The sequence below is a fragment of the Chelonus insularis genome, unplaced genomic scaffold (genome assembly GCF_013357705.1).
Source record: "Chelonus insularis isolate UGA/USDA-ARS -01 unplaced genomic scaffold, ASM1335770v1 contig_146_pilon, whole genome shotgun sequence".
Lineage (NCBI taxonomy): Eukaryota > Metazoa > Arthropoda > Insecta > Hymenoptera > Braconidae > Chelonus > Chelonus insularis.
This window is the reverse complement of record NW_023276387.1, coordinates 1,205,735-1,345,713: the sequence shown is the minus strand read 5'-3', so window position 1 is coordinate 1,345,713 and position 139,979 is coordinate 1,205,735. Positions and strand designations below refer to the sequence as shown.

The window sequence follows — 139,979 nt, the reverse complement described above, 5'->3', positions numbered from 1 at the left end:
ACTGGAATTGGTGGTTCATTACCTTCAGGATGATGAAAATCATTCGAATAATTTTTGAAACTACTTATTGCAGTTATTTTTGCAATTAAATTTGGCCTAACCTAAATAAATAGTCAATATAGTTTTATTTAATTAATATTGAAATGTTCAGAGATGAAGAAATGATTATTTACTCACTAGGTTAGGAAACGTTTTCACAATAGAATTCATAATTTTTTATTAGAAATAACAATGGTTGTTATTAAATATGCTTTTTTATAAAATTTACACACACTTATGACATACAATATGAAGGTTTGTTGTTTACTACGTTTTGGAGTTTATGACGTTCAATCATTGACTGCAGCGCCATTGTTTATGAGATCACAGAGAAAATTACTTGTTATGTAAATAAAGAAAAGTAAAACACATGCCAATCTTACATAAACAAATAATATGGCACTTTATTATCATCCTAAAAATATTAATAATATAGTAATACTTAAGAAATTTACCAATAAAAATATCTAATTAATCTTTGCAAGTTTTATTTGCTACAGAAAAACAAAATATTTATTTAACACTGATATTTATCAGCTCATAATAATTATGATGAACAAATTGAGCAAATAATAAATAATTTTCTAAAATTGCAATGATGAAAGTACAGTTAAATTCATGATTTTAATGTGCTATTAAAGTTAAACACGTGAAATAAATTCGCAGTCAGAAAAAGAAATTTATTTTAATGTCTATGAGATAAAAATAAAAAATAGTGTAAATTACTTTAAACCTATAAATGTATGCACTTAATTGCATTTTCAAAATTATGTTCTAGGAAATGTTTTACTACATACTTCATTCCTTCATTAGAAAATTAATATTTAAGATATGTTAAATTACTACTTTTTCTTGTACATAGATAATTTTAATATTAATTCATTTGAAAAAATGAATTCCATCATATCAAAAAAATTTTTTTTGACCCTTATTGTCAACGACCATATCATGCTGAAAATACCAGTTCTCGTCTGATCACTGAAGTCAAGCAGCATTGAGCGTGGTTAGTACTTGGATGGGTGACCGCTTGGGAACACCACGTGTTGTTGACATTTTTTTTTCTTACTGTTTTTCAATAAGTAAACATAAATCAATGAGAAAAAAACAAATTAAACACAAAAAATAATGAGTTTTTTTCTTTCTAATAATTTATATAATTTAAAATATCAATAATAATCTTTATTGAAGAAAATATGAATTTTTTCTTTCACTAAAAAAATGTATGCGAACCTACTCCTACAATTGAATTTGTTGGAAAGGAGTCGAAATTGAGTCTTACGATAGAATCCAAATTATTTCTTTTCACATTCATTTTTTTTTAAATTTGACACTTGTTAAGGAGATTAAAAGACACGTTTACTTAGTAATGTCTCATGTACTAAGCATAACACTGATAAATACTAATTACCCATGATGTTTGAAAACAATTGAACATTTTTCATTGAGCACAGAAGAGTGCTGTACTTTTTAATCTGTGGACAAACAATCCCAAAAAACAACTGCATAAAAATATTTACCTTAAAAAAATTTTAAACAAAAAAAGTGAAAAATAATTTTTTGGATACAAATCGATATGTAATATAAATTGAATCAAATCGATTTTATATATATAAAAATAAAATATAGATACGTTTGTTTGTCAAAGAGCATATAAGATGGACTCTCACGTGCTACAAATACAATGAATCATAAGCTTTCGAGATATAATAAATACACTTTGTCATTCAACACACTTTGTGGATATTGAATACACTGCATTGTCCCCAATGAATTTTTCATTAATGTAATTATGTGGTTGTTAATATTAATTGATTAGCAAACATCAGAATAAATACAAATAAATACATGCGCATAATCACCTTTAGAGAAAGTAAATTAGTTTAACATACATCATTCTATTTAATTGTGAGCACAGATTGATTGGTAGTGATTGTCTTTTTTGTCTTCACGAATACATAATGGTAATTCGTGATTTATTACTACACTGTCTGTTTATTGGAATTGTTGCATCTGAATTCAATCTCATGGAAACTCGTCGTCACATTCGGATTCAAGAAGCTGTGGTAAATATTTGTATTTGATTAATTAAATATATGTAGTCTTAAGGGTGTTATGTACAGCCTAAATTAAGTTACAGATTTTCGAAAACTGTGAGAATAATTACGAAAATGTAATTCTTTATAATGAGCTCAACGAATGTAGTCCAATTTTTTTTCAAAAACTGCATGATAAGTTCCACTCTGTTACGTGTTACAACATGGAATATAATCATAGCAAAAGTATTACACATATGAAAAGGGTGGATGCTATTTTCATGACGGTATTATCACTATCAAGTGTGTCTGCAGCTTTCAAAGAAATAAAGAAGACAATGTGGTGGACCGTGTTGATACCAGTATATATTTTGAATGTAAAAGATAGCGATTGTAAGTTTGCTATTAACACTCTAGCTTTACTGGACAAAAATTTACTGACGTCATATTTGCCATGCATCGATCAGAAAAATGATATTCAGATCTATACTTACAATCGATTTGCTAGACGAGCATCCAGTGAGTGGATAAAAAGCCGCTTACGGCAACATGTAACATATTACAGACGAAAGTATGATCCAAGTAAGTAATTTTCTCTACATTCCGGAAATTAACTATCAATAGTGTAACATTACTTTATTCAAGTCAATTTCATTTTTCAGCAACCATCTGCAAAGGATTCAATTTCGACCGAAGTCAGAAACTTGACGGATACGATGTAAAAATCGCCCTCTCAATCGAAATAGATCATAAAGCCTGTCATTCTAAATATTCGAAGTATACTAAAACCACACAAGAGGTTGGATGTTTTATGAAGCGTCATCATGAAATACTCAATGCCTTTCGTACAAGATTGAACGTGACAACAACGCTCATTCCAATAAATAAAATAAAACTGAAAAAAAAAATTAAAGCAACAGATGAAGACGAAAAATTACAGAAGAGATTTAATATTGTGCAATGTTGGCTTAAAATTTTCAGAAGATAAAAATCTATACATAGGAACGTATCCCTTAGCATGGGAAGCGATAGGAATTGCAACGTACCATCATGGTTACAAGACAATTGGTGAAAAAATCTGGGACTTTTATGGTATCTGGACGATTCTATTTACGATAATGGTACTTATGATCACATTTGCAGTCATTTGGTTCTTTAAAAGTGAAAGAACAGCATTCGCAGTATTTGAAGTCATTCGTTTACTAATAAGCCACAATCTGCATACTCGTATGAACACTTTGCCTCTTCGGATTTTCTTCATTACAGTTTTGATTTATTTTCTGATAATCCACGCTACTTTTAATGGTCATTTAGCCAAGTTTCTGACTCATCCTGAGTTAAAGAAGCAAGTGGAAACTCTCACAGACTTGGAGGAATTCGGCTATACTGCTGATAAAATGCATTTTCCAATAAATGGCAGTGTAAATTCAGAAGAAACTCTCACAGAGAGGCAAAACAACCCCAGAAGTATCCGAAAATGTTTATATAACATATTGTGGAATGACTCTTATGCTTGTATTTTTGATCATGCAACTCTTCTCTGGTACTCAAGAAGAGAAGAAAAACTGTATGTGTCTAAAAAATCATTCAAGGATGAATATTATTCATATTTCATTAGACGAAATTGGCCACTTGTCAATCGTGTTAATTCATTTTTCATGTCATTAGAAGACTTTGGTTTTCGCCGGTTATGGTCAAATGACCACTTAACGAATGCTTTAATTCATAATTTAACTGTAACTAAAGTTAGATCAGATGAAGATTTTCATCCAATTACGTTACAAAATTTGATGTTCAGTTGGTCAATTCTAGCAATTGGATTGATAAGTGCGACAATTAGCTTCTGTGTTGAGGTTTTTATGACAAAAAAATCAATGTTAAGTGTCATTTCTTTCATGAAAAATGTTAAGGATAAAACTCTGGAATTGGTCACAAGAATTATCATTTTATGGCCACGACGCTTTGTTGTATTTTTTCGTAAACAATAAGGACTTTCAATCATTTGGACGACATCTTTGTTTATTTGGAAACAAATGCGGCCATATTGAATTTCTCCGAGGCATTGACATACAGCGCCAGTGATTGAAACATAACCATAAAATTTGATAGTTATTGTAAACAACTGCAAATTAAGTTTTCTGTTACCTCAATGATTTACATATTTTCAATAATATTTTTTATGAATAAAACAATAAAGTTGTAATGAGTGTATGTATTTGAATATATAATAAAGAAATAAGATAAAATAAAGTATATTTTATCATGATTCTTTGGATCGTGTATTATACAGTGAGCTTCTTAATTGTTAAAAGTTCTCAAACAGGTATAACCTATTATTTATCATATCAACAATAATTTATTTTACTCATTATTTAATCATACTTTATCTATATTTATAGAATCACAAGGGTATTGTGCAATTTATAATGGTAAAATATGTAAAAAATACCTTAATGGTGTTGGTAAAGTTTGGTTTAATAATTCCCAGGATAACCCTGGGAGTTGGTTGAATGAAAAAATAACCTCTGATTTATGGGAAGAATTAATTTCTACATTAAAAGAACCATGTCGTTCAGCAGCTGAGGTAATTATTCATTAAAATTAATAATTTTTAATTTAATTCAAATAAATAATTTACAACTATAAATTACAGAAAATGCTATGTGTATATGCATTTCCATTGTGCCACAAATCAGAACGATTACCATTATGTTATGAAGATTGTATGGCTATTCGCCATGAATTTTGCTTTAATGACTGGGCGCTTATTGAAGACAATAAACAGAGAAAAATTTTTATTAGATCTCGTGGCCACTTTCGGCTTCCTGATTGTGATGAACTGCCAAAATTAGAGGAAGATAAAGTTACATGCTCTCATGTTCATTTAACAGATGTCAATCAAAATTTAGTGACATGTAATTACATTCATCTTAACCTTTTTTTTTATTATAAATTAATTATTATTATTTAAAAATCAGATCTGTATTGTGAATTTATCTGGTTAATGTATTCATAAACATGAATATTTTCAGATGATTGTGTATTAGACAATGGCCGTTATTACATGGGCAAAATGAACAAAACTAAAACAGGTCTTGACTGTCAGCCATGGAATAGCCAAGAACCTCATAGCCATAACGAACCGCCAAATGTTTTTCCTCAAATCAAATTTGGAGAAAATTTTTGTCGAAATGCCGGTGGTGATGAACCAATGCCTTGGTGTTTTACAATGGACCCTAAGATTCGTTGGCAGCATTGTGACATTCCAATTTGTGGTAATTAAATTATACCTTCATTATTCTAATTTTTAGAATTGATTTAAAATCATATTTGAAACATTCTAGATAATTCAACAAACTTTATTTGGGATACTGAACACAAAAATGTAGCAACAGAGATTGTTTTTACATCAACATTTACCATGATTCTATCAGCATTGGGTTTTATTATCATTGTTGGTTCCCTGATGGCTATTTTTCTTAGCCAGAGATTTAAAAAACATGATGGCTATGTTTCTCCAGAGGCTCGGGTAATAGAAGCGTTGGAATTTTATCTAACCTAAGTTCAAAGAAATATTAGTTGCTAATTAATTAAATAAAAAAATGTAATTATTTTTTCGTAGGATATTAATATTGATCTGGATAAACTTCCGAGCAATGATGCCTATCACAAGACTGGAGCCCAGCTAAACCCCAAGCTAGAAAAACTAGAGTTCCCCCGCAACAACATCATTTATGTTCGAGACCTTGGTCAAGGAGCATTCGGTCGTGTATTTCAAGCAAAAGCCCCAGGATTGATTCCCGGAGAGGAATTTACAAATGTTGCAGTGAAAATGCTTAAGGAAGAAGCTTCTGATGATCTACTGGTGGACTTTGAAAGAGAAGCTTGTCTTCTAGCTGAGTTTGATCACCCAAACATTGTCAAGCTTCTTGGAGTCTGTGCTCTAGGTCGTCCTATGTGTCTTCTTTTTGAATACATGGGTCGTGGTGATTTAAATGAATTCCTACGGTCATGTTGCCCTGATAATTATAAATTCACCAACGGTGATGTCACACATTCTAATCTGAATCAAAAAAATTGGCAAAATGGTACTGATAATTCCAAACTATCACACATGGATTTGATCAACATTGCAAGACAAGTTGCCTCTGGTATGGTGTATCTATCAGATCGAAAGTTTGTCCATCGAGATTTAGCAACGCGAAATTGTTTAATCAATGATGAGATGGTTGTAAAAATAGCTGACTTTGGTCTCTCACAGAAAATTTATCTCCAAGATTACTATAAAGGTGATGACCAAGATGCTATTCCAGTTCGGTGGATGCCACTGGAAAGTATTCTCTACAATAAATACACTATTGAATCGGATGTTTGGGCTTTTGCTGTCTGTCTATGGGAGATATTCAGCTTCGCACTTCAACCTTATTATGGTATGACCCATGAAGAGGTGGTAAAGTACATCAAAGAAGGTAATGTCCTGAGCTGTCCTGACAACACACCTCCTGCTATCTATGGACTCATGAAGATTTGCTGGAATAAGAAACCATCAGATCGACCATCATTTCGGACAATCTATCAGACCCTAGATGACATCAAACATCAACTTGAAGCTGAGAACAAATCGAACAGTATTCCATTAAGAATTCACGTTTAATGTGACGGTATTTTTTAGTTTTGATAAAGCAGAATAATTTTTTAAATGATTTTTTAAAGTAAAATCATCACGTGTCATTTGCACAACATTGGCATGAGATACTTAATTGATAAGAGACTGCCACAATAGAACATTAAACATCAAACTTTAGGAATAAAACAAGTCTGCCGTTAGACTTACGTTCATTTGGTTACCAGGGTATAGGTTAGGAAAAACATTTCCTAATGAATTTATGTCAACCATCACCTTCTAGATAATCACATCATCATCAATATTAATGTCAATCAGAAGTTTTATGTCAATTCTTGATTCCTCTAGTTTATTTTTGATGTTCTATTAACAGTTTTTGTGTTGAACTAATGAGAGTTGAGGTTATGGTATTTTAAACTAGTATTTATTTTAAAATATAAAAAAAAAAACTATTGTCTTTTCTAATTTTTATATTCATTGTTTCATAAGAGACTGAGTTAAAATGTTTTACTGCCAATGTTAGAATGTTTGAAAGCTATGCAACCTATCTGCATAAGAGTCTTGAGATATTTTATTACAGACCAGAATGATTGATGTCATAATAATCTTATATTAAATAACTGTTATTTGTTTACTTTTATTATTAATAAGAAAAATAATTCAATCAATAATTCAGTGTCAATTTAAAAAAAAAAAAAAATTAACCTCTTCATTTTTAAATGTTGAACAAATATTCCCGCCATTGAAAAATTTGATAACGACCTCTATTGGGAATTCAATGTATTTCTAACACATTCAAAACTTCGTAATCTGTGTTTATAAATTAATGGTGTGGGTAGAAAAAAATCACCCTACCTGGTTTTAACACGTTGCACACACATCATGGGTGCTTTTAAAAGTGATACAATAAATAGAGGGAGTATTATTAAAAAATAAACAATTTAATTATTGAAATATAAAATATTATATATAAATATATATATATAATAATAAAAACACAAAATGGATTTACATATAATGCCAAATAAAGTATGTAATAAATTTTTAATATTTTATATTTTGTATTATCTTGAAAATATCTTGATGATATCACCATTTATATACCTTTCAATCAACTATAATAACATAACCTTGAATAAAATTTTAAAAATGAACTATCAAATAAGTAGATCAAAATTAAAAAATAATAAAAAATTAATATTAATGTTTAATAACGGTTAAAAATTGTCTTAGAGTGAAGAGGAGATGACGCCGGAGGAACGAAGTAGGTAATTTCAATTAATTAATTATTATTACAAATAAAATAATTTGACTTTTAATCATATTAATTAATATATAGTATATTAGGTTATTTTTTTCTATTAATTTTCAATTAAATTAAAATGTTAATGAATTTATTGTTTTTTTATAGAGCTGAACATATCATGGCACATAAATTACATCAAGGCCATGAAAAGATGCATGCAGAGATGCTTTTTATATTATTAGTGACTTTAATTATTTTCCAAATATCACTAGTAGCATGGAAAAAAAGGCATTTCAGATCGTATCAGGTAAATTATTTATTTATTTTAATTATAACGATATAATTTTTTTAATTTACTGTTTATTTTAGCTCGTTACATTAATAGCAATATGGATTATACCGTTGGGAATGAGTTTGCGGAATTATTGGTGGAGGTTTATCTTTTCTTGGTTACTTTTTTCATGTGTTACAGCATTGGTTGTTAGAAAAGCTCTACAAAAGCCTATCCAAGGCACCACTCCAAGGTAAATTAACATATAATATTTATTAAAACAAAAATTTTTTTATGTTAAAAAAATAATGTTCTTATTTTTCAGATTAGTCTATAAATGGTTTTACTTCATTTACCGGTTAAGCTATGTCCTAGGAATAATTGGATATGTCGTAGTTTTAGCGACATTTTTTGGATTAAATCTAGTCTTTAATGCTAAAGCATCAGCATGGATGGACTGTGGATTATTATTTTTATTCTATGGACTCTATTTTGGAGTACTAGGCCGAGATATTGCTGAAATTTGTGCTGATAAAATGGCTTCACATATTGGAGTAATTTTGATCAATCATTCACATCTAATTTAATCAATACTTTATTCAAAGTAATATCATTTTATCTATATATATATTTTGTTTATTAGTATTATGCACCTGGAAGCATGCCCACAAGGACACTAGACCCAGGAGTCTGTGCAGTTTGTGGAAATAAAATTTTAGTTTCTGAACACGAGGAAGGAGTTATTGAGAATACTTATAAACTAAGCTGTGAGCATGTTTTCCATGAATTCTGCATACGTGGTTGGTGTATTGTTGGAAAGAAACAAACCTGTCCTTATTGTAAGGAAAAGGTTGACTTGAAGAAGATGTTTTGCAACCCGTATCCTTTTTATAATCTTACCACTTCTTATTACATCAACAACAGTGCTGGCCAATGCTTGCTCTTAATACTTTCAAAGGAGTTATGATGATTATAAGCATGAGTAAGCACAATATTAAGCTTGTGTTGAATTTTTACAAGCCTTTCTTTATTTACTCCAAACAAAATCAAAGCTTGTCCAGCTGTGGTGTTGATGAAAAATTGAAGTAAAATTATTTTTTATTTAAACATTTATTGGGAATAACTATGGTTTCCGTGGTGCTGCAAAATGATGATGAATAATGGTTAAATAAGAAATATTCAAATTATTTTTAAATATTTATCTTAACAAAAAAAATTGATTAATAAAGATGGGAACGACCTCATGTACTCTATGGTCAATTATTGGACTGGATTGGATGGCTCGTTGCTTGGCAGCCTTTAATTTTATTCTTAGTTCAAGGTATCAATTGGATGTTTGGTCTTGAGTAAGTAAATTGAACACAAATAATACAAGAGAATTAAGTTAAGAACTGATTAATTATTTCGTTCGAGAAAAAATTGTTTCGCTATTATGAATATTATTAAAAAAATATTTATATACACATCATTATTTCATTATTGGTATGAGTGATTAAATTTTGTTCTATCAATGATTTTAAATATCATATATTTATGTGTAAAAATTTATTTAATATTTAATTAAAATCAAACAAATTCTTTCTAATGGATGAATGTTTATTAATAGAGGTTTTCTTTCATTCTTATTATTGAGAGTAAAGACTTGTTTCTCGACCTCTAGCATTCCTATGCATAATGATCATTTAATTAATCAAGGAAAATTAATCGAACAATGACGAATGAAATTTTTTTGTGAAATTTAATTCATTACTAGTCAGGATACTGTACTATTTTGTGCATTTGATTTATATAAAATAGGGGTAAACATTTTGGTATTAAATATTGAGAATTTTTTAGATCATTAAGCCTTGTAAGTAAATTGTTTTATACTTGAAAAGAAACATTGAAACAATTTATTGATGCTTGAAACTATGTACAATATAAATCAATAGTTATGAAATAATTAAATAATTCATCAAGTGAGGTATAAATCAATTATAAAAACATTTATGAAAAGTTAATAAATAAAAATGACGTTTTTTATAAACAAAATAAAAAATAAATAAATTATTTTAATATTTATTAGGCTGCATATATACCTCAAATCATTATTAAATCACAATTGATTTTTTTATGCATGATTTTTTTTATTAATAAATAATATTTTTTTTTTGGTTATATTAATATTTTTTTTCATTTATTGTTTAATTAATATTTTTAAATAAATTATTTATATAGCTTTTCAGAATCACGGGAGTCAAACATAAAGTCAACATAACAATCAATTCAATAAAAGAGCAATACTGAATAATAAATCCTTATATGTTTGGTAAAATGTTAATAAATATTTATTAATTTTATTTAAGTTAAGTAATTGTAATAAATAATAAACAATAAGTAGATTAATTTATTAATTAATGGTTGATTTTAACAACCATGTAATTTATAATTGCAATTAATTAATTATTAAATTATATAAATTTCTGTAGGTTATGTTGTTATAATATTGTTTGTTCATTTGTTTATTTATTATTTTAATTTTATTCCATTTTTTTTTTTTGCGCATGATCTGTGATTATTTTGCAAAAGTTACCATCCGACAATCCCATCAAGGTGTTGGAATGTATGTGTGTACATTAATTAACCTATAAAACATAACCTTAGAGTAAGTCTGAATGTAATCAAAACTATAAAGTAAACAACAGTTGTTATTAGTAAATATTGATGAACAATTTACAAAAATGAGTGAATTTAAATTACATGCATTGATAGTAGAGTTGATTCGTGTATTGGATTCTTCAGATCCACCAGAGACATTTATTAATCAAATAGAAAAAAGTTCTGAACCATTAGAAAATGCTGCACCAGCAACACTTTTACAACAGCTCGCTAAATTGGCACCAAATAGTGAATTGTTTACTCGAAAATATGACGAACTAAGATCAAAGAATATTGATGGGTTAGGTTCATTTGTCAGGGTGCTTTCCCACATATCATCAAATGAAGAACTGAAAGAATATTTATCTCAGTGTGTTCCAAAGGGTGATTTACCAAACTTATCAGCACTAGCTGCAGTAACGAATGATGACTTACCAAAAATATGTAAAAATATCATTAAAGCAGCTGTAGAGGGTGAGAAGAAGCTTAATGACTCTTTTAGCAGCGATACAAAGGCTAATGAAAACTTGAGATATAATCTACATGACAAACGTCCAAACCTCACCTGGGACTTTCGTACCAACCCGCAATTAATACCTTGTGAAAAAGTGGTACCATCCGTCTCCCAAGAGTCTATTCTAATCTCAGACTTATTCAACTGCATGAAAGGCATCAATGGCAACTACATCGTAGCAGAGCCTCTAACAGGACCCTACGAGATGCGGACCTTTTTAATAGCACATGATGTTGATATTTCTTATAAACAGCTAGCCCAACGAATCCTACCTCTTGCCTCTTCCTACTCCATGGTCACGCGTTTCGTTGAAGAAAAGATCCAACCTGAAGATGGACAGGTCAATCATGCTCTAAGAGGAGCTATAGAGTGTTTACTAAAAGACTATTTCTTGTTCGTCGTCCAGCTAGAGACTGATCATAAACGTGGGAAGATTGACTTACCAAAACTGTGGTTTTATATTCATCCTTCCATCGCTACCATGTCTGTTCTGTCTCAGATCACATCATCTATTCTAAAGGTAAGGACTTTTTATTTGTATGGTAACTTATTTTGATGATTAATTTAATTATTTATTCTAGGGTGAAGCAAAAGGTGGCAAAGTGTTGAGCTTACTTTATGAACAAGTCAGTGATATAAGTGCTGATACAAACAGAAAAGAACTATGTTCATTCCTCATTGAAGCTGCTAGTGTACCATACATGCAGATCCTAGAGAAATGGGTCTATAAAGGAATTATTTATGATCCTTATCGAGAGGTAGGTTTTTGTTTTACCAAAGAAATATGTTAGATAACTTTTAATTATGCTTTTATTCCAGTTCTTCGTTGAAGATAATGAACTAATTCAGTGTGATGAATTACCTATGGACTATTCTGCTGATTATTGGGAGAAAAGGTACACCATGAAGTCAGAAAGAATCCCTAACTTTCTGAATGAATGTGCTCACACGATCCTACGTACTGGGAAATATTTCAATGTCATTCGTCAGTGTGGGAAAAAGATGAATTGGTTGAAACAAGAGCCACTAGTTTATAGATATCGTGATCAAGAATTATTCTTTGCTATTGATCAAGCTTACTCCGAAGCTGCTAGGACGCTACTTGAGGTTTTGATTCATGAGAATGATCTGATGGGAAGACTGAGAAGTGTTAAGAATTATTTCTTGCTGGCCCAAGGAGATTTTGTTGTTCAATTTTTGAATTTATGTGAAAATGAATTGAGTAAAAATATGTATGATGTTGTTATCAATAGATTAGCTTCACTATTAGAAGTTGCTTTGAGAACATCAACTGCTGATCTAGATCCTTACAAAGATGATCTAAAACCAGAACTTCTTCCTTATGATTTGCAGTATCAAATGTTTAGGATCTTGTCCATTCAAACTAATGATGAAAAAGGTATTTATTTATTTTTGTTGGAGCTGTTCAATGATCAATAAATAAATAAATACTTTGATTGCAGATTTTGCTATTCATACTGATAAAACATTAACTGGAATTGAAGCTTTCGTATTTAACTATGATGTTAAATGGCCTGTATCTTTGGTTTTAAATAGAAAAGCCATCACCTGCTATCAGATGATCTTTAGGCATTTATTTTACTGTAAACATATCGAAAGGCTTTTATGCAGGTAAATTACTAGTGAATTATAAGTAATTAATTGTTTAAAGATAAATAATATGACTTTATTATTCTAGAGTATGGGTTAGTAATAAAATAGCCAAGACTTTTACTCATGAAGTTGCCATGGCTTATCGTCAAGCTTTTTCATTGAGGCAACGAATGTTAGATTGTATCCAGCATCTAGAGTATTATATGATGGTTGAAGTTATTGAACCTAACTGGCGAACATTCATCAATAAGATGGGTAAGGTAAGAATTCGTAAATTATTAAAGAATACGTCGTTTTGCAACCGGAAAACAAGGAGCCAATTTTAACTTTGAGTGAGGATATGAGAAAAAAGGAATTTATGACGATTTTAATTAAAAAATTAATCATTTATTTAGGTGACAAATATTGATGATGTATTGAGTGTTCATCAAGATCTTCAAGATAGTTATTTGAAAGAATGCATGCTAACTGATTCAGAATTATTATCAAGTATAACAGGAATTTGTCATACGTGTATAAAATTTTGCAATTTCATTCAGGTATGTTATTAGCTGATGAAAGGTAAAGAGTTTTAATTGAATGAGAAATATTCTGACATAATAAATAAGATAATTAAACTGAAATATAATAATTTTAATTGGTTATTTAAATAATTAATTAATAATAAATCTTAAGAGTATGAGCCGTTACTACATTGACGCTGAACTGACTTCAATGATTGATGAATTTCAACCAGAATCATACCACCAGGAGGTATTGTTTATTAACAATTCATTGAAGAGTTGTATCATTGTGTTATCAACTAGCTGCAATGCACTATCGTCCATCTGCATTTAAATCAATTTATTCGCATGAATGATTTTTTTTTTCTAGAAGAGATTAGTTTAGAGTAGTCTTTCAAGTAGATGTAGTACTGAAATTCAATCCATTTTATTTTTTTCGCAACCATATTGTCAGAATGTTTCATTTATTATTTATTATTCTGTTAATCAATTAAATAAGAAAGAATTTTTTATTTGATAATTTGATGTTAATAAATAATTTTAGGAAAGTGGTACGAAGTCAGATATAAATGGAAGCTTTGAAGACACGATAAAAAATTTAAGTGAAAAATTTACTGATGCATTATTGCGATTATTGAACCGAATATGTGCCTTGCGATACATGAATAATTATGAAAAATTATTAAACGTCTTTTCCAGGTAATTAAAAATATTTTAAATAAACAATTAACTCTACTAAATACTTGTAAATGTTTATTATTAATTAAATTCTCTTTTTAGATTGGATTTCAATCATTTCTACACTGATATTATGGTGAAGAAAAATATAGATAAACACACTCAATAATTATTTGTTTAAAAGAAGGTATTAAATATTGTGAGTATTATAAAAAGAAATTTATTAAAAAATAGTGATTATTTTTTTCACAAAAATATTTTGTATATTTATTGGACAAGTCTAGAAAAGGTCAATATCCCAACTGTAGATCATGAACCTATTTTTTGCCTAGCATTCGCTTGATGGACAGTCTAAATAAGTCTCTCTAAGGAAATAGTTCTATTTATATTTATATTATAAGTCTGTCTTAATAAATTCTAAATATTCTTCTCTTTGTAACCTCGCCATTTTCCAGTCCACATTATTTCATCTTCAACTCATATCCATCAACAACATAATTATAAAGTAAGGATTTTTATATTCCCTATTGATTAAATAATATTTTTTAATAACATAATAAAATTTACTGAGCAAAAATACCTTCATGAACAACAATTGGGATAGTAATCTTCCTTAATTAAAAATAAAAAACATCAGTCTTCTACATTAGTAGTATTATTCTTCAAACTATCAGCTTGAATATGATTTACAATATTCTCTATCTTTTCCATCTTCATTTTTATCTCCCTCAAGTCATCAATAATCTTCTGATACTCACTTATTTTCCCCTTTTCCGCCAAAATTTCTTTTGCCTTCACAACAATCTTCTTATCCATCAATATTTTATCACAACTCTTTTCATGTAAATTATTTCCAACAATCCGAATCAAATTATTTTTATAAGGCTGCACATATATTTTACCAGTCGGCATAAAGCTAGGAAAAAAGAATATCTTGCTTGCTAAAAATCCAATGGAATAATTTTTAAATTGATCAGCATTAAAATAACGACAATGGAATATTGATTTAATTATTTTTGAACCAATGACAATTTTTTCACTGTAATTAATCAATTTAGTTCGTGAAATTAAAACAACTAATTCTGATTTATTTAAAATATCACTGGTATCGCTGACAGCAAGACCAATAAGTAAATTAAACAAAACAATAGCAATAAGAAATATAAATAATATAAAAATAAACCGACTTATTATTGGATACTTTAAGAAAGGAATATCATTAGCATCAAATTCACCAGTCAACATAATTATTGTTTTAAAAACTGATCTTCCAGCATTCGGGAAATTGTCATCATCTGAATCATTAAATAAAGTAAAAAATGATAGAGCAAATGCTAGAATTAAAAATGCATATGGCAGTAAGAAGAATAATAAATTAACAGTAACAGTTTTAAAAATCTCTATTCCTGTAGACATTTTTGGATGCTGACCAATTAAAATAATTAATTCCCATGCTGATAATAAAATCAACACTGCTCCAATTCCTGAATGAGGATGAATTAGAATAATTGAAGTTAGAATTATTAATAACAATTCCCACCAATTTTCAGCATTTTTTATGTAATGAATTGGTGCTGAGAAGAGTTGGAAACATTCCCGAATAGCTAGGAGAATTAACAAAACAGTTGTTATTCCCCAGAGACTATTAAAGTCTCTTGAAAAATCAGTCAGGACTATTTTTTCTGCTACGAACTGTGCTGATGTGTTTTCAGAACTTGTCTGATTGATTGGTGGTGGTTTGAAGGTCAATAAAATATATGAATTCAAGAAGATGTAAAAACAGGTGAAGAAAATAAAATTAATGTAAAAGACATATCGAATCCGATGCCATTTAAGGTAGAGAAATGATGAAAGCAGTGGATGTTTCAACAGGTTCTTCAAGCTTCGATTATGAGCGATGTAGTTGAAGGGTTCCAGCTCGGTGAATAACTGCTTCGAGTTCCTAGATGTTTGATAATTATTCTGAAGCAAAGAACTTTCTGAATTTTCGCTGGTTTGAAAGTCAGTATGAGGAATGAAGCACTCGTAATTGAACTCGATTTCATAGTCATCAGTTCGGTCGTTGTTGCTACGAAGACAATCATTGAAGTAATCTTGAAGCAATCCTGGTGCAATGTGTGCTAGAGGTGAGACTCCAAGACAATTCTCAGCACCTAGATAACTGCCATGTTGTAGAAGCAACACCACTGCTTCTTCACATTCAGCTCTTGCTGCATAATGAAGAGGAGTGTTACCTTTTTCATCTCTACATCGGACATTGATATTCGGTAGCTCTAGGATCATCTTCAGACATTTAAGTCGATTATTTTGATTTAAATTAGCTCGTAGGGAAACACCTAGTTCCCTAGCAGCAACTAGGATTAAATTATCTTTGATTTTTACTCCCAAGTTCAAGAGTTCTGCTAGGATCTCAACATGACCTTTCCTCACAGCTACTTCAACAGCTTCATCAACGATTGGAGTTTTTATTGGATCAATATCTTTGATCAATGCTTGAACGCTTGTGATTAGATTTTTTTCTGCTGCTAATGTGATTAATCTCTCTTGATCAATATCAGCATCATCTTCAACCATGTCTAGATGATTTAAAAAATTCTTCTCATCATTAGCATCAAGATAGAACCTTAGAATATTATAATCCACTCTCTTTGGCATTTTTGGAGGTAAATGAATGTCTGGAAACTTTTGTATTATTAAATCTCGAGCTGTTTTCTTTCTAAAGTCATAAAAATTATCCAAATCTGGTGGTAGTCTTGAGTGATTTAAAATTGCTAAAACCATTTCACGATTACTTTCAGAAGCAGCTACATGAATTGGCGTCATACCTTTGGAATTTGGGATATTTGGACTTGCGTTGTTGTCTAAAAGAACCTTGGCACAGTCTGGATTATTTTTTCGTACTGCCAAGTGAAGGGCGGTTTCTCGAGCCACTTCCAAATTAGGATTGGACCTCGGGTCTTCCAGCAAAACCTTCAGTACATTAACATGACCTGATTCAGTCGCGAAATGAAGTGGTCCTCGATTGTATGAGAAATTTATTTTATTCGGATCAGCACCAAGTTCTAAAAGTAATTCAGTAAATTCTGGTAATCCTTCTAGACATGAAATATCTAGAAGAGTTTTGTTGAGTGGATGAGGATAGATGTAATCGATTTCAATAGATGATGGTCGCTTTTCTAGCTCTCTCTTCAACAAACTCTTGAATATAGCATAGTGATTATGCTGAAGACTGTTTAGTAATAACTTGTAGATATTTATGTTTGGCTCTTGAATCATTGTCAGCTGCAAATGTTCCTCTTCTGGATCCATTTTTATCATCTAAATGAACAAATGATTAATTTAAATTGAGAATAAAAATAAAATAAATTATATTTCCTAGAGATTTGTGTTATTTAGCATTAAGTAGACTTTGTTTTATTTTTAAACTAAATGAATTATTCATTGTTTTCAGTATGCTAATGACTCGACAGCTATATCAGTGTTAAATATCATCTGATCTATTTTCAAATATGATTAGAAATTGAAGTTGTTGGTCTAACAATTCATATGTACGTAGAGAAAAATTTTTTATTATACAAAAGGATGTTAATTTAATCAATAAAGAGAATTTAAAATATTCGCAATTAAATTCTTACTTCATGAGATACCATGGATCTTAAAAAAAATTATCAATTAAATGCAACATTAGAATAAATTGAAAAATTATTTTTTTATTATTCTATGTAACTATCAGAACTGAATTTATACAAATGTTACCCTGTCAATTCCAAAAAAAAATATTTGCGATTTTTTAATATTACTTGTTCACAAATATTAAGAAATCTAATTATTATGTTGATTATTTAGTAATGCTAATATAATTGATAGTATTAAAATGGAAGAATAATTTTAAAACCTTTGGCTGTCTCTTTACGATCAAGGTTTCTTGGAAAAATAATTCAATGCCAATTCAACAGAAAAATAACTCTTTTATAAAAGTCTGGAACATGATCGTGACTTGTGCGTGGGCAGCAAATTCAACACAAGTGTACAGCCATGACAATGATGTCATCTGGATAACTCTATCATGGTCAAGCGAGTTGCCATGTTAGGTAGTATTTTCATTTTACTGTCAGATCATTTTTAAATTCGGCTTTATAACCTTGAATTATATTTAACATAACAGTTCCTTGTGGTTTATTTATCAATCAAACAGCTTCTACTTTTTTATTACACACTCAAATATTATTTATGCTTGGGAAACATTCAACTTCAAATAACTGTAAAGAAATTATTTTATGACTGTTGTTAAATATTTTTTGATATTCTTAGTGATGATTTAACTAGCTTTTTTGTGATACTAGAAAAAAAAAAATAATAGTGCTGATGTTTTTATGATACTTACGTGACACTGATGATGGAAATGTTTGACAATAACACCTGAATTATTTGATAAATTAATTTTTAATCAACGTATCTTGATAAGATTGGATAAAAAAATGGTTTAAAAACAGTCTTCAGGAATCAGTCGCTGACCGATACTGATGTATAATAATTATACGGTCATCTGTACCCCACTCTCTCTCTTCAACAAGTGTCACTACATCATTATTGTAGGAATAGAAGGGGCTTTATTACAAAAGCTAGCTATATAGACCTAAAAAATTAGATTAAATTAATTTATTTTTATTAATTGATTATTTTTATTCTTTTAAAAATATTCCCAATCTTTGAATCTCATTTGTAATCAGATAATTAATATTATGACCTGGAAAAAATTGTATAGAGATTTATTGATGGTTGTTAATATTTTATTTTTAGTGTAAATATAATTCTTACCTCATAGGATTGTTTTTTTAATTTAAACACATTATTACAAGCAATTATAAATAAATTAAGATAACAATAGGTTATACATTTAAGGTTATAATTAATAATTGCATTGCAATTTTTGCTAAAGTCCTTTTATTTAAAACAAATAGGTTATTGTTGTTATTATTATAGGTTATTATTGTTAATTATTGTAGGTTATAATTAATAATTTTTCTAGGTTATTTTATTTATTTATGATAATTTTAATTTGTTGTCCATCAATTGGCGTGTTTCATCCTTCTTATAAGATGTTTAAACAATTTTTTGGCGGTTTTTGGAATGTTTATTTTAATCTACCTGCGCACAAGTCTCAAAAAAATCATCTGCGCATTCCAAGTGAAAATGGTGGGAGTTGAAGTCCTCGGTGAAGATTCAAGAGCGTTTGGTCTGATAATCAGTCTTACTTTTGCGTAGTGTTTAACTGGAAAATCACTGTTTTAGTGATTGTGTTGATCTTTTTCGATAACAGACTAACATAAAACGTAACTCGATCACTATCTTACAACAAGACAATCAAGTCACAAAATAAAATTTATTCAATCATTTAATAATTATCAACAATACTGTTTTGTTTTACTATTAACCAACAGGTTATTAATTATCAGTGATTTATTATTGCCTATAAATAAAAGCAACTAATAAAAAATAATAATAACAATAATAAAGTTAGGTTATCTAATTGTTTTTTTTTTTTTTAAATTACCATTGACTTTTTGAGTAAAATAAATCAGTTGTAAAGTTAAAATAAATTCGAACGAAGAAGACTGTGGTAGCTGACTGCAAAAATAATCATCGATTAAATAATTGTAAGTATTTATTTTATTTTTATTATTATTTATTCATTACTAATATTTATTGTTATTTTAATTATCATTTCATTAATTTTTTATTAGGAAGTTATTGTAATGGAGTTGATTTTTATATTAAAAGGTTTAAAAATGAATGTACGTACGTACAAACGTACGTACGTATGTCAGGTTTTTTTTTGATATCTTAAGAACCACTAGAGCTATCGATCCCAGACTAATTTCATTCGAAAGATAATGCAATGAAGAAAATCTCAAAGAAGAATGAGTAAATTCGGTATAGCCGTTTCTCTTTTATAACAAAAAAACTGTGAAATGAATGAAGTAAAAGGCAATTAGCTTGTTATTAATTACTCCATGTGATTTATAACAATTGCATATTGTTCATAACAATTCTAATTTATTATTCATTTTTAGGAAATGCATTTCCTTAAGCAAGAGATTTTATTCTGACAATACTTTAATTATTTAAAACTTCAAAAATATTATCTATGGATCTACTTACACACATGACACAAGTTATTTATTATTATTGAGCAAAAAGCGAGCTAAAAAATTATCAAGAAATATTTTCTAATTATTCCAATTATTTTTTTTTAACTTTCTATCTAATAATAAGTCATTTATCTTCAACAACCAGTCATGATTTAATGCAGAAAGTTTCTTCATCATAATTTAAAATTTTATATCTAATTCTAAAGTCATCAATTTTAATTTAAGACTGTCAAATTCTAGAATAATATTCTCTTGTTTAATTACATTAATTAATCATGATGACGATTTAAAAAAAAAAAGATGATGCTGACCAATTTCAAATATATCTTACGAAATGATCACCCAATCATTACATATAGACTGCATTTGTACTACTTAGCTTTTAATGGCTTTTTAATTCTTACTTTATTTACTCCCTGGCTACTTTCATTCTCTATTTATAGTATAAAATTAATTCTGTATCCAACTATCAATTCTAAATATCCATCAATATTATTTATATTTATTTAGATAGAAAGCAAAAAAAAAAAGAGTAATTCTTTGTAAGAAGGAATATTGAAATAATTTTTCTACCTTTTATGAAGTAAATTAATAATTTATTCCACCAGTTACCTTTATACAAATAAATGATCACATTTATGCTATCTAAAGAAGTATCAGAACGTGGGCGATCAAAGCAAGTAAAGAATAAAAAAAAGAAAAATAAAATAAAACCTTCATGGGCATGTTCTTATATGGATACCTGTGACTCGATGTCGAGCATTCGTTACCCATCATCTCGAGGTTAAAAGTCTTGCACAATCGCCGATTATAATTCCTGATTTATATAAAATGATAGGTTTTGTGAAAATTATTTTGAAAACTTTAGAACAAGTTTGTATTAATGATTTTTTTATTCTTTGTAGATAACCATGGGTGGAATGACTCAGAGATCATGGACACCAACGAAAAGGAGAGGTCCTATTGCTGCTGAATTTGCTAGCCCTGGTCCTGCTTGTGTTACCCTACCACCTCTTATTGGTGATTAATTATAATTATTTGTATTAAAGTAATTTAATGAACTCTGCCCCGAAGATTGACAAATTACTTAAGCTATAAAAGACTAGGAGTTATAAAGCAATAAAATAGCATTAATGATTGATCCCTTGGAATGATTCAGGATGTTAAATTTATTGTGGAGAACTAGTGTGAAGAGGTACAGAATAAATAAAGAATAAACACGTAACAGAAAACAAGTGGAATATATTGAAAAGAAATGATTAGTTGATTGTCACAAATATAGAAGTCTTAGTTGACTGTTAGATCTCGTGCTTACAGACGGACAGTTTGGTCTAAGGACGACCTCATTATTCATATACTCATGCAAAGTATTGATGGATTTTTTTACATACATTAGCACAGGATGTTAATTTACACTATGTTTCATAATTTATTGTTACTTAATTAAGCATTCCAAGGTCATTGCATTGATACTTTGTCCATCTTTTGGACTTGACTGTTCATTTATTGATGAATCTACCCTAGTTTAATCATTAAAAAATTAATTTATCGTCATTTATTATTGTTAGGTAAAACTGTTCCTGATTCTAAACGCGAAAGAGCTCCAGCATTTTCTTTTGGAAGCAGGTTTGTAGTAAAATATGAATTAAAGTATGATTGAAATTTATTTTATATTTATTAATAGCTGCTGTTATTTATTATTTTTTTTATTAGACATTCCTTGAAGAATGATAGCCCTGGTCCAGGACCTGGTCAATACAATGTTTCTGGATTGAGTGCAAAAGGTATATGAATTGTCATCGAAGAGGATTTAAATATTTGCTTTAGTGAAATGCTTTCACATACAGTAGTAGTTCTACTTGATAACTTGAGACTGGAAGTATTTATCGATCAAACGGAAGCTAACGACAGTGATATCAATATTTGTTTGGGAATTATGAGAAAGGAATTATTACATTCTTTAACTTCCTACACTTATTATTATTTCAATAATAATAATTTATTTATTTATTTAAAATAGAATAGATCCAATAGAAAACAAGCTACAGGGTCACACATTGCTAAGAGGCAATAAAGATAATAATAAGATTAAAAAAAAAAATAAAATGCTTGAATTGATGATAAATTTATTATTTAACGTGCCATGATAGAAAATAATTAATTGTATCTTTAATTAAAGGAAAAGATACAACACCAGCTTCATCACTTCATGGTCGGAATAAAATAGAGAAAGTCGATCCAACTCCAGCTCCCGGGGATTATGATCCACAGAAAGCTGAGAAAATTATTCAAGACAGTTCACCGAAATATTCATTTGGCATCAAGACTCAAGTTGAAAAGAAAAGTACTACTCCAGGTACTAGAGATCATGTTTATCATGATTAATTTCCACAATCCCAATAAAAAAAAAAAAAATTTATCTGATATTTTGTTGATAAATATTTAATGTGTTCATATTGGAATAATTAAATACATCCGTAGCTCCTGGTGAATATGCAGTTGAAACAGTGAATCTCAACAAGTCGCCGCAATTTTCATTTGGATTAAAACCTTTAGTAGAAAAACCAAATGATGTTCCTGGTAAATAGCACAGTATCTATATGTGATTAATTCATAATTAAAACATTAATCAAGGTTTTGGTTTTTATTAACAGAATTTTGTGATGCTGCTTAATCATGGAAGATATAACATCATAAATATAACAATTCGGTATAAATATATTTTATTAATCATCTAAAAATTGCACTATAATTAATTATCTCATTAATGTTGAACTAATATACAACTAAACGTTGATACTAATTAATTTTTTTTTATGTTAAACAATACTTCAAATCGATTTATTTAGCTATTGATACTGTTTTTAAGCTCCCGGAACATATTGTCCGGAGAAGGTAAATCTAGATAAAGCTCCTGAATTTAGTTTCGGTCTGAAACCTCCATTGAAACAAGCTAATGATACTCCAGGTAATAAAATGTTAAATTATTCTTTTGTATATTATAATTAATGCCGTTTTCGTTAGTGGTATTGTATTGGCTTATTTTATTTGCTCAGCACCTGGTACTTATTGTCCAGAAAAAGTTAATCTTGATAATACACCAAGGTATTCATTTGGGTTCAGGCCACAGTTGGAAAAGCCAGCAGAAACTCCAGGTAGTATTGACTTTTCTAACAGTATTTTACTATTTTTAATTTTAGTTTATTTATTTATTTATTTTATTGTTAATTAATAGCACCTGGCACTTATTCACCTGAGAAAGTAAACCTAGATCACTCTCCTCATTATACTTTCGGTCATAGAAGACCTTCAGATAAACCATCAGACAATCCAGGTACTTAGATAATATATTTATTATTGCAAAAAAAATTTTTTATGCATAGATTGATAGCTATGTTATTTAATACAGCTCCAGGAACTTATTCCCCGGAAAAAGTAAACCTGGACAAGGGTCCTCAGTATAGTTTAACAGGCAAAGGACCTTCAGAGAAGCTCAGTGATACTCCAGGTATGTTTTTTAAAAATTCTTTCATTTGCCAATGATAGTTTTTATTATATTTACTTTCGTTGATTAGCACCTGGGACGTATTCTCCTGAAAAAGTAAACTTAGATCATTCTCCTCATTACACATTCGGTCATCGTACACCTTTGGACAAACCTTCAGACACTCCAGGTACTTATATACTTATTTATGCTATTCAGACATGGTATTTAGCAAAATTATATGCTAATTGGTAGGTTAACTCTTTTGTATAGCTCCTGGAACGTATGCTCCAGAGAAAGTGAACCTGGATAAAGGTCCTCAGTACAGTTTAACAGGCAAAGGACCTTCAGAGAAGCTTAGTGATACACCAGGTATATTTTTTTAAAAATTCATTCACCTATTGTTAGTAATAAATTAAGTTCTTTTGGAATGTATATGTTTGTTTTATCAATTAATAGCACCTGGAACTTATTCTCCTGAAAAAGTGAACTTAGATCACTCTCCTCATTATACTTTCGGTCATAGAAGACCTTCAGATAAACCATCAGACAATCCAGGTACTTAGATAATATATTTATTATTGCAAAAAAAATTTTTTATGCATAGATTGATAGCTATGTTATTTAACACAGCTCCAGGAACTTATTCTCCGGAAAAAGTAAACCTGGACAAAGGTCCTCAGTACAGTTTAACAGGCAAAGGACCTTCAGAGAAGCTCAGTGATACTCCAGGTACATTTTTCTTTATTATTTCGCTTCTTGTTTCTATTTTTAATCAATTAATTTAATTAATTCAGCTCCTGGCACATATTCTCCGGAGAAAGTAAACTTAGATCATGCACCACATTATACTTTTGGGCACCGACCATCCCTAGATAAACCCTCAGATACTCCAGGTATGTTGCATTACAGATCTTCTTATTATTCAAAACCTAAGGGGTTTCATTGCTATATTATAACATTAATGATCTCTTCATTCAGCACCTGGAACTTATTCTCCTGAAAAAGTAAACCTAAACAAAGGCCCTCAATACAGTCTAACTGGGAAAGGTCTTCCAGAAAAACCTGATACCAATCCAGGTCTGTATCTATTCATCTATTTTATTTTCAATACAAAACAATAGACCATATCCCTTAAATTCCTGATAAAAAATATTCTATATAATCATGTAAGATTTTATTTGATTAATTTTTATTATTTAAAATTTTTATTTAAATTTATTTATTGGGCTTCATTAGCACCAGGCACATATTCTCCAGAAAAACACAATCTTCAACAATCACCTCAATATAGTTTTGGTATCAAACATTCACCTTACAAATCTGCTGAAACTCCTGGTAAGAAAAGTCTTCAAATTAAATTCAATAAAAAAGAAATAAAGCTTCTATTAATGAGTTAGCATAATAATGTATTCAAAATCATTATTAGCAGTTCTAAAATAGTGATAGGATAGTTTGAAAGTAGTTCTTTTCTCCTGCTTTTTCAGCACCTGGTACCTACGCTCCAGAAAAGGTGAACCTAGACAAAACACCAGAGTATAGTTTCGGTTTAAAAACACCTCTAGAGAAACCATCAGCTACTCCAGGTAATTCTGACTTTCTACCTACAATCAATTGTTGCTTAATATTTTTTTATCCAACACTATTGTTATCATCACTAGGACCTGGCCAATACAGTCCAGAAAATGCAATGCTTATTTGGAAAAAAGCATTACAATTCACATTTGGCTTGAAACCACCCATCAATCAAGCTACTGATGTTCCAGGTATTGATAATTACTAGTAACTTCATCTAATATTCCTTAAAAAATAAACCAACCCTTCAATAACCTTTGGGATTGTGGAATTAATTCAATGACTAAGTAATTTACAATTACTATCTAGTATTTATTATTTAATATTACTATTTGGTATTGTTATTTAGCACCCAACGTCTACACAATTCCATCAGCTTTAGGCGCAACGAAAGAAGGAAACAAAAAAACAGCTCCAGCTTACTCAATATCTAGCAGACAAAAAGAATTTACAGATGATCGTGTTCTGGTTCCTGGACCTGGTGCATATGAAGCTATTAAAACAGATATCGTTAGAGTTAAGAGTGCTGCTTATACGATGAGTGGTCGCTATCAACTGCCAACTGATCAAGAAAAAATTCCAGCGCCTGGAGCTTATTCACCAGAAAAAGTACATTTATAAATTATCATATCATACTATCCAATCATGAATCTGCTATTTTGATGAACAATTAACGATCAATATTTTTAATTCTTATCATTTATCAATAGACCAAGTCTAAACAATAATAATTATAACAATAAAATGGTAGTCTGGCTGGCCATAAAGTGGCAGATTCATATTTCGAGAACCTAGTATTTTGAACAATAATATTAAACATTGATCAACGGTTGCAGGTTCTTCTAGACATTCCGCCAGCCCACACATTCGGTATAAAACACTCTCCCTATATCTGCAATCCTAAAGATGCCGTCTGTTAATTTAAATTGTCATTATTATTATTATTATTATTATTATTATTATTATTTTATATCAAATGTTTATAAAATTGATTGCTTATTATCATCGACTAATAATTAAACTTCAACTTCAACTATATTAATGATAGATAAAGCATTTTGTTTTATTAACAATAATTATAGTATTGTAAAAAAATATATATTCCAATAGAAATATAAATGCTACTTTTATATGTTAATTAATTAATTTTTAACATTATAAACACATTCACCAGCAATCCATGTAGAAATGATATCTAAATGATCATTGAGTATCAAAAAATCAGCATCGGCGCCAAAGTCAAGTGTACCTTTTTTTGATTCTATTCCAAGTGCACGTGCTGGATGTAAAGTGGCAGCTTCAAGTGCTTCTACTATTGAACAGTCTATAAATATATTCAGTTATTATTATATATTCAGTTCATCATAGAATATTTAAAATTAACAACAATTATTTGATGAAAGAATAAATAATTATAAATACCAGCAGCTTTCTTAAAAAACTTTACACATTCAGACATTTTTGCTGTGCTGCCACATAGGGTGTTTGTATTAGCAATATAAGCACGTCCTGATTTTATTTCTATGTCAGCTTGACCTAGTCTGTGTATTCCTTCAGTCAGACCAAGAGCAGAGATAGCATCAGTCACCAGGACAAGACCTATTGATCAGCAAAATAATGATGTACTGTTTAAATGATTGTGAGTAGAGTAGTTATTTTCTATTACCTTCAGGATGAGTTCGATGAGCTATACGAAGAGCGGCAGGATGAGTGTGAATGCCATCAGCAATGATACCAAAGTGGACGGTTGTTGAAGAGGGGATTTGATCAGAAGCTAAAAGACCTACTAGACCTGGATCTCTGTGATGAAACTGTTCATGGAGAACAATGATTATTATTTTATTGAGTCTGTCATGTCATAATTATCTTGATAGTTGACCTTACCGGCAGCATAGCATTGAATAGATGAGTGATGAAAGATGCTCCTGATTTAACAGCATCTTCTCCTTGCTTTAAATCAGCTGCAGAGTGTCCTGAATAATTGAATTATTATTTTTATCAAAGAATTGGAATAATTAGAAATGTAAGAATAGAATGATTTATACAAACCAACAGAAACTTTTATGTTCCTTTTGCATAATTCTCTGACGACTTCACAAGCATTGTCAAGTTCTGGTGCTAATGTGACATAGCAGACATTGCTTAGATCTCCATAGACATCAAGAAGTGTTTGGAATCCCTGGCGAAAGAACCTTTTGTTATTAAGTCTAATTAATCAAGCATAATAGTTGGTTAGGTTTATTGAGTTTACTAACATTGTCAAGCTTTCTAATGTGCAGTTCCTGATGTGCTCCTTTTTTAACAGGATTGATAAAAGGTCCTTCAACATGAACACCCAAAACACTAGCACCATGGATACCACCTTTCTGCTTTTTTATTCTAGGCAAAATTTTATGATAGGAATTAACTGGTGAAGTCACTAGAGTTGGACAAAAGGATGTAACACCATGAGATAGCAATTCTTTGGCAACTTTGTTCACTCCTTCTTCAACATTATCAACGTTGTAAGAAAAATCAACACCATAGCCACCTTTTGAGCATCAAAAAGTCATTAATTATAGCTAGATTTATTAATAATAAAAACAAAAGTGAGGTTATAAAATAGTAAATACCGTTTATTTGTAATTCAATGTATCCAGGAACAATCAAAGCACCTTCACAATCAATACGTACATTAGCTTGAATCTGTTCATCATAAAATATCTTCTCCGGATCGATTATTACTCCATTTCGCACCCAAAAATCATCAATAATGATTTCATGATTTCTTAATAACTTACAATTAGAAAATTGTATCAAAAGATTCATTGTTGTATAAAACTAGAAGTTATTGCAAAAATTTTGGTACAGTTTTTATATTTATACGAAGGCCATCATGTTTTTGGGTTATCAAAATATTATCTTGCGGAGCAGATGTCAAACAACTCACATATTTGGCACTAATTATTATCAATAAAATAAGTGAAGACAGATAAATAAATAAACTGGACCCATAGATGTGTAGAGACCGGTACACTGATGCTTTTTTAAGTAATCGAACTCCAGTCAGGACATGGTAATGATAAGGTCCATGGACGTGTGATGAATAAAACTTGAGAAATAAATTTCAAAATGTTGACAAGGTTAGGATAATGGAGGCAAATAAATATCCAGTAAAACAAAAAATCATCCACATCATTGGTAAATTTGTTGAATTGTCTATCAACTTCTACTTCTAACAATCTATTTTGATGACGTCATAGGAACATGATGTCACTACGGTAGTAAATATTGACAGACATTTAAATTTTTTTCTAGGCATTTAAATCTTTCTTTTAGTTAGGTAATGTTTACATTTAAATCTCGATAGCAGGATCCTAACAATTGCCTAAACTCATGTACAATAGAGTGCTGCTTTTTTTACTATCTTTTTTTTCATATATCAGTGGTCTTAGTTTGTCTCATACTATTGAGTCTCTGTAATTGTTTCAAATAAATAAATAATTTATTTTCATAGAACGATATTTTATAAAAATTGTTACTGATCATGATGTATTTGTGGACCAATTGTACATCAGATGAGCAGCCGGCTTATTCTTGATCTCTAGGTAATGATTCATCATCACATTCCAATATGGAATAGAAATAACTGAAAAAAAAAATTGTCATTGAAAGATTAAAAATATTCTATTACTTGGATTTCAATGCTTACCAAAAATGATGCTGAAAATTATAATAACCGGTAACAATCCTTTTTCATTCCTATTTTCTATTAGCATTAAATTTAACATCACCACTAATACGGCGAGGCATCCGATAAGAACTGTTTTCCATAAAATGTGAGGAATCAACATCCAATGATTTTCCTATGATATTATAAGTCACAATTTAATTGAGTAAAATATTGATTAATCAATGCTAATTTCAAAGCTTCCATAGCTTTCCAATAAATAAGTGATTACCATCATGGATCCAACTATCATAAATGAGCATGTGCAAACTGAGATAGCAGCAATAACAACAAAAGAAAGGTTTTCGGGGGCTTGGATTTCATAGAAGAGCACTGAATACCTGGTAATGATAAACGTATTTGCGACCTACAAAAGAAAAAATTAATAAATCAAATCCTACAATTAACAGCAAGTTCTTCATAAATATTCCGTAATTTCTCACCAAATCTAGAAGATTGAAAATCAAACATGCTTGTGATAAACTAAAGCACAAGAATGAATTCCATTTGAATCTATATGACATCTTCTGATTGCTTTGGAAGTCAATTTCACTAAACAATTTTATGTCAAAGACAAACAATATGTCAAAGAAAAAATAACCTAAATATTCAACTGGTTGATGAAAATATCAGACTAATAAATAAAAATATAAAACAGTGATACTCTTGACTAGTAATGGTTGATTTGTACTTTATGTTAATGATTTGGAATACTTTTTTATAGCCTCAGGATAGTAGAAACTAAAATAAGGTTATATTTCAACTTATTTCAGTGATAGTAAGATAAGCTTACCTTGATATTCTTTCGATAATTAAATAATTGGTAATTAACAGTTAATGTTAATTTTTCATCATTAACAGTTTAATAGACCAAATTTTTTTACACATGTGTTGTTTTCCTGGTTACAAGTTGATTAAGTTTAGAGGGACAATATGATGCGAAGATAGAATAAGTTTCGTGCAACAACGAATTAATGATGGGAGAAAATAAACTATTAGAAAATAAAATGTGTATTACGCGTCGATCATTGAAAATTGTTTGGAATTATATTCAATACACTTGCGTGCATGTTTTATTTTTTTTTTTATTTCTACATTATAACAGTCATAAACACATAATAAAAGTAATAGGTTCGACGGCACCCAAGATTTAACATTTTAAATAAATTATGAAGCACCGAGCACCTTACGAATAGTAGTGTGAAAATAAGAAAACAACACGCCTCAATGCTTCAAAAAACCTCACGTCTAGATTAATTCAAGCTTTTTAGATTCATCTTATTGAAGTATAATTTAATTCATGTCTGCAATATCTGGTTTAGGTTTGACTACAATTCTTCGAATGTTGATGCGCGTTTTCTTTCCCTTAAATTTTAAACATCCTTTAAGTAACTCAAAATTGATTCTTTGATGATACTTTTTACCCATCACAAGTTCAATAAGAAAACACACGAGACCTACAGTATTTCCAATGGTGAGGAAAATAAATGCAAACATTAAATCGTTGACTGTTATTTTTCGAAATTTTATGTCAGAGGTACTACGTTGTTTTATAATAGTCCTTTGAGCTTTGTTGACAACCGATTTTAGCTGTTTGTTTAGACTAACATCAAACATGTAAGATGTAGCCCGTTGAAACTTTTCTCGCAAGTAAAATCGGGGTCGTGAGACAATACCAAAAATTGCATCTCCAATATCGTTCTTACTTATGTGAATTTCATTCATTGATTTTCCTAAGTTGAATGTAAGCAAATTAGCATGAATTTTATTTATTATACAGACTGAATTTTTGTCCATCATGAAATGTTCAAAAAGATCGGAATGATCAAAGAGATATTTTACTTTTCTCTTAATTTCTTTATCTTTGAATTCATAATGTTCAGTATAGAAACCCTTATCATAAATTGTTGTAATCCAGGGATTTGATAGATCTTCCAGGGAATCTATGGAGTCGTGGTATTCAGGTATTGTTAGAAATCTCGGCAAATTTCCACTGAAAGTTGAATGAATCACTATGAAATACAGAAATATCATGCAGAAGAATATTTTCAGTGATAAAGTATTGATCGGAATCTCTACTCCTGAGTTAATGACAAGTCTAAGAACATCAAAGGCCGCCAACGTAGCATTTCCGTTAGATTTCAGGTATATCACAAAAAAAACTATGACTAAAAGTGTGATTAATGACATCAAAGTCAAAATCCCATAGAACTTGGCTATTTTCTGAAGAGGTGTTGCTTCAGCTTGCTTATGAGAAAGAATGACAAAAGTGTCGTAGAATACAGGGTGTGAGTACGCAACCTTAACGTCCAGAAGTAATCCCGCAGTGATTCCCATTACATCAACATACGTTGACGCCCAAAAAAAAGGGATGAAATTGTATTTCGTGGCACCTTTTTGAAGTAAAAATGTCTTTATATAAGCAGAGAATTTAACCTCTGATATTTTTTCAACAATTTGTATTGACGAATCTACTAAAATGGGTGGAAATTTATGTATATCTACATCCAAGATAAAATCCTTTTCCATGTCATCCTTGTTTCTCACCCTTCTGACAACTCCTAGTAATATGTTTGCATTTTTTACAGGTCTTACTCGTTCGAAATCAAAGTTACGACATATATCTGTTCAACACAAAAAGGAGTATCAGGTAAAATTGGTTATCAATCGATAACAGATAGTTAAAATAGAAATACCTTCATTGTACGGACGAAAGTAGATGCGTCCATCGTACATAGAATCAACTTTTACAGTGACTCGGTTCCAATGACGTTGTCGAATATTATTATATCTATCTTGTGTAAAAACTATTGGGGCGTTTTTCTTGTCATTGCATATATAATAGGAATTATCATAGTAAAAGAATCCTTGGAACTTCAAAATGTCCACAACAAGTTTACAAGAATTAAACAATTTAGATAAAATAATCACTTTGCAATTATCTATACAGTTCCAATTATTCATGACATTATATATATCACTATATTCAATGCGTGAGTTGAGTACCAAAATGATTCCATTTGTAGAGATTAGATCACTAGAACTTCTATCCATCGCGAAGGACATAAGACTCCAGGATCCTAAACTCATAGATGATTGGCTTCTTAGTAGAGCTTGAGTTAGATCAGGGTGATTTCCAGTATAGAATATGGTGACATTCAGCCCAAGGTTACATTCTTGGAGTATATGAATCTTGAAACATGTCAGTCGTTGAATTAAATGTGAAGAAGTACAACATAACAGCAAACACTTACCAACATTTTCTCAGTTGCAGTCAAACTGTTGTTGGAGTGTCGTGGTGATATTAAACAAATAGCACTAAATATGCTTAAAAGTAAGAACAGTAGTAAAATAGACTGCTTCATCATTGTTGAAAATTTTTTATTATTTCTCAGCACGTCCGTGACTGTCAACTGCTCCTGAATCGACTGCGATTTAATTCAGTTCATTATTGTGCATCGTTTATGGGAATAATATATTTTTCTACCGAGAAAACGTTTTTAATAAAATTATTCTGCACTGAGTGAGATTATTTAATCCATATCAGTATTGTGTATTTACGTGAAACGATTTTATGCGACAATTATTTTATCATTATCATCATACAATCACTCTATGGAAGTAATAGATTTGTTTACATCCAGGTTGACCTGCAACTACACAATATCTTCCTTCACACAGAGATAAATAATTTTATCGAATTCGATGATTCTTTCTGAAAACCGAATGAAACCAAATTCTACGAAATACTTGGAAGTGCATTTTTTTCTGATAAAAAGTAGTGTGGAAATAAGAAAAACAACACGCATAAATGCTTCAAAAAACCTCACGTCTAGAATAATTCAAGCTTTTTAGATTCATCTTATTGAAGTAAAATTTAATTCATGTCTGCAATATCTGGTTTAGGTTTGACTACAATTCTTCGAATGTTGATGCGCGTTTTCTTTCCCTTAAATTTTAAACATCCTTTAAGTAACTCAAAACTGATTCTTTGATGATACTTTTTACCCATCACAAGTTCAATAAGAAAACACACGAGACCTACAGTATTTCCAATGGTGAGGAAAATAAATGCAAACATTAAATCGTTGACTGTAATTTTTCGAAAGTTTATGTAAGAGGTAGTAAGTTGTTTTGTAATAGTCCTTTGAGCTGTGTTGACAACTGATTTCTGCCAGTAGTTTAAACCAAAAATCAAGCATTTGTAGCTGTAGCCGTTTGGAATTTTTCTCGCAAGTAGAAATCGGGGTCGAACTCTGATAGCAAGACATGAGATTACCCAAGATTTTCCTTACTCATGTGAATTTCATTCATTGATTTCCCCATTCTAGACATGTACAATTCAGCATGAATTTTATTTACTATACAGACTGAATTGTTGTCCATCATGAAATGTTCAAAAAGATCGGAATAATGAGCAACATATTTTACTTTTCTCTCAATTCTTTTATCTTTTAATTTATTAGCGTCAGTAAGAAAGCCCTTATCATAAATTGTTGTAATCCAGGGATTTGATAGATCTTCCAGGGAATCTATGGAGTCGTGGTATTCAGATATTGTTAGAAATCTCGGCAAATTTCCACTGAAAGTTGAATGAATCACTATGAAATACAGAAATATCATGCAGAAGAATATTTTCAGTGATAAAGTATTGATCGGAATCTCTACTCCTGAGTTAATGAGAAGTCTAAGAACATCAAAAGTCGCCAACGTAGCATTTCCGTTAGTTTTCAGGTATATCACAACAAAAACTATGGTTAAAAGTGTGATTAGTGATATCAAAGTCAAAATCCCATAGAACTTGGCTATTTTCTGGAGAGGTGTTGCTTCCGCTTGTTTATGAGAAAGAATGACAAAAGTGTCGTAGTATACGGGGTGCGAGTACGCAACCTTAACGTCCAGAATTAATGCTACGGTATTTCCCATCACATCAACAGATGTTGATGACCAGAAAAATGGTGTAAGATTTTGTTCGTCACCGCTTCTGTCAGATATATATGTCTTTATATAAGCAACGAATTTCATTTTTAAGATATCTTCAAGAATCAGTATAGAATAATCGATGCGATTGGAATTTAATTTTCTTATACCTCTATCAAAGATCATATCATTTCTCATATCTTCCTTTTTTGCCACTTCCACTGGAACTCCCAGATATATTCGTATGTCTTCAGGCTTTTTTCGTTCAAAATCAAAGTTACGACATAGACCTGTCAATTATAGACAAAAATCTGCTGTAAGAATGACTATCAATCGCTATCAAAAAATCTAAAAAAAAATACCTTTATCATATCGGCGAAAGTAGAAGCTCCCATTGTACAAAGATTCAACGTTCAACGTAAACTGGCGCCAATAACGTTGTCGATGGCTGTAATATTTATCTTGTGTGAAAACTGTTGGGCCGTATCTGTTGTCATTACATATATAGTAGGAGTTATCAAAGTACGAGGATCCTAGATTTATCAGAGTGTCCGGGGCATAGTTACAAGATTCAAACATTTTAGATAAAAAAATCACTTTGCAATCCTCCGTACATTTCCAATAATTCATAATATGATCTATAATCTTGAATTCGATGAGTGAATTGAGTACCACTACAATTCCACTTTTAGCCATGAGATCACCAAATCTGTTATCCCTCGTGTGGGAGATAAGACTCCAGGATCCTAAATCTTCAGGAGGTTGAGTTGCCAGTAGAACTTGAACAAGATCTGGATTATTTCCAGTATAGAATATGGTGTCATTCAGCCCAAGGTTACATTCTTGGAGTATGTGAATCTTGAAACATGTCAGTCGTTGAATTAAATGTGAAGAAGTACAACATAACAGCAAACACTTACCAACATTTTCTCAGTTGCAGTCAAACCGATGTTAGAGTGTCGTGATGATATTAAAGAAATAGCACCAAATATGCTTAAAAGTAAGAACAGTAGTAAAATAGACTGCTTCATCATTGTTGAAAATTTTTTATTATTTCTCAGCACGTCCGTGACTGTCAACTGCTCCTGAATCGACTGCGATTTAATTTAGTTCATTATTGTGCATCGTTTATGGGAATAATATATTTTTCTACCGAGAAAACGTTTTTAATAAAATTATTCTGCACTGAGTGAGATTATTTAATCCATATCAGTATTGTGTATTTACGTGAAACGATTTTATGCGACAATTATTTTATCATTATCATCATACAATCACTCTATGGAAGTAATAGATTTGTTTACATCCAGGTTGACCTGCAACTACACAATATCTTCCTTCACACAGAGATAAATAATTTTATCGAATTCGATGATTCTTTCTGAAAACCGAATGAAACCAAATTCTACGAAATACTTGGAAGTGCATTTTTTTCTGATAAAAAGTAGTGTGGAAATAAGAAAAACAACACGCATAAATGCTTCAAAAAACCTCACGTCTAGAATAATTCAAGCTTTTTAGATTCATCTTATTGAAGTAAAATTTAATTCATGTCTGCAATATCTGGTTTAGGTTTGACTACAATTCTTCGAATGTTGATGCGCATTTTCTTTCCCTTAAATTTTAAACATCCTTTAAGTAACTCAAAACTGATTCTTTGATGATACTTTTTACCCATCACAAGTTCAATAAGAAAACACACGAGACCTACAGTATTTCCAATGGTGAGGAAAATAAATGCAAACATTAAATCGTTGACTGTTATTTTTCGAAATTTTATTTCAGAGGTAGTAAGTTGTTTTGTAATAGTCCTTTGAGCTGTGTTGACAACTGATTTCTGCCAGTAGTTTAAACAAAAATCAAGCATTTTAGCTGTAGCCATTTGGAATTTTTCTCGCCAGTAGAATCGGGGTCGAACTCTGATAGCAAACATGAGATTACCAAGATTTTCGTTACTTATGTGAATTTCATTCATTGATTTCCCCATTCTAGACATGTACAATTCAGCATGAATTTTATTTACTATACAGACTGAATTGTTGTCCATCATGAAATGTTCAAAAAGATCGGAATAATGAGCAACATATTTTACTTTTCTCTCAATTTTTTTATCTTTTAATTTATTAGCGTCAGTAAGAAAGCCCTTATCATAAATTGTTGTAATCCAGGGATTTGATAGATCTTCCAGGGAATCTATGGAGTCGTGGTATTCAGATATTGTTAGAAATCTCGGCAAATTTCCACTGAAAGTTGAATGAATCACTATGAAATACAGAAATATCATACAGAAGAATATTTTCAGTGATAAAGTATTGATCGGAATCTCTACTCCTGAGTTAATGACAAGTCTAAGAACATCAAAGGCCGCCAACGTAGCATTTCCGTTAGTTTTCAGGTATATCACAACAAAAACTATGATTAAAAGTGTGATTAGTGATATCAAAGTCAAAATCCCATAGAACTTGGCTATTTTCTGAAGAGGTGTTGCTTCCGCTTGCTTATGAGAAAGAATGACAAAAGTGTCGTAGTATACGGGGTGCGAGTACGCAACCTTAACGTCCAGAAATAATGCCGCGGTGTTTCCCATTACATCAACAGACGTTGACGACCAGAAAAATTCTGTAAAATCTTGTCCATCACCGATTTTCTTGGGTACGTATGTTTTCACATAAGCAACAAATTTAATTTTCAAGATTTCTTCAAGAATCAGTATAGAATGATCGACGCTATTGAGTCCTATTTTCTTTATACCATTATCAAAGACCATTTCTTTCACGTCTGCCTTTTTTTTCACTTTCCGTAAAATTCCCAGATATACTCGCATGTCTTTGGGCTTTTTTCGTTCAAAATCAAAGTTACGACATAGACCTGTCAATTATAGACAAAAATTTTCTGTAAAAATGACTATCAATCGCTATCAAAAAATCTAAAAAGAAATACCTTTATTATATTGGCGAAAGTAGAAGCTCCCATCGTACAAAGATTCAACGTCCAACGTAAACTGGCGCCAATAACGTTGTCGATAACTGTAATATTTATCTCGTGTGAAAACTGATGGGCCGTATCTGTTGTCATTACATATATAGTAGGAGTTTTTAAAGTATGAGGATGCTAAATTTATCAGAGTGTCAGGGCCATAGTCACAAGATTTAAACATTTTAGATAAAAAAATCACTTTGCAATCCTCCGTACATTTCCAATAATTCATAATATGATCTATAATCTTGAATTCGATGAGTGAATTGAGTACCACTACAATTCCACTTTTAGCCATAAGATTACGACATCTGTTATCCATCTTGTGGGAGATAAGACTCCAGGATCCTAAATCTTCAGGAGGTTGAGTTGCCAGCAGAGCTTGAGCAAGATCTGGATTATTTCCAGTATAGAATATGGTGTCATTCAGCCCAAGGTTACATTCTTGGAGTATGTGAATCTTGAAATATGTCAGTCGTTGAATTAAATGTGAAGAAGTACAACATAACAGCAAACACTTACCAACATTTTCTCAGTTGCAGTCAAACTGTTGTTGGAGTGTCGTGGTGATATTAAACAAATAGCACTAAATACGCTTAAAAGTAAAAACAGTAGAAAAATAGACTGCTTCATCATTGTTGAAAATTTTTTATTATTTCTCAGCACGTCCGTGACTGTCAACTGCTCCTGAATCGACTGCGATTTAATTCAGTTCATTATTGTGCATCGTTTATGGGAATAATATATTTTTCTACCGAGAAAACGTTTTTAATAAAATTATTCTGCACTGAGTGAGATTATTTAATCCATATCAGTATTGTGTATTTACGTGAAACGATTTTATGCGACAATTATTTTATCATTATCATCATACAATCACTCTATGGAAGTAATAGATTTGTTTACATCCAGGTTGACCTGCAGCTACACAATATCTTCCTTCGCACAGAGATAAATAATTTTATAGATTGGAATTTTATCGAATTTTCTCCTCTTCTATTTTAACACACCCATCGGCCGTAATATTGTGTAATCGGTCAATTTTTAATTGAATCGCTCATTTCATCGTTATAATTTTAAAGTTTCATTTATTATTCTCCACACAGAATTACAATAAATTAGATGTAACTTCTATTCACAATTTCAAATAATTGGTAACATTGGATGTCTTATTTCTTGACCAATATTTCCTGTCGATTAAAATCTAATTAACATTACATTAGAATTAAATAAAAAAGATACCAACTTTGAACTCATAATAAAAATATTTCTACCGAAATTTTGTTTTTATTAATTTTTTTTACACCTTTAAAAAAATATCTGTTGTTCAATTATTATCTTACAGCATTTTATTCACATATTGTTTATTCCACCTGTCAAACGCACGGCTCGATTGTTGTATTTTTTCGATAATTCCTGTTCAATCTGAAAGAAAATCATTTTAACATTACCAACAACAGAATTTATCTTCCAAGAAGTCAATAAAATACACTTACATCAAATTGAAGTTCTTTAGTTCTTTGTACAACAAGTTTCAATGTTACATGTACAGCCTCTATTTGTTCAGTGATGTCTTTTTTTTTAGCAACAATATTTTTCTGAATAGATCCCATTTTTTCTATCACTTCTCGTTTTTGTTTTAACGTTTCAGTAAGGATGTCGATATATCTAGACAAAAAGAAAGACACTTTATAAATATTGAGTATTATTTTTTTTAAATAAATAAAATTCTAGATACTTGTAAAGATGATTGCCAATCAGAACTAATCAGAAAATCTTCAAGTACTTGAATTATTAGGTCGGTAAGAAAACAATGCAACACTATTTAGTCATTGATAAACATAGGGTCTACAAGATACTCATTGATGGTTAATCCATCAACAGCAAATATTTATCAGTAGCAAGGGCCTTTCTTCAATAAAATTAGCTTCTTATGAGCTGTGATAAGCTTTCCACATTTGCTTTTGATGATGAGCTGCTGATGATAAGCTTATGGATAGACTTGCTATCAACACATGTCTTTTGGATTATTTTTGGCAGAGTATTAAATTAAAGAATAGAATTAAGAGTTAGTCGAGATGTTTCACTGTTTTCTTATCAACCCAATATGAATAGTGAAGAGTAAAATATCAGACATGAAAAGTCTATTACTTGGGGGAATGTTTGATAGAATGTAAATGCTGTACTCGACTGTCTAAAATAGTTGACAAGACAACTTGCACATTATCCAGCATATTTTGTGTGCTATCCATTGTCGAGAGTTGTAGGATAGGTGAAGCAAGTTGCATTTGACTGAGACTTAATAAATTAGTCTTACTTTCACTCTTCAACTCATACAGACGTAATTTAAAAAAGGCCTCCAGCTGTAATGATCATCAAAAGAAAAAAGTTTAATTAATTACAGTTAATTGATTAATGTCTTTATTATTTATTATTTTACCTCTAGAAGTTGATCAATAAAATCATTTCGTATTTTAGGATTATCTAGAATCGTCAAAGCTTCATCTCCAGTAGCAACTCCACCTTCATGACCAGCTGATTCCACAACAATTCCAGATTCCTCTAGGGAGATATTTAAATCAATATCCAAAGCTTCATTGTTTTCTTCCACAACATTGATGTCACCCCAGTCTATCTCACCACCTTCATCCAAATCAACTTCTTCATTGAAATCAATGGCATTTTGATCATCAATCTAAAATTATCAAAGTCTGTTATTAGAAACTGTTCATTGCTTATTCATTTTTATTTAATCAAAGCTTGGAAGACAGCAATAAGCTCTAGCAAAATCAGATGCTTCAGGATGATGATGGTGTCTTGAATGGAACACTTGGGGTTAGACACAGAGTCTTGCTGTCTGCTAAGTCGAAAGCATTCATCATCAACCAAGACATGAGTTAAACTTACCAGATCAATAGCAGATTGGTCTTCGATCTCAATATCAACTGAAGGCTCAACTATTGACAAAGGCTCTTCACCATAAATCCACTGATAGGTCGTTGTATTTCCTTTATCTAGAATTTTTATCAGTCATTGAATATCAATTCTGTATGATACATTCTAGCTAAAAAGTGATGACTTTGCCAATAGAGGCAGACATTGATTGTAAAGAGGAATGAATTGTTAACTAGGATTATTGGATTCAAAGACCTTAGAACTTACCTATGACATATTGCACAATTGGCACACAGCCACCATCATGGTAACGTCCAAGAACGAAGTGAATAAATGCTGAATAAAACTCCACAGCTTCTCGAAGACTCTGACACTTTTTTACAACTTCTGTGTATATTTGAGGTAACTCCACTATGAGGTCTACTAATTCTTTCTTTATATTCTTCCCCTCGATTCTTAGATTTTTACACATGCTCTGGAACTCTGATCTTGCTTGGGTCTCTGACTTTTTGTAGTCTGCTGCTTTCTTTTGCAAGTCCTAGAATGATTGATCAAAAAAATTTATTGTTTCTCATTTTCTTGCTGATTAAATAAAATAAATATTTAAATAATTTGAGGTTAATTACATTTTTTGACTGCTCCAACTTCTGAATCTGCTTTTTCAGGTTAGGAATCTCATAAGTAATGTTTCTGATTAACATCTGAGCAACTTCTGCTAGATATAAATTATCTTTTTCATACATTCTGATGATTTCTTGCCAATCTTTCATCCTTTGAGATCCATAACGGCCAAATAAATTCTTCGAATCTGCTTCAGTCTCCTTTAGAATCTCAACTATCCTTTTGCAATGGAAGTAATTGATGTCTGGAGATAATTTTTTAGAGATTAAACATCTCAATAAATTTTATGAATTATGGTGAAGGTTAAAACTTACAAGTTCCAGTTAACAGTCTAGCTATTTCCTCATGAACAGGCATATCTTGTAATGCATTATTTATTTTTTCTCTGATTGTTTTCACGTGAACTTGCCATCCTGTTGAACAATGTCGACGATTTATCAACCAGTCTAATAATTTTCCTGAATTAATATCTATGGGGATGTTTTGATCCTGAAAATAATGTTTGATGTTATAACCTCAAATTTTATAATCATTCTTATTTATTTCATTTTTTGTTTATTAATTAAAAATATTAGTATGCACTGAAACTAACCTCCATATTTTGGAGTAGAGTTATGATTTAAACAAGTATTTAAAGCACTTAATTATCAACAATTATTATACATAAGATAATTATCTAGTGGCACACACGTTTTTAATGATTATTCAACAGAATAAATTGATATTTATAAACAAAAACAAATCAGCTGTTTAGAAAACATCTGTTTCCACTTTATTCCTGTTGACGTTTCAAAAAAAATTATCCATCGGCACTTGACGCAGATGGCGTTGTATACGCTTTACTTGTAGAGGTTATGAAGAAGAAGAGCTCTTGATGAAACATTGAATTCATTATTGTTGTTATTGATGGATTTAATCTCACAAGAATTAAATTTATTATATTTTATTGTGAATTTTCAAAGCCATTGGACGAATTTATTCCTAATTAAACTATATCGAGCCTTTATATATGATTTAACGACTTTTTTTTAAAGCAAATGTTAGTAATTTGAAATTTATGGGTAGATCTTTTTTAAGATCGACATGTTAATCTGTAATTTAGAATATTATAAATATTTAAATTAACCTCTTACATTCAATTGTTTCTGCGTAATTTAATTACCAATTTTTTTTTTGTCCTACGACTAATATTAATCTTAGGATAAAATTATAAATAATTCTTTGCAAACTTCTAGCCGGATAAGATAAATATTAATAATTAAATTGCAGGTGTAATTTATTTTATCACACTGATATCAGTACGTACTTATTGTTATAATAAAAAAGTTTCATACGTTTGAAATGTATTATTAATCTTTTTAAACAATTTTGAGTACCTCATAAATTAATTAGACACCATTTTGAAAATGCATGTACATAAAAAACCTGTACTGTCTTGTTGAATAAGCTGATAGCGTGGTTTCAATGAGTTGCTGATCATTAAACCATTAATCTACTAAATAATATTAATATATTGTACATTAAAATTAAATAAAAGCATTACAAAAAATTAATAAATGACCACTGAGTAATTTTATTTATTTATTTATTAATAAATAACTTATTTATTTTTAACCTTAACAACGAATTCATGTAGAGACTTTGATACTGACATTTTTTTTTGAGTATTTTTTCATTTATTTATTCTAATAAATAATTAAATGTAATGATTGTTGCTATTTTTTGGTGATAAACAAATAGATGAATAATAAATAAATGGTAATTGATAATGATAATTAGTGTATTAATTGCTAAACAAGCGTTATTTATATTTAAAAAGGTTTTTTTTTTAATTTCTACAGTCGCTATTTAGTCATTTTTAGGCTTTGGAAACGGATTTTTGTCGAATTTGAATCAGGAGTACAGAATATGCGTGGAGGTATTCGAGTTTTTCAGTGGGCGGGTACAATTTGAAGAATATGGATGTGATTGGTTGAAATATTTTTGGGCTCCGCCTAGAAGGCGGGCCGGTATTGCGTATGATTGGACTATTTCAACCAATCACATCGGTATGCTCAATAATAATAGTCCAATCATACGCAATACCGGCCCGCCTTCTAGGCGGAGCCCAAAAATATTTCAACCAATCACATCCATATTCTTTAAATTGTACCCGCCCACTGAAAAACTCGAATACCTCCACGCATATTCTGTACTCCTGATTCAAATTCGACAAAAATCCGTTTCCAAAGCCTAAAAATGACTAAATAGCGACTGTAGAAATTAAAAAAAAACCTTTTTAAATATAAATAACGCTTGTTTAGCAATTAATACACTAATTATCATTATCAATTACCATTTATTTATTATTCATCTATTTGTTTATCACCAAAAAATAGCAACAATCATTACATTTAATTATTTATTAGAATAAATAAATGAAAAAATACTCAAAAAAAAAATGTCAGTATCAAAGTCTCTACATGAATTCGTTGTTAAGGTTAAAAATAAATAAGTTATTTATTAATAAACAATTTAACCATTTATTATAAAATAAAAACTGATGTACAATACAGACAATATTAATTTTACACTAAAATTTTTGAATATTATTAATAACAATTAATTAATAACACACTAATCAAATGTTGAAATAGTTATAATTATTTAAAAATCAAAAATTATCCAACTTTTTATCAATTTTACCCAATTGTAAATATTTTTTAACAACAATTGTTTATCAAAGTAGAAAAATCATTCTAATCAACATTATTAAACATTTTGGTGATAATTAATCAAGTATTTTATATAAACAAATACCATGTAGATGCATATGTACATATGTATATGTCTATATTACATATAACAAATACTTGGTTGTTTAAATATTTAAAATCTTGTGCTTAACCCCAACAACCAATCGAAACCCAAGCACATGACTGTGTCGAAGACCAATGAACTTTCTAGAATAAGTCTTTCAATACAGTTCCATCCTTTCTTATGTCACAAGCCAAGTTATTTTTCTGATTTCGTAACTATTTCCTTGCTGCTTATTGCAAGTTCATTCAGTATCATGACGTTGTGATTAAGTACTTCATGTTATCTCCTATCCAAATAAACCTGACATTTTACAAACGATTTATTCTTATCATTGCAACGCAGGAAACAGTCCCAGGTGAGTTTAAATTTTGTTTCTCTAATTATTAAAAACGATAACTTGAAATATTAATTTTTATAAATCAATTGAATTGAATAAAATCCTTTTTAAATATATTTTAGGTTATATCCGGCATAAATAACAGTTATTTTCATTAGTCTACCGGGTTTTTGGAGTAAACCTTGACATTAGCTGACAGGTTAGCTACTCCAAAAACGGCATTAGTTAAACAAAACATTGAAATAAATACAGAAGCAAGACTTATTAAAATGGCTTTAGTGAGGAATTTTTATCGTTCAATAGCATCGGTACCTCGCAATCAACTGATGAATATCAAGAAGACGAATTTTAAAGTGTCTACATATCAAGATTGTCAACATTACGTAGTTCCCAAGAGATTCACTTCATCTACCCAACCTCTATGTAATCCAAAAGAGTAAGTGATTGAATATTTATTTATCATCAACATTTAGCATCGTTTCTATCAATTCATGTTATTTTTTCATTTGTTCCTAGAGTTAAAGTGACCTTTATCAGAGCTAGTGGTGAACGAATTGAAGCCAAAGGGAAAGTTGGTGACAGTTTACTTGATATAGTTGTAAATAATGAAATTGATTTAGATGGTTATGGTATGTATGTTGATAAAACATTGCAATTATTGATGATTTCAATAGAACATTAATTTTACAGTTCAATGTACCGTAGGATTCATGTATTTTCAAGCACTTGGGACAGCTTGATTCATGTATTTTCAACTAGAAAACGTTTCAACTGAATTATAATGAAGGATGACTAATAGTAGAGTATAAAAAAAGCTTCTGTTAGCATTCAATTTAAAGATAAATAATAATAATTGACACTGAAAAAAAAACTAGGTGTTTAACCTAACTTTTAACTCAACTTTATACATTTATTATTGCTAAACTAAATGATTGAATAAAGTTGAAAGTAGATAGAGTTGAAAATACATAGACTCTTCAATACTAGAGTCAACTCACCAGTGAATGAACGATTAAGAGTATCGATAGCTTTATTAATTGCTAAGAATTCATTTATTATCTGATTGATCAATGAAACAGGAGTACTCCATGATGCCACATACATGGAATATAAAAGAAGTCATTGAAATCTGTTTTGAAAGCACTAAAAATAATAAAATTCTTGAAGAGAATCAAATACACTAGTAAATGAAGACTATGCTCAGTATATCTATGGATTAGCAATACATAGATATGCTGGACCTGTCATTCATTTGATAGTAACTGTTCATTCACTGGTGAGTTGACGGTTATGTCAATTCTTCAAGCTTCATGTCTAAAGTTCTATTGATAATAATCCTTTATTATCAGAGCAACTACCAATTTAAAAAAAATTACTATCTCATTCTCTAGGTGCATGTGAAGGAACACTGACATGTAGTACATGTCATTTAATATTTTCAAAAGAAGTCTATGATTCTTTGCCTGATAAACCAACGGATGAAGAACTAGACATGCTAGATCTAGCTTATGATCTCACAGAAACGTAAGATTATTATTTGAAATGATTTATTTCAATTAAAATTAATTATTACTTCTTTTTGTTTTAAATGAAATAATTGTTTTTGTTTTAGATCGAGACTAGGTTGTCAAATAACAATGACAAAAGAACTCGATGGACTTGAAGTTCATGTCCCAGCGACAATAAATGATGCAAGATCATAATTAGTCAATGAATTATTTGTACATTATGAAATTCTTATGTGATTGTTAATTAATGAAACAACTTGTTTCGAATACAGTAAAACTATTTAGAAGAATTGTGTAAATAATAATGATAATAGAATTTACATTATTTTATCAATGATTTTAGTGTGTAAGTAAATATTTCTATATTTTATAATAAATAAATAAATAAATTTTATCATTAATAATAATGATATTAAATAGAAATTTTTTTTCTTTCTTGTAAATTCATTAAAAATTATTTTTTTTACAGTTTTTTTTCCTTTTTACTATAAAACAAGAAAAAAATATATTTTTTGGTGACATTCAATTTTCCTAATAATCTAATTAATGATTATTAATTATTCAAAATTAATAAATTACAATATTCATTACTGTACAATATTATTAATTTATCAAAATATATATATATATATATATATATATATATATATAAATTATTTTATAATATAAATTTCTAATTGGCATAAAGATTATACAAATGGCAAGAATTCTTTAATGAAGCTGTGTGTGTGTTTTAAAAATAAAAATAAAAACTGAAAAATAAATTTGTTTGATATAAAAATACTTTTATGTACAATTTTCGATGGCTTTGTATCTAAATAATTGATACTCTTTTTTTTTTCTTTAATATTATGTACCTCAAGGTAGTCAGATGAAATTGGGCAGTTAGTTGAATTAAAGTACAATTAAAAATGGTGAAAAAAAAATTGCATAGTAATAAATTAAATATTATTCAGAGATAAAAGATGGAAGCTATAAATGATCCCTAGTAGCACAGTCCATTGGCAAGACAACATTCTTCAAAAGGCATTCATAAACTCTTCTGATTATCTTATGAAAGAACTGCAGACTGTGTCTGCTTCGTCATTTAGATCACATGGATCTTGCGACAGAATGTTACATCAGGGTCTCTAACTCTAAATTTTGCTGTAGATTTGATGAAGAAGCTGGTGAGAAAATTAGCAGATCTTCAACAGAAATAAGGAAGACATCGTTTCATCAACATATGGAAGAAGTCAATACTGCTGGTTTCTTTGATGCCAATCTGCTGCAAAATTTGGAGTTGGATCATGGAATAATAATCTGTCGTAAGATCCATATGTAAATGTGGAAGCAGACACCTATGGCACTGCTGTAGAGTCAGACACTCTGTACCAGATCATTGTGCAAGACTCAGCAGACTTTTAAGACCCGGCTACTAGGGTATATTTAATAAACTAAACACAAGGAAATTTTGTAACGTTTTTTGTAGATAAAAGAAGTATTAGTCTTTTAAAAAGGTCGATAAAATGAAGATAATACTACTTTTCATCAGACCACCTTAATTTAGGAACAAGAAAAAAAAGTCCAAAAGCACATTTAGCTTCTCCATCGCAATATAAAACTTAATATTCTAAACTAAAGTTGATAATTCATGTGGACTATTTGTATTAGCAGCACTACTGAGATCCAGTGTAGCTGTTGGTAAACCCGGACTACAACTTCCACTTGCTTCACGTTGAAGATGAGATCGATTAAGTGATTTATTAATAGGACTTGTAGGTGAATGATCTTCAGCTGGAGTTGCAGGTGGACTTGTTAGTACCCTGTGTATATCGCTTGAATGATTATGAACAGCTGGACTTGCTGATAGTGTCCTTAATGCCGGTGACATCATTCTATTTTGTTCATGATGATGAGGTTGATATTTATTTTGTGAATATTGACCACGTAGATGATTATATGAATGAGGAAGTGTTGAATTTCCCATTTTTGAACAATTATTTTGTAATAATGTTGATGGGATTCGATTTGTACTATTTGTTTGTTGTAATTGTTGTTGCTGTTGTTGCATTTGTTGACGTTGAAATTGTATCGCTGCTTCACATTGTGCTTTTGCCAGTTCTTTTACAGCATTTGTTTTTTCCTAAAAGATAACCAAAAAAAATTATTATTTATTTATTTATTTTTAATAAGCCTAGAGTATAAAATAAAAATAGTTGCGGTTTTTTCTTTAAATTAATTAATAAATAAATAATTTTTAGATAATCTTAAAAATAAATAAATCTATTAAACAAAATTATAACCTCATTTTAAATATAAACAATGCAATTGTTATTAAATTTAATAAATAAAAATAATTAAGTTCAATATATTTTTGTTAGGTTATAAATAAAAATTGCAATATTCGGAGCAAAAAAAATTTTAACCTTATTTTAATTAAAAAATGAAATTCTAAGAGAAATCCTAGATTTGTCTAATCATTGGTCAAATGTCATAGATAAAATATGATTAAATTATTGATCAACTGTTGAAAATAAACAAATAAAAATAATTTTGTTCTCCATCATATTATATTCAATAAAATTAATCAACTTTTTTAATACTAAAAAAAAACCAACAAAAAGAGGTTATAAATAAATTTAAAAAAATAAAATATAAAAATAAAATAAAAAATCATACTTTTTGCCATACAAAAACATTGTGTACCATAGCACAACCGCAAAAAATGATACCAAGGCCAATAAAGACTGATATAATGATCGCTGGTGTTGAATGAAACTGAATGAAAGTATAAAGTATCATACCTGGAACAGAAAAAATTAATTATCATCAACATATAACTATTATTATATTACATCTAGATATATTAAATATTAAATTTATTTTTAGAAATAATCATTTATTTTTACCAGTGAGAAAAACAGGAATGCTGACGAAGAATCCTCCTATTGCGCACATTCTGCTTACCGATGATTTTTGTAAGTACATACTGGTTCTAAAATAACACATTTTTTTTATCAATACAATGTGAATTAAACTAAACAATAAAACAAAACATAACATAAAATAACAATTAATTAATTAGATAATTCAAAATGGTAACGATGATTGTGATAATTAAATAAATCCGTTAGTTTAATAGAGAATGCAATAAACAATAAATGTAATGCTAATGAAAAACAGGGTAAAAATTAAATCACAAGAATGAAACTTGCTTAAGAAACAACTGGAGATGTTAAGGTAGAAAGGTCGTTGTACCTCGAAGGGCAGTAGCAATAGCATCGTGGGAATTTCTAGCGGTAGCTCATATAAACGTGAAATAACTCATGTGTCGGCAACGTCACATGGACATTTTTCAACTTCAAATGATTTAACTTGATAATAATTTCATACTTTTCATCATCTAATTACCACAATTAAAATTATCTAATAATCTAACCTATATTTTAAAGCCTTATTAATAAACTAATAGGTCAGTCCAGCACATTCGTGCGTATTTTGTATACATGAATAACAAAAAAAAAAATGTGGCTCTGGTTTGGCTTATGCTGTTGGACCTATGTAATTGTTTTAATAAATAAACACATATATGCCTTGTAAAAATCTCATGTTCATACTTAACCTTGAACAATACGCACGAACTTCTAGACTGACCTGATATGTATAAAAAATAATTACCGGCTTTGATTGTATGACGACTTGACGAGTTTCATAGCAAAGAGGAATTGAATAGCACATACAAGTAGACAGCACAAATTCAAAGACATTGCTAAAGCACAAAGTGCTAGTGTAATTTCATAAACAATGGTATATTCCTCTGGACTGATGAGACTCGTTGGTGATACAGAGACTGGAGATATTTTAAGCAAAAAAATATGAGATAACATTGCTAGAAGTAGTGAAACTAAACAAAGAAGACCAAGGAATGTTAGCATTTCTTTGACACCAGTTTCCGGATTTTTTGGGTTTCTTCTTAAACAAAACGACGTCCATGATGTATCTTGAGTAGGTACCGGAAGACCGGGAGTATTAGTAGACGTCCTAGTGGGTTGGGTTGGTTGTGAAACAGGTGCATGAATTGTAGCGACAGGTGCTGGGGATGGAGTAGTTCGGCTTGGCAACCGAGATAGTCTCGAAATGTCCAGACCTCCATTAGCTTGGATGGTACGTTCATTCATCACCTGTGTATTAGTTTGGTGTGATGCTGATGTTTGGTGATGATGATGATATAGATGATGATGTAGTGAATTATTATGATGATTATTATTATGATGATGAATAATTTCATTTCCTACTGGACTAGCACTATCAATTGAATGTTTTGATGCTGATAATGCTGATAAATTCAATGAATGTGTATGATTGAGTTTTGATGCCAAATTATTGACACTCAATTGTGAATGATTCAATGGATGCCGATGAACAGATCCAATCTTTTGTGACGATAAAACTGAATCATATATTGTTGAATCGTTAATTCTTGGTACTCTAGCACTTGTGGTTGAACCTGAACCAAAATGATGATGTAAAGTACCAGATATTTGAGTTGGATATTCATGATGATGATTTCTGGAGCCCGCTGACGACGGTTGCCCCGTCGGAATGTGCTTTAGCATCTGTATCAGCACAAATTAATAACTTTTGTCCATTTAGTTCACATCATATTTTTCTTTTTACTTTCATCAATTATTTTTAATTTATTATCCAATCGATTTTTTATCATCAATCAACTAATCTCCACTTATTTTCCATGTTCTTCTGTTTTAATTATGATTATTAATCACTGTTAATACCATCTTTTAATCGTTTCTACTTCCTTTTCCTCCGATTAATCCTTTTTAACAACCGGAAGAATAATTTAATGCTAATTCCCATAAACTCTCCCACCATAATCACCTTTTGCTTCCTGAAAAATAATTTAAAATCAATTAATTCATCATTTTATTATGTTAAAATAGATATTTTAAGAATTAGAATATACTAAGGAACTACCAAGTATTGGAAATAAATTTTAAAAATAAACCTGTTTATCAGAATGTGACTTTAAATATTAACATATCATATTACTATTTTTATATTTGTTTCTATTTTTAACTATTTAATATTAATCTATTCATTACTACCAACTCATTCTCATATTGAAAAAATTTAAAGCTGATAGCTTTAAATATTTAATAATCATAACATCTTTGTTTAGATGGAGATTTGTTTGTTCTTTTTACAATCAAATTGAAATAAAAATATGTAAGACGGGAAAAAGCATGTGGTAGTCGACCTCGTGTCAGTACGCGTGGCAGCGTTGACTTTGAATGAATTTTTTTTTCTTTGATCAAACAGGTTTTCAATAGCAAAAAATAAAATAAAATTGAAGAAAAAGAGGATTAAAAAAAAAAATGTTAAAGTAAAGAGGAAGAAGTAATATGCCCATCCTTATCAATTGATACAAATTCGTCAACAATTGTTTACCTTTATCAACCATCAACATGATAATTTTGTCAAACTCATCAATTAACTTTCCCAATAGACAAATTTATGATAACAATGTTTTGTTGTTGATTAAATACTCTAGAGTAATTAAAGCATTAAAATATATAAGAAAGTATATTATCAAAAATTCTAAATTAATCTAGAATTTTTTGAAAAATAAATTCCTTTTAAATATTTTGACAAAGATTGACATGGAGTACTCTAACAAAACATTGTTATCTTTATCAAAGAATTGTAATAAGTTTGCAAAGTTTTACATAGGCAAAGTCGCAAGTACAAGCTAGTTAATCAATAAAATATACACTGTGCCTAAAAGACTTTGACGACAAAAAAAAAGGAAGCAATAAGAAAAGCATTCCTTATAATTTTTGAATAGAAAGAAAAAAAGGGAAATGAAAGAAAACAAATCAGTGTCCCCAGAGTTATTTGAAAAACCATTGATTCTCAGTGAATCACAGTAGACAAAAAGTTGTTTCGTAAAAATGTTGAACAAAAAAGGTAGTACTTGATGATATATTTTTCACGTTAAAGTCAATAGTGAAGGCGTTACCAATTGATTACGATTGGATTTGAAGATATTCCCTTAGTTTTGAGTTCCCAAACAGCATAGTCTAGAAAAGGGAAGGGCAAAGAGTGAGACAGAAAAAATAAACTAGAAAGAGAAAGATTAAAAGTATGCTTACCTCGTGCCACATTCCGTTGGGTTTCAACGGATCCCAGACCGGAACAGATGAGAAAAATACAGTCTAGTCAACTTTAATTTTAATTTATCAGTCAAATCACTTTTATTATCAGTTAGATAATCACTATTCTAAGAATAGTATGTCATTAATATGCTTTCTAATCACTATTAATGCCACATAATGACAATTATTTATTATTTTAACATTTATTTGGCGCGTCTTACCGCCATATCCATCTCACATTCCATCAAAAAACTGCAACCAGAGGTCATAAACTAGTTAAAATAATCTTTAACACTCGATACCACTGCTTTCAAAAATACCCACTCATTTACACTGGTAATTATTCAATCACACCAATCACAATTGTTGATAATGTTGATGGTTAAATAATTATTTCCCTTTGGGTTTATTAACTTGGAGCTGGATCTGATGTATTCCAAACTACGTGCAACCGCCAACGACCGATCCAACACCGTAAAACATCTTCCAACGGTCATGAGACGTGCGATTTGAGCCATCCCTACCACTTATTTTTCTCCATACTCCTCGACATCAACTCGACAACTCAAGAGTGGGGAGTGATGTTTTGAAGGTAATTTTTAAATATCTATTCGATTCTGTAGGGCTAGATGAATTAAATTGCTCCGAAGATTGGAATGTGCTCCAAAATGTGAAGACTGGATGTTATTGGAGTTATGATGGAGATTATTGATGTCGTGTAATGGAAAATTGATTGATGATTTAGTCGATCAATCGATATAACAGAGTTATCTGTAAAATACAAGTTTGTTATTTTTTAATCATAGCTATGTGAATGGTAGATGGAAAGTAAATGTGACAGTTTAGAAACAATTTCTGAATTAACTCATATTTCTAACTAAAAAAAAATGAATTTTATTATTTAAAAATATACTGGAAGTCTTAGCAATGTAAAATAAAATTAATAAATAATTATTAACATTATTTAAGGCTATAAAAAAATTTATTTTGAAGTTGCAAATTATTTTATGGTGTTAAAAAAGTATTTTGAAAATAAAAGGTTAGGTTTAGTAATTTAATTTAATTTAATAACTAGTTTTGTTGGATGAAAACGTCTTATTTAGGTTATGAAAATCATAAAAAATTTGATTTTTATTCAAAATTTAATTCACAACTGGGACATTTACACTCTAGATACTTTTACACAATAGGTTATGTTGTTTTTAACTATTTACATTGTTTAAATAGCCGCTGTAATTTTTCTTCACATCATAAAATTAATATAAGATTAATTTAATTTATTTAAAGCTTCTAAAAATCTACTTTTATTTATTTTCTTTCATTTACATAATTCCTTTGTTGTCACTTGTTGATTGTTAGGCACTTTGTTTAGAAAAATTTTTAATTTTTCTCAATAAATATCAACTTCTAACGGTCAGTTTTATTTTACTCATATTCAACAATGCATTTGTTTAATTAACAATACTAATAAATATTTAATTCACTAAATAACCTCTTTTATAAATTAAATAAACACAATACTATTGTTTACATAAATACGTTTAGCGTCATTGTTTATTCATTTTTTTTGTTCGTTGAATTGCGTTTTGATAGAAAATCACAGTAACGACACCTGGTGGGTGTTATAAGCATCTTTGTCTTCGAAATAGTCGGTAATTTTTTGAAGGTCGATAATTTTAACCTCCCTAGGGACCCCAGAGAGGTTAGGAAAGAACAAAGCTGAAACAAAAGACGTTGTAAAAAACTAAATAATTAATTTATCACGATTATAAAATTAATGAGACATTAAATACTCATTTTATATTATAAATAATTAGGTTATGATATTATTCATTGAGTAATTATATATTTTTAATCAATTACAAAAAAATAGTAAGCTGCTAGGAATATGGAAAGTGGATCATTTGTATGTGGTTATACAAAATGAAGTAGTTTCTTCTCACATTGATGTACCAACACTGTATTTAAATTATCTTTGAAAGTTAATAATCAGAAAAACAATGGCATTATTGTCAAATAAAGGTAATTATTATATTAAATATGTTTTCTACAAATAACTTAATAACTAATTAGAATTAATTATTAAACAATACATCAGTCAAGTAATTTTTAAGTATTTTGCGTACTAAATACCGGGTTACATTTCTATTTCACAATTCCCATCGTTCATAACCTTATAAAATCAAGAAATAACTAAAATTGGAACAATATGGCGGACAATAAATTTTGTGTAACTGCGTGTGTGCGTCCCTCTTACGTATTTGATAACCGATAAATTATTTAATAATCATTTTCCACATTATTTAATAAATAATTATTAATATTACAATTGAGGTTATTATTTTGAAAGTGAAAAAGAGTAAATTAACCTCAAATAAAATCAAAAACTCATCAAGTTCTATTTGATTGTTTCGTATTTAACGTATGATTGGTACTCGTAATGGTGTGGAAGGTGTGCTCTGGCAATGTCAATCAATGATTCATTAAAAAGACAGACCATAAAGTTGTGCAAATAAATAATCAACTAAATACAGGTAAGTTTTTTTACATTTAATAACATAAGATAATTTTTTTTTATCATTCACAAAGACGATTAATGTTGAAAACTTAATCAGCAGGTAGAAAAAAAAACAAAGCTCGTATGAAAATAAATTCCAAGATTTGTTGATATGAAATCGAGAGGATGAAGGTAACAGTGTGCTTTGACAACATCAGGGTGGTAGTACCTTGTGGAGATGGGAGTCTACTGGTGAGGGATTTGATGCGTGAAGCAATAATACGTTATAGAAAAGCAACTGGAAAAACAGAACCAGGTCCAGTGATCAACAGTTTATCATCACTAACTGGAGGTGGTTTATTGGATCCTGATGATCGACTGTGTGATGTTGCTGATGACAGAGAGCAAATAATAGCACATATAAATAACTCCGAAGTAATACATATTGGTGGTGATGGTGCTAGTTCTGTTGGAACTAATAGTCCTGATTATTTCCAACCAGATGACAAAGATAATCGATATGGAATTGATACTCAAAATAAAATCAATAATAATATCAAAAGAGAAAGTGTTAAGAGACTTTCTATGCACGCATTATCAACACGCGAACTCGTAGGGCCATCATTACCGACATATTCAGCACTTTCGTTGCCTCGAGAGTCAAGAAGACGCGAACCACTAGGTCAAGATGCTAAAGCAACGTATGAATTAACATCTAAACATCCAGATCTTTGTGATCAAAATGATATCCAACATATTATCATCAAGAATGAACCTGGACCACTTGGTTTACATGTTGTACCTTGCTATGATTTATTAGGTAATGACCAAGGCTTGAGAGTCGAAGGAATAGAACCTAATGGACGTATTGCTAAAGATGGACAGATTGATCTTCATGATAAAATTATCCGAATAAATGGCCATAATTTGCTCAAAATTCCTTTCACTAAAGTTCAAGAGATCTTTAGGACATGTATGAATGAACCTTGCTTAAAGATATCTATAATAAAGCATAAAAAATTATCGAAAAAATCAACTAAAGCTTCTGATGACAAACTAGATCAACCAGAAGACAATATAAAGAAGCTTCAATGTGCGAATTATAATCTACTACAGAATGCTAACACTAGAAAAATAGGACGAATGATTGAAATAGAATTGACAAAAGGAACTAATGGTCTAGGCTTTAGTGTTACAACTAGAGATAATCCAGCTGGTGGTCATTGTCCGATTTATATAAAAAATATCCTACCCAAAGGTGCTGCAGTGGAGGACGGGAGATTGAAATCTGGAGATCGATTATTAGAAGTAAATAAAATCGAAATGACTGGCAAGAGTCAAGCAGAAGTGGTATCTTTACTACGTTCTATTCCACCTGGTGGTAAAGTTAGGATGATTGTATCCCGACAAGAAGAAGTATCCACTAGTTCTTTGGAGACACCAAGTATTCCTGTGACAGCTACCAACACTTCTCATGTGTCTGAAGCTAATTCATGGTCTAGCCCAAGTGTATCACCGGTAAAAGCATCGGAAGAGTTTGATAATGGAAAGAATTATGATAAAAATTATAAACAACTTGGTGATGATGTGATGTTATCACCAAGAAAGAATAGAATTATATTAACATTTGATATTCCAGTTCATGATTCAGAAAAAGCTGGTTTAGGAGTTAGTGTGAAAGGTAAAACAACGAGTGCTGATGAGAATACTAATATGGATCTTGGGATATTTATTAAAAGTGTTATTCATGGTGGAGCTGCTTCTAGAGATGGAAGATTAAAGACAAATGATCAACTGCTCAATGTTAATGGTGTTTCCTTGCTTGGATTATCTAATTCAGATGCTATGGAGACATTAAGACGTGCGATGCTCAATACAAATAGTGTAGTTAGTGGTGTTATTACACTAACAATTGCCAGAAGAGTATCAGCTTATGATAGTGATAAAAATAACCGTAATGATGGGATAGCATCATGTAAATTAGAATCTGCCAATAGTATTTTTATATCTGATAATAAATCTGATGGTTCCGGTGTATCAAGAGTGATGGAGAAAAATAATTTAAATAATCAAGAATCCCTTGATGATAGTTTGCTATCATCAACATCAGTATCACCATGGAATCCAGTTATTGAACGACTTACTGAGCAATACAACAAAAATAGTATACGTAATGAAAGTTATTGTTTGGCTACCAATAAAACTTGGATTGATTCAGTAAGTAATGCTAAAAAAATAATGAATCGTGATAATGATTTAGTACTGCTTGAAGAATCAATACCTGATAATGTTCATGATGTTAAGAAGAATGTTGATGATAAAGAGAGCCAATATTCTGGTGATCCAAGTTATGATTCTCAATTATCATTAGAAGAATTTTCATCTGGTAATCAATTCTCTCGTGATGCTTTAGGTAGACAGAGTATGTCGGAGAAACGACATGCAGCTTTGGATGCCAAAAATACTGACACTTATAAGAGGAATAAAAAATTAAGAGAAGGTAGAGAAAATAAAAGTCATGGTAATAAAACAGAGACTGAAGAATCAAAGTCTAATATTAGTAAAGATGAGGAACAAGTAACGAAAAAATGTGGTGAAAGTCAATTTGAAGTTACTAGAAGACGATTTGAAAAGAAATCTGATTCAGGACATTCTGATTATGTTTATACAATACCAGGTTGTAATAATAAAATATCACCTAAAAAACATTGGCTTGTTGATGATAATCCGGTTGATGTTGGTAATAATAATCAATGTAAAGATGAACCTGAAGGTTTTTCACATAGTCGTGGTGATGTTAAACAAGCATCCTTAAACTCAGCACTTGATAAAAGATCACGAAAGAAGGGTTTGAAATCAATGCTAAGACTTGGTAAAAACCGAAAGTCATTGAACTTTGGAGATAATCTTGATGCACGACATGAAAGCAGTAACTACTGTAGTGGAACTATTAATTATATTGCATAATAATAATTTAAATTGCTAAAAAAAAAAAAAAAAGAATAATAATCAGTGAGTTATCTAATTATAAACAATAATCATCATTTAATCTATTCCAAAAGATGCATTTAAATAATAACCTATCATTTTTGTCTGATAAAATTAAATTAATTCTTTAAATAATTATTATTAAAGTTTGTAAATATTGACAATTGTTTATAAATTGACAGCTCATTGTTAATAAGATACTTAACAGATTATTAATTATTTATAATTAATAATAAATATCAAAAATATGAGTATGGTAATAACCTAGAAAGCAAAAGACCATAATATTTTTTTATTATTTTTGGACTATAAAATAAATAAATGAGTAATTAAATTAAATAAATAAATAAAAATTAATTTGAAGAGTATAATATGTAATTTTTTGAAACAAAAAAAGAAGTATAGAACTAGATAAATGTTTATATATATATTTAATTTAGAGGTTATTTTTATCATTAGCTTTAATACCATTATGATGATTACAATAACTATTGTTTATGATAATTAATTATTAGTTTTTTTTTTTTAAATGATAGAAAAAACATCGTTCGATATTAATGACAGAAAATTATTCCAAAGTGCCTTTGATGATGAAATAAAAAAAAAACAAGTAATGCAATAATGAAATATCAATCAATGTTTGATAGACCTAGAAAATTTATGATTTGAATATTTTAATGTAAATATTTTTTTTTACCTTCTCTTATGATTAAGTTCGATCAATTAATCAATGTATTAATTAATCCATGTATCTAAAGATTAATAAATAATTTGTAGCATCATTTAAAGCGTTATTTATTTTTATAAGAAAACATTTCCGATAATCTTGGAGTAATATTAATTAGTAATTGATTAAATATTTTATTTTCTAGTCCTTCAATCAGTCCAGTGGAATCTCTTATTAATTCCTAAACGATTCAAAAGTAAACCAAACATCACCAAACCTAGAAAACCTCATTATACTAGAGCAGTATTTGGCAAGTTTGTTCAAACTTATTACAAACCTAAAGTAGAACCACGACCTATTTGGGAAGCTTGTGGTAATATCCAGGAAAAAATGGCGGTTAAAACAAAAGAACATCATCCTTATCATGATATTATTGCTCGTGAGGTATTTAATTGGTTCAAAAGTTCACGAATGATTGCTTTTGTTCATAAAAACTCCATCAACGCCCTTGACTTGTTTGATGCTCAAGTACCATTATATCGAGCTAATATGCACGTCAAGTACTATGAATTAGATATGATGGAACGTGCTTTAGAGAATACTCCTTACGAACCAGTTTTGAAACTTTGTAAAGCTCCTTGGATGGTTATTTTTGGTCCTGATGGTGGTGATGTCAAGGTGTTGACTAAAGTTCTCAAGTCAACACCACAATTGATTCTCATTGGTAAGTCCAAGTAGTTGGGATTGATTTAAAATGTTTATTTAATTAAAAATATCTGTTTTTTATAGCTGGAATTTATGATGGAGTGTTTTTAAATGTTAATGACTTTGTGAAGTATGGGCAAATGAGTATTGATGAAGCTAGAGCTTCGTTAGTTCAGACGTTGCAAACTGGAGGTGGTAATAACTTGAATCGAATGCTTAATTATCATCCATCTACTCTAGTGTCGCGGTTAGAAGCATTGAATAAGAAAAAAGATGGATAATAAATGTAATTATTTGGTATTAAATTTTATTTATAATAAAATCTTTAATTGTTAGATATAAAAATGGGTTCTATGCTCATGTTATTTTTTTTATGGTTATTAAATTAATTACCTATGATTTATTTATTAAGAATCATTTTGTTCTGGTGGTAAATGATGATCAGTAGCATAAATAGTTGACAAAAAGATCAAAAAAATTGGAAAACTGAAATGTTTTGATTCTTTTTGGAGAAATGTACTTACAGCTGGGTCCTATGAAGCTTCTATCACCTGGTAATCGATGAAAATAGGATTGATTGATGATTGAAGATGATTCATATCCTTGAAGGTGTTTTTATACACACATGTAAAAACGTTGCAAATAATTTATAATGTTTTTAGATTAAAAATTAGCATCTATCAGTGCTAATAAGTTTGAAAATTCACCAATAGATTAATTATGTTGTTTTCTATAATCAATTATTTATCATGAACGGATTACTATAAATGTTTTTGAGGTTATAAAGGTTAACTCAGAGTCTTCCATATGAATAAATAAATAAACAAATATTATTAATAAGTAACAATGCTAATAACAACATTCATAATGTTTATAATTAAATATTATTAATTCAAATGCCATTGAACGATCATCGTCCCTCTGCCGGCAGCTCTCCTAACCTCATTTGAACTACAGTTGCGCCACTAATTACGCACAAAATTACATAAAAAATATTCCTTATAAGTCAATTTACTTTTAAATTTACTAAATAAATTAATATTAATTAAATAATCATTGAATTAATAATATTTAAACTATTTAATTACTTTTGAAAAATTCTTGATTCAAAACATCGGATCACTTTCGAGAAATGTGTAGCTAAATATTGAATTAAATAATCAACTAATCACGTAAAAATATTTATTTTAATAAAAAAATTGAATACAAAATCGTTAAATCAGCTGACAATGTTATACTTTAGATATTTTATTTGTCAATAAAATATTTTTTTGGTTAGGTTAAAAAGTTAGATCAATAGATAAAGCTTGTATCAACATTGGCACCATCGTCATAGCATTTTCGATCAAATTTGTTATATACAAGAATATCAGGCACAATAAAAAACAACATTGAAAACCTTCGCATGCGCTAAGAAGTGAAATATTCGAAATAATATCATTAAACTGCTTTATCTAATTCATAAGCATAAAATTCAAGTCTCCAAAGTTTCAAGTTTGTGTACACATTTTAGTGACGTTTAGCACGAAATAACAGCTTTCAAACCTAAAACACAGTGAATTAAATCCAGCAATTTACCAAAATCATGGCTGATATCAAACAAGAACTTAAATCCGAAGATGGAGACAACTATCCCATGGGCAATAATGCTGATCCAAAGAATATGCAGGAGTTGACACAATTCGTGAGTTGATTTTAGTGAGGTTAATTCCAACTCCAAACCATTTTTACACTATTTATTAACCTTATTTTAGGTCCAAACTCTTCTTCAAGGCATGCAGGATAAATTTCAGTCCATGTCAGACCAAATCATAGGGAGAAATATCCTTTTTATTTCATTGAATCATTATTTCTATATCTAGACATTTGTTATTTACTTTTTATTTGAGAATAACATCAACATTCAAACCAATTATTGCTAAGTACATTCCTTAATAATGCTTACTAGACGAAATGGGAAATAGAATAGATGATTTGGAGAAAAACATAGCAGATCTGATGACTCAAGCTGGTGTAGAGAATGCTGACAAATGAACAATCAATATCCAACAAAATATGAATATATCATATCTATTCTGAATTTAAATGTTTCCTTCTCTGCCATCGATATACTTTATTGGCTCTAACAAATAAAATAGAATCAATACGCATGGTTGTCACGAATATTTTTTAACTATACATAAATCAATCATTGTTTTGAATTATTATTTAAACTCAACAACAGATAAAGTCTACAAATATATCTATGTCGTGAAATGATTATTTATTAATTATTTACAGTAATAAATCTTGAACATTTTTATTTCAAATAGAAATGTTTATTTTTTATAATGATTTAAATTTTGATCTAACAGTTGATTCTTCAGTGGAATCAGTTTCTCCTGATTCACTTTCATCATCATCATCATCATCATCATCATCATCATCATCATCATCATCATCATCATCCTCTGAATTACTCGGATACTCTTCAACTTGAATTGATTCAGCGGAATTTGATAATTTATGCTTTAAAGAATCCTAGAAAAAAAAATAATTATAAATATTGAGTCAAGGTAATACAGTAATAGTTTAAACAATTAAATTATAAACAATTTTTCATCTTAAACACAATGTCTTTGATGTTTCAATATATTTAAAAATATTGAATAAAGACGCGAAAATGTCGGACATAACATAGTCATCATGTTCATCAAAGACTTGTGTTCATCTTGAGAGCAAAGACATTGTGGTAACATCATAACACTTTACATTCTGTGGTATTCAAATTGTAAAAGTGCTTGACTATTCTCTTGTTAACCCTAGATCAATTGATTACCATTTGTTTAATTAATTATAATCATCTAATTAATAATCAGAAGGATCTAAAGCTATCCAAGAATTAAGTACTTCACCTCACATCTTGAAATAAAATTAAAACATATCTCAACATACTAGAGACACAGCTTTCCGTGTATCCTTCTGAAAGCTGAATGGCGATGATGACAAACGACTAGTTAAATTCGATGACGAATATCCTCGACGAAATGATGTTCTTCCAACGGTATCAAGACGTGCTACGGTATCAGAAGCGCGTAAGCTTTCTCGAAATTCCTAAGAAAAAAAATTTAATCCAAGTCAACATGATTTTGTTTGTTGAGTAGTTACAACTAAAATGATTTAAAGAAAGCTAAACCACTAATTAAACACACACACTACTATTTATAGGTAAGTTATCATGCAGGTGTTAAATTACCCCATTCAATTCTCCTCTAACGATACGATAGTCCTGTCATATATATTCAATATTTTAATTACAAAATAATATTTGTCGAAATTACCCTGATGGATTCATGTCAACTGTTAACTGAGACTTGCAATTGGGTTAATAGTAAACTTGGCATTTATTTTAAGTCATTAAAGAGATTACTATGAACTTGGTAACTCTTTCATTAGCATGATTAAGTTTATTGGTAATTAACCGTTTTTTAACTGCCCCTAGGAAGCACGAGGTCTTGAATTTTGGGGTTATTTTACCTAAAATCAACTATGTTAAAAGGTGTTTTTTTGCAACCGTTGCTTCATATGTTCAAAAAAAAGGTTACATTACGGTTAACAGATAAGTTGCTTCAAATCCATCAGGGTAGAGTTATTTTCAATACCATGTCTCATAAGAAATTACCTGTAAATCTTTGATCTCATCTATTTCAGCAACATCTTGGTAAGCTTTGGTCAAATTCTCGACAGCTTTGGTGTGAAAACTCAGTCCAATGGTAATAAAATCAAGCAAAAGTGTCTTCAAATCACGCAATTTACGTCTCTCAAATGAATCAATATCTTCTTCTAAATTTTTAACCACTCTCGTCACTTCATCTGTTGCTTTCAAGAGCTCGGATTCAGCCTGAAACTGTCAACATTTATTTTACAGTAATTTTAAGTTGACAAAAATAAAAGAAAGTTTGATACATACAATTATCTGACGATCATGAGAATTTTTCTCACGAACTTTATCAAAATTTCGTTGACGTATGCGTTCTTTGTTGTGAGCATCAAAGGTACTTTTGACACTGTCTTTGGCATGTTTGCAAATCATTGAATACTGGGTTAAGGGTGATATTATTTTAGAATCAAGTCGCTTGACTTCAGCATCTCTTGAAAAATAAACATATCAATTAATTTTTATTGTCAAAGAAGCAATTAAAGATGTCGAATATGTTACCTGTAGTCTCCAATGACTGATAGAGTTTCAGCAAAGCTAAAGAGACCACGGCTTAGTGATTTATTAATTGTTTCAGACTTAGCATATTCTTCAACTGTCTTTGAAAGTGCATCATTCTTATCTCTCAGTCTGTAGGAAGTAATATTTACAATTAATTCATGTTAGACATTTTTTAAAAATAAATAAATCCATACTTACTCTGCAACTTCTTTTGTATAAGCAGCAAAACTATTGTGTAATTTATTGAAATGCTTCTCGACTTGTGTGATTCGTTCTTGAACAAATTTAACTTCTTGTTCACTAGTTGCAGGAAAATATTTTCATTATTGTAATTTTATTTAAAGCAAATATTTTTTTTTAGGTTAGAGAAAAAAATTATCTCGAAATAGGCAATTAAAATAGTCATAATCAACTATTAATTATGAAGATTAATAGCAAATTATTAAGCAAAGGGAAAAAAATAATGTTAATTCATATTTTAAAAACCCACCACATATTTGGTTGAGATCTAGACTTTAGCATAATTATTCAAAAACTAATTATTGTTACAATAAAACACAATGAGGTAAGAATAATTTAATGACTCAAATTCCTTAAAAACTGGCACATTTTTGTAAATGAAATTTGTTTGTTGTGTATTTTGTGGTTACCTTGGCAACGAGCAAGGGTTCAAAACAGAATATCACTTTACCGATAATTCATGTCAACTGTCGGTAATTATTATCAGCTGAAGCATAACTGTAGGCAACTATTACCGATCGATAGTTGTCATTCCAAGTATTTTCTTCTCTCGCCATTACACTTGTTATTTCCCCCTCCAACGTCAATTTTATTGTTCCAACGACGCGCTCAGCTCAATTTGACTTCAACTTTCAGATAATTTAGTTTGTGATGCTTCTTTTACAACAATTTTATAATAAAACATAAAAATTATCGACAACCATGTTTATCAACGAGGTAGAATTTAATATTTATTCATTAATACATCATAAAGTTCATCATTACACTATCGATGATTGTTCATTCATTTATCAGTGGCTTTTTTTTATCAGATCCAAGTCGAAGGTTTCAAAACATTTGGACACCCAACATCCCTCAAGTCATTTTTTCCTGGAATCAACGTCTTTGGTACAGTAGATAAAAATTTTCAAATACAAAGATATATTTTCTGAATGTCAACGCTATTCAATATTATTTTTTTACAGTTGGATTAAACGGTTCCGGGAAAACTAGCATCTTGGACGCCATTGAATTCGTGCTAGACGAAAACAGTGCAACCTTGAAGCCAAAACAATTCGACGAATTGAATTGCCATGACACGAGAAGAAAGAATGACAATTCTATTAAAGTAGAAATATTTTTTGATAATTCTGATAATAAATATGACAAATATCCAAGTCAATTTTCAATCAAACGATATGTAACTCCTCTGAAGGATTGTTATTATGTCAATGGAACAAAACTAAGTAAAGAAAAATTTATAAAAGCAATTCAATCTTTGGATATTAATCTAAGAATGCTAAAGCAGGGTGAGGTGAATGAATTTGCATCATCAACTGATCGGAACCGTTTGAAATTACTATTCCAAATGATTGATTACGAAGAACTAGAAGAACTAGGATCAGTAAAGTTGAATAAACTAATTGAAGTAAGGAATGATACGATGGTGGAGGTTATTAAATGCTATGAAAAGCTAGAAAAAGAGCACAACCTTTGTCAAGAGTTTCAAAAAATCCTCAAGCAAAAGGAATTTATTATCTATCGAATGGAAAAGATGAAGATGATGGAGACGACGAATAAGATACATCATGTTGAGCAGAAATCAGTGGATGAGTCCATGTATCGAGGACGTAAAATACTGAAATATATTAATTTAAACAGTGAGCTTGATTTGTTACAATGTCAGCTAGACACGTCGAATAATCATCTCCAGTCACTCAAAGACACGGAAAAGGGAGTAGCAAATCGGATCAAGGAGTTGGAGACCCAGAAGAGTGAGTTGGAGATATCAATAGTTTTAGGTCAAAAAAATAAGGAAGACCGAGAGAAGGCTTTGGAAGAGAAGAAGAAGGCTTTGGAGATGGTGGAGAAAGATGTAGCATCAGAGAAAGAGAGCATGAAGTCATTGAAAGCAGAGTTATCTTCAGTTAAAGCTTACATTGAAGAACTAGAATTAAAGTATGAAGTTGAGCTGTTGGAATTGAATCGCTTCGCCGCAAGGCTATCAACAGGTGACACACCAGAGAGAGAAGAGGGGAGGGAAAGCTCACTTAAAAGGAGTATCAGCAGTGTTCGGGAAGAAATTGGCGAGAAAGAAGAGTATCTGAAAAATTATCAGCAGCAATACAAGGAAAAGAACGACAGGATTATTGAATTAAGGAATAAAATATCATCAGTTTGTGCTAAGATAGACCTATTGAAAGCCTCAAGGCAAAAGTATTCGGAAGAATTAGAAACATTACAGAAGAAGATTAAAATCTCAATGAATTTAGTGAGAGCTGTTGCAGCAAAGGTAGAAGAAGAATCACAAAAATTGGAGTCGATTAAAAATATCTATCATCAAACCTATAAAAAATTAAAGTCAGCTATCAAGTTTGATGTTATGTATAATAAAGATGCTTTAGAAAAAGCATTGGAATCATTCAATAATGATAATCCAACAGAGCAGATTGATGTGTCGACTTATCATGGGCTTGTTATTGATTGCTTTGAATATAATCCAGAATCTGAATCTGTTATTCTAGCTATCGCAGCTCAATATTTATTCCATTTTGTGTTTGAACACGGGAAAGATGCTAATGCAGTTCTAAAAAAATTGGAAGATGGTTGTAATGTTGGTGCTATGTGTTTGGATCTTTTAAAAGTCTCAGATAAAAGTCTACCGAAAAATTCTGATGCTATTCCACTTATGACACAGATCAAATATGAACCAACCTTTGAGAAGTTGGTGAAGTTTATGTTTGGCAGAATTTTGATATGCAGAGACGTTAAAATAGCTTTGAAACTTTGTAAGAAATTTGACATCACTTGTGTTACAACGTCAGGTAATGTATTTTTTCCAAACGGTATCTCGGAGGCAGGAACCTGGAATGAGAATGAACGGAATCAAATGAGTATTTACAGATTGGTGGCTAATCAACATCAACGTATCAAGGATAAGGAGGCTGAGATAAAGAAGTTGAATAATCAAGAGTTGGATTTTAAAGACGCCATTTCGCAAGCTCTGGAGCAGAAGAATTTACTAGAATTGCAGATTGAAGAGAATGAGAAACAGAGGACATTGCTTGAAGGTGAATTGGATATGGTACAGATTGAACTGTGTTCCATCTCAGTTGATGATCATAAACATGATAGAATCGTCACTTCTGTAGGGACGTTAGCTAAGAAAATTAAGGAATTACAATTAAATTCAATTAATTATGATGAAGAAATGACGGATGAAGAGTATCAGAGGTATCAAGAGTTAAAGACTTCAACGGAACACTTGTTAGCATTGTGTCGAGAAGAAGAGAAGAAAGCTGCTGAATTGGATAGAAAGATTGCTCACAAGCTTACTGTATTCCAAGAGACTTATTTAAAAATAAAAAGTGATTTGCAGAAGGACATACAGACATTAATACTCGCTAATGAAATGGAATCAAATCAGATCAAATGTGATGCTGCAGATTTAGAGTCAAAGATGAAGATGTTGACGAAAGAGAATCTAAAGCTACAGAAACTTCAGCCGAAGATAAAGCAACTTGAAAAAGATATAGCAGAAAAGGTGGTGAGTAAGGAGAACATGAGCAAGAGAGCTGAAACGTTGAAGCTGAAGATAGATATCAGTAATATGGAGATTGATCACTTGACAGCTGAAACAGAAGAATTGCAGAAAATCATTGAAGAAGCTAAACAGAAGATACGTGATATTCCTATCGAAGTTGATAAAGATCTTGATCCTGAGTTGAAGGAAATTGAAAAATCAACGATGAAGCAATTGGTAGCTCTTCAACAAAAAGTCAATGATCAAATGAGAAGATTGTCATACAGCATGAATGACATTGCTTCGGAAATGTTTCTTAGGATGCAGGAAGAGGTTACAAAGGTCAAGGGAAAGATAAAACAATTCGAAGATAATCAAAGTCAAGTTAATAGACTGAAAGAAAAATATAAATTTGTGATGCAGAGAAAAATTTATTCCCAATTGTTAGAAATTAATGAAGGGTTTAGGTATTATGTTAATAAATTCATGCCTCAAGCGAGTGCAGAACTAATGTTGATGACTGACGATCAAGACTACACTGTTGAAGAGGCTCAGAATGCTGTGGTGTTGAAGGATCTTGATGGAGTCAGCATCAGGTTCGCTGAATTCGAAAATGGTCCAATTCAGGAATTGGATAAATTATCAGGTGGACAGAAAACTGTCTTGTCATTAGCTTTGTTTCTTGCTGTTAAAAGTTGTCATAAAATATCGATCCTGTTGTGTGATGAAATAGATCAAGCTCTTGACTGCATCAATCGACAGACTCTGCTTGAAATCTTTCAAGAAATGACTGATGGAGGACAGATATTTCTCATCACTTTCCGGTGAGTATTACTGTTTAAAGTAATTTAAAATTATTTATATATTTTAATTTTTCTTTTTTTTTTGTTTTAGGCCTGAATTAGTTGATGCTGGAGATCATTTATATAAGGTTGAAAAGTCACACAAGACTTCAGTGATAGAAGATATTAATAGGCAGCAGGCTTTAGATTTCCTCGTTAAAGCAAAACGAGGATAATTATATTTAATTTTACGGATTTACTCCAATATTTTTTTTAATTGAAACAAATGTTTCTTACAAATATTAATTATATGCTCAATTTAAATTTAATATTCAGCCAAAGAGGATTTTAAATTGTTATAAAAGCAAAAGAAGTATGTGATATTAAATTAATTAAAAGAGAAAAAAAAATATTTTTGATAAATATTAAAAAGAATTAAAACACTTAGAATATTTTTTAATTTCTTATTGTTTCATTTGGTAACTATTTACATTAATATGTGTTAGTGTGTACAAGATAGTTAAAAACATTAAATGTTTACAATTATTAATACGATAATATTAATAATATAATTAAACTATTTATGTATTTACACGAAGTTCGTGTGTACAAGAGATTGTATTTAAAACATAATATGTTTTATACTATTTGCTCTTCTTTTATTTTCTATTTTTCTTTACACATCACCTGTACACTAAAATTATTACGAACATTCTTTTCAGTCATCATTTACAGTATTATCATTAATGATTTAATTTAGCTTTTTTTATATCAATAGCTTATTAATTATTACTTAATTTATTTTTTTATTTTATATTATTATTATTATTAATAATTCTAATTGATAATGTGTTATTTACAATATGAATAAAAATGAATTCATCAAAATTAAAGTTCATATTATTATTTATCCATTATTTTTAAAATGATTTGTTCAAAATATTTTATTTAAAAAAATTCTTTTTTGTTGTTCAATTCATTATTATAATTGTCAGTGCTATCATTTATTTATATTATTTACCATTAATAATATTATTGACATTTTATTATTATAATAATAATAAGAATTATTTATTATTACTATTATTATTATTATTATTTTGAATTAATAATGTCATTAAATTACTCATAAACTCTTGTTTATATTATCATTATTATATTGTTTAATTAATGCTATTATTATTAAAAATTATTTCTTATTTTTTTTTTATATTTACAACAATCTAAAAAATACATAACATTGCTACTTATACATAATTGTTGATAATTCACAAAATTAATTTTGTTAGATTAATTTAAAATGTAAAATTTTTACTGTCTCTTTTTGTTTTACCCAATTAATTTTTTACATAAATTTTTTATTTAAAAAAAAAAAAATAATAATTCTTTCCATCATTTTTATTACAATTTACAATAAAAAAAAAACAAATTAACATTTTTAAATACTTTACATGGATCTTATATGCTTTGTTATTATTTTTTCTTTTTTTTTTTTTTTAATTAACAATACAGTAAATAATGTCGAACTTTTATTTATAAAACTAAAATAACACCAATTTACATTAAAATAAAATAATGATTAGTTTAAGAAATTTTCCATTATGAATTGTTCGACAGTAATTAAAAAAAAAAAAAATAATAATAATCATATTAATATATAAAAAAAAAAGTTTTTGTTTAATTAAAATTTGTTGAAATTTTTATTAAAATTAAGTCCTAAATTTTATTTAATTAATTTTAAGCAATAAATCCATTTAATAACAATAAGTAAGTGTTTTTTTTTTTCTTAAGCAAACAATTATTTAATATCAACTATTAATTAACTCATTAATTACTTATTACTTATTTGTTACATAACCAAAAAAATGTACAAAATAAAAATTCAATAATTTTGATCAAACCCGTTTTTTCATTTCAATAATCACTTTGTTTTTTTACACATTGATTCTCTAATTTAGTAGTCGGATTTTATTTTAAAAATCAAAATTTTTTCTTTCTTTTTCAATCAATAATTAGTACCAATTACTTGTTTCTTTTTTTCTAATTGAAATGCGTTATTTTTCCTCATCAACATGTGCTTTTGAAAATTTAAAGTTATTACCTAATAATATTAACGGTAATTTAGGTTGATTTACACATTTATTATGGTCCATTATGTGTTTGAAGACACTTGGTGGTCAATCACTATCTGATTCGACAGGAGCTACCTTTCTTCTTTTCATTGCTTGCTTTGGTTTTGCGATCATTTCATCCTAAAACCATAAAATCTAATTAAAATCATCATCAAAATAAATGTTAAATAAACAATATATCATCAACAAATTAACTTACTTCACTACTTTGGTCGCTACTTTCAGTACCCCTATCTCTAGGAGGTGCTCTTTTGCTAGCAGATCGTTCTCTGGTGCTTGGTGCAACCTTTCTATGACCTTTACCAGCAGCCGAAGCAGCAGCAGTATGTTTTCTCGATGAACTAGTGGGTGGTGGTGGTGGTTCATTTTCTTCATTAATTTCAGCTAATGCAAACAAATCACCATAATTTTTTCTCACAGTATCAGTGCTAGCAGCTTGAGCTTGTTGTAGAGCTCTTTGCATGCCTTCAGTTTGGTATAATTGAAGATCAGCCGAAGCACGACAAAGTTGTCGTAATTGATCTAAATGACTTAAAACTTGTTCACCAGTTGGTGGTCCTGATTGTTGTTGATTTTGTTTAGCTCCAGCACGCTTTCGTTTATTCGGACTTGTTGCTGGATAACGAGTATTTAGTAAATTGGCTAACAATTCAGCTAATTTTTCTTCATAATCTCGACACCAATAACGTAATGCTGCTACCACAAATAAATCACCATCAGTATTTTTTCTTGTGAATAATTGTTTAAGAAGTTCTAATGTTGGCCTAAAAAATAATAAAATAATTTAATTAAAACAAATAATTTTTGAATAGGAAGTTAAAAATATTTTAAATAAATTAAATAATAAACTTACTTTTCTTGTTTGAGCATAAATAGTATAGACGTAAGAGCTTCAGCATGATCTTTAAATTGTAATTTCGGTAATACAGGCAGTACATATTTAATTGGGAAATCATGAGCAAATATTAATTGCCAAAAGCAATATTGTTCAAATGTTTCCCAATCTAAACTAGCAGTTAATAAACTAGTAATTGAATCTTTCTCCAACATTTTCAATTGTCCTTGCATTATCTGACAGACTAGTTCTTGTAATTGATATGAGTCAATAGTTGAAACGACAAGATGTAAAAGTTGTGAATTACCAATAGCAATATTTTGAAAACACATGAAGATATCAGGTACTAAATAACATAAAAGATCAACATTGTCTTCATGACAAAGTTTTAAATCAGCTAATAAACAAGCTTCAACATTTTTTGTTATTCTATCAGAACAAAAGTCTTTATAAACAGAAGCTTTAACTTCATTTGTTGCATTTGAGGCTAAACCTTCTCTTATTTCTTCAGCTCTACCCCATACTTTCAAAAAATAAAGTAATAAATATCCAGTTCTTGGTTGACATACTTGAAATTCACCTAAAAAATATCCTAGAAAACTTTTACGAATATCCTCTTCTTTACATAATTGAAAAAAATTTCTAAACATGACAAATAATGGTGTACTGATGCTATCCATAAGAGATTCATCATTTAAATTATCTGACGGGAATATTTGTGCATCAATTTGTGAACTTAATATTGCTGATAGGCATCTCCTTAGCGGGGTAATCATTTCAACTCTTACATCATCATCAACAATCATCTGAACTATCCTTTCCATTATTTGACACCTCGTTTCGTTGTCTATTTCAGTGTATAAATTATCAACTGCCGTTTTAAGCTCTTCTGGTGCTAATGTATTTATTAATTGAGATGTTAAATCTTCCGTTTTTCCTATGCAATTTGTCAGCTTTTCTTTATCCTTTTTTAATTTTATTTTCGACAAAGGCACATCATCGTCATCCTCTTCCTCCTTTGTTACTATCCTACAATAATAATAATAATAATAATAGTAAATATTATTTATTAAATTATTGATTAATTATTTATGTTCAAATCATTACCTAAGAGGCATCTCTTCATCATCATCACTGAATGATGGCTCAGGATCTTGATTACCAACATGATTATTCTCAACTGGAGATGAGTTTGATGTGTTCTCCATTTCATCCATTTTACCTGAATACATTGGCGCCTTATTACCTGCTGTTAAATAAAACATTTTATTATTAATAAAGTCAAATAACTAGTGTCATTAACACATCTACAAATGGTAGCAATGAAAATAAAGCTTAAATTAACATTGAATTAAATTAGATATAATTAAAAGTAAAGCTAAAGTATTATTATAGCTATCTACTGAGATAAATGAATGAGTAGAAAGGAGTCCAATTCAACTAGACCAACATTCTAAGCATAGAAATATACGAATGTTAATTTAAATTAAATTAAACACTAGATTAAATGTTGCTAAGTAAATATATTAGCTGTGGACATTGTAAATATAGTGATAGCAAGTAAATAAGTGAATAATAATATTCCAATTAATAGCTATGGTGACAATAAATCATAATTATAGCTCAAAGTTGAAGTTTTAATTTTTTAAATTAAATTTTAAACAATCTATTTAGCATGCAATTAAAATAAATAATTTACGATTATTATTATCATTAATTAGATTAATTAAAATCTCACAAGATTAGTTTAGTAATAATGTAATTTTATTGTTGTTTAATTTAAACTTTATTCAATTCAATTATTCTATTTTTATGATTTAAGAATAATTATTTAAATAATTTTAATAAAATTTTATGTATTTAAACCTTGATCAAATTTAATAAAAGTAGTATGGTTTAATGAAACAACAATAAAATTAAATTATTAATTAGTGTAATTAATAAAATTGAATTAGAATAATACCAGTGTCACTATTTGGTGGTAGACAAAATTCCTTAAATGTTTCCCGAATTTTACTTCTCAATTCCCGATCCAATTTTGGACTATCAAATAATGGATATAAACTAGGTAGTACGCGTTTCTCTAAAATTTGTCGAAGTGATGAAAAAATTCCATTACGAACTTTATCTGTTAATGCTGGATAAAAATTTGGAATTATCTGTAAATAAAAATATAAATAATAAATTAATAAAAAAAGGATGATGATTAAAAATATTATTTATATGTAATAATAATAAATATAATTATTACCCTATATAAAAAATCCAAAAGTGTGGCAGTGACAGCTGGATGAGATCTCATGGAGTTGTGCATGACAAGTATAGCAGGTTCAATGTTCATAATATTATCCTTTTCAGGTTCAAAAAATAACCAGTCATAGAATAATGCTAATTTAGCATTACTAGCAGCAACGGCTGATGTACAGGTGGTTAATAGCCAACCAATGACTGCCCAACGTGGAATAATATCCGAACAAAGGAGTTCATTAGTAGGATGAATAACACCAACAATAAATCTTATTAAATCACATCTCAATGATTGTGATTCTGGTGTTGCTAAATATTGTTTTTGGAACCAATCTTGATAACGTTTATGATTACCAAATCTAACTTGGCTTGTTAAAAAGACTAATTTCCTCTCCATATCTGGTGTTAAACGTGATTGTAGAAATCTTCTTGATGTTCTTGTTTGAAGTAACTGCAAAACTCCAGTAAAATTGGAGTTTATTGACTTTGGGTTTGTTAATAAATCTTTCCAAAGAGCCTCGAATTCACTTATCCTCGCAACATTTTGTAACAAACGTACCAAATCCCTAGAAGTAATTGAAATAAATAATTATTTGTTGAAATGAATAAATAATAAATTGAACTTTACCTTCCAATAACTAGACAATCCATCATCCTTTCTCTGATCAAAGATACCGTGAATGTCACTTCTTTTTGTCTCAATGCACTTAAATGTGGCGCACTATGATCCTCAATAAGACGCAAATAAGTATAAACAATAGAAGCAACTAAAAAAGGATATTTATCCAACCAAGTTCGATTTTCTTGAAATATATCTAGTAATTTATCAGCTAAATATAAATTACGCGCCGATATATCACCACCAGCAGTATGTCGTAATAAACTTAAACAAAGATTATCAACATTAGCTACACTGGTCCTTATTAATTCTCGTAAAAGCCACATTAATTGGGTTCGAGTAACATCATTTAATTTTAAATAACGTTCAAGCACTAATTGATTCAAATGGCCAAGAACAATTGCTAGACCATCACGTGTTATTAATGTTAAATCTCTGTAACTCTTTGCTGCTTCTTGGGGATCCGTTAGAATCACTACCAATAATCCTAAAGACACTTCTTCGTGGGTTTTATCCTTACAAACGGCATTATTTAATGTATCGTGAGCTTCTTTTTCTGATAATCCTGATGTTAATCCCACCAATACTGAATAACAACGTTCGAATTTCTGTAAAAATAATACATTTTTCCATTATTTTTTTTTGTTTTATAATCATACTTTTTTTTAAGGTTAAGTAACAATAAAATGATTTATTATTATTATTAATTATTTAAAACAATATTTCTTATACTTAATTATATAAATTATTTCTATTCATCCTATTCTAATTGTATTTAATCCATTTTTTAATTTAATAATTGCAAAAAAAAATAAATAAATAAATAACGAATTTTATTAATTCTTTTTTTAGATTAATAATTATTTAAATAATAAACTAGTAATTATTAAAAGATTTTAATTATATAATTGTCATTAATTATTGAATAAAATAATATAAAAAATATATTTGTTTAATAAAATAGCTTTACGTTGGCTCCAATATCAATTTTATAACCTCTAAAATCATTTAATTTTACATGAAGATAAAAATTGATAAGAAAAATAGTTCATAAATAAATAAGATGATAATTATTTTATTAAACTAAATAAAATGTTGTTAATAAAATAAATAATTGATAAAAGTTAAATATCGCGCCAAAAGTATGAAACAGAACAAGTAGCGCCGTGGTATAAAATGCGCGACCATCGCAACAATGGCGGACATGGCACTTGATACGTATCAAGCAACTATTTAAAATATTAATATTACCTCTTCTAAGTCGTCCTTGTTCTCGATGCAGGACGTATTTAGTAGTCTGGACGATGCTGTTTTAGGTTGTTCCATGGTTGTATAAATTTTTCGATTAATTAAATGACGTAAATGAGCCCCTGGCCGAAGCCTTCAAGCTTTCAGCCCTGTGCCTGTGGCCGCTTGCCGTTTCCTCCGTGCATCGTGATCGCTTTTGCCTCGTCCTATCTTCTCTCTCTCGCTCTACGTTGTGTCTCTCTAACCCTCCTGTTTATTCCTCGTCTCTCGTCACTAAAGAACTCAACTCGTGAAACTGTTCGCAATGCGATTGCGCATTCGTACCACAACGTAGTCTTTCCATTCCACACTACTACATAACCCCACCACCATACTTCTATCCCCACTCTTATTTATTCAGATTCAACTTGCTCCCTCTCTTCTAATTATAGCCAATTGAAGTTCACTGATTTGCTGGTAGGGGGATGAAACAAAGTACGGGGGAAACTAGTGCGCGCGCATCAGTCTCAAGATGACAAGTTGAAGAGTTGATCAAATGGCGATTTTCACTTGTTCAAGCGTCCGTTAAACTGTCACCTTTTCCTCACTTTCTTCCTTATTATTTTGCATTAAATAATTCATATTTATTCGCTGTTTATTGTTCCATATTTTGTAAGCATTTTTTTTAATCATTATTTTAGGTTAGTTTTCTTTTTAATGGTTTTCAGTATCCAACATAACCCTTATGCTACACCCATCATCGAGACTTATTTTCCTTATATTTTAATGTTTAATTATTATTTATGAATTATAAAAAAAAAAATCAACGTATTTTTTCGGTTAATTTTTTTTAGGTTAATTTGTTGGAGAAATTGATTTAAAAAAACCCCTTGGGGTATATTCATGGTTTCAAATCATTCTTTTGGGATTGATTAGTTCAGACAATGGAGATCTAAAAAAAGATTCAGCCTAAAATGATGTTTGCTAAGTATCTTGATCATCTTTATAACCGCAAAAAAATAACCAAAATTAATCTTAATTTTTTTTTCACTAAAAATTAAGCTTTTAAATTAATTTAAATATTTTTTTTTAATTACATTCTTCATATTTATATTATTTAAAATTTTTATTATGCTTTTTTTTTAAATATTATATATATTATTGAAGAGTTAATACCAAATTTCTACGAAAATTGAGTCACATATTAATATTTTAGCAACTAAATTTTAAAATAGATCATTACGCAATCCTATAAATATAATCTTAAACTTTATCTTTTTCATGTGTAATGAAAATCAACAATGACAGATGATTCATAGACTTTCACATGCTACAAAAAAAGAAAACATTTGTTTTTATCGCAATTTTATTACAATAATTATCAAGATAAATAGAAAAGATGTTAGACAGGATAACTAACAAACAAGCTGTCTATTATTTTAAATAATTTTAAAAAGGATTATCTCTAACATTATTAAATAATGTTCATAATTGATGAAATTGATGCAATACATTTGAGAATTTAATGATAAAATAAATTCACGCTACGTTTTCCCTTTTTTAAATCTTTGACGTGCTTGAGCTTTGCTATACTTAGGATGCTTATCAGTGGTCTTCTCATTGTTTGATTCTTTGTCGTTAGCTTGATTATTATCATTCATTAAATCAATAGGTGGCTCGAGAAGAGACTTTCGTTGACACTTGACAAAGTATCGAAAACCTTTGGCTATGGCAAAACCCAACATTGCAATGGAGATGGTTAGTAATGCCATCAGTAGTGGATGCTAGATGATACAAAATTTTTTATTAATAATTATTTTGAATTAATTGCATCAAAATATATGTTGGAGTGATAGATATCATCATTGGATAGTTTAAATATAATTAAACATCCCTAAATAATATTAATAATAATTAAAATAACCCTAGTATTGATAATTAACTGGACAGACTAGGCTAAAGGTGGACAAACTTTGACTTCCACAAAGCACCAGTAAAAAGGTCTACCTAGAAAAGTCTTATCCCTCTCTCACTTTTACTCACTGGAGCAGTGGCTTTGAAAAATGATACCTGGGAAGCCACTTGGGCTCTTAAGAGACGCCCACCTCTGGCCCAGGCTATCAGAGCATCTCTAAGTACCTAGGACACTTAATATAATTCTCATTGTAAATCTTCTTGTACTCTTAATCTTCAAAGGGACTTATATTTTCTGCCATCTGGAAAGTGTAGTCTCATAATAAAGGTGTTTGGTATTATTTGAAGAGAGGTTGACTTGGAAAATGGAGCCAATGCCTAGGATGCTTACGAAATAGATTGGAAATTTTACGAGACCTTAGGTGATTGTTCAGCGAGGATTAACTGGAGATAATCTGTAAACAGTCTAGACTTTTGAAAGATTTAACTATAAATTATGTTAAATATTAGAAGCATAGCATTGTCTCCAATTCCTTTCTACTTTAACATCATCAGTTTCATCTTTAAAATAGCTAGAACAAGCCTGTACTCCATTCCTGGTTTGGAGTATCTAGAGTCATGGGTTGCTTAATTCAATCCAATCATCAGTAAATGATCATTTCTGTTGGAGATGATCATCATTATCATCAACATGTTGTGAAAATAATTTTTTTATGATGTAAAAAATAATAATAAATAATAATCAATCTATTCCTCCAACATATAGATGCACATCTTCTAGATCCATTGAATGTTTTACCGTTAATGTGGGTTTGTTTGTAAAAACATAATCAGCAATAACCACAATCACTCCAAGAATAATACCAATACCAGCTCCAAGCCACGGAATTTGTTGGTCAGCTTAAAAAGAAGGTGTGTCAATGAATCAATTGTTAATCAAAAAAAATAAAAAACATGAAGATAAATAATCTCTTGATTAATAAATAAAATCCTAACCTCTTTGATCCTTAATAAGGGATCTAGACGTTCTATTAATCGCTTTTAGAATATCAGGATCATTGGGCTGAAGTTGAAGAGCTTGTTCATAAGACTTGAGAGCTTCATTAAACCTAAAAGTATGAAACTCCACTTCAGCTTTGCGATAATAACCCTAAATAACCAAACAATTGATGTTATATTCATCATAAATACATGAATTAATTAGAATAGAATAGTCAGTGATTTAATAAGCATGAATACCTTTATCCAATCAGGCTTTAAATTGATTGTCATCAATGCATCATCCATGGCGAAATGATATTGTTGGAGCTTCAAGAAGACATAGGATCGATTACTGTATAATGAATGGTTTTTTGGATCTAATTTAATAGCGTGGGTGTAGTGGAACATGGCTTCAGCATATTTTTGCTGATGAAAACAATCATTGCCTTGTTGTTTAAGCTTTTGAATCTATCATAAAACATAGGAATTTATATTTAAAAAATATGCACGACCTTTAGATTTATTTATTGATTAAATAATTACTTATTTGTTGTATTTTTAAAAATGTTATTACCTTATCTTCAATCTCCGTAGTCATTTCTAATAGTTTATTAAAAATTTATATTTATTTTCTATTTTTCGTGTCAATTTTATAAAAACACAGTTCGCTCAATAACTTATTATTGTATTCATTTAATTTATTTGTAGGTTATAAATATCAGCACGTCACTTAAATGCACTATTTAGTTGACACTTTTTGTATTTATTCATAAATTCGTGCATAATTATGTCAAATATTGGTAAATAAATCTAATAACTATTTTTTTCAGTCTATCAATATTATCAATTGCATGCGCAATCGGAATTTATTACAACATGCGACTGCGCAGCTCAACGTTTTAGTGGGAAATTTAAATTTTATGCCTCACAACTTCTTGTTTGATAGATTTTGGCAATTATTATTAACAAAATATCATTTTTTACGATCCTTATAGACAAATAGACTATCAAAAAATGTTTATATTGCATTAAAAAAAAATTATTATGGAAAGAAATCAAGTAAATAAGAAAAAAGTCAGTATTTTGCTGTTTTTTGTTTGTTAATTGTAAAGTTTAGCTTTGATTGAACACAAGAATGCATTATTTTGACGTTAAATATTTAAATGAAGCTTTTTTTTATAAGCTAAAAAATAAAAAAAGAATTTTTCTAACCTAAAAGAAATTTTTAAATACTTATCAACTTAATTTAAAAAGTCTAGGACAACTTAATAACAATAATAATTAATTGATTTATACATTTTATTTTTTTTTCATTCAATAATAATTAATAATAATAATAATCATCATTTTTTAATCATCATGAAACACTTTTCTTAATATTTAAACTTTTTCCTGCTTGGAATTCTCACAGTTCTCTCACTCTTTGCTATTATTTTCCACAAATGATAAAATCCAAGCATACAATCATCATTTTCAACACTTAACTTACAAACATTAAGAGAAATAATAATAGTATCAACTATCATAATAATCATAATAATAATAATAACATAAGGTAACTAATCTGCTATTATTTATTAGTTGAAAAAATTTCGATTACATCTATTTCATCTTTCTTTCATTTTTTTTTCTAACATTAGAGTTTTTTTTATTGTATCCCATAGTAATTATTACAGTGACGGACATGTGTCGATTAATAATTCTTTCTTTTTTTTTTTTTAATAAATAACACACATTAAAAAAAAAAAAAAAATAATAACAATAAAAATGGACATGGCATTGAGAAAATGGATTAATGAGCATTTTTGAGCATATTTATTTCAACGAAATTATATAATATTATTTCCTTTTTAATTCACTCTTGTATTGTGATAGGATTAAGTTTACATACATCTTTTATTTATTATCGCAATAAATATTTCAATCGTTTTATTTCCATTTATTTATTAATATTTTATTTTTTACGGCACACAAATCAAATTTTTTTCGCCATTAATAAGAGGATTTTTTTACTGGACTCTGTTAAGCATTAATATGTCAATTAAGAGTCAGTTAAAAAATAAAAACAAATTTATTTCGTTTGTTTGAATTATTCTAGTGTCAATAATAATTATTATAACGCTTCATTTCGAGCAATAAGCAATAAAAAAAAAATTAATAATAATATTCTTAAATCTTAAAGATATTTTTAATTCATAATTCTTGACACAAAAATGATTAACAGAGTCTATTTATTTAAAAAAAAAAGTTTATAATTCGCTAATAATAATAATAATAATAATAATAATAGTAATAATAATAATCGTAGCATCACAGTCAAACATTATAATTACCACGACAATGAGTTTTAAATTGAATTTTTCTATTTAATTACATTTTATTAAATGAAAAAAAAAAATTAACGCTCACTTCATAAATTTATTATTCTTTATTTTTATTAACTAATTCATGGGCATAACAAACTTGAAACGATCGACGTGCAAATTAAATAATCAATAAAAAAAAAAAGCAAGCAAAAAAAACAAGGATACATTTTTAGATGATTTTCTTAAAAAATTAATTCAAGAGAAAATTATGTACAGTTAATTGGTAGAAAGTTTATTCTAAGTAAGGCCGCAATAAACAATAGTCAGACATATTTATATGTTATGTAAAAATAACTGATTTTAAAAGTTAATGATTAATTATATTTTAATATACATTATAAACACATCGATTTATTGATACTTTTTTTTTTTTTCTAAGCTCATCAATGAATTAATTTAATAAATCAATGATATTATTAAATTCGTTATTTTTTTTAAGTCTTAAAAAATTATTTAAATTATTTTTACTCAAACGAAAAATAAATGATGACATTTTTTATCGAGACATTGGAAGCGCATATTATTTTAGTGATTATCAAAATTTCTTCTAGGCTTTTTTTTTGGCACTTCTGTTAATTCTAGATTCATTTCCAATGAATAAAATAAAATTTAAATTAAAAATTGAATTTTTTTAAATTAAAAATTAATAATGCATCTTTCTGTTAATTAATTGAAATAAATCAAACTATTGTTGACAATGAATAAGTATTGAAAATGAAAAATCTGGCCATTAATTGTAATAATCAAACTTTAATCAATAATTAATAGAAAAAAAGAAGAGAAGATATTAAATAATAATAGTAATTACAATAATAATATTTAATAATTATAATTATGACAATAATAATAATAGTAATATCATTGTGCCGCAAAATTCGCAATTATTTAACAATTTAATTATTAATTAATAACATTAATTAATAATTAGTTTTAATTTCATTTGATTTATTTTATAAGTGGAAAATCAATATTTTGCACAGAACATTGATGTGTTTTGAGTATATGAGTTGTATAATTAATATTAATTATAATAATTATTACAAATGAATGAATGTATGTAACAAATTGTTAATTAATTACCTAAAAAAGAAAAAAATTTTATTTATGACAATTTCTTTTTTATCGTGTGAATATTTATTACATCTTTTTGTCACAACCTGAGTTGGATTTTTGTGCATAATATTTATTAATTTATTTTTTTTTTTAATTTTTAAAATTTAGTTTTATTTTATTGGTTGTTAGTTTTTATTTAATCTACTGTTTTATTCAAACATTTTTTTGTTTTTTTTGCACAACCCTTATGAGTTTGAGCTCTTAATCAATTGTTTCAATATCTATGATGAATTAATAGTCATCAACTATTTGTCTGGAATTAATTAAATGTGCGCATCAATGGAATATTAACAATAACAAATAAAAAAAAAATAATAATAATAATAATTAACTGAGCTTTAATTACTTCCAGACTATTGGCAACTTGCACACATTTATATCGTCATGAAATAGCCAATATAATAACGATAACAATGTAAAAGATTACAAAAAAAAAAACAACATTAATTTAATTGTTTTTTTTCTTTACATTAAAAAAAAAAAAAGAACTTACTAATATTCAAACAAATTTTCTCTAATTCAGTTGACTTAAATTCAATCTACATTTTTTGGCACAAATTCAAAGGAAGCGGACTCATTTTTTTTTATTCATGACGACTAATTAAATCATTTCTTTCTATTTATTCTAAACGATTTCCTTTCATTTTTTTTTTTTTATTTTTAATATGAGATATGACTTCAGGCTGTATCATTATATTATTTATATTATTTATATATATATATATATTTAATATACATTTCATAAAATATTTAGCGCATTTCATTTTTTAACTATAATAATAATAAAATAATAATAATAATAATGTGAATAATTAATTAATAATAATAAGATTAATAACGATACATATTTATAATCGGTAATAATAATAATTATAAAAGCATTTAATTGAAGATACACAGAAAATATTCAAACAATTCTCTATGCATCTATCGACAAGTAATGATTTATTAATTAATTAATGAAAATTATCTAAAAATATACCCTCATGCACGATGCATTCTCGATTTAATAATGAAATAAAAAATAAAACATTTCTTGTTTTTTTTTCTACTGCCCATTTAAAAATTAAAATGAATGTTAATATATTCTTGTTACTTTGCTGTTTTTTTTTTTTTCATGAATGAAAATAAAATTTAATATATTATCGACACTGTCGGCGTCACCGAGTAATTATTATTTTGATAATTATTATTATTCGTTTTTTTATTTATTTAATATTTTATTTCATAGATTCCGATTAATCAATTCATCTATTGTTGTAACGATCAAATTAATCAACATTGTTAAACAGTTGATTAATTAATATATATCACGATACGACTAAATCAATATGTTTGTGTGTGTGTGTGTGTGTGTGTATGGGTACAATAGATAAATTAATAGATCAGTTCGTTATATTATTAATTGTACAAGTCGAACGATTAATCGATCATTAAAAAATGATTAAGTGATAATTGAATTGTTTTAATCCATTTGGAATATTTTATAATTAAAAGAAAAAAATTTTTTTCTCTTCAATTTTGTCAATTAATCATCGATTAATCGATATATCATTAGATATGACGTTTATTTATTAATCTTTTTTCTGTTAATATTATAAAAAACGTCAAGAAAAATTTCTAATTATTATTTTTTTTTTATTTTCACATAAAATGAGAAGCATTTTTTTTTTAATTTTTTTATAAATTTCTTCAACATTCTTTCTCTTATAATTTTTAATGTGAAAAAAACGTTTTCAATTAATGGACGATAAAATAGTCGGACTTTTTTTTTTTAATTATTATTTATTTAATTTATTTATTTAATTGTTGCGTACTATTTTTTACTATCTTCTTCTTTTATCAGTTCCATCATTCCATCATCGTTTGGACAGTCTTGGACGCTTCTTCATGAAGATTGTCAATGATTTTTTTCATTTTTATCTATTGACTTTCTAATATTCAATTTCTTTTTTTTTTTGCAACAAATGACATTTTTATTGTTGTTTGAATAATAATTCTTGCTTTCATTTTCACTCTATTTTTATTTTTTTGTTATTTTTGTTTTTATTTTTTTATAATTTTTTTTATATATACTTGAATGTAGGAAAATGTTGAATGTTATTATTATTTGTTTTTTTTTTCGTTTTTTAACATGAATTTAAAAAAATTTGTTCTCCTTACAATATACAATTTATTTTTTTAAAATGGCATTGGCGACGTCACGATGACGATTAGTTTGTAATTAAATTGATCACACATTTATGATTAATTTGATAAAATTTATTATTTTTTTATAAGCAAATGCATATTTAATATGTCTAAACTCCACATTAACAATTTGTTGTTGGATTTTATTAATAACTTGGATCATAAGTAAATAATGATTGAGCGACGACGGCCATTTAAGTCTATGTCAGTATCGCAAATCACCCTCATTAACACTTTTACCGTTGTTATTTTTTATATTTGTATCACCATCAGCAAAATATTGATTGTCATATTCAAACACTAATCTTTTTATGTATCCTAACTTTTCATGGAGATATTGGTAACGTCTTTTAGCCTCCATTTTAACTGGATCACTTTTAGTTGCTATATATTCAGCCAATATTTGTTTTTCAAGTGCCTATAAAAAAAATAATATTGTTTTTTTATTAAAATAATTTTTTTTTTCATTTATTTTAGATTTAAGGCTGGGCTTTCCATCGATTTTTCCCTTTAAAAAATCCCTTTGCCCATGCGCAGACGAAATTCGTCTTTCACTAGATTGAGAAAACGTCCCGAGTGGGAATGTCATACTTTGCTCCCTAGGTTAATAATCTACTATTATTTCACGTAAAATGTCACTAATGAAAATTTTATCATTTTAACCAGATACTAGATGTTTCAATGCTCCATAGCCGTCAATAGAAAATAATTTATTATTTATTGTTTATTGAAATTGTGTTAAAACTAATTATCTCTCATAATCCTTTCCCACCTTACTACATTGTAAATAAAATTATTCAACATAATAAAACACAGTAATAAAAATGTATTTAGTCAAATGCTAAAAAGTTTTCCAGCCCAGCCTTAAGACAATAATTAATTTTGAATAATAATAAAAAAATATTTATTAACCTCAGTATTTTCATAATTTCTCAGTTCAAGTGCCCGTTCTCTTTGTTCCTGTAGCTGAGCAAACCGTTTCGAAACCTTGTTAACTTCTTCATACAGCCTTCGATATTCTTCATAATCATTATAAAAGTCTTGCTTATATCGTTTCCTTTGCTCAATGCTGCTAATTGTTGTGTATTGACTGAAATTATTTTATTATTATCTCTAAATTGTTATCAACTATTTCATTAAAATCATTGGAGCTGAGTTTAAGTGCAATAGAATAATTAACAATAATTATACTTAATCTCAAATCCATCATTTAAATTTAAAATATTTAGAAAAGAGAACATTAGATGGTGGATGATAGAAAAAGGTTTCTAATGAACATTAATAGAAGAATAAAAAAGAAAAAAATACTTACGTGAGGTAGTCAGGATATTCTGGAGGTTTGGAATCACTTGGAACAGCTGGTGAAGCTTCAGGAAGTGAAAGAGATCCATTACCATGTCCATGATTACCAGGATAATTGGAAGCACCGAGATTTGGGAAATCACACTCATTCACATTATTATTAACATTATTTTGTTCTCGATCTCGTTCCCTATCTCGACGTTCCTCTCGATTTCTCCTTCCATTTTCATTATTCACTCCACGATTGATATAATCCAAATTCGCACTTTCACTCCTTCCTGACACTTTATCATTACCATTAGTATTATTATTATTATTAGAAACACTAGAATTATGGTTATTGTTGTTACTAATTTGTTGATTAGACGGCCAATTAACAGCATAACGATTGCTAGTGACTTCTTCACAATCACTTGTTGGTGTTAAACACGGTTTTACGTTGCCTCTTATCACTTCACTATTAGTCGTTCTTTCAGCCAATCCATAATCAACCCGATCACAATTTTGCCGTTGATCAACCCAATTGTTTGCCTCATTTCCACTAATAACACTTGATGGATTATTATTTCCTTCTGTCCGAGAATTAGCCTCTGGTTTACGGTAATGTGATATTCGCGGTCGTTTTGTCTGAAATCCATCACTTCCTTCATAATATCCTGGTCTTTTGTAATTTAAATTTGGCGGTGGAGCTGTAATTGCTGTTGGTGATCCTGGGTGATTCGAATTCGGTGATTGTCCACTACCTGTTGATTTTATTGGTTTATTAAAATTGATATAATTTTTTTACTTAAGATATGCTAGTATGATTATTTCATTTTTATCAACATTACTCTCAAAATTTGAATAATTTTATCTACACTGGATTGCATTGAAACATCTAGTGTGTTGATGAAATTTATTCACTACATGCAAAAGTGATGATCAAAATATTTTTTCAATCCAAGCATGTTATAGTAGATTGTTTACCAAGGGAGTAAAGTATGATATTTCCACCCGGATGTGAAATTACATCCCAAGGATCTTTTACTTTACTCTCATAATCAATGTACTATTTTTTTCATCATATCGTCATCCAAAATTAAAGTTCTGTCTGTTTTAAGGTGAGAAAAGTGACGTTTTCTCACTCGCAGTAAAAAACAAAATTCGTCTGGGCATGCGTTTATTTACGATCTAAAAACAGGAAGCAAACTTTAACTTTGAATAATAGTATGAGAAAATATTTTTTTCTTTTTAATTAATCCGAAATAAGACCGTCACCTTCAAGATGAAGAAATTTTTGATTCAAGCAAATTAATCAAAGCAATTTTTGACAAACCATTCTGTCACTATTTTATCAAAAGATTTCATTTTTTACTAGAAATATTTTTAAAAAATGTAGCTTTTGATTAAAAATGTGACGAAAATTTTTATTGCATACACTGTAATAAAGAAGAGCGGATTAAAGTATCTCACTTGCTTCTGTTATTGTGTGATAAAATGATTATTAATTCAAGCTGAGAGAGTAAATCATTTTTTTCGTTTTAAATCAATTGTTCCAAATACCATACAAGTCTATTTAAACACAACATTAATTTATTAACAATTAATAGACTGAGAAATAATTTTCAATTTAATCAATAAAAAAAATGTTGAATATTGGTAATAAAATATTTGATTTGATTGAATGATAATTTGGTTGGAAAAGGTATCTTGTCACTTGGTTCAATACTATGATAGGTCTAAATACAAATGATGTTTGATTGATTATTTGAGATAATTCTCTTTCTTCCAGACACCATGGGTCTTAATAAATAATTATTCATTCAATTAATTGTTCAACTCAATCCATCTAATTCTCTTTGATGTTAGAAAAAACTTTGCTTCAAAGTATCAAATACATTGGATCCAATCAAAAAATGATAACAAACCAACACTCTAGACAATTTTATCTAAAATCATTCAGATTCAATGAAAAAATTGTTGGAAGATCAAATATTTTATCAAGACTATTCTAAATTTCCATTTTAATCATTGAAAAACAATCATTCTTATTCAGTCAATTTTTTTCTCAGTGTAATACATTTTGAATGATGATCAAAGACTTGAGTAGGTATTTTGAAACAAGGTGAGTAAACCAATAGGTGATCGTCACCTAAAAGATGGACACATTGTTAAAAACTGAATATCAAAATAAACTCCAATATTTTTGAACCTTCAGACCAGTGTCTGATCAATCAATAAACCATTGGCTTCTTTATTTATTATCCATCTCTTAGACTTAGTCCATCTATTGTCATGCTTTCCCTAATTAATCAGCGAATAATGAAGATGGGAAAAAAAATTTACCACTTGAGCCATCACTAGAACCTGGAGGAGTTAAATTTTGGGGCTTACGTCTCTTCAACATCGCTTTATCTTGCTCTGTATAAAATGGCCAATCCTCATGTACGTCATTCCACACGTGCCTATGCAGATGATACGTGTTGTCACGCATGTAAGCCACTTGTCTTATAACTGACGTCAATGTAGAACGTTCACGTTCCTTGATACCCTCTAAAAAAATAAAATTATTTCAATAAATAATAATACTTTTATCTTTCCAAGAGAGAGAAAGAGAGATAGGTAATGTTGAATGAGGATTAAAAAAAGAAAAAAATGGTTTCATAAAAATTAAATTAATAAATAAATTACCTTTAACAATACGATCATACAATTCCGGCTTCTTGTAAGGCCTCAAGGCTAGTACGTGTATGAGTCTTTCCTTGAGTGGCCTTCGCATCAACTCAGACATCTTTTTGTCAGATTGTTGTCGAGCTGGAGGATTATTGTTCGTTGTAACAGGCTTGTGTGATTTAATAGATGATACTACTGATGTTGGTGGTGTTGGAATTGGTACTTGATTGCTTGATGATGTTGATAATGATGGTAAAGAAGAATTAACTCTCATTGATTTATTGGTAGAATTTGGAATGATCGATTCACGATGCCTAATATTTGCTGGAGGTGGTAATGATTTTGTTGTTGTTTTCACCTTCACTTTTCTCCCAATATCAGGACCATTTGGTTTTATCACCCTAGTACTGCAATTTTTATTCATCATTTAGATTATCACAAATTATTTAATTAAATAATATTGTTATAAATAATGTACTTTTCAATGGAAATTTTATTTAATAAATCCAATTGTGCAAATTCTATGAATATTAGCATTTTTTTTTCAATTAAGTGTTTTTTTAATATTTTGCCTCTTTCCACTGAGAAGTCAGTCATGTGGACCTTTCGGGTCACACCTAGACTGAATTTTGTAATTAAACACTTACCATTTATTTTTATTATTTTCCTCAGCCACTGCCATACGATGTCGTGTCGTTTCATAGACATCGTCATTTGCTTGGATTCGCATTTTACATGGCAGCGTTCCGAGACTCTCCAAATTACTGTAATTAATTACCATAATTATTATTATTATTTTATACTATTTGTTTTTATACAGTATATCTAGATGTATCTAAAAATAGTTGCAGTAATGGAACTAATAGGAAAAAAAAAATGATTTTAAAACGTACTTTGGACTGGTTTGTTGAATACATTCAAAAGCACCCTGAGGGCCTTCAATATCTTGATTGCTCGATAGACTGAAGGTAAAGCGAACAGATCCATGGTTGGATTGTGTTGATGGAAATGAAAGATGCTGAAACAAAAATTTACAGTCATTATTATTTACTTCTAAGTTTCTTAAAAAAAATTATTTAAAAGCAAAAAAAAGAAAATATGTATGTAGGAAGCTGATGATGTTTTTTTCTTAATTATCAGCATTTTAAAAAGATATTATTGAATAGGAAAATTATTTACACAATAGTCTGATTGATTTAAAGGTTGTCTTGACCTCGACATGAATCAACTGAGGTTTTTGCTTACAATGGATTAATAAATAAAAATATGTAAACATTGGATATGATGATAATTATTAGCATTATTATTATGTAACGATGAATTTTATCTATTTTTGATAATTCTTCTATTCAAGATGCCGAGCTTCACTTAAAGTACCATTTCATGACGACATAAATCGATAGTGTGTCAGTAGGTTGTCGATTCCGATTGCACGGCCCAAATTTGGAGGTTATATCGAGGCCATCAACTTAAACTAATGTTTGAGTTATTTATCATAAATTCTATATCCTTTTAATTTCGTTTGTTTTCATATAATATATTATTTTGATGTTCAAACAGATATTGAAAATTTATGCTTTAATAGGTAATTATTATTCAATGACGCATACATATTTTTTCGTCTCCATTGACGTTTGATAATGGCGGATTAACAATTGTTTATTTAATGATCATAATATCAAACAAAAATAGTTAATAATTACTCGAGAAATAAGAATATTTTTTTATTACCTATATTTTGAAGGTTATGGTTGAATAATAATTTATAAAATGTAACTATTTTTATTCGTATTAATGTATTTGTTATTTTAATGGATTAGTAAATAGGTTGTTAATGCTAATGACGACTTATCAAAGTTCTAGATAGTCAAAAAATATTCTTTATAATGTAAGTAATATAGTTGGTGGAATCGTTGAGAAGTGAGGATACCAGAAAAACTCGTTTGGCTGCTTTTATTTATTTTTGATATTGTCCTATCTTCTTCTTTCATTCTTTTTTATTTTATTATCACATTTTTTATTATCGAAGTGGATATTTTAATCCAACATTAAAAACATACAAAGTATTGTGATATTTTATAGGTTAGAATTAGCATAATATTTCGATAACGACGCTAGGGTTATTGCTATCGATATATCGATTGTTATCGAATTAATTACTCAGCTGTAATATAATCGATATTATAATTCGATTCTGAGAACACCAATTCACATTATTCTTTAAAACTCATTTTTTTTATATACTTGCTATCTTTATTAAATATTTACTGTCATTTTATTATTTGAGACTTAATTAATAATAAATTGGTATTTAGGTTGATTAAAAATAGCTGATAGGTCTATTATTATTTGATAAATACCATAAATGATAAGTCATTAGAGGTTAGGTTTGTATTTGTCAGAATAATATTTGGTAATTAAATAATAATAATAATAATCAAACTCTTTGGGTATAATGGAAAGGAAAAAAAGGGGTGTTATGAAATCAGTAGGATTAAAAATAGAATAATAATTCCTGTGGGTGGGAATTCTTTAGCTTCCGTATGACACCAGAAGTATGTCTACACCAAGAGAGTATTACTTAAGTTGTGTTGCTCACTCAATATGCCCACGAAAAACGAGGTCGTAGCTTGGTGTCATTTTCGACACGGCTCTGGGTTTGTTTCTAAATTAAGATGGTCAAGTAAAACGTTGATACTTTTTTTCTTGTCTCATACATATTTTTTTTTTTTCAATCATTTGTGCATTAAGTGCATCATTACAGTCTAGTAGTCGTGTGATTTTAACGTATATCTAATTATAGAATGACAATAAAAAATTTTTCAATCATAAATCCACCGGATTTTAATGCTATTTAATTTTTTGAAGGTTATACATACGATTTCCCTATACTTTCCTGTACTATGTAAATTTTTTTTAACATTCTGAAATTGTTTACAATTAATTCTTCTTTGTCTGTCAACAATTGATGGCTATTTTTTTCAATATAACAAAAAAAACATAACCTCTAAAACAGAGTTTATTTAATGAAGAATTAAAGTCATTGGGTTTTAATTAAAATAAATTCTAGATGATAATAAAATGATTATCATTAATATTATACCAACTCAAAGGTTATCTTGTGTTTCATTTAAAAAGAATTGCGCACGCCTATGTATACATATGTATTTAAATTTATATGTGAGTACACGGATGTCCTTGTCTGTCTCGTTTCCCCTGCTCTGCTCCCTTCACCCAGTTCGGCTTCTTTTCAAGATTTAACAAAAAAAAAAAAAAAACAGACGTCATAAATTTATATATCTTACACGAATGAATTTATCTTGGTATAAACAATTTCATTGTCATTAATATAATCATAATTTCTAAAGAATTTAAAGTATCGTTGTTTGTAATAAGTAATGTCGAAAGAAAGAAATTTCTATAAAAGAAGAAAAAAAAATTTATCAAGTGAACGGCAATGAAAGTAAACCTATACCATATCCGGAAATAATCATTTACGTTTCTCTCGACATTTTTATATCCCTCCCCCCCGTCCTTGCTTCATCTATCAGTTTCATTATAACACCCTCCAATTATCTCATATTGAAGGTTATGTTTAATTAATAAATCCCATAAACTGCAAATCCTTTGTCTCAATGGCTTAAAATTTACACTAAATCAAGTCCAAGTTGGATAAACCAATTGTAATTGACTTACAGAAGAATGCCAATCACTCAATTGGTTAATTCTATTTATTACCAACACTAGTTCTTTTCGTGTTACGAATTAACATAGACATGAAATTAGTTAACATTCGGAGTATACTGAATATTTTTTATAGGTTAAGATATTCAAATGATGATCTCATTAATCATCATGGAATATTCTAGTTATTTTTTATTTTCAATTTGACATTGAAATAACATTGAATTTACTTTTTTTTTTATTATCTTATATTGGTAGATGACCTCAATGTCTAGGTTATTTATGTCAACTTAGATTACCCTAGTAGGAAGCATTCCTGGACCAACACTAGGATAATCTGGTTTCCAATGTTACCATCCTCCCACTAGGGTAATTAAAAAATCACATAAAACAAGTCGTCAAATAATAGACGACAATATTTGGTATGTGGAATTTCTTCCTTTGTGTTCAATGATCCGTGTTTGAAAAGAAGAAGACGAGGGTAATGAACTCTTTTGTTCTTCGACCTTGACGACCTACCTCAATAGTAGTGTCAAATGATCTTTAAGTTTCCCTTTTAAATCCCCTAGTATTATCTTTACCTTGTTTTGTCTGGTATTTTAATCACTAAATCCCTGGGCAGAAATTTAGCTTCCTTGATTTGTATATGCGTTAACTTGTTTTTATTAACGCCAGTATCCATTTTACGTTGGAGCCAACTGTTGGAGTGGCTACTAAACATACGATTCATGCGACTTTTATACCCGTTCGTGCTGGTCACATGATTTCAAGGCAATACCTCCCCACCACTTGACTACACTTAATCATCGCGCATATGTGTGACGAACGTGTTGGTATTCCGAGAACCTAAATTAGATATCAAATATTATGAGGAATACGATCGTTCTGATTACTACATATGTACTTTTGCTTCGCGAGATCAATGTCGTTATCATGTTTTTTTTTTGTTTCTTATCATACCAACCTAAGAAAAAAAAAATTCTTTTTGGTAAATATTCGTCACTAAAAACCAATTAGGAATTTTTTTTTTGTTCATTGAAGTAGAGAATGAAAATTGATATTTTTTTTTTTAAAGAAGAATTTAAGATGTAATAATTATTCAAATTCTCTGTCCTCGTGTAAGGAAAACAAGTAGCACAATGGTAACCTAGATTGGAGACTCTTCAGCTGCTTGTTTACGACGCCGTTACGGTTATGAATCCCTACGAAGCAATTTAGTTAGCAGGTTCTACAGTGGTGGCACAACAATCTTTATCACCTAAGCAAATAAAATTACCAGATAAAAAATTTACTTTAATAATTATTGATATATATATTTTGAAAGATGCTTTTAGTTATTTTAGTATATGTTATTGAAATGAATTTAATTGTAAATAATAATTGGAATATATAAAATATTTATTATTTGATATGATGATGCAATTATTCTTGGATATTTATAGTGATTTTATACAGTTGGTATGAAATGTGTCCTTGAAAAATTATTGAAAAGTTTTAAAATATTGAAAAAATAAACTTGCTATGCATAACGGACAAACTAATTTCACGTGTGGCTGAGTTAAAGTGTATACATTCAAGCAGTTAATACGGGTCACGTTGTAGCTTTGACTAAACAGAACCCCATTATATTCCCGATCCTCGATTATGCACACACTAGGTAGAGCGTAGAAAACTAAATAAGAAGTTCCTGCATTTACTACGTCAGGATATTTGTGTTCACATGTGGTAATTCATGCTAAATTTTTTTCAATGTTTTATCACTTGAATTTTTCCAAGTATTCTTTCCGTGTCAAAATATTGACTGAGAGTGTCATTATTATTTCATCATTTTATTAATGTTAAATATGATTATATTATAATAACGTTTATTTATTTTTCCATTTTTTTTTTTTAGTAATACATTTCCGATTGTTGTCATCAGGTTTACCAACTGTGTTTTTAATTGTAAATAATTTTAGATGTCAATTCTTTGGAGGTTATAGAAAAAGAAAAGAATGCTGCTTCTAAGAAAATTAAAGTCATTTTTAAAGATTCATTTAAATCAAATATTTCTTGATTGTAATCAAGAATGCTGTTCTTAGAAGGAACCTTTTTTTTCTTCGTATAGAAACATTAGTTTTGTAAGGAATTTGTTTTGTGGATGATAGTTTGGTGTTCAATGGCATCGTTATCGGGTCTTGTACAAATAAAAATCGTGATGAATAATAATTAGAATTTTATTACGATTGAAATAGTAATTTTTAAAATTTTCTGAGCTTGTAATTTATTAAGATAACCTAAGAAAAAATTTTTGTAGGACCTACATAAGACCTTCGGATGCAGACTTAAGTAAACACATTCCTTATTAAACTTAGGCATAAAGAATTAACGATGGTTTTCACTCTTTTAACTTATTTAGATAGATAAAAATATTTTCACTTAATAAAATAACAATTACAGCATCTTGTGCGACGCCTGGCGTTATGACGCGGCAACTGACACCTGATTGGTCAATTGTTAATCTTCATAACCCAAGAAATATTTATCGTACGGAATTTTTGTAAAAGAATTTTTCGGTCCATTCTTTATTTGTAGTGTTTTATTTCTCTATTGTAGCCGGAAATATGGTATTCCACAAAATGGAACTAAAGTTCTAAGTTAAATGGTTTAATTTGGATACTACTTAAATCAAGTAGTAAATTTATCATTAGAATTTCAATGCAATTATTAATTACGAATTATTACTAATGAAATATTTTAAGATTAAGGTAACTACTTAATTATAATGGATTATTATTAATCTCTTAATTTCTCCATATAAATCATATTTTTTCTAAAAATATGCAGATTGCTGACATCACTTACAAGTTTCACTTAAATAATTAATTACAAAACGAACTAATTATTATTTTACAGAAGAAAAAAATTTAATGTGTTACTAAACTTTCAAAAAAAAATATTCACTTATAATTTTGATGTTAAAGTCGAGTAAATTTTAATCACTTGAATTACATAAAAAAGTAGGCTATGAGAACGAGGGGACTCGTAATGATGAATTATCCAGTTATTGTCTACTTTAATTACAATTTTAAAAAAAATTCACACAATCCAAAAAAAAAATTAATTTGCATTTCAAAGTAAATAATTAAACCATGAAAAAAAAAGAAATTTTGTAATAAAAATAAAATTAAAAAAAAAGAAATCATAAAAAGTATAAATATTTTATTATTTAAGCTTTGAATCGTTTAATGTCACTCAAATGATGGTGTTACTGTCGAACAACTCGATATGTATTTTCCAAGTTGTTTTACCGGTTGGAAATTTTTATTAAAGTCAACTTTCCTTCTAAATGATTTTGCTACTCTGTGTTACCAACTTCCAAAGCTTTTATTTTTAATCTTATATATTTAAACACATCTAATTATAAATGCAAATTTGAATATTGAAAGAATTTGAAAAAGAAAAAAAATTCTATCGATTGATTGTCAATTACAAAATCTGTCATACCCAACTCAATAAATCAACCAAAGTGTAATTTTCAGTAATGTATCTAATCAATTATCATTTAGGGTCTTTCATCATCGGAAATATTAGAAAGTAATAAAGGTAAGTAAATGAATGAATATTTAAAAAAAAAAAGGTTTAATTGAATAAAAACAGTTAAATGGAATTTTTTCCTAATATTAGTGTGGTCCGGAGGAAATTCGTGTATGGAAGGCAACGGTATGGAGTTCTCCATTGAGTAGAAGCAGATAACGGTTTCCGGACAGGGATGTGGCACAGCCTACATACCTTCAATTCATGGCACAGGTAAGTGAAGAGGGAGAAGGAAGAAAGAAAAGGAAAAAATAAATGAGAAAAAGAGTAGTTGTTATACCAATGAAACTAACTACTACACTAGATATTTATTTCTTTCTCTCTTCTCTTGATTATGATACTTTTCAACTGTCACCTTTAGCTTATGATATAGCCATGTTAAAATATTCTCATGTTACTTTTATATCACTATTACATGTAACAATAGAAGTCATGGTAATTTAATCCATCACATACTGCCCAATTCCGTGAAATGTTCAACTACATGCTGCTTTAAAGAGTCTTTTCACTTCCTTAATATGTAAATAAAAAACGCTTGAGGGACAGAGATAGAATCAGAAATTTTCATGGACTCCAAGGAATTGGATAAATTAGAAAGTGATCAAATTAAAAGCAACTTGTTGGTAATTATTGGCTTAAATACTTTGGGTGTTTCCAGTTGCTACATATTTCAATGAAAACATGATCATAGAAGATTGATGGAAGGTTCAGATACTTCAACTACTAGTGCATTGTGCTAATTTGCTTCTAGATGTCTTAGGTATGATATACATCATTCAATTGCCAGTGAATTTATGGTAAATCAATTCAATCTAACTTTCCTTATATCTCAATTATAATACTTTGAATTTTTCTTTCAGATTCTTCCGCAAAGTTGAGTGATCATTAACATCTGATAAATAATTGGTAAGTATGAACATATTTAATCTTATTTGTTATTTTAATCCTAAAACTACGTGAAGGACGTCAAAACGTAACAATCAGAAAGCCTAAAAGCTAATCAGCTTAGACCTTTCTGTTATCTCCATGCTTTTATTGCAAACAAAATTCATCAACTCCCAATCTGGGTTTTAGATTCTAACTTATAGCAACATGTTGATAGCAATGATCACCATTATCATGATATCTAGGAAATTTACATTCATTTTAAATTGATTAATACTTTAACAATTCAATAAAGGAATGTTATAAAACCTGATTATCATACCGATTTTATTTGTGTAAAAATAAAAAGTGTTTTATATTTAATTGAAGTAAATATTATTCTAATGTTCATTCAAGTTGATAGAAATATTAATCATCATCAAAGAAACTATCTAACATGAGTAATAATTGCTTACTTAATTAATTATGTTAATTATTGATAAATAAAAACTGCAATAAATGATAATTAAAGATTTCTTTTTTATATAATTGAATAAAATATTTGAAATGCTTTCCAGTAATGAAAAATAAATTATTTGATCAGCTATCAAGATGATGTTATGAAAAAAGATATTTATGATGATACAAAAGAAATAAGAAGCGATTTATAATGAATAAATGTATAGATATATATATATATTTCATGTTGCTATATAAGATCAGTATGCAATCGCAGTGAAAGGAAGTGTAACGCGGGTAGTTACTTAACCTCAGTTTGACAGAAACGAGGTCATTTTTCTTGTAACTTAAATATGCTTATGCATTTAGAGACATAGGCAGTAGCAGCAGCATCTCATAGTAGGTATTAAAGTGTGAGATTTTTTATCTCACAGCCATGAAGAACATGGTGACTGATTTTATAAAGATATTTATAATCATTAATGGCTTCCATACGAGCATAACCTGCAGGTGTTTCAAGTTTTGTAGGTATATAAAAGCTATTAAATATTTCTAGTTTTAATCCAACCGTTGTATATTCCTTTTTTTCTAGGTATTAACAGGAATTGAAGCTGGTTAAAATCATTGAGGAATTTATTGATATTCTGATGAAAGTGGAAGATTCAACAGTGCATGATGGGAAGCAAGGCTGATCCATTCTTGGTTCAACAATGAATAAGAAAATGCAGTATCCAAAACTTTGACAATTGATAAACAATAGTAATAATTATTTCTGAGTGATAAAAATTTGCATAAATGATAGGGCTTAAAATTATGACTACTGGGCTAAGCTGTTGATGATCAATGATTGGATCAGAGTATGATCTTGATGTTGGAGATTAAAAATACCAATGAATGAAGACCCTATTCTGTGCTTTAAAAAACCTAGACAGCTGTTTTGGTCTGACGTTGGACCAAAAATAGACTAGGTCTAGGGTCAGACCAGGAATAACCTTCCTTTCTACTAGCATTCTTCCTAATTCATCATCAAATGCTGATGATTTTCATTCCAACACATTATCAGAACACTTCAGAGTGTTACTGTAAATAAATAAAATAAAGAAAAAAGTGTAAGGTGATAATATAAAGTAAAGCAAACGGATTTTTATCACAGCTATAAGCCATTAAACTGGATAATGTCCCTAGACCACGAGGGTCGTTGAGTGTAACACGAGAACACTTTCGCCAATGTGTGTTGATGTTGGTTTATTTCTTTCCTTCTTCTCACAATCATATACGTCACTCAGTGGTCAGGTGTTCCCACTCTTCATGACTCTCTGTCGGCCACTAGTATCCCCTCTATGTCCTCCCAGGAATCCGGATCTAGCCTCAAGGTTTACATAAAGGCGCTCACCATTTATTTCTTTTTTCATCATCCTCTTTTAGCTTTTCAAAGTTTTTGCTTGATTATTTTTTTTTTAAAGCCTCCATCAAAGGTCATAGAACTTTTGGGGTTGGGTTTTGAGTTAGGATGTACAGCTGAATATTGTAGTTTTCTTTAGACCAATTGAGAAGAGTCCGTTGTACGAACAAGTTACACCAGGAGTTGCGACACAATAAGGGGGTAAAGCATGCAGCTGCTATGGAGATTACTTTCTCTACCCATTACAATATATTGCACTCACTTATATACATGTCTTTAATCGTCTTTGTCTTCTATACTTGACAACATTTCATCCATTTTTCAATCATCTTGATTTTTTGACCAATCAGAAAAAGGTCACTCACTTTTTTGATATGTAACGATTATTGACTAACTTCATGTGTCTAAATAAATTCAAAAATAGCACCAAATTGTATTGCGCATCAATGATTGGATGATAATTTGAATTTTTTAACCAATAAGGAATCAGTCACTCACTTTTTCGATACATATCGATTATTGACCAACTTCATGTGTCTAAATAAATTCATAAATAGGATAACGAATTAATTTGATTGGGAGACTTGAATAAAGGCCACCATTACTAACTGTTAGGACAGAAAATGATAAAAACAATTGTAAAAAGAAATAAAATAAACGAAATTTGCGGTTTCCGGTTTTATAATGACATCATTGCGCGACATTTTAAATGCTTTTTCTGTCAAGTTGTCACTCCCCCGCTCATTCTATTATACACGTTCACAAGTCACGATCTAGAAGCTCTCATAAATTAATCGTGTTTCAGTTTCTCGCACATTGAAGTTACACAATCTTACACTACTACGAGTGTCCGAAACACACTATAAAATAATCCAAATAATAACATTTATAATGCTTGTGTATAAAGCATTGAGTTGTCTTGGCTTTTAGTTGTTAAGAAATTTCAAATTTTCACTTTTTTCCTGCGTAATCATTTTAAAAGTAATTGGAATCGTTCAAGTGAAGCTTTTGCAATCCTTATGCTCATCCAAATGTCACGCTCGATCAATCTATCGATTCATCTTGAGAAATCTAACATTAGAAAAAAAAAATATTATACTCAAAAGGAAAATTACGTGATTTTTTTTTCAATATCATCTTCGACAATAAATTATATAAATTTAACCTTTTTTCTCTCTTTTTTTTTATAAATAATTGATAATTTATTCAAATGATTATTGATTGCAGCTATATAAGTAGTAATAGGACATTGAAAAAAAATTATAGCGTATGATATATCGAAGTCGAGTGAAAGTTATTCGTGTGTAATGAATTCAGAATTTCAGACATTGCTTTTTCTTTTTTTTTTCCTCTCACATTCAATCCCAATAGCGTAGCGAAAAAGTGGATAATAATTGAATCGGACTCCTTAGAGTATACAAGGCGACGACTGGAATGAAACGGAACTCGGGTGATTTCCGGTCTCATTAATCAAGACCAACAACCTTGCAAGAATTTCGGAATTTTTATTCTATTTAATGAATTTTACTTATCATCAGAAGTAATTACACCTAAAATATTCTATAAATATACTACTCATTTTTTTTAGAACAATAAAAATCTTTTTTGACGTTTTTTAAAAATAGTGCTTTGATAGTCGCGCCGTTTTGACATAGCGGGGGCGTCCTGCACTACATATCTTTTTGTTTTTTATTAATTTGTTTCGATTTTTGTACTGTTCAGTCTGATTAATACGGTTTCAATATGAAAAATTTGTTCAATATTGTATTGTAATTAAGAGTGCACATTAAAACAGAATCAATTCACTTATTTTTAGTGGATATTTGATCATCTATAATGGACAGAAATTACCGTGCGGTAATTTTACGGTAAAATAACCGTATTGAAAGAATATAAAAATATGAATCTTTTCTTTGACATCAATATTATTATGGGATATAAAAATATTTGTTGACATTTTGAAAGCACTAAATGAATTCAAAAAACGTTTTCACATAGATGGCGTGGAATGTGCTTAAATTCTTGAAAAGGTTTGGATTCTACTTTGTGAAGCAAGCTTAGAGGATTTTTCATAATAATAAGTGATAAAATAAAATATAACTGAGCGGAAAAATAAATTTCAAGGCTTACCAACACATTAAAAAATATCCTCAAATTTTTATTAAACGAAAAATTATTTCTTCTGGCTAGGGAAGTTTTGAGTTTATTAATTAACTTGTTGTTTATTTTTAGTACAAAAAAACTATAATGCAGCTTAACAATTTAACCTTTTTTTTTTCAAAGATAAATTTTCTAAAGTCAAAGTTTGATGAAAGCAATTTTAATGACTACTATTACTAAAAAAAAAAACCACTTGGAAAGAGATCGTCTTTGATATTTTTCCCTTAAGTAAAAGTTATAAGAACTCTCAGTAGCCCTCAGTGATGTTCAAATGTTGCGAATACTCTGGGGGAAAGTACCGTAGGTCAGGGACCCGTGCATATACTGAAGAAAAACGTATAAGGATAGAAAAAAAAAAAAAGCCCCACTTGAGTGGGAAACTCTATTGCCCTTATGAATTACTTAACAGTCTAAGGTTGAATTGAGGGAGCATTTTAGATAGATGGTATTAAAGTAGTTATTATTGTAGTAGTTGGGAAGTTGTTATTGTTAACGCATAAATAAAATATTTTAACCAAAGTAGATAATAGTGCTATATTATACTGTTAGGGAGTTTTCTTTTTTTTTATTTCAATAATAACTTTTAATTTGTTTCAATTTGTAGCAAATAGTCATTTTTTTATTCAATTTATCAATTTATTATAAATGTTAATAATTACAAAGTTTAATAAAAAAAATGATTGTTTATACAGCATCGATTAGAAGTATTTTGACGACCATATTAATTGCATGAATTGAAAACAAACAAAAAAAAAAAACAATAATTAATATCATACTTTTGAGCACGACTGTACATTTATAGGTATGCTCAAAAATATTGTAAATAAATATAACAATTTAATTAATTATATTTAATCAATAATATATTATCATTTAGATTGTTAAATATTAGTAACAATTGATTATTGATTGTTTTCATTATTGTTTATCAACTGTTGTTATGCTAATTATTGTTTATTCTTATAAGTAATTATTATAAGCCACTATTCAATAGTAGTGTGTATAATATCCTATTGTGAATTCACCTTTATATCAAACAATCCAAAACAAACCCAACCACGTTCCAGCTATTTCAAGGAATAAAAAACAAATCTGTACATTTGTCATTGAAACCCATGAATTTGTTACACCAATTGAGCCATCACTGATGCAGGAGATATTGGCGACCTTGGATTGCAATACGGGCTGTTAAACTTTGTTTCCATAATTTACTATTTCTAAATTCCTATAACGCTAAAGAAACAAAGAAACTACATTTATTTTTCCATCTACCAACAAGAGGAAAAAAAAAATTTTTGTATAATGATTTTATTAGTGACTTTAAATTGTTAGCAGTGTGTAGCAGTGAAAGGCAACAATGTGAAGGTTTGTCTCAACTCTAAGATATGAACACGAATAGAAGACAAACGAGAAGTTTTAAAAGATTGCAAGAGAGACAAGAACGCACACTTACGTTCTATTGCATTGATTTTATTTTTTTTATCACTCAACGATAGTAGTATGAAGACAACTCTCTCGATGCTCAAGAGAGAGCCACTGATCTAATCGACTTGAATGTAGCTTCAAAAACTAAGAAGAGGTTATGTTTATATATATATCGTATAAGTGTGTAGTTGTAAAGAAGTCTCTTGGTTCACTTGACAGACATAAAAATCAAGTCTCGAAGAGAAATATATACGTCAGTAGAGACAAGGACAACTGCTAAAATGTATATGCCAATTTATTTTTTTCTTTTCTCATCTTCCATCATTTCTTTTTTCTCTTCTGTCTTCCATTAAAACAATCAAGTTCCAACTTCAGTGCTAACTTTTTATTAATTATCATTCATTTATTTTTTTTCTTTATTATAAGTAAGAAAAATATATCATTGCAATGCTTTTCTTTCTCATAATAAACTTGTATGATATTTAAATGAATTATAAACAAATTTTTTCGATAAACCACCAGCTAACAGCTGTTTAAATCAACTTTAATTCAATTTAAATAAAATAAAATATTTTTTTAAAATAAATAATCAGCTGTTTAATGTCAATATTATGTCTGGATAATTACTTATATAAAAATAATTGTTTTTTAGCGATAAAAATGATCTAAATATATGCATTCCTTTTCCTTATAAATACGTATAGATGTGGGAAATTGGTTAGCAATCGAAATATATCGATTAATCGGATGATTGATTCCTTATTAGTTAAAGCTGTGCTTGGGTATGATAACCTCAAATTTTTCTCCACAGAATAAAATTTATTTACTGATTTTTTTCATGTAAAATATCATTATAAATCATCTAAAAAATGGTATACAAGATTATATACAAAGTTTTATAAGAAAAAAGAGGTGGTTAAATTGTAATAATGATTTTATAATTAACAGCTGATGAAAACTGGGTCTGTCATGACACTAACCTTAAAAATTTTTAATTATCATCCAATTATTGGCATTTATTAAAATGCTACAGTTTTTTTTAATGTTATTTAACATTGTAAACACTCCAAGTGCTTGATTCCTAACCTCTAAGAGTATTTTTTATAATCCTTTCATCTATTTTGAAAGTAAAAATGATAATTAAATTTCATAATGTTGATTAATTATCTAATAATAATAATTTTTCAAACAAAAATTTCTCTATCGACATCACTTTTCTCTTTTCCTCAAAAAAAAAGTGAGAGTTGGGACAATCGCCAGGCTTTTATATTTATTACAAATAGTTTAGTATGATCTTTATAAGTTGAGAGCACACACAAATGCTCAGAATTCAACCAAGTGTTATTTTCCCCCCTCATCCACCTCTCTTGCAACACCACCACTGCTGCTGCTGCTGCTGCATGTCAGTGAAGGCAATCGAGGTCGCTCGACAAGGTTACACCATTTTCACCATACACTTTTTTCTCTCTCTCTCTTTCTTTCCTCCATTTAAATCTATTTGAATTATCAAAAATATCTTCAGGCACTATTATTATTATGTAAAAGTAACACGTCTCCATCATAGAATGGCATGACAAAGGAATTTTTTTGAACCACTTTCTAAGACCAATTGTTCAACTGATTTCATTATCATTCCATTCATATTTTGATAATCCAACATCTAATTAATAAAATAAATAATACATAATACTTTTCAATCAAACTTACCCCTTCATTGCCAAGAAATTGAATCGTTGGTTTCTGACTGATTTTATTCTGCAATAAAAACAAAAAGAAATTATTATCATTAATTATTGTTGATTATTTTTAATGGATGACTGATGATTCAGAGTCAAAGTCAAATTTTAATATAAGAATATTATCAACAAGATTGTTAATCAATCATAATAATCATCCAAGATCATCAGAGTCCATATGCTTGATTAAATTTTAAAATCAATTAGAAGTCAAGACAATATAAGACTGTTTAATAATAATAATCATTCTTGATACTTGGAATAATAATATGATTGGTTTTAAATAAAAAAAGAATCATATAGATATGGTTGATATCAAATGTAAAGGTAATGCATAAGATAATGTTGAAAGACTTTAATTAATGCAATATTGAATAAAGAGCAAGTTGGGCGAGGTTGCCAGCTTATCTAAACTCTCAATGCTTATTACAAATTCGGCAACACTGCCAACTGGTTCACTTTCTCTTTACTGAACTCGTTGCCAATTGCTTCTCTCTCTCTCTCTTTTCATTCTCCTTTTGATCTCTTTTTCCAATTGGATTGATAATCAAGTCTATCACAATCTTCAAAAGATCATCACCACCATCAACATCATTATCATCACCTAGCATTGATGATGTCTATCACATGATCATCACAATTCATTGATAAGTTTCAAAACAATTGAGCAAACGAATATTTAGTGGAATAAAATAAGAGTGACATTTTAAAGGTAGAGTTGGAGACGTTGGTTGGTGTATGATAGAATCAATATGAAGCACAGCACGTGGTAGTCACTGGCGTCTCAACTATTGTTATAACCTGGCACCCTATTCTAACCACATTCAAGTTCTTTCAAAATGGACAAACCCTCAAATACACAGCCCTATTCGTAAAACTGACAATAATAAATTCACTTGAGCCGTTGGGAATATTTTATTCTACAAGATTATTACGGTCAGGTTGGAGGGGACCAGGTCATTATTGGTTTAGGTAAACAACGTTGGAACCTAAGTCAAGAGTTATAAAGTCATTTGGAAATATTGTCCTTTTAAATAGACAATCGCATTTTCTCCAATATGCTAATTACTTGATGCTAATGTGGGCAAAGCTTTTGGGAGCCAAAGCAACCTTCAATGACTTCGATTAGAGCAAGTGAGACAGACTTTAAGTTTACATTGTAGACCTGCATCAGCTGGCCAAGAAGGTAAAGCTTTAAAAATGGGGATTGTTATGGTCTGGAGCCGAGACACTTGAATTACTTGAGTCTGAAGGCTAGACTTGGTTTTTATCAATGGAATTGTTGAACTCAATTCTTATTTTTTATCTTTATATTCACAGAAAAAGTGCTCTCATTAAACAGTTAATGTTTGCAGGAATAATTATGACTAAAGAAACAAAGTAATTGAGCAATGTAGCAAATAAAAAGTGTCTTACATTGATGAAAATGATTATTAAATAATTAACACGATAAGGTTAACTGTTTATAGAGTATTATTAACAAGTATTGACTTGCTGAGAATTAATGTAGCTTGAAAAGAATCTCTTTTGTTGATGAAGCATTCCAGGATATAAATCCTTGGAGCAATTGAGTGCTACACAGAAGCTGAGAAGATGGAGATCGATCGTTGGATGAAGGTCGTCGGCGTCTCTCGAGCGTCTCGACATGTCTGCCATTCCTATAAACACCCCAAGCAATTCTTGGAGACTATGAAAAGAGGTATAGGTTGTAAAAAGACTGTGGTTAAATAGGTGGGAGGATTAATGGAGGCTTTTTTTGGCTTCTGTGCCAGAAGATGATCAAAAATAAGTACTTCCTGATAAAGAAGTTTATTTTTTATCATTATTATAAAAAATCCAAACACCTTAAACCAGTTAATAATTAAATAAATTTTTTTACTCAGTCGGTAACGATTTTTTTTAATCAAATTATCTAGAGTTTTGGTTTGTTATAATTTTTTTTTTTTTTAATTATTCCAATGATAATAATTTTATTCAACTTCACTAACTTCAACACCTTGTTTACACTATTCCAACACTAGTGAATAAATGTTGATAAAAACTTTTATCATTACTTTTAAATAATTCCCAAAAACTCTTCGTATATTTTATTGATTATATAATCCAGCGATAATTATGTCAACTTTAAAAATTAAATTGAATGGTAAAAATGAATGACAATTTTTATTTGAACTTTATAATTATCGATTACCGATCACCAACTGATTTAACATTATAATTAACTAATAAGTATTATAAGAGGAGCTTGTAGATCTGTTGGCTGACAAGAAAATGTTACAAATTATGTTTATAAATATATATAGAGATAAATCAGTGCATTTAGTGGTAAATGCACGATTGAGTTTCGAACGCATATCGATTTCATTAATCCTATCCGCCATGAAGTGGACGCGTGATTACGTCCATACTTCAGCATCAAGGGTTGCGCAATAATACAGATTTCTCCTGATTTTGTTTCAATAATTATTAGTGTCCTTAACAATACTTTACACTAATTAACATTAATTTCATAAATAGAAACATTTTTCTTTTTAATTAATTAAATATTTTTATCTTCAAAGTCATTTTCTTTTTTGCAAAAAAGAGGTTATAAATAAAATGTCTAAAGAAAATAAAAATTTTTTTTAAGACTAAAAATTGAAATAAAAATGTTTACATGGAAAAGGTGTGAAAGAGTTTGTAATAGAGAATTAAAATGCAACATTCACATAATGTTAAATAATAGTTTCGAAATTAATTAACCATTTTCTCCACGTGAATTTATTTATGATCAAGTGGAATTCAAGAAATACCTTGGTATCAATCAAATTTCTTGGTAAAATTATGATGACAGAAAGAATTATAAAACTAACAAATGTTACTTAATCATCAAACATAATTAAATGATAAAAATCATATAATACAATTTATTCAATATTTTTTATCACTTTACTCTATTGATAATAATTTAAAAGACTTTAAAAAAAGTCAGAAACTTCTGAAGTTAATGAAGTTGAATAAACAAAATTAATCTTACATTTTAACTTATTTTATTTTTTCAAATTGTGTATTTTTCAAGTTACCGACTGAGTTAATCCATTTTTTAAATTAATAATAAATTATTAACCAGACAAAAGTTGATTAGAAAAGCAATACGAATTGATTAGAATCAAGCCAAATAATGAGATTAAAAAAAAAATGATAAAAAGGATTAAAATTCCTTAAAATCCTTCAGTAAGAAAATTAGACAGATATCAAGATAAGGATTTGTCGGCGAAACCGGTCATAATAATACGAAAGTTGAGAGAATGCATGTGACTGATGAGCGAAAGGGCCAGGGGTGCTCAAACCATATCTCCAATCTCTAAGCATCAGTAGATCCATTTATATCCAAAGAATTTATCAATAATCATCATCAACTTCCTATCTAATTCCAACATGATGCATTCTAATTTCACCAATAATCATTCCATTTAAAAAACACACAATGACAAACCTGCAAGCTAGCATGACCCCACGTGATACAGAAAAAAAAATCATTTTATCCAACATTTAAAAGAAAAGTCTCTTACATAACCTAATTCACAATCAAAATGATTAAATGTTGATGAATGAATGAAAGGAAAAAAATTAAATGAATAGATAGTTAGGTTAGAAAATCATCAGCAACATCAAGAAGATTTATTTGATCAACCAAAAATTTCTATCTGAATGTATTTCCACCTAAATGAGTGAATGGACAGCCAGACAGCTGCTGAAAATGCCAGAGGTAAGTAAACGGTTCCAAAAAGAGGGGGGGAAGGTGAATAGAATGATGCGGAAAGGGCCATGAAGAACTTGAATGTTTAGAGAATTATTAGGACCAAACCCAGTAAAAACAGATGTTCATCTAAGAAGTAAGCATAAAAATTCTTTTGAAGAATCCAAGATGTCTAATGTCAATATGTTGGTTGATGCTTCAATATTACACATGATATTGCAAACCATGTAGTAACATATCATGAATTCTGATGAAGGGGAAATCCCAAGTGAATATACCAAGAATGAAAACGTCAGAGTTTGTAATAACATAGAAATATTTAATAAAAGATTACTTCAATAAAGTGATAATTAATGTTCTACTTTAGATATATATAGATAAGGAATTAGAAGTAAAGTAGTTTACTTTAATATCACTTGATGTTTTTAATTTTCATGTGCCTTTGTTTGCTTCAACTTATCATCATCAAACCTGATGTTTTGTTGAGCCAAGGTATGTTAACATATTTCTACTTCGACAGCTTTTCTAGCATGAATTAATACTAGGGTTGGAAGTTGATGGAAAAGCTGAATATAATCTTAGAAAAATCTATCTATTTTTTTTTAACAATGACCAGCAAGTGTGACGCCATGTATTGACACATTGATTATGATAAGCATACGTATTCACTTGCGGACACTGACATCTATGTCTACTGACGTAGATTGGGTCTTTCATACGTACGTTTTTTTTCTTTATTTCTTTATTATCATTTTTATTTTTTATTATTCTATATCAGATGATAAGAATCATTTAGTTCAGTAGCCATAGTTTTAAGCCACATCTTCAGATGTATCAATTATAAAATAAGAATGAACTGTTTATCATTTTTTTTTTTCTGAAGATCCAGGTGATTTTAAATCATCAAATATTCTTCAAAATTGAATATTGGATATTGATTATCAACTGTACTTCTAGGATTCTTTATTATTTCTGATTAACTAGAGCTAGCAGTGGAGATAAACGTCCACCTTGATACCATATGGAAGCAGAAATGAAGTCTCTTGGTTGGAGATTGGATAAAAAGACCTGGTCTAGAGCTCATAATCTATCAGCTGATCCAAAAGCAAGTGAATTTGATCTTCAAATGATTTTTCTAACTTCTAATTAACTTTGAATATTGTAATTAAAACCAACAATTGATAATTAAATTTGAAAAAAAAAATTTAAACTTCTTTTCGTAGCTTGAGACAGTGAAGAGTATGATGATGATAATGATATGAATTACTTGCACGACAAAATAAATAATACATTGTAAGTTACTATGTTACTGTGGTGTTACACCCACTTTGCGTGACCATAAGAATATCCATGTATCGTTAAATAAAGCACAAAAAGAGGGGGGAGGGGTAAGGTGGATTACTTGAGATCTAATCCCTATGATACATTTTAACATTAAACTGTTAAAGTTTACTTTTACATTAAGGAAGAATCTATTTTATTTATCATTTCATCTCTCTACTGTTATTCCCAACAATATTTACACCGACAATTATTTTATTTGTTAATACAACATATGGTTATAATTATTTCAATTATATTTATATATATATATTTTATAGTCATTGAGATGAAAATAATAATTAAAATGGTTTTTCCAAAATATATATTTAATAATAAAAAGAATAATAAAAAGATAATTGAGTTTATAAAATGAAAGGACATTTATCCTTCTTATATCCTTTCACTTTTCCTATCTACACAAGATTCAGTTCTTGAAAGACGCCATAAGCTCAAAAAAGATCAATTAATTCTAACCTATAAAATATATATGGAAGTTATTTTGATAAATAATCATTAAAATAATATTTTTCAAAGTTATGACAATACGTAGGTGAATGAAGATGGCTTGAAGGAATTTGGCACAAGAGAGAATTTGAATTTGGATGACTCAACCGTCTCTCTAAAGCGTACATAAAAGCAACACTTTAATCAAGTAGAACATTTTCCTCGACTCCTTATATATCATCATCATCATCATTTAACCTTCAATATTATATTTAATTACTTGGAATGATTAATAAATCAGTTGATAAAATTTGATAGGAAAATTCTCCAAAATTTCCAGACTTCCCGAAGATTCGATGAAACAAATAATTCGTCACTGACAAGCATCTCTTACGTAATAATTTCATGTCAAAATCATCAATAATCAAAAGATGATTAAAAATAGAGAAATCAAAAGTACAATAATCTTGACAGTATTTAAAAATAATTTCAACTGAAAAAAAGTGAAACGTATGGAGGAAAAAAAGATTGTGTTATACCTGGAAAAAAAATAGGAAAAATAATGATTAAAATTGATGGTTATGTTGGAATGAAAAAAAACTTAAAAATGGATGCAACATTAATTACAAATAAATAATAAGTAACTCTGAGATATGATTAAAGTCAAGATAAATGAAAAGTTGAACAAAATATGGCTACTAACGGTCTCCCCTTCGCAGACATTACGACACATGTATGAACGTAACTCACACGAAGACGATTGGACTTGTGGTAAGAGAACGAGAAAGAATATTTACAAGATGGTCAAATAGTAATGATAAAGAGAGGTTATATATTTTTTAAAAGACTTACCCGATTCTTTAAAAACTCTTCAATGGCTCGTTGAGCTGAATCCGTTAATTTAACAAATATCAACGATTTATTTTCGTGAAAATTACTCTGCGATGACAAACCATACTGGACACCTGCCATCAGCGCCGCCATTTCCATCTCCGTTCTCTCACGTTGAAGACCAGCTGACATCGGCTGGTTCAATGAAACACTCAATATTATCGTTTTATTTAATCCTCAGAGTGATAATAAGTCTTAATATTCAATCACGAATGACTTAAAGAGCTTCTTAGTTGACTAAAAAGCCCACTAAAGGCAGTCAAATGACTTCACTTGTACAGCTTTTAACACCGATCCCGAAATAAGGGGATTGTAGGTTGTATTCTTTTGTCTTTTTTAATCTTAAAGTATTATTACTATTATTTACTAATTATTAACACTGATATTTGCACCACGCGCGTCACCCTCGACACCCCCCGGTAGACCCGCGCGAGAACTACCCTCTCGTTTATTTTTTAGCCGTTACATATTAGCGCGCCGACACGTTTCGTATTTTCTCTTGATTAGAAGAGCAGCGCCTGTTGTCGTAACGAAACTACCACAACTACCACTTTTGAACAGCCACCTGGTGGGCGGGGTCTTCACAAAATGCTTCTACCAATCACTGAATTATTTCGATAATGGTGGTGGTATTTTTCAACATCAGCGACCCCGTGTGTGTGTCATGCGTTATTTGTCCAAGGGAACATCGACCTAGAGTTTTTACCATTGAAACCTACACAACTTTATTAATATTTGCATTAACAACTTTATCATTACTATTTAATACAACCATTATATTTATTTTTTAACTAATTTCTAACATTTTTAATATTAATCGTTTCTAAATGGATGAATTGGTAATTTTATTCATAGAAAATAGAAATGTCGACACTAGCGCCACCTGTGAATTATTTCAAAGAAATGAACAACTTATTATGCTTATTACTTGTCAATGAACATGTATTTTCCTTGAGTATTTACTGTTGGTAATGTACGCTATTTTGTTATCGACTGTGATGTTATCATATGAAGATATTACCTACAATGACGCTAACCTATTTTTTATCATAGTAAACAAACTCATGGACGCTACTGGTAGATGTGTTGATGCAATGGACGAAGTGGGAGTAAACCGGGACGAATTTTAATGAAGTTTACATTTAAAATTACAGTATAAAATGGTTTTTTTTTTTTTATTTTCAATGAATCAAAAAGTGTTAATGAAGTTCAACAATAGATTACGGAAGATGTAACAAAACAGTTATTGATATTATTTGTATGATTAATATCATAGTTGTATTTTTTAAATAATATTTTATGAATTAGTGGCAGTAGTGGCAACAAGGATGACATTTAATTCCATTGAGACCACATCGGCATCCTCCAGAGGTATCTCCAGTTCCCTGGAAATCAACAAATGGTGAGCAATACAATTAATATCTTCTAAAAAAATAAGTAGCTATTAAAAACTTGTGCTGAATAATCTTTATCAGCATATTAGCTCTAACTTCGAATAATTAAATCCAAAGATTGAAACAAAGTAAAAGCAATTACCCCAGGTCCCCATCTAGGTCCTTTAGTAACCCAACAAATTTCCGTTTTACACATTGAGCATCTTAGCCAATCGCAACCCATTTTTTTCATCAAGACCACATCACAAGTTGGACAAGCCATTGCTTCACCACGTCTCAGCATCTCTGACAACATAGCAGCTGTTCTTTTAGACTCCTCATCAGTTTCCTGAGATATCTTTACGTCATTCTGATACTCAAAACAATTCTTTCCCTCATGAATGACCTATCGTGATGATCAGAAATCAAACAAATTAATTATCATTGCTGCTAACTGATTAATCAACTGATCAAGCTAGCTATGATTGATATAAAAATGATGAAAAACATAAAAAATAACTAGATTACATTCAGATCCAATTTAATCAACAAGAATCCAATCTTATCATCATCTAGAACTGATGCTATATGACTCTAGTGTTATCCAAATTCAATCAGGCTCCAATGAATGAGTTTTCTCCAACAATCAATCAACAATTTAAACATCTTCCAGCTTGATCATTAAACCACACTATATTCTAGTAAGTCGTGATGATATATTTACCCGACATGTTAGACAATTGTTTTTATTACAAACAGAGCACAAAAAGTTGTTAACATTGTCTTCATATAGACACCAGTTAGGACAGTCTGGTGTTTTACAATGAAACGCATTGTTACCAGCATTATTTTCTGCTTGTGTTATGGACTTAGCTAGATGTTGCTCATAAATCAATGGATTAACCAGCTGAAATGATGATTTTAAATAAAATAAACATCTTAAATAATCAATAGTAGATTAAACATCCAAACCTACTGCTTTTATTTCGCGTTCTTGGAGTGTTGATTGACATGAATACTCTGAATCTCTGTAGGGACATTTAACTTCAGCTTCATCGCAATGTTTGATGGTATTTTCAATACAATTCCTGTGTTGTTTAATATTTGAATATCATTAATTATTTAATATTATTTTATTTAATGATTTACAGAAGCTAAATGTTATTGAAAAGTAAATGATGTTGAAGTAATTAATAACATTACCTGCAAAATGAATGTAAACAATCTCGTAATACTACACCCTCTAGTGGTCCATAAATACTGAAACAAATTGGACATTCAATAGGGTGTACATTTGGTACAATTTCACAATTTTCTAGCATTATCAACTGTAAATATTGTTCTGTATCTGTTAAGTTTAATGAACCAACAACACCATCTGCGGTTTTATTATCATCTTCATTAGGCTTCTTTTGTTCAATTAATTCATGCTGATTTATATTTTCATCATCAATCCCCGTTGTCTATAAAACATTGCAATTCATCAATCAGATGGTTTAGGTGATGATAAACCAAGAGACATCTAGACATCATACCTCTACATTCTTTTCATCTTCTATCAATTCTATAACTGGAAGTGGATAATTTTTGTCATCATCAACCTTTTTATCATCACTGCTAACTTGAACTGGTTCATCATCATCATCTCCATCATTATCATCATCGATAACAATCACTTTGGGTTCTACTTGCTTAACAGTATCGACGATCTGTAAATCTAAAATTGATTATCGTTTGTTTTAAAAGTCATTCTCACTATTGATAATTCTTTTTTTTTTTAATCCAACAAAATGGAATGATAATTGTTGGTTATTACCAGGAGCAACGAGGTAGAGAAAAACCGGTGATCCTTCAATGGCTTTGAGATCATCTAGGGTAGCATTATCATCATTAGCTAGAGTCTTTCCAATGATCCATCGTTGCACATTAGCAGGTATTTCAAATTCATTGAAGATTTTTTCCTTCAACTGCTTCACTGTCGTCACTAGTGGCAGCTATTGAATTAAAACAATTAATTGTCAATCACTGACGAGTTTAAAACAACTTTTCTATCATTACCTGAAGAGGAATTGGTCCTTGATGAGCTAGTCTATCTTCAATATACATATCTAGGTTAATTAAATCACCTGTTGTTGGCTTTTGTCTGATCACTGAACACTGGATCTTAAGCCTCGCTAACTCTTTAGCTTGTTCTGCTGCTTGTTGATGATTACCACTAGCTATAGAAGCTTCTAATTTTTTCAACAATCGATTCACAGCCAGTGTGTTCATGTTTGTAGCCATTGTATCTTTCTGATTATCTAGGAAATATTAATTAATTAATTAATTTTAATAACTATCACAACTAATTAGAACTATTCTTTCGTTTACAATCTAGCTGTTGAGATTCAAATAATTGAACTGCCGACACTGATGGGTTTGAAAGCAAGAAACAATCGTCGATGTTTTTTCTAAACCAATCACAATACTTAGGATCGTCTAGTGGTACTAACAACACGTTTCACGGCCTTGGTTTTAATCATTCGCGATAACCATCATGTAAACAACCATCTTGTATACACTAGCTTCATTTACTGCGTCATTGGAAACCTTTCGGAGAATCCGATCGTCTTTTTTTTCCATGCTTGTTATTATTCTTTCATTCTCTCAAGCAACTTAGCATCATATGAGCTTAAATAATTCTTATTGATTAAAAAAAAATATTTAGACTATTATCTAAGATAAATTAAATCACTTCCAGGTGACATCAACCACCTGTAGGTTCTCATCAACTCATTAGCACACTTCTAGACATTAATGAACAGACTCGAGGGTTATTAAATCCAACTAAAAAAATCTCATCAACGTTTTAATTTCATTGTTTTGATTTATTTTTATATTTAATTGCTAGTTGAATTGTTCATGATGCTTTCAAGTATAGCTACTGATTCATAAACCATAAAAATAGCACGTAGGACAATGAACTTACCACAAGGTTCAGCTGATCTAACTGGAATTTTATCTTCTTGAGGGGTAGGTAACTTGGTTTTATTTTTCCCATCACTCTCGAATGATTCATTAGAAATAACTCGATGATTCCTTGACGAAAACACTAGTGCATTAGCATAGAGTGATTGTGTCATGACATTAGCATAAGTATTATCATTATCTTCAGTATGTTTTAAAGTCTTTATAGCTTCAATAGCAGCGAATTCTCTGGGTCTCATCAACTGGAAGGTATTCTTTACCAGTCCCGATCCACTGGACTTTGATCTTCCACTGGTACGGTAAATAACATCATCATTCTTCCACTGGTGTGATGTTGATGGTGCTATTCTACGAACATTCCCAGATGTTTGGACACTTGAGGACACCTTTTGTGTTGATGATGTTGATGCTTCTGATGATGTTGATGGTCCCATTTGCAAAACAGGTGGATTAGTTATTTTCACTACATTCAACTGATCAAGCTTTGATGACTCTGAACTGGAATCAATACTCTTCCGAGGCTTTGGTCTCTTTGGTAATGAATGTTTCATTTCCTTCAGCATCTCCTTTAGATCAGTCGTTATTTGATCCGTTCTATCATTCATTAATGATGTCTTCGACTTTTTATCTTCACCATTTTTCAATCCTTTCTCAGCTTCTACTAGAATATCCAATACCTTGCTCACTTTACTCGCTGCTTCCAACTCCTGATGTGTCTTTTGTTTCTGCGAAAATGATCTAGAAATTATCCTCATTGATTTTATTTAATCTTTTTTACTTTATCAAATACTCTAGACATTTACTCACCTGATCTGCTTGTCCTCCTGCTGCTTTATCATCTCCAAGCTTCAATTGCTTATCAACTTCTTCAAAGATGTCATTAAATTCCTTCGCAATCATTTCATTCCTGCTAAATGAATTATCCTTGGTTCGATAGACTTTTGGAGAACTCTCATAGTTATAAATCCTAGGTTTATCATCAGCTGATGGCTTTGATGAACGTCTGAGAACTGGACTATCTATTTTCTGTTGCTGAGAACCTTTTGATACAGCAGTTTGGAGTATTGACAACCGATTAGTAACATCATTGATAATTCTTTTAGATTCCGTAGCTACATTTTGATCAACTCCATCAAACTTGGTGCTAGAATTCAATGTTGTCTGTAAAAAAGACCTTCTAGAGTCACTGATTGAACTCCTAATACTTCTAGGACTCTGTGGAATACTCTTTTGTGGAAAATATTTCGATAAATCTGGTTCGAATGATTTCTTCTCAATCTTCCCAACATTTTTACCCTTTTCATTACCATCATCTTTATTCTTATCAATATTTCTAGCACTTGATGTTGGAGTTTTATTAAAAAAATTCGAGTTCACTGTTACTTTAGTTATATTCCCAATAGCATTGAATTTAGATATCAAAGCTCTAGTGCCTCTCCTAGGTGAGCTTTCAATAGCAGATGTAACAATGTCTTGAATCACCTCTTGATGTTTTTCATTCTCATTAACCTTCCATGATTGCTGAAGAAATAACGCCTTTGTCTTGGCTTGCTCTTCTTGGACAATAGCTGCTGCTTCTTTATCTAATTCACTGATGTTAGCTAGAATTGACAGACCAGATCGTCTTTTGCTATCCTTTCTTTTATCATCAGTTGTATTCCTAAAGAAACTTAATCTTGATGATGAATTGAAACTATCATCTACACGTTTTGATGAACTGGAACTTGATGATTCGACATTGGATACTTCATCTCGTGTCTGAAATCCTGTTCTCATATTGTCAGTTTTTTTAATCGAATTCTCAAACACACTTCTTTTGTACCAAGGTTTAGGTATTGCTGAAGAAACTTGGAGTTCAGTGACACTTGGTACTGTTGATTCCTTCTTTGGTGCTAGGTATCCACTTTGAAGTACTAAAGTATCATTATCATCACCAGCAAGAGCTTTTTTATCCTGCTTAAATATCATCCCAGTAGGTTTTTTAGATTTATTATTAGCAGACTCGTTATTATGGAGCCAAACTTGACCCTGAAGTACATTTTTAGAATTCCCAACAGACTTTGTTTCTATCCGACTGCTTTCCATACCTTCCTCTACTCTAACTGTCTCCACTGGTGGCTTTGGTGCTGGACGTCGTTGCTTTCGTCTTGTTCCAAAGGTTCTAGCAGCTTCAAGACTAGGATTATCATCAATACCTAGATATGAATGAGGCTTTTTTAATTAAAAAATCATTGGAATAATGTTTTAAAATAAAACTTACCTTCAATAGCACAAAAACTTCGAGGTCTAAATTCATTAACCGGTGGATTAGGTGCTCTTCTTTTACCTCTAACATGAACTCTTTTAGTTAGAATTTTTTTATTGCTAATATCAGTTTCATTGATGTTATTACATGACCCAAACTTTTGAGAACAATTTTGTAATGAATATCTGCTGGTTAGATTACGATTCTTTGAAAGAACATCTGCTGGTAGAGTTCGGGTAACATCAAGTGATCCTTTACCTTTCTTTTCAACAATCTTAGCAGCACCAGCACCAAATGGACCAACTCTCGTATTATTATGATCCAAAAGATCTAGAGCTATTGGTATATTTGATTGATTTAAAACTTCTGGTGAATGAAATGCAAAACTTTTAACTGTTGCTGTACTGTAAAATGTATTTACACTTTCTGAACTTGAACAAACACTTTCATTAATATTATTTGATGGTGTTTCAACAATTCCTGGTCGTTTGAACCAACGAAATAGAGAAAATCGATTACTTATTGTATCATTGTTGGTGATATTATTGTGATTCTTGGATTTAGTTGGATTTTTAGGACTTACTTTGTGAGTTTGTGAACACTTTTGAGCCGAGACATCGCGAATAGTTGAACTTTGTGGTTCTTCAGCACTGGATCCACTTTGTTCTACCATTCTAAACTCACTCTTTGTTCCTTCTCTCTTCTTTAGCCAACCCCACTACCATTTTTCGCTTTCTACTCCAGAACGATTAATCGTATACACTCTGTGCTTTATTTAGATTCAAGAATTTTTGTCAAATTCACTTCTTCTACCACTTTGGTTTAGTATTTTATTGTTATTACTTTATATAAAAATTATTTTAATCATCTAAAAATAGTTTGTCTAGCTAGAATTTCATCAACACCATCAACTTTAGGGTGTTAATAGGTTTGATATCAAGGTTTTGATGATGTTGGGGATTAATTAGAGATATTGGTTTGATAAAAATGATATTAGTAATAAGTTAAGAAGGTTACTTTTGTGTTAGATGAGTTGAATATCACGACAAAGATGCCACAAGCATCTCGAGTTGGTGACTTTATTATTAGATGTCCCCTTTCTCTCTTCCTACAGGCTATTTTCATGTTCTTAATGCAGACTGAGTGAGTAAGGAACCACATGTTTTAACATATAAATCATAAATATTTATATATATATTTATTTTCAATTTTTATTTTACTTCAAGTCTACTAGATTTTTTTAAGCTTGATGATGAACATCTATGATAATAATGCTATTGGATACTCAATAAAAAAGCTAGTCCATTCTACATCAAACTTATTGATCATCTCAGTACAGGGAATGATTTTAAGCAGTCTAGAAAGGTGGTGCTTGCTTTGAATGAATTCATTGTAGCAGGACATGAAGACACTCTTGGAGATATAATTGTTTTTCTAGATGGTGATATCGCTTTGATTGGTGACCTTAATACTTCAACGATTCCTTGATGATGGTGTAGAGGTCTTTTTGTTGATTAGAAGTCACAGATTTTAATCAACTCCAATATCAATGGAAATGTTTGGTGGTATTGATGATTAGAGAGTTAGGGTTGCTATTCATCTAGGTTTTTAGTATCCGTATTCTTTGGGAAAAAAAATTTTAAAATACTATTAGACTGGTTTATGTTAGAAATAAAAGCCTCTGAAGTATTTTTAACAATTTTAGTTACTTAAAACTCAAAAATAGGTGGAGAAATCCATTTTTCCTCTCTCTAGGGAGGAAAATGTACTATTGTGCAACTAGTGTGGTAAATAGTTAATTACCTCACGCTGGTAGTACATGTTTTTTTATTTTTATCTTCGATTATTTGTTGCTTTGATTTGGTCAATACCATTGAATCTCTACCATTTTTTCAACATAATAATTATATTAATCAAACAGTCTTGATAATGATCTGCTAGCTATGGATACTGGTTGGAGACTGCAACTTACCTGAACGAGTGTCATTAAAGATAAAAGGGTCATTCTAGAAGAGTAGAGCTAGATTTAAATTGAGAATCACAATTACTGATAAAACATTTCATCTCGTAATTACAATTCATTATTCAACTGATGTAAAAAAAAAAGTATTTCAATTATTTTTCGATTATCATTAATTATTAATTTCATGATGAATTTTATTTTATGCAAATTAATATCAAGAAAGATGAGTTTTAAAATCATTATTTAAATTTAATTTAATCAATAAGGTACTTATTAAACTAATTAAAAAAAAATTCATTGCAATTATTTGAATATCATTAAATATTTTATTTATTAAAATGAAAATTTTTTTCTAGGGTTTAAGTATGTTAGGTCCAATTTAATAAAGATGTTGGGGTAATTAAATATTTTTCCTGCCAATGGTAGTTGAAATTATGATAAATCAATGATCAGCAAAACAAACAAATTTTTAATTAATTATTATTTAATTATTGGAGGATTATTAATGAGCAAATAGAAATTATGGATTATTTGATAAAATAATAATAGGATTGTCATGTAATAATGGAAATAACAAATTTTTCAAAACAAAGAAAATTTTCGTTGATGGTGTGTAAAATAAATTTGCTTCATATTTATCAGTATATGTCACTGTTATCTTGTTTATTCGACCCAATAAATATTGCAGTTAGAAACTTAACTGACTTGCGGGTGTTTGGTAAGATCAATTGTTGACGTTGAAGGAATGAGATGTATTTGTGTGCTGTTACAATTTGATGATAATTTAAATTATTCTAAAAAAAAAAAAAAGTCATATAAATCTTGATCATTCATTGATTAACTAATTTTGTGATTAATTTAAAATTAATTAATAATATTTTAAATTATTTTTTAAATCAAACTTAACAGAATAAATTCCCTTTTTTTTTTTGTCAATCATTTTAGAGAAAAATATTTGAGACTTTTCTTTGTATTTTTTTGGTTATTTCAAACGATACTATAATGCTTCGATCGTTTCTAGAAATAGCTTGAGACATGCACACTTGCTGTTTTTGTAGTTTTAAAATAAGTCAACTATTATACGAATTTTTTTTTTTAATGTTTATAAAGAGCAATTAATGAAACAATGAATGTTATTGATTGAAATTTATTAAAATAACAAAACAATAGGACTGAAGTATAAAGAATTAATTTTTAATATAATAAAAAATAAATGAATGCAAAAATATAATAGAAAAGTAGATGAAAATGAGTTTTAAAAATTCCCACAAGTACTTGATAGCAGCACTTTTGATAATAAAAATATATATAAGTCATTTTTACTGAGGATAATCAGGAGGTTGAGAGGAAGGGAGTGGTTTCTCTTACTCTATACTTTAATATCAAGAGAAATTAAAATCCTTGTGCTCTCAATGGACTTGCGAAACTATAATCTTGTAGAGAGGAAGTGTGATAGTATGGATGGAAAGGAAGAAAAGGGGGGAAAAAAAAGGATTTAAGAGAAAATAAGAAAAAATAAATAAAATAAAAAAAGCTTGGTGAAGTCCCGGGACAATTTCCGGTTATATGCTGAGAAAAACTCACGAGAAATAAATTTGCTTTGTCTGTCTCATGGGTTTTTACTTGGGTAAAAAAAATCGATTTGACAAAGTCAACGAAAAAATTGTTTTGAAAATTTTTTCTTATTATTAGTTATTATAGAGGAAATGAGGTATTTATTGGTATCAAAAAATTTCCAAGATTGACTTTGAAAATAGAAAAAAAAATTCGAGGTAATATTGGATGCTTGGGGTAAAATGGAATTCTTTAAAAATAAAAGAGTACCTCATTTAAATTATCTAAGGTTAATTCTTTAAGTTCTTTTTTATCATATCCGTACGGAAAATTCACTTTTCCATTGGAGAAAGGTTGTACTTTTCGCGCGGGTATGATGAAAAATTATATTCAGTTTTAAAGGAGACAATAAGACTATTTTAAACTATGTGATTATTTTACACGTGATTTAGCTAGTCAACTTTTCTTCACTAGGGAAGAAAATGTATTATTATGTACCTAGAGCCATTAATAATTGATTACCTCACGCTGGTAGCTATTGGCTCCCACCAAAGCGAGTGAAACATGGGTAAAATTTTAGAAAAGAAATTCCACTTATATTTTACCCCAATTTTTATTTATTCTTGATTTTTTTCGAGATAATAGGCATTTATGATCAGACTTATTATGATTCCACCCATATTTCTAGTAAATAAATCAGGTGGGTAATAATTGTTATAGATATGTTTGTATTTACGTTGATTTAAAATTTATATGCAAATGAATTTTCTAGTTACATGACCACCAAGCAATAGAACCCGAGAACTACTAGTTATATCCATTTACTGTTGAATAAATAATCTAGTATGACGATAGTTAATTCATCTCGGATACAATTTCACTTCTCTACTTACACACATTTTCCCTAGCATTGTACATAGTTGGTCATTTATTATTCTATTACGATAATTAATTAAAACACTTTCAAAATAATTCACAACAAAGTTTTATTAAAAATATATTATTCTCGTTTATTACCAACTGTTGGTAAATAAGTATTGTTAATAGAATAGACAAATATTTATTTGTTTAATTTGATGAAATATTGAAAATGATTCTTTTTTTAACCAACTGCTAAGATAAAGAAAAATAGACTTAGATCTTCCGTCTTATTTTAATATTAAAAAACCTACGACGCTGAAGAAGGAGAAATTTTCAAGAGGAAGGTAACGATGCATAATTAATTTTTAATTTCGAGAATTGCCGCGAACGTTGTTCTGTTTTTCGGGTGAGGTTTGGTGTGATTGGTAGGACTACTCGCTATTTCACTAGGGAATTACTTTGTGGATGGTTTTACGTTTTCTTTTGTCTAAATCACTCTCTCACTTGACAATTTGTCATCATCATTTTCACTCCATCAATCTGCCACACTGATTTTTACAAAAAAAATTTAAAAATCGTTCTCTAAATTCAATTTCACTTATTTTGAGGTTAAAATTTTTTTTTAAATAATTAATTATTTTTTAACTTCTTCATTATGCAATAATTTACAATAAATTTGAACAAAGAAATACACATTCTCGCAGTAGTAGTCTTGAAATTGATTAAAACCTGCTAGAGACCTCTGTCACCCTACTTAAGGCCTCCATTTATACCCTTATCCTGCTCATTACAACCTAATAAAATCCAATTAAGGTTATATATGAATTTGAATTGAAGCTGAAAAAAAACTGTTGGTTGTATAACCTGCTAGAAACCTCTGTTATTATTTTTAAGGCGTCCATTAAGTCTTAATCCTCTTTTTAGCCTGTTATCAATCTGCTAAATGTCATAGGAAGTCTTTATAATGAGAATAACGATTTTTTTCACAGTTCCACTATCATATTTTAGCATCCTAACGAGATATGAACATTATATATATATGTATATACATTTATGTTGAATATTTTTCCGGCACAAAAATCAAATATATCTCACTGTCCACTTTACAATTCAGTTAATCTTCTTAACAGAGCTTTTTTCACGAATTGTTCTTCCTTCATGGGTATTTAAAGCTAGATAATGTCGGCTTAGACTTCATAGATGAATTTGATGTTGGATAGAAATCCTCGTAGTTATAATAATAAAAAAAGTTGGCATTGAGTTTAACTTTATGAACTGAATATAAAAAAGTTTCAAGTAGAAAATATATAAAATGCATATACAGAATATAGGAATAGGAAGTGAGAGAGAATAAAATGTGGAGATTTATTTCAACATTTTCGATTTAATTGTAAAATTTAGGGTAGTTTGAAATCATGGAAAATTTCAGGAGATTCAAGAACTTTAGCCAAGTCTTTCAACACATCGGCAATTTATATTCGATCGATTTCCAATCCAATTATGAGAGAATGCAACGTGTAAACCGTAGACGGAAAGTGCACTATACTTTCATGACGATTCGGTTTAAGGATATAAGTAGAATCGAGCGGAAGGAGCAATTGGTTTACAATCCAATAGAAACAGCCTTACGAACACATTGGTAAAATTTTCTATTATACTTGAGAGTTTAAGATACGATTTCATTGAAATGTGATCGTCAAATTTATATGATAGAAGATATGTTGAGTTAAATAAATGACTAATAAAAATCAGTACTATTCTACTTTTATACATCTTTTATTATAATATTTATGTTTAATAAATTAGTATCATTTATGACTCAAAGCCTTTATCTAAGCTAGCAGAGTAATAAAACTAAGCTGGATAATTTTTGGTACAATTCATAGAAACAAGAAATAAATGTGTTATGTAAAGGATAATAGGTTGATTAAAATGCTTTAAAAAATCCGCCAGTCAAGCTTAATATCGATCATAATAATACGAGAAATGATTGAAAGGAATTAAAACTTTATAACAAAATAACAGGAAAGATTTTATGACGGCCAATAAAAAATTCCGTGGTTTTTCAATCAAGATATAGATCGAGACATGGAATTATTTTATTATTTACATTCAAATTTTCTTCAAAAACATTTATTTTTTACAGCCATCAATGATACAGGGCCTTCATGAGATTTTTGGAGTGTGTAGGCCTTGTAGAGGTCTTGTGACCTAGTGTGGAGGCCTTATGGAGGGCCCGTAATATCTTTTATATGCAATTTTACACCCATTATTTAACAATCACAGTGACATTTACACCCTAGTATCACTGTGTAAAACTCCATAAAACCTAGGTAGGCATAAATGAGAATAAAAGTAGGTTTTTTGTAGTATTAAAAATTTTAATTATATTTAATTTTAAAATATTTTAAGATCAGGTAAAGTAATTAATCTTACAAACGTCTTATTGATTAAAATAAACGATAACAATCTTATTTTAATGAAAAATTAAAAATACTCGACTATTTATAATTACCAACGGAGGTAATTTTCTCTTTATTATTAAGCATTTAACAGATGTCACTTCTTTTTTTCTCTTACTTAGTCAAGCTAAATAGAATGTTTTGTAAACGCAAGTTATTTTTTCCATTCTTTTATTATAAAACAATGGCTTCATTTATTCACTTTTTTTTTTTTTTTATTTTTATTCTGAACAACAGAGTGGTAGAAAAAAATTAATTAATGCATTTGAAAGAGCATAGTTTTAGTAATTCAAAACACCGGTTACAAGAATTTTGACGATAATCAACAAGCGATTAATGTACGTAAGACGGTTTATATGTTTTAATATAAAAATACTTAAAATGAAAAATATTTTAGAGACAATTGAAGAAAAAAGATAATATTAATAAGTTGAAATGAATGTAAAATTGCTGTACATTATTATTACTTAAGAAGAAAGTGAATTTAAATTGAGATATCGTCATGAAAATGTTTTCAAAGTGGTATATGAACGATAAAATAAAAATGCTAAAGATAGAACGAGGATGCAGGAGTATAAAGTAAAATGGATTCACTAGTGGTAGAACCAACGAACAATCAGAACGATGAAAATGCAAGTAGAAGGTGAGAGGTCACAATGAAATCTGAGGTGAGTGCACGAGAATGACAAGCAAGGAAGAGTGGAAAGCAAAGAAAAAGCAAAATTTTATATGAAGCAATTGCAAGAAGCATAAAAAAAGTAAAATTAAATAAAAATTGAATATAAAATTTATACAATCGAACAAAATTATATCGCAATTTATATTTCAAATATTTATTATCGAGTACTCATTTTTTTTTAGACAAAAAAATTATTTGCTTTTTAAAAAATTGATAAAATTTATGTATTGATGAGACATAATGTAGTCTTGAACGTTTTTTTTTTATATAGGGATAAGTGAAATGAAATTCTAGTATCTTGGGTCTGACATGCGGTTGATCTTTACTACTTGGCCTCAATACACCCGTTGAGTTAGTGATTTTCCAGCAGATCGACCAGAAAAATGAGACTTCCGTTTGGATACTCAATCTATTATGTTTCAGTATTTTTGTTAGATAAAACTAAAATGACAAAAAAATTATCTTAGATAAAAATAATCATATCTTATCTAAATATTAACAGTTTGTTTGTTCTTTTTAGCTGAATAAAATTAGTGGCTTTCGTCTTGTAAGGAGATATTTTTGATTCATTAATTTAATAAATAAAATAATTCATTATTCATTATTTTGTTAATAATATTTAGTAATAATTATCATTAATAATGAATAATAATTTTATCTCTGCGTCCGGTGACTATTTTTGGAATTTCGTCGTCGTGCGGATACTTCAAATACTCTTTCTATCTTTCCTATTCCATAGTTGAGTAATGGATCATTAGAAAAAGATAAATAGCTTTACAGATTTTTTAGCTTGACGAGTTTACTTTCAATCTCAAAACTAGTTTCACTTCAAAAACATAGAGACTTGTTGTATTAAGATCTAGTTGTCATCTGAGTCTTATTAAAATTATCTCATGCATTCGATTGGCCTATTGTTTTTAACATTTTATTATTTCCATACTGACGAATAATAATCTAATACTTGAAGTAAACTTTTTTATGACACTCTCTAAAAATGAAACAGTGATAAAAATAAAATGGACTGCAAAATCAGTGAATATTAATTTATTTTGCAGTGTTAATTAAACCAATGTTTTAATTAATTTAATCAGTGTTTATAGTGTAGAGGGTAAGTCCGGGTTAGATGGCCATAATAGAAAAATGACCATAAGGGAGAGATGGCCACACTGCAAATCCAAGATTTTTCACACACTACGAAACGTGTAAAAAGTGTCTACAACTCATGCATAATTTGTTAATGAGTATTTTACATTGAACATACTTTACGCGTGTTATTTTAACACGTTTGTGAAATCCTGGGATTTGCAGTGCAATCAAAATAATTTATAGAATCGTTGACTAGATGTCGCTATTGTTTGAATATTTTTCGCCAAAATATCAGCTGTAGTTTTGATTCCATTTATGAATATTAATTTAATAATTAGTTATTAAAATTAATTTATTAAGATATTATTTTCAAGGCTCAGTGTATTATTAATGTTAATTATTTAAAAAAAAAAATAAGAATTGATTTTTGGTAGTGGCGAAAATTTTTTTTTTTAATTGTACTTTAATTCTTCAGGGGTTGATTTTTGCTCCCCAGAAGGAATTAATGTCTCGAGTGAAATTACTAGAGCGCTGTAAGCGATAGGAGGTGGAGCAGATGAACGAAGGAATGACGAATAGCACACGAAACCGTGGTAGTAGTTGGAGTGAGAGCAAGAACGTTAGAATAGATGTGATGAGGGAATGTCGGCACTGAGGAAGAGCATTGTCTGAATAAGTATAAACCAACTGAAGATGTCATTTTCACTACTGTAAACTCAATAAACTAAATTACATACTCAATTTGTGCGTTTAAATAATAAAGAAAAAAAAAATTCATGCCTTCCACTATTTTATTTACTATTTCAAATTTTAAATTGGATAAAAAATTCAATTTACATGAAGGGAATAAAGTTTGTATAGTGGATAGAAACCACCAAGTATACAGTCTGGGTCAGAAGTATCACATTCTCTGATGCTGAGAAAAATATAAAATCCAGTTAAGTTCTGGTAATAATAAACTTGTGTTAACCTTTTCGACATATTTGAAATAGTTTGCATCTCCTTAGAGCAATTAATCACCCACGCGATCGCAGTTAGTAGTATTTTTATCCTCTCTTTTATCACCTAAATCCTCTGCTAATAAACTTCCATCGAAAAAAAAAAGGAAAAGTTTTCTCTTTAATTAAAAAAATTCCGAAATTAGCCAGTGTTAAATTCTACACGATTTTCAAACTAAAAACATTCTCTACTATCGTGTTAAGAAAGCTACAGTGTATGTCCGAAGTTAGCTCGTAACTATTGGTTCGACTAGCGGAAAAGCGTTTAAACTTACGTTGGAATCCTTCCGTGTCCCCGGTACTGGTATAATGCATAAATTATCTAACTTGGTTGAAACATGGTGTGTGCCATCACTGAGTCGTCTATTGCGTGCTAGAAAAAAATTTCAAGCTTTGAGTAATTGGCCGCTAGATGGCTTTCTTTTTCTACAAGTCATAAGATGGTCAAATAATTATCTAATATTAGTGAAATTAATATTCAGCCTTTTTTTCGAAATTTTACAATACTTTCTGTATCTTGGATACTTGTGATAAAATTTTTTTGTAAGAAAGACTCGATAGAAGCTTCAGTACATAGATTCTGTTACCATATAAAAAATGATCAGATTTAATTAGATCAATTCGAATCTGGTTAGATCTAATAATTAGATTAGAAAAGATCTTATCAAATCTATGCAGATCCAATCCATTTGATCTAGTTAGATCCAGCAAATATATAGATTAAATAAAATCTATTAGATGTAGTAAGATTAAATAATCAACATAATTAGTTCCAACAAGATTTTATGAAAATATTCTAGAAGCTTTAATAATTACAATATTAATTATATTTAAATTCTTCTATCAATAATAAAATTCATAATCAAATTTGAAAATTTAAACAATTAATTATTTATAGCATTTAACTCTGGTGTATGTTGAATAATCAACAAAGTTTCAAATTACTGCATAACCATTTATTATTCATACAAACATCATGAAATTATTTTGTTGAAATATATTTTAAGAGAATAATTCCAACGTTAAAATCGATTATTCACTCTTACAATATTCATATTACTGATAGTTCGTTTGTACAATTAATTCTTTTTTCATTGACTCATGTAAAAATCTATCGTCAAATAGATATATCAAAGGTAACATTACTCTCTCTCTCTCTCTTTCTCTCTAGTGAATTTCTTTCACTCATATATTTTACGGTACAATAACTTTTCAACTCTGTAATTAACAAGTTTTTTTAAGTGGTTATTTTTACGCTTTATTAAGCTCACATTTTATTGGCTATATGCTTGGATAAAGAAAAAAAAATTGTGTTAAAAAGTTTAAGCTCTCGCGATTTTGTTCAAGTTAGTGAGAACTAAAGGGAATAAAGAAAAATGAGGAAAATGAGTTGAGAGAAGAAGGAATGGTGGGTGAGGGAGGGAGCGAGAAGGAGTGAATGAGTGTGATGAGTTAAAAAGAATAAAAAGAAATAACGATTGAGCAGAGATATGGTGGGGTTGAGTTGGGCGAAGGAAAAAAAAAAGATTGAAGATGAATAGAGGGTGTAAGCAATAGACTTGGTAAACGGTGCGTTCGAGGAGTTTCCGGTTAAAAAGCCCCAACGTAGACATGGGGAAGTAAAAGTTGAAAGAGTACACTGACCAGTGGGATTTTCTCTCTTCGAATAATTCCGCTGAGTCTGCAAGAACTTGCAGGTTTATTTAGTGACGGTAAGTAAAGAGGTGCTTTATACGGGTATATGACCAAAGAATAGCAATATTTTCCAAAGCATAATTGAAAATTTACCTGCTAAATTATTCTTTTTGTTTTAGTTTATTAATGAGATTATGAGAGAATAAATACTAGGTAGAAATTGAGACCAGGTCTATAGACAATGAACTACTGATTTTTTCCAGTAGTCAAAATTTAATTAGGTCTTGAGCTTTCTATTTCAGTCGTGATTTTATTTTAATATAAAACATCAATAAATATTGGAGAAATTATGACTGAAAATATCTCATAGGTTAGATGATCACTGATAGCTTTGATAGAGGTAATTATTTAGACAACAATCTCTCCAAAAAAATTTTTTAACCCTCTAAAAACTGTCACGTAAGGTAAAATTTGACATTTTAAGGTTAGGAAGACACTTTTTATAGTTAAAAGACACGTTTTGATAGATGGATGAAAAAAACAGTACATTTCCTACCTAGGGAGGGAAAGTAGTCTAGCTCAAATCACGTGTAAAATTATAATTATGGTAAACATATAGTTTAAGATAGTCTAATTATCCTCCTTAGAGCTCAATATAATCTATTGTCATACTAGGGTGGAAAGTGTAACTTTTCTCTGGGGTTAGAAGGCTATCAACAGTCAGTCAACAACTCGCAATGATATTTTTAAGTACTGTAAATTCAATTGAATCTTAATCCTCCTAGACAAAGCTGTATTTATATCCCATCCTGAATGATATTTTAGTTTGTTCATAAACAAAAGTTGGTTACGTTTTAACAGGCGATAAAGTTTTATGCATCGCTGAAGCATAAAAATAAAAGTAAAGTTGATGTCAGATGGGTTCTGACCTATTTAACTTTCTTTCTCGTCAGATAACGATACAAGCATGGAATCTTGATATATAAATCCTTATTTGTTTATTCTATAAAGCCCTTGGGGGTTTTCTCTACACCAGAGCCAAGCTATATCTGTTCATGGAAAGCAGCCAACTGGTAGGCACTAAGAATTATGGGTCTGGTTGTCTGATGGTGGAATCAGGGGATCAGTTTGCTATACGTGATAGCAGAGAAAGGATTTCTCTATTGACTCGTAGTTCATGTCCTTGGAGATATCAACCATGTATATTTCAACTTGGAAATTAGTTATCACGTAATGCACATCCGCCTTTTTATTAAACCATCAAAACTAAGAGAGTATACACATTGAAAAAACTTTCTACTTACACATCTCATATCTCTCTTTTGTTGTAAAAAATATTTTATCTGTTAATTTTAAAATTTTCTTTTTTTTTTTACTAAAAATATGAGAAAATATGATATTATAAAATCAGTCTAGATCTCTGACTATATTTCCCATTGCTCCTTCGACTCAGTTCTTTCATTATTTATCTTTAAAATGGAATAGAAAGTCGTCTGAGCTTGAAAAATAAACGAAAACTCTTTTTTCTTACTTTCAAGGAATTTAAAGACGGAAAATAATAGTCGTATGCAATCATCTTTATGTAATTCTCAATTTGCTTTCATGATGGTAAAAAAGGTAAAGTAATGGTGAATAATGATATTTAGATGCTTTTCTGCTTTTATTATTATTTTTATTATTATAATTATTATTATTATCATAAGTTGAAATTAAAAAAGGTTCTTTAGCAATTTTTATTCATATTTGATTCTTTTAACTATTAATTTTCTTTCAGTATCTTGGATATGCATTTAAAAAAGAATTCATTGATTACCGACTGTTGATAAAAATGATATATTGAAGACAAAAATTGAATGATGGATAATTAATGAAATTTTATGTTATACATAATAAAGTCTATAATCTGGAGCGAATTTCTTTTCAGCGAATCTCTCCAGTAATGATCTGAAGAAGAATAAGGTAAATATCAGAAGTATTGGATTTATCCAAACATGATTTCGAGCAGGACCATAAATATTAAACCAAAGTACTATGAAAAAAATGATCATGAAGAAAAACCATATTACACACATCATGATTGTACATTTACCCGGGATAGAAGGGTAACAATGTGTAACAATCTTTTGGCTTTATTTATATCTCAGTCATTTAGAACTTGTGGAATAAGAACGACATCTAGCGGTGGCTAATACAACTAACGTTACACTAAAATGTGCGAGAGATAGTGATAGCTTACTCAATTTCTGTTTGTGTATTTTTATAAGGGCAGTTGCCCTACGTCAGAACCCAGTAAGTTAAATTAAATTACATTTCATAGACATTTATAAGAAAGGGTTCATTGTTAAATATTGTGAAACGCTAATCCAGCATTATATCATAATCATATTCACGAGGATCATCATATACCTTCCCCTTGGAGTCCTTGAAATCTTCGACCAACTGATTATGAAGTGATATGGCGAAATAATAAAGTAAACAGACGGTGATGAAATTTATAATCATATATTTTTCAGACAATGCTATACAACTAAACCATAAAAAAAGGAATGTAATGAGTGTGAGTAAAAACCATGTACGAGACTCCATGGTAAAAATTAGCCGTGGACAGGAAGGTACCAATGCTTTACAATATTGCGGGTTTATTGAAATTGTAGTAATTCATGACTTGCGGAAGAGGGGCGACATCTAGTGGCGGCTAGCGCAACTGATGCATCTTGAAAAAAAGACAGCAAGTGTGCGAGAAAGATAATGGTAATCTACTCAATTTAAAATCTTAAGTTTTGTGTTTGTATTTTTATGAGGGCATCTGCCCAAAGTCATAACCATTTAGGTTCAGTTCAGCCGCATTAAATATGCGTTCATAAAAAACGGTTAATCGTCAACTATTGTAAAATATTAGTTCCCATTATAATCCTTGGAACGATGGCCAAATACAATATAATCCCAATTATATTCCCAGTATGTGTTAAAGTGTAGTAGCATGTAAACGCAATAGATTAGATACAAAATAACCATATTTACATAAAAATGATTTCGAGCAATTGCTATAAAAGTATACGAAAATAAGAGAACTGAAAAAACTATGAGCGCAAACCATTTGTAAAGCTCCATGCTGAGAGTTGACATTCTACAGAGGGGTATTAATGTGATAAAATTTGTTGGCTTTATTAATATTTTGATTGTCCATGACTTGTGAAAGAGAGACGACATCTAGTGGTGACTGGCACAACTAACGCCTCTAAAAAAGAGATAGCGTGTGTGTGATATAGAGGTAGTCTTTATGTCTCTGTATTTCGATAAGGGCAGGTGCCCTATGTCATAACTCTGTAAGCTTAGTTTAGCAACATTAAATATGATAGAATTTTACGGAAAAAGGAAGAATCGTCAATTATTGTGTAATTCTATTTTGTATAGTAAGATTTAAATTATCGTCAAATGTGGTACTTTCCGGCCTATATTCCCTACGTGCGTAATTTTGTATTATCATGTAAAGGTAATAGCACACATACAAATGAAACATATGCATGTAAAAATAATTCCGAGAAAGTATTATAGAAATATACCAATACAAGAGACCTAAACAAAGACCTGCAATCCCAAGCCATTTAAGAACCTCCATGATGAAAAATTGCATTTTACAGAGAGGTAATGATGTGTTACAATATTTTAGCTTTATTAATGTTTCAGTTATTTATGACTTGTGAAAGAGGAACGACACCTAGCGGTGGCTAGCACAACTAATGTCGCATAGTAGTAGCTTACTGGGTCTTAACATTATTTTAATCGTAATTTCGACTTTTTTAGCATAAAATAGCTATCGAGGGTACTTAATAGGCTTGTATATTTAATTTAGAATAAAAATTTACGGTGAGAAATAGCGATAGAGTTGACGAATATTTGAAAAAAAATGTTATAAAAATCAGAATAAAATAGAAATGTGAGTAAATTGAATTGATGCAAGTCGCATATCAACACAAAACTAAATAAAGTCATGAAAGAAAATAGAAAAATATTGAAACACGTGTCTGACTACACAGGTAGTTTATTTCTTGTATAAAACGATTCACAAGGGAGATGGCTGTTGTTTCGTAAAACCGGATACATTTTCCCTAGGCATCGTATACTGGAGTACAGGCGGGTATACGCGCTTCTCGTATATTTGCATATGAATTATGGCTGGTACTGGTGCCAGCAACTTTATTGGTTATTTAACGGTTCCATAGAGGTTTGAAACCACGTGTACAGCCACAACCATACTATTTCCCTATATCATTCGATATATGTGTCGCCAATGTGGCAGATTGATGACTGCGACGAGACCAGCTTGTTAATTTCTAGAAAAGGCTACTCTCCCAACACCAACACCATCTTCGCTTTAGAGAATCATATTTCCACATAAGCTCTAATAACAATTTACGACCCAGTAATTTGTATAAATCGTCCTAGACTTTTTCTTTTTTTCTAATTTCTCCTATAAAACCATTGAAAACTCTTAGGCTCCTCTACCTCATTATTATCCACTGCTAATCAAACTGCGTAAAATAACATAACCTCAAATTTATTCAATGTTAAATTGCCATAAATAAACTATAGCTGTCAATACACCCCCTAGCGGAATAAAACAGAACCAAAAAGTGATATAGTTTATGCTAGACAATTTTTAAAGTGTTTGCTGATTATTTTAAGCATTTTTTCAGGAAATAATTTGAGAAAAATTGTTAACAAAGATTGAAAAAAAATTATTAGATCTCACACTCAGTATCTTGATATACATAATTTCCATCCTCTCTTGCTTTTTTTTCCTTTCAAACCTTCCGTTTCTATCTCCAACACTTTTTCCTGCCCATCCTTTTTTTTCTATCACTTTTAATTTTATTTTTGTTTACTCTCTTGCAGATCTACTTTCCTCCTCTCACCTGTGCATTTCCTCATGAACTCTGGCAAGTACTCAGCGACCGATAAATTATCAGCAAATAAAAAGAATATATCGCCTGCAGCCCAAAGATATCCAACAGTCTTGGCAAAAGTTAAATGCTCATCCTGGTAAATGTCTTCTTTTTTTCCGGGTTATTTATACGATTTAACATGGAATAGATTTATTTAAAGACTAAATAGTCTAGTGAAAAATTTATTTTAAAAAATATTAGGATGGTGTTTAAGTGTTAACGAGTATTTATCTAGCAGAGAAGCCATGCAGTTGACAAGGTAATTTTAAATGATAGAAAAAAATAACATTTTTTAAAATAATTTTATATGTAAATAGGTACGAATTGGAGGTCCGAATGGAATATATTTAAATTCATTATAGATGTGCATTTATATTAAGTAAGTCAATCTCGTTATCGCTCGGTCTTTTTACATGATTGTACGAATAAGCAAATGGAGACTCGATGGGTAAATTCACGAGGCAAATATTAACTCTGGGAATGCATTAATTTCAAGTCAAAATTGTCTGTTAGCAATTTGAAGCAAAGATTTACTTGCTTTTGTACTTATATTCATCAAATTGATGTACTGAATTTGGTCAGAATTTATACAGTCTATAGTTGATATACTATATTCACTCTCATATTCTGTTCATCCATTGTTGAACATTTGTGTGTTCATGCTGATAACAGACTTGATCAGTCAATGAGATTTCTATTTTCATCCTACCAGTCTCAATCTCACAACGATAATTTCCCCTAAATCTCTATTCCTAAATCATTTTTACATCTCTCATTTCATTTGTTCATTTTCGTAACCAAAGTAAAGTCAATCAAACACATCCTGACTGACTGGAGAAACATTATCTCTCTAATGAAGTATCAGACATCAGCAAAATACTCCAACTAGATTTAGAATTAATTTATAAAAATAAACCAATTGGAGTTCATTGATTTTAATTGATGCTTGGATATATTTGAAACACTTCTATAAATCATCAACTGATGTACCAGTCTAATTTTAAAAATATTAATTCGATCAAGAGGTGTCTGGTTATTTTGAACTGACAAGAATATTCGTCTGAGACACTAGCAACTGATATAAAAGTAGAAAATAAATTAAATCATGCTGGAGAAAGAGTTAATATTCAGCAAATTAAAATTTTAATTGAATTGAATTAATTGAAAGGATGATGGAGATGTAGGAATGATGATGTAATTTGTGTTACATACTGTGAATGAGATGTAAAAAAAACGATGTCAATTGATTGCTAGTAACTTGATCAAAGCATCAGAATGTTCAGACACTCAACAATCAAAGACCAACAACTTCCTGTTGGCGAATCTCCAGACTATAATCAGCTTCTCTAGCGTTTCTATGTCGAAATCCGTACCTTGTCGTTTTCGTGTCGGGTTTCGGTTCCACCAAAGCCATGTCAGCTGTGTTAAGTAACCGGATACGATGCCTTCATCAGTTTACCAATTACCGTACCATCTATTATTCTACCTTTTTCCATCAATATCTCTGTTGAATTATTTTTAATAAAATCAACTGATCATTACTAAACTCTAGGATTATTCTGTTTTATTTGGAATATTCAAGCTGAAGAAAATGTCAAAATAACTAATGATCCAGGTGGAATAGGTAACTTGATGTAATTGGTGGGATCAGATCTGAATCATGAGACTGCTTTAAAGTTGATGTAGCATTGAAAGGCTTGGATTGACAAAAGACTAGTGTAAGCAAAGGTAAAGTTAGGAAAATTAAATATCAAAAATCATTGATAACTGTGGAGATGAATGCAGTGTAGAAATGTGGATATTTCTTCACACCAAAGCCTTGAAAGTCATGGAAATTAAACACAGCTTTATAACAAACCCCAATCCCACTTGGATGAACCTAAATCCTCGATTCAAAATTCGAAGCTGCTGAGTGGAGTGAAGAGAGCAAGGAATTAACGATGCTGTAGTACCTATATCCCACTCTGAAAACTCCTTAGAACTCCATCCAAGCATCACGTGTACTCTACACCTTATTCTACCTGACCTTTGTTCTACCTCAGAATATTACCATTTCAGAATTATTACCAAATGACTTAATCAATCATTGTACACTTGGTGTTGATAATTAATTAATTATAACAATTCATTACTCTCATGATCAGATTGTTCAACAATTAATTGAATTGCTGATTAACTGGGCCATTCATGTTGATGGTAATTGATATTTATCTGAAAAATCTAGTTGAATGCCACTAGCAAACCCCAGATGATGATATTCTTGCAAGCAGTTAGTGATGGAACTGATGGATTTGAACAGCAATCTGTTATTCTGAAAAAATCACTTGCTGACAGAAAAGGACTAAAAATTCGAATATATTTCAAAGGACATAATTTATTCTCTGAAGTATAAAGAAAATTTTGGTCACCTCACTTTTTCAAATTACGACCTGGTTTTCGAGATAATTGATCTCGAACATCGTTGTTCATCATGCTAACCTAAAATGGAGGATTACCATGTGAGTTTATCGGTATTACAGTTTACTAATCAATAAGCACGTAATGTTGCTACCCTATTGCTACTTCATTACAGTTTACTACGGTATACCGTAATGTTATTACCATAGAACTACCCTATTACTACTTCATTATTACCAGACTAAAAAACTTACCGACAAATGATAAAACATAAAATTGTATCAATGTAAGTATTTAATATTTTTTCACACTTCTTTCTTTTGCATTATTTAAATATATTTTACAAGAAATCTGTAGTTAATTTAATTAATTACATAATAGCATAACATTCATGAAACATCTCCAATTCAAGTACAGAATTAGTTTGACTTGAATCCATGGTTTAACTGTTCCGAAAGTTCATTCTAATTTTAATTCACATTTATTTCAGGTTTCACTTATTATTAAATTAGAATAATAAGTGAATTATAAAAGCAATAAATCATAAAAAAAAAGAAGAATGATAATAATTTTCAGAATAGTAATGTAAATGAAGCACACACCATGGGTATTGTATTTTTCTCGTTAATTCACGTAATAGTAAGAATAAATTAATTAGCGTGGTCTAGTGAATTAATCGAAGGCATTACTTAAATATACAGCCGTAAGTTTGGAAAGCTGTCGTTGTCAGGAAACCTCTTGTTCAGGACTTTAAACAAGTAAGAAGAGGGCATAGAGGGTGAAGGGTGAAAAACGTTTATCACTTCTTGAGGTAAGATTTCATTTGGTGTGGACGACCAAGCATGAAGTTTAATACTTACTGTACGTGCACGGCAATTACGTTGCTATTTTCTAGGACTATTATATGTTTTATAGATCGTTATACCACCACTTGCTCTCTCATAACTCCCAGTTTATTACGCCATCTTCATTTTACCTATTGAAGTTTGTTCAAGTAATATTCATTAATAAAACTTTGTCAACTTTTCTTTTTTTTTATTTTTCATTATGAAACTTTATTTACAATTGTTTGTTTAGCTTATTTATTATTAACATTTATTAATAAACATCAGGCCATTAATATTCATCATTTTCATATTTTTTTAAATTTTATTTTACATAATTATTCTGGTTATATTCATTCACAAAATGATGTTTAATATTTCATTTTGATTATTAATGTCATGTTATAAATCATTTCGGTTTAATTTTAGTGATAAATGATCTCAACAAGATCGTTATAAAAAGACTTTGTTTTAAATCTAGGTAATTAATTGGTACAAACTAGTGATAAAAAATCATTCTTCATTGCTTGGATAATTAACTTCTAGTTCATTTTATGACTTACATTTCTACTTTCACATTACATTGGATATAAAAAAATTTTTATAATATTTTTTATTTGAAAATTGATCAGGATAAATTTTTTATAAATGATCACCACCACCAGTGATAAATTATTGATCAGCATTACCTGGAGTTGGAAAAACATACCAACATTGCAGCTATAAAGTAGTTTCAGAGTTTTTAATTGATAATATTTCATGTGTTGGATATTCATTTGCTAGTGGAAAGCAAGACTGACTCATTGCTGGACCAGCACAAGAGTCATCTGGCCAAGCATAATCCAATGTTGGACCAGGACTGGACCAGTCTTGCTTTCTGCTAGGGAGATATCAATTTACTGATAGCTAACATCTTGGTTGAGTGGAGATTCAATGATGCTGATAGATGACATTATTGTCAACATCTGTAGCATGACTTTATGAAAACTTATTCACTCATTTTGCTAGAGTTGATTACTTCTTAATTCATAGACTCGACCTGTCTCTAATAGGAAGCAAGACAGAGCCAATGTTGGACCAGCCCTGCTTCCTGCTAGGACAATGCTGTTAGACCAGTTGTAGGAAATGACTGGATGATGACACCAATCCAGCATCTCCAGCATGAAATCCAATATTTTTATCCAACGGCTAGAAATTACCAGGACTGAATCTCCTGATAGTTGATCGTGTTTTACATCTGTTAGATCATCAATCTGATTAATCATTCATGATTAGTCCAAACAGAAAGCAAGACTGGTTCATTCCTGGCCTACCACTAGAATAAGCTACCTAATCTTGATCCAATGCTGGACCAGAATTACACCACTCTTGCTTCCCACTGAAAACTAGACAATGGTGATCATCTGTATCCTAAAGTACCTCAGGAAGTTGTAAAAAATCTTTTCAATGAATAATTCATTTGATAACTCCACGATAATAAATGTTCCAACAATAACATAAAGCTAAGTTGCAATAATATTTAGCAATAAATGATCTAGAATATCGACGAGCATAAAATAAAAGTTTTAGGGAGTGTTAATATGGTGTTTTTGTTAGCACGTTTTGGCATCACCTTACTAGGGAATATCATTCCACATTGTGCTATTTATTGCCCACGCAGTCTGATGAATTATTCATGAAGATAAACTCGACGCGTTGGAATTATACACTACCATTCCTCTTTTTCTCTCTCTATATATCTTTACGATGGTCCCGATATTGTTTACCCTGTGTTGCGCTCGTTATCACGATTACAATTACGCAAAGATACATCTTCAGTAATGTTTTATATTTTTTTTTTGCTCCTACCATTTTTATAATTACTTTTGAGATTTAATGTGAAGATTGCGAACGAATTAGAATACTTTAATAATAATTTTGCGTTGTTAAAAAATTTTTTTAACGAAGGGATTAAGAGATTTATGAAGATTTACTGTGTTAAATAAATTTAATTCCTTTTTTATTAATTAAAATTTCTGAAATTCCATTTACAATTTTTTTTATCCTTCTTGTTTATTTACAGTTGTGATATTTTTAGTATTTTTATAATGATAACGATTACTACTCATTAAATATATTTTTTTAGCAATGTCATAACCTATATGGAGCATCTCCAGCATGATGGAGATCATCTAGGATGATCCACAGCTAGACCAGGTGGTCATGTCAATGATGCTCCAGTCTTTGGAACATGGCTGAATGATGACATCATGCTACGAATGCTTCGCATAGAACCCATTAAAAAAAGTTAGGTTAGGTTATGTCTAAATACACAGAAGTGTAGATAATGGAGTATCAACAAGCCCTTTTTTCCTCCCCCTTCATCAACAGATCTCTAAGATCGTCTAGGTTATTTTAGGTTAGCTTACCTTGACACTGCTCTTGTAGCGTTATACAATCTCCATTTTAATTATACTTTTTGGTCGATTGATGATTTTTTAATAGAAAAACAACAAGGTCTCACGTTTCTGTGTATTTAGATGTTGCTTGAAAATTATGGAGTATTTTTGTATGAATAATAGTGACGTCTTGTCAGCTCAGTCACAAACTAAACATAACCAAACAAGTCAAGAGTTGCTGTATAACAACAAATTCAGTCGATGGTCGAGCAGACAAGTTTAAATATTTTACAATATCTTTGACTGAATGGCTATTTTATCTCTCCCAGAGAGTTCATCACTGACAAAGTGTATAAAATAACACCGCTTAAAGTGTGGTCAATACTAAGTGGCGGTAAACAAACTATAGATTTAAGTACGCTTCAGAAGAGCTTAAACATGGCTGCCAGGTGGTATAGTTTGTGTATGGCAGTTCAGCATTGAACACACCAAAGGTGTGTTGTTTTAATATACTTTTAATTCAAAAGTGAAATAATTAGTTATAAATAATAATAATAATACTGAAATTAAATTGACTGAAGAGTATGTTGAAAGACTTAATTCCTAAATCCGATAAAACAGTCATTTTTTGAAGCTTATGAATGAAAAAAAGATCTTCAAACACAAAATATTAATTTTTGCATAAATTTCAACATTCGTACGTAAATGGTTTCCTTAAACCGTTTACATATTAAATTCTCTTATGCAAGTGGAATTACAATAATACTATAGCAGAGCTTTACTATTATATACTAGAGATTCATTCACCCACTTAAAGTCCTTTGGGTATATCATTGCATTTCCTTTGAGTTACTCTCATTGAATCAGATGATTCATGTTATATTCTAGCCTACATATCTCATGCAACATCATCCTTATTTTATTTATTTCACTTTTTGCGATATGGTTTAATATTTTATATATATATATATATATATATTTATATCATTAATTTTTCTTAAAAAAATGAAAGAAGTCTATTTATCACTTAATCTTACATTGATTCACTTATGTACTAGAATACTAAAAAAGACTTTTCACTAATTCTCTCATGATAGAAATATTCTAATCGATCAAAACAATGGTGGTAAATCATTTAGGAATATTCTTCTTCATCCAAAATTTTTTTTTTTAATTAATCATTTAATAATTATTTGCTCTCAGTAGGAAGCAAGTCTATCCTTGGTATAATCCTAGGGTAATCTGATCAACCTTTCCAAGGAAAAAAAAATTAGATCTTGGAATTGACCTGATCTAGTTAGATTTGCACAGATGTGATTTGATCTGATCACATCTAACAATCAAGCATAGATAGATTGAACAAGATTTCATCAAATCTATATAGATCTAATTAAAGCAGATCTTATAGAATCTTGTGAATAGAGGAATCTATTTAAATCTGGTCAGATTTACAGATCAGAATGATTAGATCAAACAAGATCTAATTAAAGTAGATCCAATGAGACCTTGTCATCATGGAGATCAGACTAAATCTAATTAGATCTAATGATCAGATGCAATGAAATCTTATCGAACATTTCTAGATCTAAATAAATCTATCCAATACAGAGATCTATGTGGAACTAGTTAGATTTTACAATCAAATCTAGCTAGATCTGATTAATATGCAGATCTAATTAGATCCAATTATTCTTTCTTGGATTAAGTCATCAACGAATGTTGAATCAGAAATGATCTTGCTTCCTTCTAGATCTAATGATTAGTACAAAAAGAAAATCTATCATAAAATTTGAACATTAAATATTTTGAAATAAATTTATCACCATTTTTCGTTGTCTATTTTTGATGAAAATAAATCCAAAAGATATTTAATATCAACAAATTAGCATCACACGATATTATATCCTGTTATATATTAGCACATGCACCAAATTATGTCACTGATTGATTTCAACTATCAATTTCCACGAACAAAAGGACCCCAACTAATAAAAAAATGATGAGAAATTGATGGTGGACGGAATTATGGTCATGTTAATGTGCTAAATAAATATCGTTAATCAGATAAATATCTTGAGGATTGATTGGTAGTTAGGATTGAGTTATTTGACACGTTGATTCAGTTGAATTATATATCAATTGTTGATGTTAGGATATCATTGATTTTCTGTCCGGTAGCGAAAAATATTAATTTAAGTCTCTTAGGTAAAATTCATGAGACATCAGTAGTAGTTGACCAGAATTTAAGACAGTAAGACGCTTTGTGGTTTTGTTCGTGGAGTTTCTTGACGTTGGTTCTTGACATTACTTCCTGTATTTTGAAAGGGTCGTCTTAAACAATGTTGGTGAAAAGCTAGGTCGCCAATGTCTGCAACATAAACAAGTCAGATTTATAAGAATTATCATAACCACAAAATCTAGAAAATTTAACTTGTACCAAACAATTCACAAGTCATTTATTTTAAAAGCTAAATAAATTGAAAGAACTATTTTAATTACATTATAACTTCACTTTACAGACATTTGTCTGCTTTGAAATATAAAATCTTTTATTCTGTTGATTAAAAGTGATTTGCTCTTATTTTTTGTACCTCACTTGTAAACGAACTTGCTGTAATTTTTTTTCCTCTCTTTAATTTAATGTTATTTTTTTCCTCTCTCTCTTTCTCTCTCTTAACCTTTTGTATTCTCTTCTTTCACGTGTACTTGAGCTTTTCTCACGTCCGGAAGTTCACGGTTTAGTCGAGTGAACGAGAACAATCAAGATGGGACAATGGATAACGAAGATTGGCGACAGTAGATTTGGGGTTTAAGCTCCAACGAAAGGGGTGGCAATGGCTTTCTCTTCAGAACCAAAGTTTAAAGAATAACCTGTATTCATTCTGATTATTATCTTTACGACGATTCGTAGATTTATAACGAACCATCTGCTATGATTATTTGGAATCTTATTCCAAGATGGTACATGTCATTATGATATCCTTCAATTTTATTATCAATCATTTTTTACATTCAGTTCATTTAATAATTTAATTAAGAAAAAAATTAAAATACACTCAGACATTACAATCTCATTTGATAAATTCTCGAAGCAAAAACTACTCGGTTGTGATACATAAATATGACAGGTTAACATCCGGTAGGTTATGAATCAATAAATCATCAGCAAAGGGGAGGCATGAAGTCATTTTTGGGAAACTGATGAGGGTGAAGGGCTGGGAGGGGATGGATTGTAATCTTTTGGACAGATAGTTATTGAAGTTAGCTTTATTGAAGTGACTGTACGCAATCAGCTACTAATTGGTAAACGATTGGAAGCGCCTCTAACTACCTCAACTCTGTGATTCTCTCCCTTTAACCATTTCTACTACCTTTAACTACCCTCTTCTATCCTGTACTCTAGTACTCTCTCTCTCTCTCTCTCTCCGTTCGCATTTCATTCGCGATAACTAGCTCGCCAT

At 29.5% G+C, this 139,979-nt stretch overlaps 20 protein-coding genes and 1 non-coding gene across 39 annotated transcripts in view; 9 read left to right on the top strand and 12 right to left on the bottom strand.

The window, feature by feature from the left end:
- Positions 1–337, bottom strand: part of LOC118063647 (succinate dehydrogenase assembly factor 2, mitochondrial-like) — a 1,096-nt gene extending 759 nt beyond the window's left edge. Inside the window, exons 1-2 of the mRNA XM_035077750.1 lie at positions 178–337; positions 1–101 (exon numbers count right to left, since the gene is read on the bottom strand). The exon at positions 1–101 is cut by the window's left edge and continues 45 nt beyond it. Coding sequence (XP_034933641.1) covers positions 1–101; positions 178–210 — 134 coding nt within the window. The 5' untranslated portion in view covers positions 211–337. The remainder of the gene's footprint in view (positions 102–177) is intronic.
- Positions 338–972: 635 nt separating this feature from the next.
- On the top strand, positions 973–1,091 carry LOC118063776 (5S ribosomal RNA). The gene has a single exon (XR_004689966.1). It is a non-coding gene; the product is annotated as a 5S ribosomal RNA (ribosomal RNA).
- Positions 1,092–3,816: 2,725 nt separating this feature from the next.
- Nrk (Neurospecific receptor kinase) lies at positions 3,817–7,367 on the top strand. Its single transcript, XM_035077675.1, has 6 exons — positions 3,817–4,395; positions 4,472–4,656; positions 4,726–4,987; positions 5,105–5,347; positions 5,417–5,601; positions 5,695–7,367. Exons 1-6 carry the CDS (start codon positions 4,335–4,337, stop codon positions 6,724–6,726), a joined length of 1,968 nt encoding a protein of 655 aa, XP_034933566.1. The 5' UTR covers positions 3,817–4,334; the 3' UTR covers positions 6,727–7,367.
- A 124-nt stretch (positions 7,368–7,491) lies between these two features.
- On the top strand, positions 7,492–10,589 carry LOC118063631 (RING finger protein 121). 3 transcript variants are annotated; one of them, XM_035077730.1, is made up of 8 exons: positions 7,492–7,725; positions 7,930–7,964; positions 8,108–8,249; positions 8,312–8,466; positions 8,539–8,767; positions 8,857–9,092; positions 9,443–9,559; positions 10,431–10,589. In XM_035077730.1, exons 1-8 carry the CDS (start codon positions 7,699–7,701, stop codon positions 10,468–10,470), a joined length of 981 nt encoding a protein of 326 aa, XP_034933621.1. In that variant the 5' UTR covers positions 7,492–7,698; the 3' UTR covers positions 10,471–10,589. The 3 variants fall into 3 exon arrangements, with proteins under 3 accessions (XP_034933621.1, XP_034933622.1, XP_034933623.1); XM_035077731.1 differs by lacking the exon at positions 10,431–10,589 and having other exon boundaries at positions 9,443–9,575; XM_035077732.1 differs by lacking the exon at positions 7,492–7,725 and having other exon boundaries at positions 7,835–7,960.
- Positions 10,590–10,673: 84 nt separating this feature from the next.
- LOC118075167 (gamma-tubulin complex component 2-like) lies at positions 10,674–14,391 on the top strand. 2 transcript variants are annotated; one of them, XM_035096874.1, is made up of 9 exons: positions 10,674–11,884; positions 11,946–12,122; positions 12,184–12,763; positions 12,828–12,996; positions 13,064–13,238; positions 13,374–13,517; positions 13,654–13,731; positions 14,026–14,180; positions 14,262–14,391. In XM_035096874.1, exons 1-9 carry the CDS (start codon positions 10,934–10,936, stop codon positions 14,326–14,328), a joined length of 2,496 nt encoding a protein of 831 aa, XP_034952765.1. In that variant the 5' UTR covers positions 10,674–10,933; the 3' UTR covers positions 14,329–14,391. The 2 variants fall into 2 exon arrangements, with proteins under 2 accessions (XP_034952765.1, XP_034952766.1); XM_035096875.1 differs by lacking the exon at positions 13,654–13,731.
- pain (painless) lies at positions 14,364–18,730 on the bottom strand. Of its 2 annotated transcripts, XM_035096873.1 has the most exons (3): positions 18,544–18,730; positions 18,055–18,418; positions 14,364–17,477 (listed from the first exon to the last, which is right to left on the bottom strand). In XM_035096873.1, exon 3 carries the CDS (start codon positions 17,475–17,477, stop codon positions 14,793–14,795), a length of 2,685 nt encoding a protein of 894 aa, XP_034952764.1. In that variant the 5' UTR covers positions 18,055–18,418; positions 18,544–18,730; the 3' UTR covers positions 14,364–14,792. The 2 variants fall into 2 exon arrangements, with proteins under 2 accessions (XP_034952764.1, XP_034952763.1); XM_035096872.1 differs by lacking the exon at positions 18,055–18,418 and having other exon boundaries at positions 18,544–18,729.
- Positions 18,731–19,219: 489 nt separating this feature from the next.
- LOC118075169 (mucin-1-like) lies at positions 19,220–26,418 on the top strand. Of its 5 annotated transcripts, XM_035096884.1 has the most exons (21): positions 19,225–19,816; positions 21,217–21,331; positions 21,880–21,937; positions 22,025–22,095; positions 22,491–22,667; positions 22,793–22,891; positions 23,181–23,279; positions 23,368–23,466; positions 23,547–23,645; positions 23,721–23,819; positions 23,887–23,985; positions 24,069–24,167; positions 24,255–24,353; positions 24,429–24,527; positions 24,593–24,691; positions 24,777–24,875; positions 25,035–25,133; positions 25,283–25,381; positions 25,457–25,561; positions 25,720–25,979; positions 26,207–26,418. In XM_035096884.1, the coding sequence occupies exons 2-21, from the start codon at positions 21,223–21,225 to the stop codon at positions 26,288–26,290; spliced, it is 2,151 nt and encodes a 716-aa protein (XP_034952775.1). In that variant the 5' UTR covers positions 19,225–19,816; positions 21,217–21,222; the 3' UTR covers positions 26,291–26,418. The 5 variants fall into 5 exon arrangements, with proteins under 5 accessions (XP_034952777.1, XP_034952774.1, XP_034952776.1 ...); XM_035096883.1 differs by having other exon boundaries at positions 19,221–19,816; positions 24,435–24,527; positions 25,283–25,561; XM_035096882.1 differs by having other exon boundaries at positions 19,222–19,816; positions 25,283–25,561.
- A 65-nt stretch (positions 26,419–26,483) lies between these two features.
- Positions 26,484–28,581, bottom strand: LOC118063623 (N-acetylglucosamine-6-phosphate deacetylase). The gene is made up of 7 exons (XM_035077719.1): positions 27,983–28,581; positions 27,626–27,900; positions 27,420–27,549; positions 27,255–27,343; positions 27,037–27,181; positions 26,793–26,969; positions 26,484–26,694 (listed from the first exon to the last, which is right to left on the bottom strand). Exons 1-7 carry the CDS (start codon positions 28,176–28,178, stop codon positions 26,513–26,515), a joined length of 1,194 nt encoding a protein of 397 aa, XP_034933610.1. The 5' UTR covers positions 28,179–28,581; the 3' UTR covers positions 26,484–26,512.
- A 251-nt stretch (positions 28,582–28,832) lies between these two features.
- LOC118063645 (uncharacterized) lies at positions 28,833–30,035 on the bottom strand. 2 transcript variants are annotated; one of them, XM_035077747.1, is made up of 5 exons: positions 29,873–30,035; positions 29,523–29,631; positions 29,312–29,446; positions 29,062–29,215; positions 28,833–28,998 (listed from the first exon to the last, which is right to left on the bottom strand). In XM_035077747.1, the coding sequence occupies exons 2-5, from the start codon at positions 29,601–29,603 to the stop codon at positions 28,895–28,897; spliced, it is 474 nt and encodes a 157-aa protein (XP_034933638.1). In that variant the 5' UTR covers positions 29,604–29,631; positions 29,873–30,035; the 3' UTR covers positions 28,833–28,894. The 2 variants fall into 2 exon arrangements, with proteins under 2 accessions (XP_034933638.1, XP_034933637.1); XM_035077746.1 differs by lacking the exon at positions 29,873–30,035 and having other exon boundaries at positions 29,523–29,687.
- A 194-nt stretch (positions 30,036–30,229) lies between these two features.
- Positions 30,230–33,194, bottom strand: LOC118063603 (uncharacterized). The gene is made up of 3 exons (XM_035077677.1): positions 32,334–33,194; positions 31,776–32,271; positions 30,230–31,703 (listed from the first exon to the last, which is right to left on the bottom strand). The coding sequence occupies exons 1-3, from the start codon at positions 32,445–32,447 to the stop codon at positions 30,373–30,375; spliced, it is 1,941 nt and encodes a 646-aa protein (XP_034933568.1). The 5' UTR covers positions 32,448–33,194; the 3' UTR covers positions 30,230–30,372.
- Positions 33,195–38,221: 5,027 nt separating this feature from the next.
- On the bottom strand, positions 38,222–41,310 carry LOC118063613 (CDK5 regulatory subunit-associated protein 3). The gene is made up of 9 exons (XM_035077695.1): positions 41,084–41,310; positions 40,806–40,980; positions 40,497–40,735; positions 40,138–40,408; positions 39,883–39,989; positions 39,416–39,670; positions 39,127–39,338; positions 38,472–38,643; positions 38,222–38,400 (listed from the first exon to the last, which is right to left on the bottom strand). The coding sequence occupies exons 1-9, from the start codon at positions 41,087–41,089 to the stop codon at positions 38,329–38,331; spliced, it is 1,509 nt and encodes a 502-aa protein (XP_034933586.1). The 5' UTR covers positions 41,090–41,310; the 3' UTR covers positions 38,222–38,328.
- Positions 41,311–43,444: 2,134 nt separating this feature from the next.
- On the top strand, positions 43,445–45,478 carry Fdx2 (Ferredoxin 2). The gene is made up of 5 exons (XM_035077745.1): positions 43,445–43,645; positions 43,750–44,063; positions 44,144–44,256; positions 45,019–45,151; positions 45,240–45,478. Exons 2-5 carry the CDS (start codon positions 43,897–43,899, stop codon positions 45,328–45,330), a joined length of 504 nt encoding a protein of 167 aa, XP_034933636.1. The 5' UTR covers positions 43,445–43,645; positions 43,750–43,896; the 3' UTR covers positions 45,331–45,478.
- A 344-nt stretch (positions 45,479–45,822) lies between these two features.
- On the bottom strand, positions 45,823–58,863 carry LOC118063607 (uncharacterized). 4 transcript variants are annotated; one of them, XM_035077684.1, is made up of 8 exons: positions 52,505–52,992; positions 51,615–52,061; positions 51,288–51,542; positions 51,155–51,215; positions 48,796–50,023; positions 48,027–48,112; positions 47,797–47,921; positions 45,823–47,260 (listed from the first exon to the last, which is right to left on the bottom strand). In XM_035077684.1, the coding sequence occupies exons 5-8, from the start codon at positions 49,731–49,733 to the stop codon at positions 46,748–46,750; spliced, it is 1,662 nt and encodes a 553-aa protein (XP_034933575.1). In that variant the 5' UTR covers positions 49,734–50,023; positions 51,155–51,215; positions 51,288–51,542; positions 51,615–52,061; positions 52,505–52,992; the 3' UTR covers positions 45,823–46,747. The 4 variants fall into 4 exon arrangements, with proteins under 4 accessions (XP_034933575.1, XP_034933574.1, XP_034933573.1 ...); XM_035077683.1 differs by lacking the exon at positions 52,505–52,992 and adding an exon at positions 58,672–58,863 and having other exon boundaries at positions 51,288–52,061; XM_035077682.1 differs by having other exon boundaries at positions 51,288–52,061; positions 52,617–52,992.
- Positions 53,193–58,492, top strand: baz (bazooka). 3 transcript variants are annotated; one of them, XM_035096871.1, is made up of 4 exons: positions 53,394–53,824; positions 53,906–56,716; positions 57,648–58,166; positions 58,232–58,492. In XM_035096871.1, the coding sequence occupies exons 2-4, from the start codon at positions 53,974–53,976 to the stop codon at positions 58,426–58,428; spliced, it is 3,459 nt and encodes a 1,152-aa protein (XP_034952762.1). In that variant the 5' UTR covers positions 53,394–53,824; positions 53,906–53,973; the 3' UTR covers positions 58,429–58,492. The 3 variants fall into 3 exon arrangements, with proteins under 3 accessions (XP_034952760.1, XP_034952761.1, XP_034952762.1); XM_035096869.1 differs by lacking the exons at positions 57,648–58,166; positions 58,232–58,492 and adding an exon at positions 53,193–53,312 and having other exon boundaries at positions 53,743–53,824; positions 53,906–56,787; XM_035096870.1 differs by lacking the exons at positions 57,648–58,166; positions 58,232–58,492 and having other exon boundaries at positions 53,392–53,824; positions 53,909–56,787.
- A 285-nt stretch (positions 58,864–59,148) lies between the features above and the next one.
- On the top strand, positions 59,149–60,295 carry LOC118063648 (heat shock factor-binding protein 1). Its single transcript, XM_035077751.1, has 3 exons — positions 59,149–59,831; positions 59,902–59,968; positions 60,093–60,295. The coding sequence occupies exons 1-3, from the start codon at positions 59,733–59,735 to the stop codon at positions 60,179–60,181; spliced, it is 255 nt and encodes an 84-aa protein (XP_034933642.1). The 5' UTR covers positions 59,149–59,732; the 3' UTR covers positions 60,182–60,295.
- A 92-nt stretch (positions 60,296–60,387) lies between these two features.
- On the bottom strand, positions 60,388–62,980 carry Fam92 (CBY1 interacting BAR domain containing protein Fam92). Of its 2 annotated transcripts, XM_035077727.1 has the most exons (8): positions 62,836–62,980; positions 62,544–62,645; positions 62,346–62,474; positions 62,097–62,277; positions 61,809–62,033; positions 61,383–61,415; positions 61,082–61,240; positions 60,388–60,667 (listed from the first exon to the last, which is right to left on the bottom strand). In XM_035077727.1, the coding sequence occupies exons 1-8, from the start codon at positions 62,865–62,867 to the stop codon at positions 60,473–60,475; spliced, it is 1,056 nt and encodes a 351-aa protein (XP_034933618.1). In that variant the 5' UTR covers positions 62,868–62,980; the 3' UTR covers positions 60,388–60,472. The 2 variants fall into 2 exon arrangements, with proteins under 2 accessions (XP_034933618.1, XP_034933619.1); XM_035077728.1 differs by lacking the exon at positions 61,383–61,415.
- Positions 62,981–63,197: 217 nt separating this feature from the next.
- LOC118063767 (structural maintenance of chromosomes protein 3-like) lies at positions 63,198–67,105 on the top strand. The gene is made up of 4 exons (XM_035077921.1): positions 63,198–63,302; positions 63,398–63,473; positions 63,551–66,911; positions 66,982–67,105. The coding sequence occupies exons 1-4, from the start codon at positions 63,288–63,290 to the stop codon at positions 67,103–67,105; spliced, it is 3,576 nt and encodes a 1,191-aa protein (XP_034933812.1). The 5' UTR covers positions 63,198–63,287.
- Positions 67,106–68,721: 1,616 nt separating this feature from the next.
- On the bottom strand, positions 68,722–74,292 carry IntS3 (integrator complex subunit 3). The gene is made up of 8 exons (XM_035096864.1): positions 73,954–74,292; positions 72,712–73,310; positions 72,088–72,649; positions 71,800–71,995; positions 70,944–71,085; positions 69,855–70,865; positions 69,201–69,765; positions 68,722–69,121 (listed from the first exon to the last, which is right to left on the bottom strand). The coding sequence occupies exons 1-8, from the start codon at positions 74,026–74,028 to the stop codon at positions 69,047–69,049; spliced, it is 3,225 nt and encodes a 1,074-aa protein (XP_034952755.1). The 5' UTR covers positions 74,029–74,292; the 3' UTR covers positions 68,722–69,046.
- Positions 74,293–75,287: 995 nt separating this feature from the next.
- On the bottom strand, positions 75,288–77,750 carry LOC118063641 (hsp70-Hsp90 organizing protein 1-like). Its single transcript, XM_035077742.1, has 5 exons — positions 77,399–77,750; positions 77,083–77,292; positions 76,840–76,993; positions 76,643–76,743; positions 75,288–75,713 (listed from the first exon to the last, which is right to left on the bottom strand). Exons 1-5 carry the CDS (start codon positions 77,420–77,422, stop codon positions 75,474–75,476), a joined length of 729 nt encoding a protein of 242 aa, XP_034933633.1. The 5' UTR covers positions 77,423–77,750; the 3' UTR covers positions 75,288–75,473.
- Positions 77,751–82,543: 4,793 nt separating this feature from the next.
- On the bottom strand, positions 82,544–108,709 carry Su(Tpl) (Suppressor of Triplolethal). 4 transcript variants are annotated; one of them, XM_035096889.1, is made up of 9 exons: positions 108,112–108,709; positions 101,725–101,772; positions 87,341–87,465; positions 87,095–87,211; positions 86,466–86,854; positions 86,121–86,327; positions 83,806–84,538; positions 83,406–83,583; positions 82,544–82,911 (listed from the first exon to the last, which is right to left on the bottom strand). In XM_035096889.1, exons 1-9 carry the CDS (start codon positions 108,280–108,282, stop codon positions 82,699–82,701), a joined length of 2,181 nt encoding a protein of 726 aa, XP_034952780.1. In that variant the 5' UTR covers positions 108,283–108,709; the 3' UTR covers positions 82,544–82,698. The 4 variants fall into 4 exon arrangements, with proteins under 4 accessions (XP_034952780.1, XP_034952781.1, XP_034952783.1 ...); XM_035096890.1 differs by lacking the exons at positions 101,725–101,772; positions 108,112–108,709 and adding exons at positions 88,378–89,693; positions 90,713–91,077; XM_035096892.1 differs by lacking the exons at positions 101,725–101,772; positions 108,112–108,709 and adding exons at positions 88,378–89,690; positions 90,713–91,077.
- Positions 108,710–109,329: 620 nt separating this feature from the next.
- LOC118075160 (serine-rich adhesin for platelets-like) lies at positions 109,330–115,762 on the bottom strand. Its single transcript, XM_035096858.1, has 11 exons — positions 114,751–115,762; positions 113,298–114,685; positions 112,492–113,215; positions 111,582–111,823; positions 111,340–111,517; positions 111,059–111,240; positions 110,727–110,986; positions 110,500–110,611; positions 110,248–110,430; positions 109,687–109,929; positions 109,330–109,535 (listed from the first exon to the last, which is right to left on the bottom strand). The coding sequence occupies exons 1-11, from the start codon at positions 115,406–115,408 to the stop codon at positions 109,455–109,457; spliced, it is 4,251 nt and encodes a 1,416-aa protein (XP_034952749.1). The 5' UTR covers positions 115,409–115,762; the 3' UTR covers positions 109,330–109,454.
- Between the last annotated feature and the right edge of the window lie 24,217 nt (positions 115,763–139,979).

Excerpts from the sequence above, each read along its gene's own strand:
- LOC118063641 (XM_035077742.1), bottom strand. The coding sequence starts at position 77,422 with ATGACTACGGAGATTGAAGATAAG. Across the intron at positions 76,994-77,082 it reads TAAAGCCTGATTGGATAAAG|GGTTATTATCGCAAAGCTGA; the intron begins GTATTCATGCTT and ends TTGGTTATTTAG. Across the intron at positions 76,744-76,839 it reads CCTTATTAAGGATCAAAGAG|CTGACCAACAAATTCCGTGG; the intron begins GTTAGGATTTTA and ends CTTCTTTTTAAG.
- Fam92 (XM_035077727.1), bottom strand. The coding sequence starts at position 62,867 with ATGCTAAAGTCTAGATCTCAACCAAATATGTG. Across the intron at positions 62,034-62,096 it reads CTCATGATCGTCAGATAATT|TTTCAGGCTGAATCCGAGCT; the intron begins GTATGTATCAAA and ends AAATGTTGACAG. Across the intron at positions 61,416-61,808 it reads ATGAGATCAAAGATTTACAG|GACTATCGTATCGTTAGAGG; the intron begins GTAATTTCTTAT and ends TATATATGACAG.
- LOC118075160 (XM_035096858.1), bottom strand. The coding sequence starts at position 115,408 with ATGGTAGAACAAAGTGGATCCAGTGCTGAAGAACCACAAAGTTCAACT. Across the intron at positions 113,216-113,297 it reads CAGGAGGACAAGCAGATCAG|AAACAAAAGACACATCAGGA; the intron begins GTGAGTAAATGT and ends TCATTTTCGCAG. Across the intron at positions 109,930-110,247 it reads ACAATTGTCTAACATGTCGG|GTCATTCATGAGGGAAAGAA; the intron begins GTAAATATATCA and ends TCATCACGATAG.
- LOC118063607 (XM_035077683.1), bottom strand. The coding sequence starts at position 49,733 with ATGCTAAAGCACATTCCGACGGGGCAACCGTCGTCAGCGGGCTCCAGA. Across the intron at positions 48,113-48,795 it reads TCGTCATACAATCAAAGCCG|AACCAGTATGTACTTACAAA; the intron begins GTAATTATTTTT and ends GTGTTATTTTAG. Across the intron at positions 47,922-48,026 it reads CATTCCTGTTTTTCTCACTG|GTATGATACTTTATACTTTC; the intron begins GTAAAAATAAAT and ends TTTCTGTTCCAG.
- IntS3 (XM_035096864.1), bottom strand. The coding sequence starts at position 74,028 with ATGGAACAACCTAAAACAGCATCGTCCAGACTACTAAATACGTCCTGC. Across the intron at positions 72,650-72,711 it reads GATTGTCTAGTTATTGGAAG|GGATTTGGTACGTTTGTTAC; the intron begins GTAAAGTTCAAT and ends AATTACTTCTAG. Across the intron at positions 69,766-69,854 it reads TTTATGCTCAAACAAGAAAA|GCCAACATTAGAACTTCTTA; the intron begins GTAAGTTTATTA and ends ATTATTTTTTAG.
- LOC118063613 (XM_035077695.1), bottom strand. Across the intron at positions 39,990-40,137 it reads AATTGTGCAATATGTCATAG|ATAAAGGAAATACAACGACC; the intron begins GTAAGTTCTAAG and ends TAAAAATTCTAG. Across the intron at positions 39,671-39,882 it reads ACCAATCTGCTATTGATCTG|ATTGATGATCAAAATGCCAT; the intron begins GTAAGTTTAACT and ends TGATAATTTTAG.
- pain (XM_035096873.1), bottom strand. The coding sequence starts at position 17,477 with ATGATAAAAATGGATCCAGAAGAGGAACATTTGCAGCTGACAATGATT.
- LOC118063645 (XM_035077747.1), bottom strand. The coding sequence starts at position 29,603 with ATGTCATATAGATTCAAATGGAATTCATTCTTGTGCTTTAGTTTATCA. Across the intron at positions 29,447-29,522 it reads TTTTCAATCTTCTAGATTTG|GTCGCAAATACGTTTATCAT; the intron begins GTGAGAAATTAC and ends TTTCTTTTGTAG. Across the intron at positions 29,216-29,311 it reads TGATAGTTGGATCCATGATG|GAAAATCATTGGATGTTGAT; the intron begins GTAATCACTTAT and ends ATAATATCATAG.
- baz (XM_035096871.1), top strand. The coding sequence starts at position 53,974 with ATGAAGGTAACAGTGTGCTTTGACAACATCAGGGTGGTAGTACCTTGT. Across the intron at positions 56,717-57,647 it reads TGATGCACGACATGAAAGCA|TCCTTCAATCAGTCCAGTGG; the intron begins GTAACTACTGTA and ends TTTATTTTCTAG. Across the intron at positions 58,167-58,231 it reads ACCACAATTGATTCTCATTG|CTGGAATTTATGATGGAGTG; the intron begins GTAAGTCCAAGT and ends TGTTTTTTATAG.
- LOC118075169 (XM_035096882.1), top strand. The coding sequence starts at position 21,223 with ATGGGTGGAATGACTCAGAGATCATGGACACCAACGAAAAGGAGAGGT. Across the intron at positions 22,892-23,180 it reads AAAACCAAATGATGTTCCTG|CTCCCGGAACATATTGTCCG; the intron begins GTAAATAGCACA and ends ACTGTTTTTAAG. Across the intron at positions 24,528-24,592 it reads GAAGCTCAGTGATACTCCAG|CTCCTGGCACATATTCTCCG; the intron begins GTACATTTTTCT and ends TAATTAATTCAG.
- Fdx2 (XM_035077745.1), top strand. The coding sequence starts at position 43,897 with ATGGCTTTAGTGAGGAATTTTTATCGTTCAATAGCATCGGTACCTCGC. Across the intron at positions 44,064-44,143 it reads CCTCTATGTAATCCAAAAGA|AGTTAAAGTGACCTTTATCA; the intron begins GTAAGTGATTGA and ends ATTTGTTCCTAG. Across the intron at positions 45,152-45,239 it reads GCTTATGATCTCACAGAAAC|ATCGAGACTAGGTTGTCAAA; the intron begins GTAAGATTATTA and ends TTTTTGTTTTAG.
- Nrk (XM_035077675.1), top strand. The coding sequence starts at position 4,335 with ATGATTCTTTGGATCGTGTATTATACAGTGAGCTTCTTAATTGTTAAA. Across the intron at positions 4,657-4,725 it reads CATGTCGTTCAGCAGCTGAG|AAAATGCTATGTGTATATGC; the intron begins GTAATTATTCAT and ends TATAAATTACAG. Across the intron at positions 5,348-5,416 it reads TTGTGACATTCCAATTTGTG|ATAATTCAACAAACTTTATT; the intron begins GTAATTAAATTA and ends GAAACATTCTAG.
- LOC118063631 (XM_035077730.1), top strand. The coding sequence starts at position 7,699 with ATGGATTTACATATAATGCCAAATAAA. Across the intron at positions 8,467-8,538 it reads ATCCAAGGCACCACTCCAAG|ATTAGTCTATAAATGGTTTT; the intron begins GTAAATTAACAT and ends CTTATTTTTCAG. Across the intron at positions 9,093-9,442 it reads AAGAAGATGTTTTGCAACCC|ATGGGAACGACCTCATGTAC; the intron begins GTATCCTTTTTA and ends TGATTAATAAAG.
- LOC118063648 (XM_035077751.1), top strand. The coding sequence starts at position 59,733 with ATGGCTGATATCAAACAAGAACTTAAATCCGAAGATGGAGACAACTAT. Across the intron at positions 59,832-59,901 it reads TGCAGGAGTTGACACAATTC|GTCCAAACTCTTCTTCAAGG; the intron begins GTGAGTTGATTT and ends ACCTTATTTTAG. Across the intron at positions 59,969-60,092 it reads AGACCAAATCATAGGGAGAA|TAGACGAAATGGGAAATAGA; the intron begins ATATCCTTTTTA and ends AATAATGCTTAC.
- LOC118063623 (XM_035077719.1), bottom strand. The coding sequence starts at position 28,178 with ATGAATCTTTTGATACAATTTTCTAATTGTAAGTTATTAAGAAATCAT. Across the intron at positions 27,344-27,419 it reads GAACATAAAAGTTTCTGTTG|GACACTCTGCAGCTGATTTA; the intron begins GTTTGTATAAAT and ends TCAATTATTCAG. Across the intron at positions 26,695-26,792 it reads GTTTTTTAAGAAAGCTGCTG|ACTGTTCAATAGTAGAAGCA; the intron begins GTATTTATAATT and ends ATATATTTATAG.
- LOC118075167 (XM_035096874.1), top strand. The coding sequence starts at position 10,934 with ATGAGTGAATTTAAATTACATGCATTGATAGTAGAGTTGATTCGTGTA. Across the intron at positions 12,764-12,827 it reads TCAAACTAATGATGAAAAAG|ATTTTGCTATTCATACTGAT; the intron begins GTATTTATTTAT and ends CTTTGATTGCAG. Across the intron at positions 14,181-14,261 it reads TTATTAAACGTCTTTTCCAG|ATTGGATTTCAATCATTTCT; the intron begins GTAATTAAAAAT and ends TTCTCTTTTTAG.
- LOC118063767 (XM_035077921.1), top strand. Across the intron at positions 63,474-63,550 it reads TCCTGGAATCAACGTCTTTG|TTGGATTAAACGGTTCCGGG; the intron begins GTACAGTAGATA and ends ATTTTTTTACAG. Across the intron at positions 66,912-66,981 it reads ATATTTCTCATCACTTTCCG|GCCTGAATTAGTTGATGCTG; the intron begins GTGAGTATTACT and ends TTTTTGTTTTAG.
- LOC118063603 (XM_035077677.1), bottom strand. The coding sequence starts at position 32,447 with ATGATGAAGCAGTCTATTTTACTACTGTTCTTACTTTTAAGCATATTT. Across the intron at positions 32,272-32,333 it reads CTGCAACTGAGAAAATGTTG|ATTCATATACTCCAAGAATG; the intron begins GTAAGTGTTTGC and ends ACATGTTTCAAG. Across the intron at positions 31,704-31,775 it reads CTTTCGTCCGTACAATGAAG|ATATATGTCGTAACTTTGAT; the intron begins GTATTTCTATTT and ends TGTGTTGAACAG.